Source organism: Mizuhopecten yessoensis, unplaced genomic scaffold (assembly GCF_002113885.1).
Source record: "Mizuhopecten yessoensis strain PY_sf001 unplaced genomic scaffold, ASM211388v2 scaffold2599, whole genome shotgun sequence".
In the NCBI taxonomy this organism is placed as follows: domain Eukaryota; kingdom Metazoa; phylum Mollusca; class Bivalvia; order Pectinida; family Pectinidae; genus Mizuhopecten; species Mizuhopecten yessoensis.
In genome coordinates this window covers 150,896-260,986 of record NW_018404626.1, presented here as the reverse complement: position 1 = coordinate 260,986, position 110,091 = coordinate 150,896, and the positions used below count along the sequence as shown (strand labels likewise).

General features: G+C 34.7%; 3 protein-coding genes across 4 annotated transcripts in view; all 3 read left to right on the top strand.

The window, feature by feature from the left end:
* The first annotated feature begins 34,470 nt into the window (after positions 1 to 34,470).
* On the top strand, positions 34,471 to 58,294 carry LOC110446175 (nose resistant to fluoxetine protein 6-like). Its single transcript, XM_021491190.1, has 15 exons — positions 34,471 to 34,986; positions 37,243 to 37,382; positions 38,900 to 38,984; positions 42,081 to 42,174; positions 42,510 to 42,817; positions 44,348 to 44,521; positions 48,642 to 48,738; positions 49,558 to 49,650; positions 51,517 to 51,682; positions 53,445 to 53,524; positions 54,099 to 54,218; positions 54,586 to 54,709; positions 55,180 to 55,366; positions 56,801 to 56,943; positions 57,515 to 58,294. The coding sequence occupies exons 1-15, from the start codon at positions 34,503 to 34,505 to the stop codon at positions 57,641 to 57,643; spliced, it is 2,424 nt and encodes an 807-aa protein (XP_021346865.1). The 5' UTR covers positions 34,471 to 34,502; the 3' UTR covers positions 57,644 to 58,294.
* A 7,853-nt stretch (positions 58,295 to 66,147) lies between these two features.
* LOC110446174 (nose resistant to fluoxetine protein 6-like) lies at positions 66,148 to 92,373 on the top strand. Its single transcript, XM_021491188.1, has 15 exons — positions 66,148 to 66,664; positions 69,070 to 69,209; positions 70,622 to 70,706; positions 73,601 to 73,694; positions 74,030 to 74,337; positions 75,785 to 75,958; positions 79,045 to 79,141; positions 80,433 to 80,525; positions 84,072 to 84,237; positions 85,191 to 85,270; positions 87,398 to 87,517; positions 87,893 to 88,016; positions 88,487 to 88,673; positions 90,744 to 90,886; positions 91,581 to 92,373. The coding sequence occupies exons 1-15, from the start codon at positions 66,181 to 66,183 to the stop codon at positions 91,707 to 91,709; spliced, it is 2,424 nt and encodes an 807-aa protein (XP_021346863.1). The 5' UTR covers positions 66,148 to 66,180; the 3' UTR covers positions 91,710 to 92,373.
* Positions 92,374 to 104,285: 11,912 nt separating this feature from the next.
* Positions 104,286 to 110,091, top strand: part of LOC110446167 (nose resistant to fluoxetine protein 6-like) — a 28,040-nt gene continuing 22,234 nt past the window's right edge. For both annotated transcript variants that reach the window (XM_021491178.1, XM_021491177.1), the window contains exons 1-3: positions 104,286 to 105,016; positions 107,656 to 107,792; positions 108,276 to 108,366. In XM_021491178.1, the coding sequence (XP_021346853.1) occupies positions 104,287 to 105,016; positions 107,656 to 107,792; positions 108,276 to 108,366 (958 nt within the window). In that variant the 5' untranslated portion in view covers position 104,286. The remainder of the gene's footprint in view (positions 105,017 to 107,655; positions 107,793 to 108,275; positions 108,367 to 110,091) is intronic.

Sequence of the window (110,091 nt, the reverse complement as noted above, 5' to 3'; positions counted from 1 at the left end):
AAACATAACATGAACTGAAATCTGTACTACATAAAACATAACATGAACTGAGATCTGTACTACATAAAACACAATATGAACTGAAATCTGCACTACATAAAACACAACATGAACTGAAATCTGTACTACATAAAACACAATATGAACTGAATTCTGTACTACATAAAACACAACATGAACTGAAATATGTACTACATCAAACATAACATGAACTGAAATCTGTACTACATAAAACACAACATAAAATGAAATCTGTACTACATAAAACACAACATGAACTGAAATCTTTACTACATAAAACACAACATGAACTGAAATCTTTACTACATAAAACACAACATGAACTGAATTCTGTACTACATAAAACACAACATGAAATGAACTCTGTACTACATAAAACACAACATGAACTGAAAACTGTACTACATAAAACACAACATAAACTGAGATCTGTACTACATAAAACACAACATGAACTGAAATATGTACTACATAAAACACAACATGAACTGAAATCTGTACTTCATAAAACAAAACATGAACTGAAATCTGTACTACATATAACACAACATGAACTGAGATCTGTATTACATAAACACAACATGAACTGAGATCTGTACTACATAAAACACAACATGAACTGAAATCTGTACTACATAAAACACAACATGAACTGAAATCTGTACTACATAAAACACAACATGAACTGAAATCTGTACTACATAAAACACAACATGAACTGAAATCTGTACTACATAAAACACAACATGAACTGAAATCTGTACTACATAAAACACAACATGAACTGAAATCTGTACTACATAAAACACAACATGAACTGAAATCTGTACTACATAAAACACAACATGAACTGAAATCTGTACTACATAAAACACAACATGAACTGAAATCTGTACTACATAAAACACAACATGAACTGAAATCTGTACTACATGAAACACAACATGAACTGAAATCTGTACTACATAAAACACAACATGAACTGAGATCTGTACTACATAAAACACAACATGAACTGAAATCTGTACTACATGAAACACAATATGAACTGAATTCTGTACTACATAAAACACAACCTAAACTGAAATCTGTACTACATAAAACACAACATGAACTGAAATCTGTACTACTTAAAAAACAACATGAACCTGAAGGTCTATAGAGGTAAAAAATGTTGCCAGTGATTTTTACTTTGTTTGCTGAGGCTTGGAAAAGCCACAGTTATATAAGTTGAAACCGATATCCTCTCAGCTCGTAAAAGAGAAGCTAAGCTCCGCACGACCAATGTATATATGAACCTTAAGCTCCCGATACCAATGTACATATGTACTTTAAGCTCCCACGACCAATGTATATATGAACTTTAAGCTTCGCACGACCAATGTATATATGAACTTTAAGCTTCGCACGACCAATGTATTAATGAACTTTAAGCTCCCACGACCAATGTATTAATGAACTTTAAGCTCCCACGACCAATGTATATATGAACTTTAAGCTCCCACGACCAATGTATTAATGAACCTTAAGCTCCCGATACCAATGTACATATGAACTTTAAGCTTCACACGACCAATGTATATATGAACTTTAAGCTTCACACGACCAATGTATTAATGAATTTTAAGCTCCCACGACCAATGTATTAATGAACTTTAAGCTCCCACGACCAATGTATTAATGAACCTTAAGCTCCCGATACCAATGTACATATGAACTTTAAGCTTCACACGACCAATTTATATATGAACTTTAAGCTCCACACGACCAATGTATATATGAACTTTAAGCTCCGCACGACCAATGTATTAATGAACTTTAAGCTCCCACGACCAATGTATTAATGAACTTTAAGCTCCCACGACCAATGTATTAATGAACTTTAAGCTTAACACGACCAATGTATTAATGAACTTTAAGCTCCGCACGACCAATGTATATATGAACTTTAAGCTTCCCACGACCAAAGTATATATGAACTTTAAGCTCCCACGACCAATGAATTAATGAACTTTAAGCTTAACACGCCCAATGTATTAATGAACTTTAAGCTCCGCACGACGAATGTATATATGAACTTTAAGCTCCGCATGACCAATGTATTAATGAACTTTAAGCTCCGCACGACAAATTTATATATGAACTTTAAGCTCCCACGCCCAATGTATATATGAAATTTAAGCTTCACACGACCAATGTATATATGAACTTTAAGCGCCCACGACCAATGTATTAATGAACCTTAAGCTCCCGATACCAATGTACATATGAACTTTAAGCTTCACACGACCAATGTATATATGAACTTTAGGTTCCCACGACCAATGTATATATGAACTTTAAGCTCCGCACGACCAATTTATATATGAACTTTAGGTTCCCACGACCAATGTATTAATGAACTTTAAGCTCCGCACGACCAATTTATATATGAACTTTAAGCTCCCACGACCAATGTATATATGAACTTTAAACTTCACACGACCAATGTATATATGAACTTTAAGCTCCGCACGACCAATTTATTAATGAACTTTAAGCTCCCACGACCAATGTATATATGAACTGTAAGAAACTATGTCAACTAAGTCACAAAAAAAATTGACGCGTTATAATGACGCTGATCATTTTTTATGAAGACATCCGTTTTATGCCTTATTACATACAGACTAAGTTAACGGCGCCGTGACCCATTTTAAGAACCGAAGTATACATTAAATTTGTCCAAATGACATGTCTAGATTCTGATGTTTAATTGTTTTTAAAAATGTGTTATCATAATATCGAAATTCGGATTATTGTATCATCTTTCAGAGAGGGCCTATTGACATGAAGCCATTTTATTTAAGAATACCTATTATGTTTAAATTAATTTTGATTTTTATAAATATGAATGATAGTTTTGTTGTAAAATGATGTTGTTGTTGTTGATGATGAAACTGATGATGATGATGTACTTAAGGTCAAATAGAACATGTCTTAATAAGGCCAATAAGTCTGAGGGATATCTACTTTTAAGAAATTTGAAAATGAAGGAGCAGACACTGGTCTGAACAAGAACAATCATTTAACAAGAATAACGATGACCGAGTGGATCCTTAGTAATCTAACAAGATGTTCTGAGGCGGTGTCCGCTCAAAGTTAAACTATTTTAAATTAGACTAAAAGATTAGATTAAAAGTATTTTAAAAGGCGAAGGTAAAGGCAGGAAAACAATGAAATATTAGATAGAGTATAGTAAATAGTATCAATGATACTTACATGAATAAATACAGTATTCAGTATATTTATCAACTATAGACTTTTGTTAATGTGAAAATGTATAGTTACATGAAAAACGGATATCTACCGAAAGTCTCGGTCAATATCATTTTCCAGGTTGATATAACAAACACATATTCGTCGAAATGAAATTCCTTTATTGTTAAATTAGATATGAAATTGTTTGGCATTAAATAAAAGTGAGATTAAGCAAATAGCCCAGAAGAAAAAAGCATTTGGCAGAAAACATTGAAAACCTCTACACCGCATAACGTAGAAGAGTCTTACATCCTCTATGGATGTAAACTGTTTAAACAAAAACACGATACCTCGATGAACAAAATGTTTTATATCTATGAACATTTCATGCTTACGCATTCGTCTTCGGTAATGCAGAACCCTCGTTCGCTCTCTCATGTGAAAACATTATTTGTAAAAAAACTCAAGAATATCCCAACGGTAGCAGTTGAAAATCTGAGTATAGATTTACACATATATTGCTTGTCTTGCAAAGATTCATGAGGTTCAATATAAAGCAATATCGACAGCTCCACAAATACTGTTTGACATTGTAGATAGTATTGAACATAGATGTTCGATATCCTTCGAAAACCAAGTACCGGGAATTAACACTTAGAGAGGAATGGTTGTTGAAAAACTCAAAACTTAATATGGGAGCCAAATCAAAAAGAAACCAAATGAAAGATATGTCATAGCTTCGATATAAAAGGAAAACAGACAACGACACGGACAAATGAGAGGCATTCTTTTACGACAATACCAGCAGTTGTTAAAACACAGATATCATCCTTACAATCATTCATTGATTGGATTCGTCTCCATACACTCATGAAGATATGTTCGTATATGATGAGGACACCTCCAATTAATCGAACAAAGATGATACAGATTTGTCGAATATTTCAGAAACAATACATTTTGCATAACATGTGAAGTAATGCATAGCTGGTGCGGTGATCATGAATTTAGTACCAGCCCATACTAAGTGTATTCGTGAAGAAGTCCTCTGTATACTTGATCGATTGAAACTACTGTCGACTGTTTACACCTCCTAATAATCCAAATATATAAGTATACTAACACACTGCATTCCGGATGACTTAAACGGACTTGCTTCAAAGAGCAAGTCCGACTAAACATTCACACAAATCTGAACTTTGCACGAGATAAGGAGGCATTATTATGCAAAATATGAGTAAGAACAAAATAGGTTATTAAGATGAAATCCAAAATAGAAACCCCATTTCATAATGACATAATCCTAGACCTTATTTCTGGGTAAAGGTGGACACCTACACTTATTGACGACTTACTTCCTACAAATGGTTCATTTCAAGATACATTTGGCGGCAGATATTCGGCACCGGGAACTTTTCAGAGAGTGTGATGGGAGTGATCTCCCTTCATCAGTGTACTTCGATGCTTCCAAATCTTTTCCTTCAATAGACATCTGCGTTAGTTAAAAACTCATCATTTCTACTGATGTCTACATCATATCCAACTCCCAAGGCTTTCCTCGACAATCAGCTCTTTACTATCCTCAGCATATGGGCATACTAGGAGGCATGGAAGTCTAGTGGTCGGGCGCCGGGCTAGTGACTGAAGGGTTGCGGGCTCGAGCAACGGCACGGCACTGTGTTGTATCTGTTTTTAACATTGCTGTGATTTCATTGAGGGCATGGATATACCTATCTTTTTTTGTCATGAATCCGTAATAACGTATTTTATTTTGAATACGATCAAGTCGATTTCGCATTAAGATATGATATTCAATCGATCAATTAAAATAGTCCTAATTTTAAAGTAAGAGAAATGTTACTTATCGTTTTAAAAACAAATACGTGTAACTGGTGTAATCCCGACTACCCCACATACATCTCTCATTGATTGCGTTAGTGACAATTGATGAGTGTGAATAAACCTATGAGCTATAAGTTAGGTACAAGTCATTTAATAAAATGATGCTAAAATTGTTGTAAAAGTATGATTTGTGCATAAATGAAACGACAACACTCCTACAAAATTAAATACTTGATTGATTTTGATGCACCAAAAGGAGAAATATAAAAATAGTGTCTCACGTATACAAGTCTGCATTCAAGGTGTATTCACAGACAGTATGTTCGGTTTATGTAAACATACAGCAATAACGCAAAAAAAATCAATTTGACATTTATTGTAATGATTAAATTCTAAATATAACTACTGTTGATTTTGTGGTGTATTTCATATCTACATGAAATTGGTATGTTTGTTTTGAACACAAACAGTAATTTTAAACATTTTTGCAAGCTTTCGAACACGTCTGTTTGATCAGTGTCTCGACTGTGAGAATGCATCCGACATTAGAAATCTTGGCAAATTTTTAATACAAGCAAACAAAAGGAGATCTGAGCTGATTGCTGGTTAGTGTTCACTCTTCACGGTGTGTGTGTGTATGTGTGTGTGTATCATATTGTATGTTGCCTCTGTATTGTTTTGTATATATGCAATAACTGATAAATCAACCGACTTAAAGTAATAAAGAACTTGAACTTGAACCTGACTCTTTATCACTGAAAACAATTCACTAAACCATAATTTACCGACTCAGTTTAATCAGTTGACGGAAAATATCGAGACATTTTGCAAAATAGCCTTCTAACATTATCAGAGTCGGGTACAATGTTTACACATCCTTCCCCATTTTTACATCCACACATATCGTAACACGCTCATTTTGAAGTGTTCAAGCTACAACAATAGAAAAACATGAAATGATGATCATATACTACCGAATTTGATAACAATAGATAAAAGGTCCATGACATGAAGTAATATAATATAGTCCGGAGGCCATGTTCACATGATTTGCCAATTTAAAATAACATACGTGTCCAAATGATTGCCCCGTAGCCCTAAGAAACCTATCAGACGGCGCTAAAATCACGTACCATTAATGACAAATGGCATTACCGGTAATACCGTATTAACGTCGCATTACATCTTATTAGCGAGTCCATACAGGCAGTCTCACGGTGTGTAACATGTATCACCATTAAATTTCCTATCTTCATGGTTGTTTTAGAAACAAAATGATAAATTCAAATTTAGAATTGTGAATTTGCCGGTTCTAGGAACGTCGTTGCTTTGCATTGGTTACCATCATATAATGACAGTATATTCCAATCACTGTGTGAACAGGAATTGTAGTTTTGATAGCATTACACCACAAATGGTTTAAGAATCTCATTGATACAAGTTCCTTTTAAAATTGATCAAAGAATCGTTTAATAATTTAATAATAAAATAGGAAGAAGCGATGTTTGACTGGATTTTGCTTTGACCCAGCTTTTCATAAATTGAGCAATTTTTTACGATTTGTTTTCAGAAAGGTTTTGTTTCTATTTTTAAAGCGTGATGGGAACTTCATAGTTTGTTGTATTTTATTTATAAAACTTGATATTGACAAAAGAATAGTAACAATTACAGTTTGAAAGAAACAAAGTGTGTAATGCTTTACAAATACTGATGGAAGAAAATACAGTGTGCTACATTGAATGGAGTGACAGAGTTCATTCCTACCGAGTATGTGTGACGCGCACAGATCCATGATGACATCGAAGCATGTTACACTGATATGAGAGACAACCACAGCGATGATAGCCACTAACACGATGAAAACTATGGCAGTTATTGCGATTTTTGTGTTGATTTTTTGTGCAGCAGATATACGCGGCGGACTATCGACGCCCTCATCGCCTTTGTCTCCTCAAAGGTTCCTGGAACTTTTACAACAAGGAATGAACATGTCTAATACTGTTATGACTTTAGACGAGATACTCAGTACACTAGCCCTGCTACCAACGATGGACGAGCAGAAGGTCACGCTGATACTACAAGATTTAAACTTAAATATGTCGAATCCACAACTTGCCGAAGCGCTGGTAGGTTTACAAAGTCTTGTATCTTGGGGAACTATCGTTCTTCCAAACGGTAATGTAGCCGACCTGTTCAATACTATGTCTACGATGGACGACCAAAATCTGATGTTCATGCTTGACAGCTTAAACATTGATGGACTTGATCCTTCACAACTTAGAGACGCGATATCTGTTTTACAATATATACAAAATTCAAGTTCAAGTCCGGATGATAATGTCCCACTTCCGAACCCTAATTTAGACGACCTGTTCAACATGACATCTACGATGGACGAACAAAGTTTGAAGCAGTTACTTCAAAGTTTGAACATTGATGCAAACATAGATCCATCACAACTCGGTGATGCTCTGACTATTTTGCAAAGTTTACAAAGTGCATTATCTGGAGGAAATGCCCTACTGCCCAACGTCGACCTAGAAGACCTGCTAAATATGATGACTGTGATGGACGACAACAGTTTGACATTATTGCTTCAAAGCTTAAACATTGATTCATCTGGTATTTCACAACTTGGCGACGCGATGACTCTTTTACAAAGTTTACAAAGTGCAATATTCGATGGAAATGTCATACTTCCAAGCCCCAATTTAGACGACCTGCTCAACCTAATATCTACGGTGGACGAACAAAGTTTGAAGCAGTTACTTCAAAGTTTGAACATTGATGCAAACATAGACCCTTCACAACTCGGTGGTGCCCTGATCATTTTGCAAAGTTTACAAAGTGCATTGTCTGACGGAAATCCCCTGCTGCCAAACGTCGACCTAGACGACCTGCTCAAGATAATGACTGCAATGGATGAGCAAAGTTTGACGTTACTACTTCAAAGTTTAAACATTGACGCATTGGACCCCTCACAACTTGGCGACGCGATGATACTGTTTCAAACTTTACAGAGTGCAATAACAAACGGAAATTTTCAATTTTCTAATGGCACCGACTTCAACCCGTTAGACTATTTGGACTTAGGTTTGTTAAGCGATAGATGCAGCGTCGCCATGGGTGCTCTAGCTTCAGGGGTGGTTGAGCAGAAACCATGGGCATTCCAAAGTAAGTAAATGATCTTACATATAGAAACACGTTAACTTTGTTAAATACGGTAGTGCAAAGCTCTAAAATGTTTCAGTCGTTAGATTGTCAGGCATGATATGTTCACGGTATCTGTCATGCATTACTGACAAGAGACATCATGACCATCAAATACACTCATATTCTTCCAGACTTACTAGCTATCTTCCATTTTTATGTTACGGTCCTCGCAAAGTTCAAGGTAATATGTAGACGGGTATCTAGGGAAACACTGCCGAAAAAAAGGCAGATAGAAAAGGAAGAAAGTAGAAAGGACAGGTAGTAAACGAAAAAGATCCCAAGAGTTGCAATGGGGGCAGAAGATCAGTTTTGGCCCCAACTATCTATTCTTCGTAGAAGACACGAAAAAGCCCCTCGATTCTAAAGGGGTTCCCACATTAGTCGCCTTTTTACGATACACATGCAGGTCTTATACATTATTTTATTCTCAAAGACAGAGCAACGAAGCAGTGAAAAAGAAACCAAAATGCACAATTATGAGTTAAAAACGTCCATATCTATATTGTACATGGTGATCTCTATATAAGATAATTTTGGCGACTTGAAACCTTGATCATAGTTTTCCTAAACCTGCTTCCTTAAAACCTTGTATTGTAAGTTTCTTCGTCAACATTTGTTATCTATTACGGTATATTTTTTTTTTTTATCTTTGTCGTGTTTTTTATGATATAAATAGCTCCAATATAATTCAAATTACAAAATGAAAGATTAAATTCTGTGCTTGACCAATTTCATTCAAAATCCATACGAACTATACATCCGTAGTTAGAACCAATGGCAAGGAGTCTAATACGGTATTTGTCTCGATAAGTACGGTAATTGAAATAGGCGTTGGTAGTAGATAAATATCCTCTTAAATACGGACACGCATGGACAAAGAGGTTGAAGTTTGACATACTGTTAAAAAGAAAACATTCGCGTTGAACCTGTTCAAACTGTTCGCGGTGTGGCCATTTTTGCGTTGGCAGTGGATCTGACATTGATATATACATATATTTGTTTTTTAAATATATATTAAAGATAGCCTATACCTAAACATTCACGCGATCATTTTCAGACCTCGAAGGTTGCCACTTTCACTGTGGTCAATGAACTCTTATCACTTTACTGTTGCAAGATGACCAGTGATCGTTGTAGTAATTAGCCATTCGTTTCACCAGTATATTTCAAACTTAAATGAGCAAACTAAATACCATAGGCAACACTTGTTGTTGTACTGACCAGGTACGTGTATTGAAAGTCTCGGGTATACTATTCTTTATTACGGATAACACCGCTGTACGTCTTGTCATCTTGTCAATATTTTTGTTTCTTATGTGAATAGTGTTAAAGAGGATAATTTCGTAGTGTGGAAATGCTGGCGTTATTTGCCTTGAGTAAATAAGCGCGAAAATATCCGCACGCGAATGTCTATACAGAGTTTATATAGAATATAGATATGTGAATTTCAGAGAACCACTGCCAACGAATATAATCATAAATACACATTATGGACAGCTTAAAGATTTTCAACACGAACATTTACAGTACTGTATAATCAGAGGTACCAGAAACGTGAAGAAAGTCGAAAAGAGTATCCTCAAGGACAACATTCAGCATCAGACATACACAACTAGAGGTTACAGAAGTGTACTCAAGGACAACTTACAGCATCAGACATATACAACTAGAGGTTACAGAAGTGTCCTCAAGGACAACTTTCAGCATCAGACATATACAACTAGAGGTTACAGAAGTGTCCTCAAGAACAACTTACAGCATCAGATATACACAACTAGAGGTTACAGAAGTGTCCTCAAGGACCATTTTCAGCATCAGACATACACAACTAGAGGTTACAGAAGTGTCCTCAAAAACAACTTACAGCATCAGATATACACAACTAAAGGTTCGGAAGTGTCCTCAAGGACCATTTTCAGCCACAGACATACACAACTAGAGGTTAAAAACACGAGGGAATATCGCTAGATATTGTATGCTAGGGAAGGTGTCCTTCATTCTGTCATGAACGATAGAAAATTCGAGTTAAAGATTGTTTAGTAATTCTTTTAGTTACACGTACAAGACTAGTTAAGTCAATATGCGCTAAACAGTTTACTTTGTTGGTTGGTTGGCGTAGCCAGGGCTTGATTCCTCAGTAGGACGTGTAAAGCGCAGCTCCCGCCGGGCTATCAAAGGTGATGAAAATAAGTTGATAATTGTTGTAAACTTATAAGAGATTTAACATGTTACCTTGATACATTCCGTACATTTCCCTGTGAGGTAGTTATTTTGTAAACATCAGTTGCTTGTTGTTTCAGTGATCGACTCCTGGGGAAAACCACACGCTGGAATGTTGGATGGAAATACACGCTGGCTTGGTTCATATGACCAGTGTTTGGCCGTACAACCAGAGGTCAACGGGAACACTCCCTTCGAAACCAACTACTGTGTTTCTGTAAGGACGATAAAATATTATTTAAGTTTCAAAATAAGAGGTTTAAAAATCTGCATTCGTTAAAAATGTTGATACAGTAGTAAAACAATAAAAAATATATTGCTATGCAAATATTTTATGAGATACCTGAAGATTAATGATATCACCATATATCCATTATTAGAAATTAAATACAAGGTTATGTATTCCACAATGTGATGACACAAGCTGTACCATAACTCTAGAAACCAAACCTTCTGTTTGCTGGAACGCCTGAGTTGTAATTCGCTTACCCAACGACAATTTGGAACAAGAATGGATTCGATTGTTTACGCTGAGGTATCATGACGTCGTCGTTATTCGTAGAGTTTATATTATAGTTATGTATGTATTTGTATCTTCATGAAGTAAGTGTTTATAGATATACACGTGATGTGTGTCGTACCCTCAGATTTTCTGAACATATATAAATAGTTTCCTTGTCAAGAGGACAGACTAATCGGGATTGTCTACGGTGCTAGACATTTAAAACGAAATTCATATGTAAAATACATGTGTATCAAAAACCGTGACATCATGTCAACAATGGAAATAGTGCAACAAAAGACAAAGAAAGGGGTTGTGGACCATCTACGTTGTTTCCAACACTTTATATCTGAATTCAATTAAAAAAACCCAGATGTGCACGACATACAATCAATCAACACCTTCCTTGTTATATCTAATAATTTCTCGTTTAATATTTCTAATGGTACTTTAACGATAAAATCAATTTTAAAAGTACGGTTTCGTTTGTTGACGCGAACGTGGCTGTAGGTTTTCGGTTTTAATTTTTATTATACTTTTGCAAAGTAATGTAAAAGGAGAATCCTAACCGTCTGTCCGTCTGTCCGTGGACCGGACTTGGTCTGGTCTACACAATACAGAGCTCTTTAGGGATTGTAATGGAACTAAACTTGATTCACATTGTAATTGCGAAATGAAGTTGAGCGATTCCAGGTTTGTTTTAATTAGAATCATTTTTGTGTGAGGTATGCCCCTTATTAATTTTCGATTCGACTTTACAGCACACTGCTAATATTCCTTGTTGCTTACCATTTGCAGTAGGTAGCTGTGTGCTTGATATCGAATTAATATTATTTGTTATTTTGTAGTACTGAACTTTGCACAATGCCTATTTGTAGGGCAACCAAAGTGCTGTCTTGTTGGGAACATGTCTTCCGAAGAGTTGTACTGAAAATGACATTAACAGTATCACCAGCGCATGTAAGTAGTTCTGCAATCCTTAACATGTTTGACTTGTAAGAAAAAAAATCGCAAGTCTGTAAACATCTGTTTAAAGTTCAGTTTTTCCAATATTTTATTTGTCACGTCAGGCAAGGCAATAGCATCAATTATTATTCCATGGACACAGATAAATTTATAAGATAACAAAAATGAACTTTATAAGCTTGACAATTTGCAATAGTTTCGCTTCCACACAAACACTTTAAATTAAGTACAACTCAAACAAAATACAGGGTAAATTTGTGTTACACAAAATTGCTATATTAAACAAAAATATGGTGAAATTGTTATTTGATACCAAAAAATGTGCTATCATTTCGTCATTCATCAAACTACATAAAAACGTCAAAGTTATGTTATAAATGAAATAAAAAGCAAACAAACATGAAAACTTAAACATGATAAACAATGCTTGAGATTTTCCAATACTATAGTTACATGGTGGTGTGTAGTGATACTAGTGTTCCTGTATGTAATGTCTTGTGTCTTTTACAGTGCTCGATCTAATTCCTTTGAGTGAACCGCTTACCATCGACTATGTCCAATGTAAGAGGGAAACTGAACACGACACAAAGGCAATCGTAGCCACGTAAGTCTTCCTTATTTCTTTTCATATCTATGTCTTTTTGATTGAGAAGATATATCAGTGGTAAATACAGAAAATGATTTATAATTAGAAATATTTTCAAAAAGACAATTAATGTTATATTCTTAACAATATTTTAGCATTAAGCAGCATTCTGTTCTGTGTTATAGGACCATAACATGAAACAGAATGCTGTTTGGTGCTTAATATTACATTTTGGTTCTTTTCTTTTTAATTTTCATTTCTAAGTTCACAACACACTTTTTGGTGTCAAATTTCGCGGTGGGTTTTTCAAGAGGTAGAACAGCACATGGAATGTTGTCTCGTGATTTTTCCCGTCCAAAATATAATTCGTGCAAATTATCACAAAAATATCGATACATAATGTAATCAATCAATATATTCAATTCACATTTTATAATAATCTTACATAAAACGGGGAATATTATTGAATCATAGTGAGGCTTTTTGCTATCCGTTTGAAAGTGCAGAGGGGATATCTATCCGGTAGTTAGTCGGTCCCGTGGAGATATCACTACGCCTGTGTTATGGTCTCATAACACGGAACTGGCCTTGGTAGTGTTATATAGTGGCAATGCAGAGCAAATGTTAATATAGCAATATGCAATGTAAGTCACACTTTATACATGCTGCATGTATATAATGTTCAATAATCTATTATACAACTGATTAATACATACATATATTATTAATCAGGTGTATGTGTCATCCTTGTTATTCAATAACTATTTATAAAAAGGCCCGCATAAACACGTCAACTGCTTTTATTAACGGTGCCAGATGTTTTTACTTCCTGCTGGGCTGTTCCAGAAAGCTATCAATATTTCACAATGCAACAACCTGGAACAAACAGTAGGGATTCCGATATCGGCCTCAATGTTTCTTATGGCATGTAACAAGTCCTTTAAATACTATGGAACTCTTTGATAAAGTACCTTGTATTATTCGGATATGAATTCGACCACAGTGATCACGATGTTTAATAGAGGCTAACAAGCTGTTTCAAATACTAGCCAGCTCTTGTACCATGTTCCTTGTTCTACCGATATCGATATAGGTCGTGTCCGTAAACTGTAATTGGTGTGGTATAGCCTTCATTCGAATACGGGTATGTCGAAAGTGCGTTACATTGGTTCTGGGGAGAGGTTACCAGAGAACGTATAAAGTGTTCTATAAATATATACAGATATTTGGAAAGTTTTTAACCAGCACTCCATGATCATAGAGGTTGCAAAGTTCTTTATCGATGGGACTGCCCGATGGTTTCGTCATCAAATAAAAGCTATATACCTTTTGACCTTTTGTCGTTATCTTCCGGTGCTAGTGTTAGATAACGATTATTGTTGTCTTATCCCGACTTAGCTTAAAAAAGGTGGTACTCATACAAGCACTGATGTCCGTCAGACAGGCGTCATGGTTTGCTGATATGATATCCCAGTTGTAATGTAATCTGATGCTCAAACATATTTGTCATATATGCCATACTTTGCCATATTTGTATGTAGTTAGCTTTACAAGAACAAAATAGGTTACGACAAGTCTCACGAAATGGTGTGGAATATCGACTATACTTGAGTGGGCTAGCACAGATCACTGAGGAACCCCAAAATGCAACCAAGAGTTTTATCTTCGAATGTGTTCATCTCGTGACAATCCATCGATTTATTTACATTTTAAAAGCAAACGAGTTTTCTTCCTTGTGCGTGTTGATAGGTGTGTACTGCTTCCGTCACACATTGAAGTAAACTTGGATAAATTGATAACAAGAGGCCCATGGGCCTTAACGGTCATCTGATTTATGTAAAAACTGATGTTATCAATGTTGCCAAATGAAAAAGAACTCATTTTGTAACAAAGATAACTTGAACTACATATAAAGCAAAAGTAGTGTGAAGGATGTACTATGTACAAATAGTGGTTCTGTCAGTCAGCTGAATTTTGGTAAAGCACCTTAAGACCCTTCCATCTATGAAGGAGTATTTGATTCTACCATATCTGGATCTTGAGAAGAAGATTTTTGAAATTTTAGTCAATTTGACTCTTTTTTGCCGCGCCCCTCAGACCCCTGGGGGCTGTGGACCATATAATTCACAATTAAACTAGAGTAAAGTTTAACCCCTACCCAGGGGGAAATGTGAGACCCCAGGGTCATGAAATTCACAATTTCGGTAAAGCACCTTAAGACCCTTCAATCTATGAAGAGTATTTGATTCTACCATATCTTGGTCTTGTGAAGAAGATTTTTGAAATTTTAATCAATTTTACCCTTTTTGGCCCCGCCCATCATCCTCTGGGGGGTCAGTCAATGCTGATTTGTGCATATTATCAAACTGCTATCCAATACTGATAATGCTAACCAAGTTTGAATTAATTCCAATGGAAATGAAACAAATGCTGGTCCAAAATGTGATTTCCCTATATAAACGATAGGATAGTTTATCCCCTCCCAAGGGGGAAACGTGAGACCCAAGGGTCATGAAATTCACATTTTTGGTAAAGCACCTTAAGACCCTTCCATCTAAAAGGAGTATTTGATTCTACCATATCTGGGTCTTGAGAAGAAGAATTTTGAAATTTCAGTCAATTTGACCCTTTTTGGCCCCGCCCCTCAGACCCCTGGAGGCTGAGGACCATACAATTCATCAGTTTGGTTGACCTTTGCCCATGAAAGTTTTCTGCATTTATTGAAATTGGTTCAGGGGTTTTGGAGAAGAAGTCGAAAATGTAAATTGTTTACGGACACACGACGCACGACGGACGACGCCGGACAAAAGGCGATCGCAATAGGTCACTTGAGACTTGGTAAATGCACATTGAGTATCAGTGGCGTTTTGATTTGACAAAAGGACAAAAGGTGGTGTGAGAAATGTTCTTATTAAAAATAAATTTGATGTTAAAATCAAATTATTTGTTTCAGATGTGTGTGTAGTTTCTTCCTTGCTCTGATGGTATTTGCAACTCTATATGACGTGATCATCGTGAGTCCTAAGCAGAAGAAAAAAGCAAAGCAAATTGCCGAGGCGACAAAAGATGATGTTGGTAAAAAGGCAAACGAATTACCTGGAATCTCTACTGTGGAAAACGGGATAAAGAATGATATCAGTAAAAGTTCAAACGACTCATCTGAAATTGCAACTTTGGAGAACAAGGTTGAGGACGATTCAAGCAAAAATGCGAACAGCGCATCTGAAATTTCATCTGTGCGGAAGAAAATGGAGGACGATGTCAGTAAAAATTTGAACGGCTTTTCGGAAGTCTCCACTTCGGAGAACGGAGCCAATAGACATTATGTTGAGATTAAATTCAACACTAAAACTGGAAAGATGGAAACGAACGGCACCTCTCCTGGATGCATGTTTACACCCAATGAACATAACGTCGAATTGAAAACCACATCTACTTCTCAAGGTTTTGGTAACATGTTTTACTATTCATATTCCACAATATCTAATTCATACACTATCAATTTAGTGACTTTTTCATGTGGTGCATGCCCCACCAATACAATCCTTTTCTCTCTTTGAACAAAATAAAGGAGACAATTGCATATAGTTTTCTTACCACGTTACGTCGTGGAATCGATTGCATATTTGTTAATATTAGTTGTGACGAACTGTTTCGATAAGTGGTTGTTAACATGTTAGCCTTACAACAGTGCACATGTTAGCCGTACAACAGTGCGTTTGTTAAGTTTATATGTACTTTAAATTGTCTGGTAATTTTCTTTACCATAGGCTTGTGCGAAAAGTTAATTATATCCTTTTCTGTGTGGACCAATGGAAAGAGGCTTCTTAACACTGAACAGACTGCAGGTACCCTTGGAGCTATCAATGGTATACGATTCTTCAGCATGAGTTGGGTTATCTTAGCACACAGTTTCACCAATGTCATTGATCACAATATGTTTGGTAAGTTTTCCGTTGTACTGTCTGAAAATGTAAATAGATAACAAAAGCTTAGTCCAGAGTAAAGCAGGAAAATCTTAATCTATAATTCATATCGTCGAAGGCTCTCACAAGTCATGTAAATAAACATTTCAAATTAAATAAAAAATCGGCGTATACTTTTGTTTTTGTAAACGTAGGCAACGGTATAATATCAATTATATTTTCATAAATATAAGAAAAAAATCAATAAGTGGTGTTAGTGTCCGAGTCTGAATCGCAATATTAACCAGAAGGAAGCATGGAAAGTCAAACAAAATATATATTACTGCAACATAGATAATCTAGTCAATTAGGACTCACCATTACTTAAGTACTTAAGAACAAAAGAATACAATTCAATGTCTACAACGTGCAGTGATACAACTAAAGCGAAGAGGCGACGATGAAGTACTTACCAGCGTAACATATTGACCACTTTCTTTTAATAACCTGCCATTATAAATTTTACCTACAATGTACCGTTTTACCTCGGTGACTGATGTTCCAGCAGTAGTTTTAAACACCTTACGACATAAAGTAACCATTAGAAATATGATGTAAGGAAACGCTTATTTAAATCTAAGTCGATGAAGAAAGCCAGAGTTAATGTTTTCAGAACCATGTCGTCATGGTCTATTTAGGGATCACAAAAGGAACTAAACATTGAAATAATAAAAAACTTCCTTATGTGAAACTGTTATGCTGTACTGTACTAAACTTGTTGTTTAAGTGGACCAGTGGTCAGGGGTGTCAAACCTCTTACAGAGACGTAGTTTCATGGCTGTGTCAAATTCTAATGTGTCAATGGATACCTTCTTTGCCATGAGGTAAGCATACCTAAATTGAATTTCATTGTTTCATGTGTATTCTTTTAAGTTAACCTTTACAAAATATGAAAGGAAATATTTAAATGGAAACCCCTTAAAAACACAAGGAGAATAAGACAATGTGTTCTGGAAAGTCAAGCGTCCTCTGCTTCATCGATGACGTCAAGCATGTAATTCTAGGTCAAATCCGTTTAATGTCGCGTCCTCGCATCAAGAACTCATTTACGACAACAACGAAAACAAAACACACAAGTTGTAAGTTTGTCTGTCACTGGTCGACCTGTATGGCGGAGCAAGGTCTTGAATACAAATCAACTTGACATGTCAACACCATAGGTAGGGTCAGAAGGGATGTTACCATTAAGAAAGAGAAATGTTAAGATCGTAACGTTTCTGCTTGCTAACCGTTCATCTTAGTAGTAAGCCTTTCACAACTTAACGATGGTCAGGGAATATGCGACGTGCGAAATACTGATGGTAATATTGATGCGACCAATTGTAAGAGACAAAAACGTACACCATTATTTTATATGATTGTTTGCAAATATTTTGTTTCAAAAACGGGTTCAAATTTAAATTTAAACTAAGTCTGAAATGAACAACCTTTGAGAAATGTTATCGGTATGCCGTTATTTGCAATCGACATATATCTTTTTTTGCATGGCAATCAATTACGTAAACGTATGGCTGCAGGAAGCATTTTATAACAGACAGTCTAGAGTATTACATTTTTGTAATTGAATTACATTCAATCCAGCCTATACAGAGGACTTGACCCACAAAGAGATGGTACTAACTATGTCCCTCTTAATGGTACCTGTGCTCAATGCAAATTGAATCACGGTACTATGTTTACAAATTTCAACATTTTATCAAGTAACGGAACGGTTATCCATATGACAACATTACACAATGAATTATTCCTTAATATGCTCCATTATGATTATAGATTCAATTTCATGGCTATAGATATGTATGTATATATAAGTGACCGTTATCTGACATTACCTCCATATGATAATGCACTTCCTGAGATCACTTTAATTAAGCGTTACATGACGTTTGCAATTTGCCGATGGCAAAGTTAATGTACAGTAGCTGGTTGATATTGGAAATAAAAAATACATTTAACCATTATTAAATGATGATACACTGCTATTGAAAAAGAATTGGCTCTCTATCAACACTCTAAATGGGCGTACTTCCATTGTACGGAACAGAATCGGTTCGAGTATTTGCAAGATTTGAATATATTTTATGATGAAAAAAACATTTTCTCAAATGTATTGATATGCTTAATTTGAATGTTTTTTAAAATTTAGTTATCGTTCGTTTCATATTGCCTTAATATTTCCTATAACTCGATTAAATATTAAAAACGTAATATTTTGTTGACTTTTGTCAGTGGTCTCCTAGTATCCTACGTGTTCATGAATGAGATGAAGAGAGAGAAGGGTCGTATAAACTGGTTCATGTTCTACTGCCATAGGTTCTGGAGGTGAGTTTACCACACATCCGACATAATTGATATAAAAACTGTCGCGAAGAGTTTTTTTACACCTTTGATCAGCATGATAATAACGTTATACTAATGTGACAAAATAGTTAACGTCCTTTAATAATGCATATACATGTATATCTTTCTTAATTCTGTTATTCTGTTTGCCATGTGTGTCCCTTTATTGTTTTTTTTATCTTTATTATGGAACAGATTTTATTCCCCTATGAGATAAACGGCCATGTCAATAGCTTACAACCTTTTGCTTTATTGAAACAAATGCTTACATGAATTACTTAATTGAAATTGACATCAATATTTACTGCATCGAGACTTTTAGGAAAATATTTTGAAAATAAGTTATTAACTGTTCAGTTCTACGTCAATGTTATATTTATATCATTGTTTATAGTTCATTTTATAATGTCAATATTTTTCTATGGTTTTAGATTTACGTCAACAGTACTTTGTATATTAAGTATGATGATAAAAGTATTCATTACACCGAGACTAACGTCCATAGTGTTTTTGTTACTGAATCTTACGCTACTTTTACTTTCTATATTGACAAACATATCAAGAACACCCCAGTTATAGAGACGTACATGATTCTTTCTTTCTATATTGAAGCTAACGTTACAAGATGAACATAAGATACACGCATGTGAATGCATTTATGAGATTTGGTTATTTATACGTTATTCCAAATAATGAATTACACTGCACCATACAGCTATCTCGTCGTTCTAGGACTTATCGGTAATGATGAAGGCCAACAAGTGGAAATAGATATTGGTTTGAACAGCAGGGGAGGTGCATAAAAAACTTCAGTTAATAATTTTAAACAATACAGGAATACAGGTTAATTTCAAATTTATAATGTGTAAAGCGTGTATAATTTATCTCTTTTGAAAAAAGGTGAAGCCAAAGGAGTTACCATTTTATACTGTTCTGATAGCAGTTAACACTCTCTAAAAATACTTTCGTCATCCTCCAATGTTTGTCCCGCCCTTATTTTCTATTTAGACTGACACCACCGTACATGTTGGTGATGATGATGGACATTGCTCTATTCCGTTACGTTAGCGACGGACCTACCTGGCTGCCGGACGGAATTGAAACTGATTTCTGTAAAGACACCTGGTGGACCAATCTTTTATATATCAACAATTTCGTCAAAGTTGGAAAAAATGTACGGTTAGATTGACAAATATTATCAAACAAATTGGGAATGTTTAGAATTTATTCTTTATGAAAGACAAATAAAGGTATAGGTGTGTCGCCATGATTGGGAGAAAAAAGGTATTCATAAATTCTGGCGAAAGATCAGGTATATATCATGTTTTCTATCTATCTCCATTTGTCACGCTATGGCATATGTCAGATAACATTATGTCAAAGAAAATAACGGCAGAATTCTTGGGATCGTGTTATCTACCCGATAACATGATAAACTATAATAATAAGCATTCAAGGCCTTGTATGTGTATACACTGTATTGCCTGGTCGTGTTATCTGACAAATGACATTTATCACTTATGGCCTTTTGTTGAAGTGAGTATGTAGTTATGTGAACTTTGAAAGGATATATCGACTGAGACAAAGTCGTGGTCAATACAAATGTCCTGCTCCATATAACCACATAGTCATCAAAACAAAAGTCCTTAATTGTTACATTAGCTTTAAATGATGCTGTTTTTACTATTTTACAATATGGAACACCATAGAAATACCGCATTTAGCTGAGAGCATTGCAGCGTTACAATCAATGATCCAACTAATGTGAATGAAGAATAAGTTGTGTCATCTAATATAATAGGACATAACATAACACACCGACGTTTCTGAACGGTCCATCTTGTCCGTTGTATATATTATTTACCATCAGGATATTGACGCCAATATTATGGTATTTACATGCACGTTTTTATAGTCTTGCCAATTGTATTATTTCCCTATAGTATTTTGCTGGTAGTTGTATCTTGGCGCCAATGTTTGCTGCAAATTACCATGGTATAATGATACAAACATTTGTTATGAGCTCACTGTTTTGTCGGTAATGTTATGATTTGAATTATGTACGTTTAGTGTTTTAGCTGGTCCTGGTATTTGACCAATGATATGCAGTTCTACGTCCTAAGTCCTCTACTACTTGTCCCACTTTACTTGTAAGTACTGACAAATCTGCTCTTAGTGGTACCATTCTATTTTGGTAGGTTACCACTAATCGTCTTATAATAGTTACCTAGTGATAAACATTGGTGCATACTGCTGATCCATCAGACAATGTCATAAGTATTAAAAATGCTTAAATGCGTTTGATCGTAGAGCATATATAGTTCAAATGATTATGCTCAAAGAATTTAATTTAAATGTAAACAATGGGTATTATAATAGCCTTTTGTTTTCTTCCTGGACGGAATCTATTAACTTACTTGCATCAAAATTAGATAATTTTCTAACAATATATCATTATTAACTTTATATGGTTCAAGAATGATGCAACAATTACGCTTTTAGGGACTTTGTGATATCATTCAACACCTTTACACATAGTTATATTATATAACATTTAAATTACAGCGTATATAATTCGGTGTACGATGTATTTGGTTTCTCTTTTACACAAACAGCATTTGAAAACTATTAAAACGATCTTTCAAAAACACCATTTGTCTTTGTTTGGCAAAAGTGAATTTCTAAAAGTGCTTTTGATCTACATATAGCTGAAAACAACTGAAATGTTTTGAATTGTACAACACAGACATGTTTTAAAGATAGAATATCAAACTGCAGAATCTGATCCTGAATATCATCACATTATCTAAACGCGTTATAATACATGTCAGATCATATTTCTTGAATTATACTAGATTTTATGAAGATAACATAATCATTTGTAATAAGATTTATATTTTTGTGCTTACCGATAACTGAATATGCAACAGATCAGTTGAGATGATATTATTTTATTTCTTCTATCTGATGGCTGAACATTTCCGTGCGTCTTCTATTAACTAAATGTTTCCTAAAAAAACCTACTATTACATAATGAGATTTTGTATTCATGCTTTACAGCTCAAAAAAGATTGGAGCAATGGTAACAACGTTATTTCTAGTTGGTGTAATAGTAGCTTCTGGTTATGTTTCTTTCCAAAACGAGCTTCCAACAACACAATATTCAACTGAAATAATACCGTAAGTACATTTTACATCGAACAACTCGGTTTCTTATTTGTGTAAAGTTCAAGCTCATCATGAAATCAAGTTGTAACAATAAATCTAGATTGCAGACATATGTAAGTATTTTACTTTATTGTTTCGTTCGTTGATTGTGAAAAGATTCATCTAGCATAACCAGTAAGTGTTTATCATTAATTGGTTGTGTTACATGAATCTTTTCACAATCCCTACCTACCAACCTGAAGAAAATGATAAGAAATGTTTCGTTTTTTTTTTATTTTTTTTTGCAAAACAAACTTTAACTCTGTCTCTAGAGCATTATTTTTGCATAAAAAATTGTTTGAATCTAAGAAGAAGGATTAAATTGTGCGAGCTGTTTAGATTGTTGGGGTAATATTGCTTCTTTGTTATCAAGCTGATTTGTGTATATTAAAAGAAATCCACTCCTACATATACTGTAATATGTAAGATAGCTTCAGGGTCAATAGCAAGTAGATTTAAAAGAGTTTTGGATAAATTAATAAACAGTGATCAGTCAGGTTTTATGACGGTGAGATATATCGGGGAAAATACAAGGTTGAATTATGATATCATGCAATATGCAGAAGAAAATAAAATTCCTGGTATGCTTTTAATAATTAATTTTGAAAAGGCTTTTGACTCGGTTAGTTGGGAATATCTTACCAAAGTGTTGCCTTTTTTCTAAATTTTGGAGTTGATATGCGTAAATGGATTAAAACCTTACATATACTATCTCTTCTATCAATCAGGATGGAAATCTATCAACATGTTTTAGTATCAAAAGAGGTTGTCGTCAAGGCGATCCAATTGCCCCTTACATATTCATTTAATTTGTTGAAATATTAACAATAAGGTTAAGGAACAATAATAATATTAAAATTAACACAGAAAATATCCCTACACTAATATCTCAATAACCAGACGATACATCAATTATTTTAGATGGTTCTAAAAGTTCTTTAAAAGAGTCATTTATGGAATTAAAGACTTTTGCAAAACATTCTGGGCTTCAAGGTAAATAAAAGCAAAACTCATGTAATATGGATAGGTAGTAAAAAAATAGTAGTCACATACTTTCCAGAATGGAATCTACAGTGGGCAGTTACAAGATTCACAGTTTTAGGCATTAATGTGGATTTGCATAAAATTCCTAAACTAAAATACGACAAATAATTTATTAAAACTAAAGTCATTAATTAAGATATGGAGAAGAAGGATTTTGACACCTAAGGGAAGAATCCATATAATTAAGTCCCTCCTTATATTTCAGTTTAATCATTTTTTTTATTACTTTGCCAAATCCTAATGTTATTTTCATAGGAAATTATAAATACAGTAATTTATAATTTCCTATGGAACAGCTCATCAGACAGGATGAAAAGAGATGTAATTATTAAGAACTATAATGAAGGGGGCCTGAAAATGATACAGTTACAATCTTTTATTGAATCTTTAAAGCTCACATGGATTCGACGGTTGTTTAGAGGTAAAGGGAAATGGCAATCAAGTTTTAAAACGTTTGGAAATACAGATATTTTTGCAAATTGTGGTACAGATTATGTTTTAAAATGCCAAAAATCTTTAAGTTGGAGAAGGCTTTCCAAGAAGACAGAATGTTTTGTGAATAAGAATAGTAATGCTCTCAAAACAACCATTTGGTACAAAAGTTAACTAACAATAGAAATTAAGAGCATTGTTTTTACAGGGATTGGTATAGGAGAGGGGTAATAATAATTAATGACGTAGTTAAAGAAAATAGCTATCCAGAATTCATAGAGAAATTTAATATCCGTACTAACTTCCTTTTTTATCAAGGTGTCATAAACGCTATCAAAAAGAACTATTCTAAAGAAGACATTTCTGCTGAAATTATAAAACGACCATACATACCTACCAACTTAGATTTGTTTTCAAACACAAAAAGCGAGTAAAAGATTTCTATAACTGTTTGTGTCAAATAACATAACATATACGGTGAAGAGGAAATGGGAAGCAATTTTTGATTTTAATGAACAAATATGGAGGAAAATATACTTAACACTATTCAAAATTTGTAAAAATACAAAATTACAATGGCTTCAACTTAGAATAAATCCATATATTCTAACTACAAATTCATATCTTTATAAAATAGGCCAGGTCGATAGTCCATTCTGCAGTCGTTGTAATACTGAGAAGGAAACGATAGTTCATGCATTATGGGAATGTGAAAAAGTACAGTTGTTTTTGACAAATTTTGAATTCTTGTTAGATGTATTATTCATTCCCTTTACTTTCAACAAAGGGTCTTTTTTCTTCGGATTTTATGAGGGAAAAAACAATATTGATAACTTAATTATTTTAGTTATGAAGCAATATTTGTATAACACAAGATGCCAGGAAAAGAGCCTATCTTTATCAGCTTTGAAAAACTGTATTAAAGAAACATATCACACTCAAAAATATATAGCTACTGGTAAAGGGGAAAATTATCTTACCATCTTTAAGAATGAATGGAAAAAATGAGAAAGATTACTGGTCTCTGCATAAAATACAGTATTACTTATATGTTTCATTCTCTGTTCAAAATTATAAGAGGTATGCGATTTCCACGTCTGTCCTCTATATAGACTTGTTTGCCTGGTGATCACTTCTTATATTGTAACTGATATCTAAACTTGGTAAACTTTATGAATATGATAGGAAGTTGTGTTTTTCTGTAAGAGTTATTGCCCTTCGTTATCCCATTGCTTCAGTCTTGCTTGATTTTGCTCTCAACAAAACTTGGTATGTCCTGCTATTATGACTTGTAGTATCTTAAGTAGCATTGTTCCTTATTGAAACTTTTCTTAGGTTATTTTTCTACATTTTACTTTTTATACAAGAATCTATGTCTGAAATGTGGTATACTTTGCCTGAACATGGCTCAGAATCATATACTATGATTAATATTCAGTCTCAAGTTGGGTGAATCTTAGTAAGATTTACTGTCAATGCCATATTTTTATATCCTCTATCGTGATATCTATATTCTACAAATGTTTACAAAATATATGTGTATGGATATATAGTTGATACAAAAACTGGTCAAAGTCCCTGGCAATATTTATATTAATATAATATTATAATAAAAATAGCAATAATGAGAGACTTTACTCTTGAATCATGAATTCAAGTATAGATTGTGTTATTTCTTTTAATAAATACATCAAAGTCCTTTGTCATGTCAGCATGTACCCCTTCTCCCTCTTATTCAAGTTCTCTTTCTCTATGTTGATCCTATTCTTCCTTTAATTCTTCTATCTCTCATTCTTTTCTTTCTTAAAAACAGTAGATATCACAAGTATATGCAGTTACACTATCAACTACATAGAATATAAAAAAAATATGTATCTTTAATATAGTGTTGAATTTTTGCTAATGACTAGAAATGGAATGAGTGTGTGTATGTGTATGGAAAAATGAATTGTAAATGTATTATGTTATGAATTAAGAATCTTCAAAAATAAAAGAAATTAACAAGAAATATACTATAAGGGCTCTTTTTTGCTTGCATAAAATTTTGCGTATAATCTATTTTAACAGATAAGCGCATTGATATAATAGCGATATCACAATAATTGCAATGAAAATATATATACAGAAACGTCAATCAGCGAAGTGTTTAACGCGCAAAAAGCTCTAAAATTGGAATACCGCTAAATTACGTATGCTTACAGTATGTGACGTCATGTAGATCATACGTTGGATCAATATTGAACATTATTATAATGATTTCAGAAACCCTGATGATTATTACCAGATGTACTACATAAAACCGTACTGTCGCATGGGGCCCTACATCGTGGGCATTGTAATGGGGCACATCCTCTATGGGATCAAAGGAAAATCCAAACTGCATCCGGTTAGTACATCTCTATGTGATGTGGCATTTAAAATCCTTTATCGGCATTGAGCTGATAAAACTCTCGGATTCCCGTACTGTGTTGTAAGCTTGTGACCTTTTGAAACTTAAACAGGGTATTTATTTTTAAAGTTGGCGGTTGGAGATAATAGAGAAGATGGCATTTTAATTTTGTTTTACATTTCATCAAAACTTGATTTTTAAAAATATGGTAAAGTTGCAAATATGCGTAGATGATCAGCAGTCGCATAGCTAGACTGACCATAGCTAGACTGACCATAACTAGACTGACCATAACTAGACTGACCATAGCTAGACTGACCATAACTAGACTGACCATGACTAGACTGATCATGACTAGACTGACCATGACGGATGGACGTTAGACAATTATAATGGCTATTGTTATGTGTACGTCTTGAGTGATTCAGATTACATGAGTAACAGCTCTGAAAAGCTAGAACCACGCTGGGTGCAAGCGTTTTTTTAAAACTTCGTTATTGGATCGTTCTCGATTGTCCAGTCAAACTTAAGTAAAATTAGCCATCATTATTGTTGAAAATACTTTTTAAATACCACCTGTGTTAATTAGGGATTGAGTGTACGATAAAAAGCAATATAACATTTTTGTTCATTGGCCGTTTCTTTTTTTGGCTTTGTATTTAAAATTGTTGGTATAAGACATAAACAGCTTTAGGCTATGTGACAAGCTATATTTCCAAAGAAGGATGTACATTCCAAAAAATGAATCTTATTATATAATAAGATGTCGAAAATTCTATTTTAAAATTATCAAACTAAAAGCGGTATTTTTCTTTTAGATTGCAAACTTATTGCTCTGGACATTGCTGTCAGCCCTTGCCTGTGCAGTGCTGTATGTTACTGTCAATGAATCTAGCGGTAACGTTATAGCCGCCTTCTACAATTCCGTCCACAGAATAGTATGGGGAGTCTGTGTCTGCTGGGTCGTGTTCGCATGCGCGACCGGAAATGGAGGTTATCATCTTATTGTCTAACACGAATAAAAGATAAAATTCATAGACCTGTTTGAATGATTACAAATGTATTATAAGTAAATCAAGAATTCTTCTTTTAAGTGATAATATCTTCCGATCTCGCTACCGTTTTGTCCATCTTTCCTCATTAATATGTGTAAATGTCCACGTGAACTGTTCCGTAATGTCCAATAGAGGAGAGGAATAAGGATAACCTCTAAGCCGTAATGTCCAATAGAGGAGAGGAATAAGGATAACCTCTAAGCCGTAATGTCCAATAGAGGAGAGGAATAAGGATAACCTCTAAGCCGTAATGTCCAATAGAGGAGAGGAATAAGGATAACCTCTAAGCCGTAATGTCCAATAGAGGAGAGGAATAAGGATAACCTCTAAGCCGTAATGTCCAATAGAGGAGAGGAATAAGGATAACCTCTAAGCCGTAATGTCCAATAGAGGAGAGGAATAAGGATAACCTCTAAGCCGTAATGTCCAATAGAGGAGAGGAATAAGGATAACCTCTAAGCCGTAATGTCCAAAAGAGGAGAGGAATAAGGATAACCTCTAAGCTGGTTTACAAGATGTTTTGTAATATGTTTAAAGTGCAAACATTGAAAACAAAATGATGTTTAAACTAAGAATGGCGACTAAATAAGTCGATATGAAGGAAATTCAAAGTAAACATTTGCTATTTTAGGATTCGTAAACACTCTTCTGTCCTGGAGTCCGTTCGTCCCGTTAAGACGTCTGACGTACTGTGCCTACCTCGTTCATCCGCTTATTACGACTGCGTATTACAGATCCCGCAGGCAGCAAATATATACCTTGGACTACAACATAGTAAGTACATATGTGGTGCTTTTGTTGAGGTTATGATGTCACAGTTAACATTATTGATAATTCAGGTTAAACTAAAATTCTGGCATTGTTTTAAACCTAAGTGAAAATATTTTATATATATTATGGTAAGAGCCTACCCGGACATTCACTGAATATCCATTGTTTGCGTAATCTAGGGTTATCATCTCAAACCTTTTTGAGTTAAGATCTCATAACCTTACCATAGATCGCGACAAGCTTCCATGACGTCATACCATTACACGTGGACGAATGTATGCGTAATGTGTGGGAACGAGACGCAATTGTTTGACGTCAATGGATGTATGCGGTCTCGAGTTCAAACCCAAATTTCATGTTCTAATCGCCAGTATAGCCACTGAAAACAATGTACTATCCCCTAAATATAAGTATCAACATAACTGTGTTATACCGTAATTGTGTTAAGGCAACAACGTCATCTCTCTCAATCACTACAATGTGTTATACCGTAATTGTGTTAAGACTACAACGTCAACTCTCTCAATCACTACAATGTGTTATACCGTAATTGTGTTAAGGCAACAACATCAACTCTCTCAATCACTACATTGTGTTATACCGTAAATGTGTTAAGTCAACAACGTCAACTCTCTCAATCACTACATTGTGTTATACCGTAGTTGTGTTAAGGCAACAACGTCAACTCTCTCAATCACTACAGTGTGTTATACCGTAAATGTGTGAAGGCAACAACATCAACTCTCTCAATCACTACAGTGTGTTATACCGTAATTGTGTTAAGGCAACAACGTCAACTCTCTCAATCACTACAGTGTGTTATACCGTAAATGTCTGAAGGCAACAACATCAACTCTCTCAATCACTACAGTGTGTTATACCGGAATTGTGTTAAGGCAACAACATCAACTCTCCCAATCACTACAGTGTGTTATGCCGTAATTGTGTTAAGGCAATACCATCAACTCTCTCAATCACCACAGTGTGTTATACCGTAATTGTGTTAAGGCAATCCCATCAACTCTCTCAATCACTACAGTGTGTTATACCGTAAATGTGGTAAGGCAACAACGTAAACTCTCTCAATCACTACATTGTGTTATACCGTAGTTGTGTTCAGGCAACAACGTCAACTCTCTCAATCACTACATTGTGTTATACCGTAAATGTGTTAAGGCAACAGCGTCAACTCTCTCAATCACTACAATGTGTTATACCGTAAATGTGTTAAGGCAACAACGTCAACTCTCTTAATCACTACAATGTGTTATACCGTAAATGTGTTAAGTCAACAACGTTAACTCTCTCAATCACTACATTGTATTATGCTTACATGTCTATGGGATTCGATCCGTTCAAGCCTATTGTGAGTAATAGATTGTTTTACCATTTTTACGTGTATATATTAATGTTGACTTTTCTATCTATAATCTGTTTTCGATTGTTTATTTGATTAAGGGAGTTTGTAAGATTGAATTAAAATTATGCTGATTTTGAGAAAATCTTATCTTTTCGCCAGATCTACCTGTTCATGGGACACCTTGTTATCTCCTACATGGTGGCGTGTGTGATTTTCCTTGCGTTCCAATCTCCTCTGATGGGACTTGAGAGAGCTATCATTAGCAAGTGCCGGCAGAAGAACAAGTAGTTACTGTGATGAATCATAAATTGATTACACATGTCAAGTTAACTGCAATGAGTGCATGATATTTTGTTTTCTTTTGATTATGGATCACACTTCTTATATTTAAATGATAAGAATTCAGGAGAACATTTGTTATCAAATCAACAGTTTTGTACAAAAAATGCTGAAATGAAAATTGTTGGTATTTCACATATCAACAATACTGATGAAATAAGAAAAGAGAAAACACAAGATCAATGTCGGCTTCTTAATACATATATTTTTATTATTTGATTAAGTTCCGCATTAAAAACAATTACATGTGTATATCATTTTAAATATTCGGTCAACTTGCCAACTGCTGGACTATGCTTATATGACACTTCTGTTTAGAGTTGAAATAATCACGTACACATGTCTCTATCTCTAAGTAAATTGTTGATACTCTGGATATCATTCGGGGTAGTCACGAACTTATATACACATTTGGTTTTAAATGTTGATAAAACTAAGGTGTACGACACGACCTGTGGAAATCGATAAAAGAAGAGAGCAGTGCACATAACTCATGAATCTTACCTTAGTGTAACAAGCAGCTTTCTGGCTGTCTAGTATGAGTTTCTATGTCTCGCAAAGCGATATTAGAAAATGTTGTATAACCCAAGTAGCCAAAACTTTGTATTTTACCCGAACTCTTAAGATAATATCCACTGGCACAATCGACAATATAAAACAAGAATGTGTAGTATACTGAACATTTTAACGTCATTTTTTACGGTATGGTAACGCGACGTCATTATTCTGTCCTTGGTGTCGTGTTGTTCGCCTTGTTTGTACGGTTCAACCTTTCTCAATTATATTGAACATAATATTAAGTAATACTGCTTAATGTAAAGAATTTTTTTTTTGGCATGTAAAAAAACGAGTTATATGAAATTTTAGGTTAAAATTTGTTTGTTGCACGAATTTATATATTTTCACTCGGGACAAAGCCCTCTTGAATAATGTACATAATTATACGCAATGCCTCGTGCAATCTTTGACGTCAGCTAAACACATATGTGTGGTACTGCCTCTGTATATGTTGTGTATGATTTGATACTTTAGAAATGATAAGGCAATTCAATGATGTGGTAATATATAATCGGCTAATATACGCACGTTTGCGATATCTAGATGAATACATAGTTGCATTGACAGGTTTCGTGTTTAATTTTGATATTGATGTTAAACAGCTTAACATGGGCTTACAATGATGGTATGATGTATATGCATGGAGGTTACAATTATAACATTCCATTTCATTAAACTAACGGGATGTACATCAAGTCTTTTGTTACATTTATCACCAAAATAGGATTTATCATTACGACTAAAGTGCATCTTCACTGCATTGAAAATATTTCATTTTTTTTTTAACTTTCAATGCAGTAACGGAATAGTATACAAGTTAGTCCGTATCTACAAAAGACATTGTTAGAAATGCTGACACCAGCGATCCTTCTTGAAAGTTTATTCAATATTTCAAATATTTTTGTACGCTGAGTTGTACTGTAAAAACCAGCATTTATCGCCAGAGGGAATGTAAATCCAGTAGTAATAAGCAGCGAGGAACAAACGCTGACTTTTGCTATATATGCTTGACTTGTTGAAGCGTGAAAAATCAAATATCATTTGAAATTACAAAAACAATGTTTAAACATAAGTAAAAAGCAAAACCGATCATGGCTAACATTGTACTGCTTGCGGAACGATAAACTTGTTTACAGTTGCGTAAACAAGGTAAACATTGCCACGTCCCTATCATTTTTATACCTTTACCTTCGGGGCTCCGGGTTAAAAACAGCTTGACATAGAACATTGTCATAATGCAAAAGTATACGTGGAATTCTAGTTATATTATCAATCAACCAGTGTACGTCCAGCCATGTTCATTTTCTTGTCAGAGTATTTTTCCCTTTCGAAATTTAGTGTATGAGTGAATTAAGAAAAAGTTTAAATAATGGATAAGAAGTATTTATATCGTCATCGTCATATGAACTCTTTGCCTCCACATCTGATTACGTAACGTTTTATCAGGAAACCATAACACTGTCAAATCATGTATATTATGATGTAGTGTAATCTAGAAAAAGACCCGTGTAAATAATAGAGGATATTATTTCATGTCATATTGAATTGTCATATCAAATTATTTAAAGAGTTTAATAAATTCAATAGGACATAAAAACGAATGTAATATTCTATTTCTTACCTATCATTCATAATTTTGAAGAAAAAAATAAAAAACAATTATGTGTTATCACCTGACTCTATAAGGTCAAAACCAAAGTACTCCGATAATAGCATTGTCGTTTCGCGAAGTGCAAAGTAGTTCCAAATAGTTTCTAATACTGAACAGTTTTCAATGCAATGAAAATATTTAAAGACAAAATATGCATTTAAAATTTGTTTAGAATACCAGTAAACGTATCTAGTAAATACAAGTAGTATCTGTAGTGGGGAAGGAATATGTTCCCACAGTTTTGACCAACCGCAGCCCTTTTAGGTTTTACCACAAACACGTGTAATACCATATATATGACATGGCCGTATGACATAGTAAAATGGGTCAGTTATGTGATATGCTATTATTACATTTTGTAGTCGTCGCATATTAATTATACAAATATGTTTAGACCGAAATATTTATAACTTATATATTATCCTATTAACACTTGAATTACTCAACATGTAATTACAAAAGATTGTCAAACGATAATGTTGATATTGTTGATGAACATTGAGATAAATATAAATGATTTAATGTTTCGCTGATCATCTTCAATTGTATAACCGTCTCTAGTGTATCACGGCCGGATCTGAGTTTATTATCTGAGCGTCACCAATGTACAGTCAAAGTGAGATCAACATTCACGTTTCCAGATAAGCCACAGTCATCTAAACCATGGATGAATGTCTCAAGTTTAGTGATAGGATATTTATAGTATACTTTTGTCTTAGATAGGAGTGGTAATATTATATAATACACGTGATGACGTAAGGGACATAACACTATTCCGATGTTGATGTGAACTGCCCTTATATGGCAGTAAAACTCATTTACGTTTAAAGGTAGAAAAGTTATCTACATTTTGTCGAATCCCAATGATTCATCTCTTATTGTCTGACTCTAGGGTACAAAGTCCTCGGGTTATCAGGTCGTTGCGAAATAGGGGAAGTCGGACAGGTCACACAAAATACAGAACGAACCCCATCTCCATATTGACAAATGACTTCGTTTGTCAACTGTGTATCTGTATGGGAAACTACTTGATAATCATAGAACTAGAATAAACTAAACACGTCTGATCAAATAAAAATATCAGACTGATTTAATCACGGTGTATACTCTGTTACTAACGATGTTGTATTCCAGTTATCAGGTCGTTGCGAAATAGGGAAGTCGAACAGGTCACACAAAATACAGAACGAACCCCAACTCCATATTGACAAATGACTTCGTAACAACACATATTGTTGTTTAACAAATGTTTAATATCACTGAATACATGGTAACTGTGTATCTGTATGAGAAAATACTTTATTATCATAGAACTAAAACAAATATCAGCCTGATTTAATCACGGTGTATAACCTGCTACTAACGAAGTAACGATGTTGTAATGTTGTATTCCTATCATTACAGGTTAAACATATTCCCGATAGCTAGGCAGAATGAAACCTTGGTAGACACTGACCTTGTACATGTTCCAAGAGTTACATCGGAACAAGCAGGTCGAATTCAAAAGACTAATAAGAGAACACCACTGATTCTTTTGCATTACACTCAATGGGATACATCAGGATAAATCTTTCCCATAGGTTGTATGGTTGATTCGTGCTATTAAGATACGTGGTCTGTATATCAAGACCAAGCAATGGACAAAAGCTTGTACAAAAGTAATAAAAAAACTCTGCCCGATACAGAAACTAGCGATAAAAGCACAGCTCATTTATTTTTTCGTGTCTTGCATGTGTTATACTGTATGCAGTGCAAAGGCCATATCCGCCCAGCTCACACCATATCTGTTTAACTTCTGGTTCAATAATTTGAAAACAAAATACGTCTCAGACTGATAGTGACCACACTGCCTATCCATATGTGTTATTCTGATCATTGTGTTTTATTTATGGTTGAATGTGTAGTTAAGCTCATGAACTATACATTTTCTGTGTGGTTTTATTTTGTTATTGCTAATAATTTTGAGCCTAAAGAACAGTAAAAGATTAAAAAATACTATATGAGCATTTCCATATCCTCCTCCGTATAAGCCCTCGACCCATATCAGCCCTCGTGCTGATACAGAATTCAGATATGGAACATATGCATCATATAATAGCCTCTAAGTATCAGTGATCGGAAAATATTTACCCTTTTTATATAACGTCCTGCAGTCATAACAGAAACGTTATGATGTATGTTTTATGTAATCTATCTGATACTTTAAAAAAAAATGATAATGTATAAATAAACGTTATTTTGCTCATATCACATAACAAGTAAGATGGTAATTGGTAGATATGTATTTATCATAAACCCAGTATAGCACTAAGCTTACGATCCAAGAAAACAACACGTTTTCTAAATATCCGATAAAACCACCAAAAAGACCAAAAATGGAATAATGTCGTTAATCTAAGACTTGAAATTTACATACCCCAAAAAAATGCAATTTTTAAATCAGAAAAGCTGCCCAAAATACAGAAACTCTGGCTAAAATACAAATTAGGAGCTTGGATGATGGATACCCATCTTTTACCTGTTTTTATTAATTTTTGTCGCTGACCAAACGATGTAATAGGTACGTTATTGCAATGTCGTTACACTAACAAAAAGCAACATGAACACACAATTCCGTAAATATTATCATTACTCAACAAATATTAAAATAAATGAAATGTTGGAAATAAACATAAGTGCTCAAGGAAACTAAAATACAGTGTACGATATTGAGTGGTGTGATTTTCGCGTGTCTGACGAGCCCTTATCTACCCCATTTATAGGTAGGGTTAAACTTTGACAGCGACACAACAACGGCAACGATGGGGGCCGACATCATGAAGAAACACAGAGCAGCACTTGTGATTGTTGTGCTTTTTCTTTGTGTTTTGGATGTATACGGGCAATCCACAACACCGCCCCCGGCACAGAAGCCTCAGTTAAATTCTCAAGACTATATCAAGATGATACAACAGGGTATACAGCTATTAAACAGCTCACTTTCTGCAAACGCTCTACAGCAACTGTCCAATTTCACATCGTTGCTGCCAGTGATGAACGCGCAAAATTTGATCAACATTCTTCAAAGTTTAAATATAAATGTGCCTAACTCTTCACAAATTGGTGGCGCGCTCAAGTTCATTCAAGGTGCATTATCTGCAGGAACTTCCCAACAGAACAACGGCACTAACTTCAACCCTTTCGCAAAATCACAGAAATACTTGAACTTGATAAGCCCCGGATGTAAAGCTGCTTTGGGTGTTCTCGGCTCGCAGGTGATGCAGCAAAAACAATGGGCATTGCAAGGTTAGTTAATTAATAAATAATCAATAAATTTATTTATAGTTAATTGTTAAGTAGATTTTCACATATACTCTATATACCTTAGACGAGATTGACATTATGTAGGCTGAATTACTTGATGAAATATACAACTGTATGTAAATATTTATTTCTTAGTGAAAGGCACGTGTGCTATCCACTTCGCCACCCGACCACCCTGAGTTGTTATGTCCATGTATTACAAAGTGTCAAAACCAATCTAGATAACGACCCTACGATATTTACTCTCGTACGTATGTTATCATAACTCTACTTAAGCTACTTCAGTACAGTCTGTTGTAGATACGTATTTATTTTATCTATTATTGTTGATATCTCGCCCTGTTGGCTTGACTGCAAAATAATTATCATATATAAATATTAGTATAGCTTCTATTAGGCTAGACATAATACGCGTGTAGTATATCACGATATATTGTGAGTGGAAAAATTGTTCAATTTAAAAAGAAAGTGTTGTCATAATGATATTAGACCGAATCGTTACACAAACCATCAATTATAAAATTTAAACCGACTCCCACCAATCGAATAGCTAGAGTATGGTGATTGGTATGTCTGTAGGAATATGTGGTATTTTACAACGATAAAAACAGCAAGCATAATGCATAAAAAATTGCAATAATTGCAATACAACAATATTTCAATTGTGTATTGCGATACAATACGATATGCATGTGAATTGCAATACACCGGTTTTCCAATAAATTGTGACAGGGCTAGTTACTTTTCACAAAAAACTGAAGCCTCCTTAGTGAAAACAAAACAGGTAATAATTCAATGGTGAATATGATGTATTTACCGAATTATAGAGACAGGTGCTAACTATAGAAAAGTACTACAAAGCATGGTTGTATAAGTTTATTTAAAGACACGCGATAGCGATACACAGGCAGTAATTACAGTTTTGAAATCAATAAGGGAATACTGAAGTATCAAGTAAACATATATTCGGAGTAATCTCTTGAATGCCCAACATTTAGGACACCGCTTGTTTTAGGAAGCTACCTACAAAATTGAGATTGACTGTGGGATCACTAAAGAAGTGTTACCTTCACGGTAACTCTGACAGGAGTCTGATTTATATATAGGTACTCATTATAAACAGACGATTTCCATGATAGAACTGAGTTATCATACAGAAATAAAACACACAGACAAAGAGACATTAAGATAGGTTTAAATACAGTGTGTGACCGGTGGAGGAAGACAGGGTAAAAAACAACACTGACTATAATAGCAAAGTGTAGATGTTTGGTGTAGTTATAGACAGGTGGTTTCTTTGATAAAAAATGTTTAAAGCTACAGGCAGGTTGGTAATAAAAATAATAAAATATACACCATTTCAAGGAGAATTTGAGGATTCTCAGGAGCAACCTTATCAAGCGCTAACTACTAGTCCTATGCCACCTGGCTAATATCTCACTGTGTGTATGCCAGCGTGTGTGGTGGAGACGTTTTGTGTTTCTGTTTGTGGTAGTTACATTAAGGTAGATTAGCATTGATTGTTTCTGTTTGTGGTAGTTACATTAAGGTAGATTAGCATTGATTGTTTCTGTTTGTGGTAGTTACATTAAGGTAGATTAGCATTGATTGTTTCTGTTTGTGGTAGTTACATTAAGGTAGATTAGCATTGATTGTTTCTGTTTGTGGTAGTTACATTAAGGTAGATTAGCATTGATTGTTTCTGTTTGTGGTAGTTACATTAAGGTAGATTAGCATTGATTGTTTCTGTTTGTGGTAGTTACATTAAGGTAGATTAGCATTGATTGTTTCTGTTTGTGGTAGTTACATTAAGGTAGATTAGCATTGATTGTTTCTGTTTGTGGTAGTTACATTAAGGTAGATTAGCATTGATTGTTTCTGTTTGTGGTAGTTACATTAAGGTAGATTAGCATTGATTGTTTCTGTTTGTGGTAGTTACATTAAGGCACTGAGGAAAAACCGGACTGGTGGTGTACAATTTCTATAGGTAAAACGTTTTAAGAGAAAAATGCAGGTTCAACCGAGGTTATTATTTCTGTTTAACATATATTGTTGCATGAAATGACTAGAAAACCAAAGTTTCCAGTTCGATCCCTAGTGGAGGCATTGCAAAAATAACGAATATATTTTAGAGACATAATACCACTATATTTTGCGTATTAAAACAAAAACTATTATTTTCCAATACACTTGGATGAAGCTGATAGTGCTCTTGAGAACTGATTTTTGTGTTCACAGTGATTGACTCCTGGGGGAAGCCACACTCTGGTCTTTTACTCGGAAACACTCGCTTGCTCGGATCCTACGATCAGTGTTTAGCTATAGAGCCCGGGGTATACGAAGTAAACTATTGCGCAGCCAATGTTCCTGTCCCATCCGTAAGTATTCTAACCTTATTTGGAATGTGATTGATTCCGACACAAATATGTTTTTGAAATAAGTTCTGTCAGAAGCATTTTCTGGATGATCCTAGTAGCACGTATAGCATTGTGTTAGTAATGCTAATCAACCTTTTAAGACTAAAGGATGAGTGTCTTTAAGGCCTTGTTTGGGCCCCGGTATATCCTCTTTAATTTGTTCAAATATGTTCTGTTGTACAACATGCGCAAAAACTAAAGCAAAGGTTTGACGGAAAGTGGGTTTTCGGGGTACCAAAAGGGATAAATATAAAATATAATTTGCTGTTTTTCAAATGAGCAAAAACAACCGAAATGTTTAAAACATTTGTAAATTAAACATGCATATATAAGAACAAAAAATCAGTGAAATTCAATCGTCACTTTAAGATTGTTTATATAAAACGGAGAATTAGGTCTGGGGTTCTTTTAAGTAATTTTCAAATGAAAAGTGCTTTGTGTTCTCAATAATTTACTTTCTAATTTACTTTTTGAGTTGAAATTTACATCTTTGCTCATTTGAGTACACTTACATAAAATGCATATTCACTACACACTTTTCTTTCTTTCTCTTTATCTTTAATGCAGGACACCCTTTAAATGCTATAAGTATAGGATACTGATAGTCAATGTTTTATATTATATATATCATATAATATGTGCTTAACACCTGTGGCTGAGTTTCAGGTCCTGATTTGTTTTCCTATTTCTCAAAATAAACTTTCAAATGAAAAATGCCATTTGCTACCACAACTACAGTAAAATGATTAATTCAATATATGAAGTTTGATTTGCTGGTAATTTCAAGTGTCCTAGCCTCAAGGAAAGTATCTGTTTAATCTTTAAAGTCAACCCATTTCATAACTTTATTAATTGTTTGCCTATTTCAAATGTTTATGCGCCGATTGAACATATAAGGCATTTTGGGCATGCTATTACTTATATGATGATATTTCATCTGTGAAAGCTTCATACTTACCCCACAATGCCTTATTCCTTAAAAAACACTTTATATGAATGTATGTAGATTAAACAGGCTCAGCAGAGAGTTTATAGTAGGCAGTGGTGCTTATGACATGCTAGTCTGATATGTGCTTTAGTCCTTGTATTCCAAAACACAAGAAAAGGTGTTTTTTTACGGGAACTGCTATCGCGTCCTTATTACACCGACGTCACACAGATTAATTTTGATTTCAGCACCCGAAAATACAATGTACTTATATTTTATTCAGTGTAAAGCATTATGGGCGAGATTTACATATTCTGTAAATCAGATCAGCAAAATAAAAGATATCAGGATGGATATTTTGTTAAATTTCATCCATTCGGTATGATTTGCGTATCTACTCTCCGCAAGATAAGTGATATTTTCATATTTTCTTAACACGCATTTACCAAATGTTGTTCATAAACTGCTCAACAAAAAACAAGATAAACACTATTCCATATATAGTTGTTTGTATATAAAGTACTCACGTGTGCATACTAATTATTTCTAGATCTATGAAGGCGCAAATGTCCGGTTTGGAATGTGTCTTCCGAAGTTATGTACTGATGCAGACGTATACGTTATCGCTGATGCAAGTAGGTATACTTCCGGTTGTCGTCTTCCTGTCTAATAAGTTAACAGCCTAGTTTACCTGTCAAACAGTTGCAGTGTATGCACGCCTATAAGATATACGGACACAAAAGACAACATCCTTTATCATTTTTATGATACGAATTGTAGCACACTATGGTAGTCTTAGTTGAAGCAATGATACATTGTCATACATTGCCAACCCAACTAAACTGTGTAAAGTCAAATCATATATATGTATTAGTTAAATATATAAATAGCAACGTTATTTATTTTACCACAAGGATGAACCAATATAGTATAACTTAAATCAAAATGTTTTGCTGGTCCGGATATAATCGGGGGTTGTGGGGTCCGGGGGTGTGGTCTTTAGTGTGGGAGGAAAACGATGTACCCGGAGAAAATCGGGGTCGGGCAGATGACCACACATCTTTTCGCGTCCAATCGGGGAATCGAGCCCTGGCCGCCCCGATGAAAGGTGAGTGCGTTGTCCATTGCGCCACCCAATAATTCAGTAATATTACTGAGAAGCATATTACAAATACTCAATACATTTGCACTATATCATAGCTTGATTTCTCACGCCGAAACGTTCAGCAGAGGTTTATTTTTTTTTTTCATAACAAAGACACCAGTTGTTCCTCTCTTCATTCACTATCAACCTTTTCGCCTTGTTGTGTTTCTATGTCATGTCCAAGGGCCTGACCGCTTCCTTGCACTAAACTGAAAACATTTTATTGAAATCTGAATGTCCTTTGTCTATTAATTAGGGATTTTTCTTTTTTGCCAAACGATTTTTTCGAAGTGATTTATTAGTAAGGAAATGCTGAAAATGTTTATATCTATTTCATTTTAGTTCACACAATTATTCAAATCCGTGGATTCAGTATTGATGAGCAATTCATGTGTTCCTATGAAATTGGAGAAAAATGACCAAAAAAAAGCCATGTTAACATTACTGCGAACACAAACTTAGTAAGCGTCGGAATCGCCAGTCGGATATTTGAAGATTTCGCCCTTTTGGTTTTCAAATATGTTAGGTAGGGAAAGAGATATTTACTTACAGAATGTATCTTAATTTAGCATAAGGGTATAAAAAGGTATATAAAATAAAAACTTCTTATTATTAACTTATATATATTTTTATACATTCGCGAAGATTGAAATTATAATGTATAGATTCTTCAAATATAAGACACCGCAAAAAATAAGCAGAACGCTCTAGAAAGAAAACGAAAAAAATCTGACCTATTTTATGACATTAGCGATTCGTGATTAAACTGATTTTATAACGGGTTGGTATGTTCTACCTAGCAACCCAACAACGCCGCTATCTTTAAACATTGTGAAACATTAATATGTCTTTCGCAATGTGTTGGTGAGCTGATATATAACTATCAGACAACGCCACAGGGAAAATAGATAACAACTAAACTCACATGAAATGTTTAGATAGGATGACCAAACAAAGTGTATTGCGAAATAATAGATATGTACCATTTTCAAACCTTTCCTACAAATTGATAAAATAATTATATGATAAAGAATTGCCTTATTAAATAATAATAATAAAAAAATAAGCATTTAAAGTTCATCCCCGAAAGGATGGTATAACATTTTCTCCTTGGGTAGAAAATGGCATAATTGACACGCTCTTCCGGAAATGACGTCAGTGTCACTACCGGGGATCAAAGGACAAAGTTCAATCTCTGAGGAGGCAGTTAAAACAGATATCACATATATATCTCCTGCTTCTGCGTATGCAAGGTTAATGTAATCTCCCCCTACTTTGAGGGTATGACAGATAAATCTCCAACCCAAGCGATGATATTCTCGAATGTCTAACCCTCGGTATTTCTCCCATTCTGTTTTACTCACAAATCCGCAGACAAGTGGTAATTGCATGAAATATAAGCGTTGATTGCATGTTTTTCACCAAATCCAGAGTGGTCTTCCATGGTCTGCTTCTGTTGACTTGTCGCCAATGCGTTGATGACGTGACGGCTATCTCCCCAAGGGTGTGGCAAGCTGATCTTTTCCAGCTTAAAAGGGAGACACAAAGAATACTCCCGCCAAAGCAAAGTCGGCAACTCACACCACCTCACGCAATTAAATAAAATAATGTATTATGTTTTTCAATTAGGTGGTTTCCATTAACCTGCTCAGACTGTGAGCTTTCATTTACAATGACTGTGTGTGTGTATTTCCCTTTTGTCATTTTAAGCGCTTATAGATATTAAGGCGCTGCTCGATTAGGGATTAAACGGTTTTGGTTTCAAATAAATAATGCATTTACGATAGAAAGGCATGTTCTTTTGCTAAGCTTCGTAGTGAAAATCAATCAGAAATAGTACAAGAGGAAACTCGAAGAAAATATTCTCATATAAGTCAACAACATCACATTTCGTACAATTTAAACCTGGAACAATCCTCCGGAGGACGTTGTCTCCGCGCCAAATATCAACACTTTTAAGAACAAAATAGATCACGTTTGACAGAAAGAAGAACTGTATTATAATTATAGGACACATGGAATTTGAAATTTATTACCAATTTTTTGAGTCCAGTGTAGAGGAGACCTATCGGTTCCTGTATTGGAAACTGACTCAAACTTAACTTAACAGGTCGCGTGACTGTCTGAAGGCACAGAAGTCATCTTGGTTTTCGGAATATTGGATTTAAGGCGTAATACACACGAAAACACTCGACAAATACCATTAGTCATCAAGTTTTAGCAAAATCTAACAGACTTTATTGCCCGAAAGAGCGCAGCCAATCGGAAGCCTATGTTAATTTATTGAATCCAGATAAAATGTCACTATTCACCATGCTGCTCAAATTCAAATGTAGTATTTGGATAATTATATAATCATTCTGGCTGGCAAACTTTAAAGTTAATTCTAGTTTTCTGCACCCTCCCCTCCTCCAACCAGGTCCCGTATTACATTTATCAGTTCACTTTTTTTTTTCTGTCTTGTAGATATATTAAGGATATTAAAAGTTCACAAAGAAAACTAATACATTACGATTACTATAGGATGTGATTTAACAAAATTGCAGTGTTTATGTTTTAGAATGTAACTCCATTTCTATTGTTACAGTGCTTGCGTTAATTCCCATGAGTACACCACCAATTTCCAACTTCGCCGGATGCAAGAAAGATATTGAATATGACACACGAGCTATCATAGCTATGTAAGAAGTGTTATCACTTTCCCTTTTTTTTGATTACTATACTCAGAAGATTAAATGAATTCAAATCATTGTTGATGTATCATTTGTGTAACTAGAACAAATTAAAAAATAATATAATGTGTATATCAGTGGTGTTTAATGAATAGGCAAATACAATAGAAGAAAATACAATGTAAATCCTGTGTGGAGAAGATATTATTTTGTTTTTAAAGTCATTTTCGAGTATTTAGTTTGCCATATAAGATCAGAACCAGGTATGACCCGGTGATTATTGTATAACGTAAGCATTACAATTTGTTGGTGGATTTAGCAAAATATGACATCTAATATTTCAGATGTGTGTGCTGTTTCTTCCTCGCTCTGATGATATTTGCCACTATATTTGACGTGTTGTTCGTGTGTCCTGAACTGAAAAGATTAGCTAAGCCACCTGTTGTAGAGGCAGAGGACGTTGTCAGTAAAACAAAGAACGGGTTATCTCACATCCCGCCAATGGAGAATGGAGCCAGTCCCCAGGATGTGGAGATTGAACTCGCCAATGTGAAAGGACCAATTCAAACAAACGGAACCCATGCAGGATCAATGTACAAACTCCATGACGAACCTGTCCAAACAAGTATCAAAGTGCCGTCTAACTATCCTGGTAATCCTTTATAATTAATCTTTAACAGTATGTTAAAATTATCTATCACTCTATTTATATGTCATTGTGATACTTGAAGTTTCCTCGGTAGTCATTAAACAGCTTCTTATGCATATGTCTGTGATATTAACTTGATCAGGGGTACAAATATAGTATGACACTGACCACTACAGATACAAATAATAACATATTTAGATTACTCTAACACCCTTCCTCACAGTACTATACATCTTACCAAACTGAAGAAACTCGTTCTTGGTCTTATTATGAGAAACATCTTTTAGAAGAGAGGCTCACATGTATAGGGTTGAAATATTTTGGAGCATTATTTTGTTGCGTAAAAAATGAGACAAACTTCAAAAAAGGTTATGCCGAGAAAAATGTAATATTTATGATTGAATTTCCGGTTGACCATATTTTTGTCTAGTTCAGTGGCAAGCAGTACCCACAGAAACAAATTGTCCTCCTCTCTTGACCAACTTGTTTTTGTTTTCATATTAGGTTAATTTATCAAAGTGTTAATAAGATTACATAGCAAAAACAATACCATTTGTTTTCTTTTCTTTTAAAATAAATCTATTATGTGATGTCTTTAAATAACAAGATAGCTGTTGACTAAGTCGATCGTGAATAGTCTCTTGTTGTTCTTTAATCTTTAGAGTTAGAGTTTACAAACACTATTTCTCAGGAAGTACTGGAAGATTCTTTCTTAAATTTTACTTTTATGTTACCAATTGTTCCTAGTTAAAAAATTGAATTTCTGGACTGATATGAAAAAACAAAATGGCCAACAGGCGGCCATATAGTCAAAGTTTATTAGCGCCATTTCTCTAAAAGTATTAGATATATATATTTCTCAAATTAATCGCATAATCTCAATTGTCCGTCAGTAAGCATATATTCTCTGAGACTGATTGGAAAGACAGGATGGCCACCAGACAACTTTTCCGAACTTTGCCAGTGGCAGTGTTTTATCAATAATTCTCAGAAAGTACTAGACAGATATTAATCAAATTTTAATACTTGAATTTTGCAGGTCCTAAGTTTTGCATGTTTCATTTTGATGCTGATTAAAACGACAAAATGGCCTTCAGACAGTATTCTTGGCATTCGATAATTCTAGTTTGTTTTCACTATTTACCAAATAAGTACTCGGCAGAACTTTCGCAAATTTCAAAATGAGGTTCACCTTGTTACAAATTGATTACTGTGTTAGGAAAAAGGTCAAACGACAATTCCATTTGCAAACACAGCAGAATGAAGCTTTGATCAAAAGCTACCACATATACTTTATACATAACTGAATCCAACAGATAAATGAAAGTAATTGTAAGAATCAATCTTACATAGAACCTATGAAAATGGGTAGAATGTTGGTCCCAAAGCACCCTCTGTGATTTCTTGTGGGACAATGGTCCTCGTGAGAAGATTTCCTTTGGTCTTATTGTGCATTTGAAGTTTCTTTAATTCGAAATATTTATATGAACATGAATGTGTATAAATACATTGGGTGTTTTGTTTTTACGTCAGGACTATGCGCAAAATTGGTTTTGTCCTTTTCTGTGTGGAGCAATGGGAGGAAGCTGCTTAGTACAGAACAAGCTGGGGGAGCACTTGGAGCCATCAACGGTATCCGGTTTCTCAGCATGACATGGGTCATCCTAGGACACACTTACATATTCGTTATGTACAACTCGAATTTTGGTAGGTCTGTTTTATCACTAGATATCGACTAGAAGGATTCTCCGTCTATTGTCACATTGTTGATCACAATAAACAAATACTTTTAATGTACCAGTTTAATGTACTGCTGATTGTAGTATTTTCCATATAAAAACTAGCAGGTTTTGTTTTTGTATGACGACAGTTACTGATGTTTTCTACCAATTACGACCCTAACTGTGCGTATTGTCTTGCTCTATGACGGATCTTATGCTATTGATGTTCAATTTTTATAACTGTAAGCTTAACGAGAACTCTTGCTTAAAACCGAATACTGAATTCTTAAAAGCGTGATCAAGGAAAATTCAGGTACAGAGCTGTGATCCAAAGTTAGTGTTTTGCATATCAGTCAGTAGATTTAATCACTTCAAAGAAATTTAAACGAAACCTGAAAGACAATAATGTCAATTTTTGGGCAATGTCACCAAAATTGTAGTGAAGAGAAATTCTCTGACTCGTGACGGTAGTCTATTGTGTTTTTTTTAAACTCTTGACAATTATTCTATAACGAAAATCTGAACAAATTTCAATTTTTCTTCTTTTGTTGCTGTTAAAATGTATTAATTCGATATGAATACAACAGTCACTCGTTGTTGATCTGATATATGTCTAGTAAAGAGAAAATGTTACTGCTACCCTTGTTTAACAATACATAAATAGTACCGTCATATTCATGTATATTAATAACACGTTAAAGGGACTATTGTCGTATATTTCATACCCAGGAAAAAGGAAATCAGTGATATAAATGCATAAATATACCAGAAATAGAGAGATTTGCGCGGTCATACTGTCAAATTTGTTGTATTTGGACACATTTTACTGTATTGAAACTCTGTGTTTCTCGGCTGCTGTTTGCATACCGCGCTACGCTTGTTTACCTCGAAGACCGCCGAATAGATCACATGGTCCGTCACGTGACAAGTCTGTCTTGCCCTGTCACAGCAAAAATGGAAACCGATGTGTATGTAAACAAAGACACGTGTGTCAGGTTGTACACATTGTCTCTCTTTTCTTATGCACGTCTCGTTGCTGGATAATATCATTTTATCATTAAATAAACGAGGATCATTGTAAATCACAATTATCACGGACGATTATCGTATTTTAAGTAGATCACGTCAACGCTGGCGACGAAATTTAGCTAGCGGAGGCCCAAAAGGGGTGTCGATAATTTATTGGAGCTGCGTATATATTTGATAATTATGATTATTGAATTCACTTTTTACGTTTAATTTCGGAAAACATCTAAATATCAAAATGTCTAAGTCTGGTGTTAGAGAGAGCCATAGGAAGCTCGGGCTATTACAAGCCCTATATTAGACAGGAAAATCATGTATTTTAATTTTATTATGACATCTAATGATAGATTCTGCAGATCCGCAGTGCCTGTGGGGACCATTTGGAAGATTAGCCCGTGGCAGAACATGTATTTCTCCTCAAGACAGAACATCTATTATCAATACACATTTCTACCACAATACGCTGTGTTATTCCACTCTCAGATCTATAAACACGCAGACTGTTAGATAAATATGAGTTATATACCACACATGGTATATGACCTACACGAGTTTTGATTGGTCGAGAGGATGAACTTTGACCGGGACGACTTTTTCCACGCGCTTTTTACCACAATCTGTTTTGTTTACGTCGTCTGCTGTCAACATCCGACAAATGTTGGGGACTTTGTGAAATTATGCGGAAAAAGGGGTTATTAAGGCAATATTAAAAGAACATGATACTTAAAGATTTGATCGCTAGTTTCAGGCAAAATTGCTACAGACGCTCAATATCGTTTCGACGTCACACCGTCGCGTGTCCAGGTCGTGAAACCAAAACAAGATCTGTCACAGTGTCGGATAATATTTCGTTCTCCCAACGTCCCGTTATCGCTATTAGGACGGTCTGATCATGGCTGAACTGTCACACTAAACGTCAACCATAGAACCGTCAAGAAGAAACATAGGCCTATGGTTTTGGACATTGACAGCGATAAGTTCGTCTTCGTCACTTGACGGGAGGCAGACTTCGGACGATATGCTTACGCGCATATAGTCCGTGTTTAATTTATATAAATTAATGCAATACTGCTACTCCCAATATTTAAAGTTGTTCATCTATTATATTTTTCATGAAGTCGTTGCCGAAACATTAATTTTGACAATTATTAGATTTGTTAAAAATAAAGCCATTTTTGAATATTAATAAGTGATTTTTTACATATGGGTCATGTCACTACGCCAGCCTTGTCAACAAACACATGTGTGTATGTTATTTCCGACTGATCATGAGATTGTGGTAGAAACAGATCACACGACTCGTGGTTGTGGAGTATGGTATTTATTTCACTCTCGTTAGTTAATTTTTAAAAGTTACAGAGAGACAATCGCTAAAGCTCGTGTCTTTTGGTACTTTTGAAAATTAACTAACTCGAGTGAAATAAATACCATATTCAACAACCACTCGTTTGTAACCTTTATATATCGGCTTGACAGGGACTTGATAATTTGTTTCATCTACATTTGGACCTAAACTAAGGTGTTTACACTAACTGTACATGTTGGATAGTTTAGAGTGTATATATCACCATTAAGGGTAGGTTTTTTTCTCTCCAAAAGTTGATCTTAAACTCTAAAAATATTTAAACATATTCCGTACAACTTATTGAGGTCCAAATGTAGCTGTAACGAATTCTAAGGTCACTGTGCTTATAATGACTGATGGTGCAGAATTAACAGCGCGAATTGATCATGATAAATGCAAATGTCAATGTATAATTCATAAAAAATCAAAGTTGTATGATGTCAATACTATAAGTCCCCACAGAGATAATTGTCAGGTGTCAAATGTTACATATATATGATATATATCCCCGACTAAGACTTAGTACTAGTGTTGTTGTTAGACTTGCACAAGTCCCTATCTTAGGAATTATGGTCAATTATATATTATCGCAAAATACACACTTGTTTGTTACTATTACAGCACAAACGCATGGACTGTTTTGAATTTATAAATAACATCAATACATTGGTGACTCGTTTCATTAATAGATTTGGCATTATTTTCATTTTTTAATAAGTAATACGTATACACTTCCACCAACATTACCCCTTATGGTGCCCCACACTGCATACACACAATCAATTATGTGACCAGGTTAACTGTAAAATGTTTTGTACCGATAATTAATCCGATAGTTAGCAGTACCATATATCACTGTAAACCACTCAACAACCGGGTAACGTGTGGTAATCGTCGTTGTACGCGTATTATACTCACTACTTGTGTTGTTAGGTTATGTGACCTACTTACCTGTCAATGTCAAGTACCGGCTATGGAAAGTCGGAATCAAGCGTTATTTTGTCTGTTCCTAGATGTGTGTGCTGAATTTCTGTGCAACCCTCTTGGTTTGCTTATTTTAAGGTCTTTGGTTGCTTTGCCGTCTCCGTCACGAAGGACTACAATTCGCTTCGCATAGCTTCGCCATGTTACATGTACTACTCGTACGCGACTTAATATATGCAATACAAACGGGACGTATAATTAAAATTAGAGTATTATACGCAATTATTAAATATGTTAACAGACACTTTCAATAAGTGTTATTAAGAGAAATTGTAAGTTTTGTGACATATTTTCTGAAAATGTCACCTTTTATGATATTTTTAACAGTGATTTTTACCAATATAGTCCCTTTAATATAGCATCTCAAAGCCGTTCGTAAATATCATATAAATGGTAATCATTATGGTTAACACATGTATAATACATTTTGTCTGTAAGGATAGAAAGATGTATGGTGTCACACTTGTACCGTTTCAGATAAAGCGTTATCACTTACGGCGTGTATATCCTTTTATCACTGTTTAATTGCATTTCTTTGATGTAGCATTACACTCCTGTTGCTATCAATTTAAATTATTGCAATTTTATCTTTTTGAAATCATGTATGTTTTCGAAAAAACACAAACGATAGTTAAGAGTGTTATGCTTAATAATTTACAAAGACTATTGACATAAGAGGAAACAGAAACTGATTTTAAAAACGGTTTTATATATAAATACTAACACTAAACTTAATATGGTTTGATTCTAGAGAACATGACATCGTTCTACAACCAGATGCTGAAGCGGCGAAGTTTCATGGCTATAGCCAATGCCCTCCTGTCAGTGGATACCTTCTTTGCCTTGAGGTAATATAAGATGGCAACTATCACATTACTACACATTTAAGGACCCCTGTACCACCGCCAAAACCTGTAACTAAGTATTGGAAACTGTGTATTCCGGCATCACCATAAATTTAATAAATCCTTTTCGAAAAAAACAACATTTGCTGTTGAAAAATGATAAAAATACTTATTTGTACATGTAATATAAACAGCAGTGTTTTAATGTCAAAACACAGCGAAACTAACCCAGGATTGGAACCCTTGAGTTAGATTGTTACTTTAGCGCTCTAACCGATGGATCTACCTTGTAAACTGACGTGTCCTGGTTCAACTGTCATACAGTTACATGTATATCCAAAACGAAATTGATGGGGGATCATTGTGTTTACAAAAATAACCCATAATACAGTGGAAATGGGTTTCCTAACGAGCTATCTATCAATTAAAATATGCACGTGTAATCAAACCGCATCTTTGTATGCCCCGGGTGTTATTTGTAATTGAAAGTAAATGATATTACCAGTCACAACATAATAATGATGATTGATCCTTTTGCTATAATTTCAATGCTTTTTAATTTTGCCAAAAGAAAACACATGTTTATTAGATAAAGAAATTACAATATCACTTCAACGTTTCCTAGTGTACATTTGCATTTGACTTCTTCATAAACAATCACAATCAGTACGCTAGACATGTGCCGATGAACCATATATAATTGATATAAGCAGGGAATTCAGTTAAGAAATCAAAGACAGACTAAGTTAACTTAACATACTTTCAATTATTTCGTTTCAAAAAGTATACTATTGAAAGTTGATGTTTTGATCATTTTTTCAGTGGTCTCCTAGTATCCTATGTGTTCATGAAGGAGATGAAGAGAGAGAAGGGTCGTATTAACTGGTTCATGTTCTACTTCCATAGGTTCTGGAGGTGAGTTTACCAAATTGTATGGATAATTGATACTTTCATAAGGGTTGGTAAAAAAATGGGCAACGTTTAGGATCGCAATGGGAATATTGTGATATTTAAATGGATGAAAGCGTCTGATTATGTAGTCTCTTAAGCACTTAAACTAACACTCACTATCTCCTCTGTTTCAATTTTGCCGAAACATTAACGAATTTGATATTGTTGTACGGTTTTGTTCACATTTCAATGTTCTTTTCGAACCACAGAGTCAATACATAAGGACAACATGCTCCATAGCGTCAATATTCAAGAGCTAAATATACAACAGCGTCACTACATAAGAACAGCAATATACCACAGCAGTAATACACAGTAGCAAAATGCACAAGGACAAAAGACATCACTGCGTCACAATAAGCAATGACGAACAATACAATAGCACCAGTACAGCAGGTAAAAAGGAAATTATACCCCAGTGTCAGTACACAAGGACAAACATACCACTGCTTTGTTACTAAGGGACAAACGGACTACATCTTTGATACAGAGGGCCAAAACACAATACAGCTTTGATACAGAGGGCCAACACGTACTACAGCTTTAATACAGAGGGCCAAAACATACCACAGCTTTAATACAGAGGGCCAAAACGTTGGAATGTTTTGGCCCTCTGTATTAAAGCTGTAGTATGTTTGGACCCTCTGTATTAAAGCTGTAGTTTGTTTTGTCCCTCTGTATCAAGGCTGTAGTACAGCTTTGAAACAGAGTAACAAAATATACCAGGGCGTCAACATACAAAAAGGTAAAATACATCACAGCGTCAAAATACGCAACGATAATATACAAACGGGTATATAGATAATGACAAATATGCATTTCTTGTATATTTTAAAGTTTCAATACAAATGCACAAAATATACCACAGCGTAAATACAGAATGACGTAATATACAACAATATCAATACACAAGGTCAAAAACCAAATATACCAAGTATGCAATACCCATGGACAAAACTATGAAAATGTTTTTAGGACAAAATACTCCACAGCGTCTAAACACGTCGTGATGAAATATACAACAGCGTCAGTACACAAGGTTAAAACAAAATATGTCACAGCGTCAGCACACAAGGACAATAATTGACTATACATGTAGCTTTAATACACAGGGACAAAATATGCTACAACGTCAATACACACGGTCAAAAATAACCACAGCCTCGATACGCAAGGTAAAATTCAAAATCACATTCTTAACTTAAGATAAGAACAGAATGGTAACTTCATATACTGGAACTTTTTGGTATCTGTTTCCTTCGGTACATTTAAGAGTTTTATTTTTCGTTGGAAATTAAAGTAATCTTTGTGTCTACTTTTTATTCAATGCAACATTTTGTAACAAGGCTCTGCGCCATTTACATGAATTTGAATACAGCTGGTTGATCTCCCCCCTCCCCCCAGAGCTGCTAGGGTGACAAATATCATCAAATTGCGAATCGAATGAATAAGAGGCCAACTTAAAAAAACCACCAATGAATCGCTAACATTAGCATATGTATTGCAAATATTAATTTTACGCAGGATAATGAATTTAAACGAGCTGCGATTTTGTATAAAGATCAATTAATAAAATGATACTAATATTAGTTCATATGTTATGACTAACTACAACAGTAGGAAAATATTCGATCTTTTGTCACAATTTTAACAGTTGTATAGATATATTAACGCAAAAGTATAAGTTAAGCATATTAAAATAAAACAAAAGATATTCAACCAGAATTTCATTGTACTTGTCATGTTCGGAATAACGTGAAAAGCAGTTTTATTCATATTGAGACTACTGTATTTGGCAAGGACGGTCGTTATGTTATTTTCTCTATATAGATTGACACCACCTTACATGTTAGTGATGATGATGGACATTGCTCTATTCCGTTACGTTGGCGATGGACCTACTTGGAATCCGAATGGAATCGAAAATGACTTCTGTAAAGACACCTGGTGGACTAATCTTGCTTATGTGAACAATATTGTCAAAGATGACAAAATGGTAAGTTAAATAGCACTAAAGCAAATGACAATATTAGCTATAAATAAGGCAGGGATTAAAATTATACAAATGGTGTGGCTGACCCCCAGGGGGTTTACGGGCGGGGCCAAAAACGGCTATTTTGCTACATTGCTTTAAACGACTTCTTCTCTGGAACTAAGAGATGGATATCAACCATATTTGACTGGGACCATACTAGGTGGTGGGGATTCAAAATTGTACAAATGGTTGGGCTGAACCCCCCACGGGGCTGAAGGGCAGGGCCAAAAGGGGGCAATTTGGCTATATTGCTATAAACGACTTCTTCTGTAGAACTATGCCATGGCTATTGATCATATTTGGTTCGAAGCATTCATGGGAGGTAAGGATTCAAAATTGCTGAGTATAAAGAGAAGAATGCACATTTGCTTCCAGGATGACTCTAGGGTCTGCCCAACCCTGGGAGACATAGTCCATTGGTCATAACTTTGAAACGGTTGAGATCCCCACCCCAAAACTATCAATACAAATGCTGGGCAAAAGACGAATGCAGTCATGATATAAGAATTGATCCTGGGGTCTGGCCACAACCCTCGGGACCTAGTTTCTGAGTCACAGCTTGGAAACAGTTGAGATCCCCACCCCATAACCACACATAAAATTGCTGGGCATGAAAAATCTAATACATATATGCTACAAGGATTGGCCTTAGGGTCTGGCATATTCCCTTGGATCTCATTTGGAGAAATTTGCCATGATTGCTTAGAAGTCCAGGTGAGCAATACAGGCCCTCTGGGCCTCTTGTAGTAATTAGGCGTCAATAAAACGGAGGGTGGTCGGGTGGCGCAGTGGAAAGAGCACTTGCCTTTCACCAAGTAGGCCAGGGTTCGATTACTCGATCGAACGTGAAAGGATATGGGGTCAACTGCCCGACCATGTGTTTTTTTTCCCGGGCATTCCGATTTCCTTCCATAACAAGACAAATTAATTCAATAAGTATGAACTCAATCCCGTGAAATAAGCTCATATTTCATTGTACATGTATACATGCACTTGCATTGTGGTGTGATTGGTCTATGTAATTAGTCAAACCATCATAAATCAATTTTACATATACTATTACCAATGTGTATACCTACACTATTTTTATTTTACCATTGTTTTTGGCCATTAACATGATACAATTTTTCTCGCACCTCAGACAGCGATATCCTACGTGATAACCCAAAACTTGATTTTTTTCTATCTCGTCTGATCTGTCTTTCACCTATCCGCTACATTTTGCGGAATATTCACATAACGATGTATTCATCCGTGTGGTTACCTAAGTGGACAATCCGCGTTATCAACACTATGTTTTGTCGTTATATATATTGTTTTGATGTTGTTAGATTCCTAATGTTGTAGATGAAATACTATCTACACTACATTCTTAACGCGGTAGTATGTATATGTGGCCTTAGCAGTGAGAAGGCCATATCTATTTGTTTCCCCGGATAGTATACTCGTAGACTACAGCAAAATAATCGAATTAAAAGGTTCGAGAAAAATCAGTTATTTGCAACTGAGCGAGATCTTGTTATCTAGACCCTCGACTGAGATAATTGGTTCAGTTACAGGTAACGTATTTATCACAGTATAACTGCAGTACTTGCCTAGTCAATGTATTTATCACAGTATAACTGGAGTACCTGCCTAGTCAATGTATTTATCACAGTATAACTGCAGTACCTGCCTAGTCAATGTATTTCGCCAATAATTGTACTATCTTATTTACCAACAGTGTTTTGCCTGGTCCTGGTATCTGGCCAATGATATGCAGTTTTACGTCATCAGTCCTCTTCTTCTAGTTCCACTTTACTTGTGAGTATTTACCAAACATCAAAAAAAATCGCAGTGTTTCAAAGTCTCTTTATATAAATGAAATATGTATCAAAAATTGCCATGCACTGTTCACGAATCACATAACTGTGCGTTTTTATAGAGTTTCATTTTTCTTAAAATTATTCTTTGATAATATTATATTGTAGATAATTTCTTTATGCTGTAAAAGTCGAGCACTTTCCCTTAATATACTGTATACCGAGCCTTTATTTCCCCAATAGAGCGATTTTATCATGAGAGCAAATATAAGTACATATCATACAATACATATATAGTTATTGCATATGAACGGGGAAATTCCAAACATGATTAATTCCTTCTCATTATACAGCTATACAAGTGTTCATACATGTATCAAAGATGTGTATCGATTTATTTGTTTATGAGTTTAATAATTGATTTAAAATCAATAAACCATTTCGGGTTTATCAGATAAATGGTATCAAGTAAGATGTTCTTGATATCTTTTCGTGGGACCTAAGACATAGCTATCTCCCAACCATTTGATATAATATATTTCTTATAATGTGTATAAGATTGTTAAATTTTTCAGCTCGAAAAAGATCGGAGGATTCGTCAGCATGCTATTTTTGCTCGGAGTAACAATAGTTAGCGCCGTGATTTCTGTCCATTTTGAACTTCCATCGTCGCAGTTCTCCTTAAAACCCAGCCCGTAAGTTTTGTTGAAGCGAATATTCGAAAGATGCTTGTTTAATCTTGTGTTATCTGTGATCTTGGTCTTGTGCTCTTTTTATTTTCCAATGGTTTTTGTAACACTTTCTTAATATTTCGATATAATTTTTCCTCGTTGTTTCTTTGATTATCTTTCCATATATCATTGTGTTTTTTTAATGCAATGATTATTTTTTTCCCTTCTTAAAAATTACCGGAATATCATATTTTCTGTTGGCGATTCCTACCTGACATATATCAAACAGGGAAAGAAACAGATTTATAATGATCTGATTTATAGTCCGTGGAGCCTTGTGAGAGAACACATATTTTTCTACCGAAGAAATGAGCATATTCTCTAATTTCAGTCACGCTGCCGACTACTTCCCTAATTACTACATCAAACCCTACTGTCGCATGGGTCCCTACATCATTGGAATTATAGCGGGCTATATCCTGTACAGGACTGGAGGCAAATACAAAATCAAAACGGTACGTGGATCACTTAGTGCTAAAACTATTAAATAACTTCACATAGAAATTATTGGAAATAGAAGAAGAAATCTAATTAAAAATAAAAAATACATGTTGATTTTGCTGCACCCTATACTGCATGACACAAAATGTTCTTGGGTGCTTTCCTTCGTGGTTTGAAGCTATTATTTAGATCGTTTCGTGTTACAAACTTTCGTGTATATTCTATATTAACAAACAGTAGACCCGTATTTAATTCAAATTCGTTTTATTTATTTTCGTGGTTCAATAGTTACCACGAAAACCACGAATGTTTATACACAACGAGCATTTCATTCTATACAGTAGTAATTCTGTCCATAGTGAACAACTCAGTGGTAATAAAGGACGAAAGAATAAATATCTGTTCCTAAGGGTCATAACTAATATTGTAATATACGCTAACAAACCGGATTGACATAGAAACATATAATTTGTTTCTATTCCAGCCATTGAACCTTTTCATCTGGGCATTTATGACCACCCTGGGCTGTTTAGTGGTGTATGGTACCTACGAGGAGACTAATGGTAACGCCATGAGTGTTGGCGTCGCGGCCCTTTACAACGCTGTTCACAAAACTCTTTGGGGCGTGTGTGTCTGCTGGGTCGTGTTCGCGTGCGTCACTGGAAACGGAGGTAACGTTTCCTAACTGGAAAATTATTTTGAATATTTATATTTGGGAGGGACGAATAATACGTGAAAAGCGTAATTAAAAAAAAACCATTATTTAAATGAAGAACGTAAGTGCGAAAGTAATAGTAATTTACGTATCAAACGACGTTTGATTGACTATTACCGATACAATGTGGTAGACTACTGATGGATCTTTTAGTCCCCGAGGTTTTTGTAACCTTGATGACTACCGTAGTCTTTTTGAGTATTGACAAGGTTCATAATATAAACACTTAACAGATAAATTAACTTATAATTAATTTGTACTTCTCAAACATTCCTAAGTTTATAAATTGAAATTACTAAATTTACGAGTTTCACGCACCTGTCCCACTGTTTCAACAATAGTTTAGACCATATGGAATTCCAACTGTTTTGCTCCTGAAATCACCGATACGTCCTACAAAGGTTCAGTCACCTGTGTGTGTTACGTCTATCAAAACGTGGAGTTACCGAGTATTTGTTAACTTTTTTATAATTATTATTATATCAATACGTTGGTTAAGGCATAGAAATCATCAAGGCAATAAGACAATAAAATGGCTAAAATGGTAAATCTGTTCAGCTATCCTCATATAATTAACCTTACTGTCTTGGCTACAATAGTATGGCAATATACTACCTATGATATTTTAAGATATAAACGTTAGCAAAATTTTCCATTTTTGTGTCAATTTTAACAGTTTAATAACCATATTCTCTGTTTCGTTATTTTGATATCGTTTGTTTTGAAGAAGGGATATATATGCATATCCATGTATAAATTGTATTAACCCGTTAAATAACAATGTATCGAAAGATTTGATTTCACATCCCAGGCATATGTATCCTATAAAACCCCGTTAACTCGCAATCAAGGTTTATAAATAATAATAATAATACATTGTATTTGACGAATCTGGGGTAATTATTTGGATATCGTCATATATCGATCCGGCGGACGGCAGAATAGCTCGTGCTCTGCTCATATCTTGGATAGTAGATAAGAGAAGTGAAACAGTAGTTTAACACAAATGATCACATGTAATGAGTAATTAAACTTTCCAGCAATGAACATAAAGTAATTTATTCGGATTTTTTTCTTTTAACGTATGTCTGCAAATCTATTTTGGGCTACGTTACTTTTAAGTGCAAATGTAAAAAAAATAAAAGCATAATGTGATGTTTTGACATTATGTCCATTAAGTAGTTTTGATCACTTAAGTAGTTTTGGTATCTTATCCAAAAAAAAGACCGCCCATAGATTGCTGTAGCCGAGGTTACTGAACACAAATGTGTAAGAATATGTTTGGAACCTACAAAGTTCAATGGAGCGGGATTCTACATTACTTTGTAATATGAGGTCATGATGAATCTTCAATCTAACACATATTTAACACATCTAACTGCCATTTCAGGATACATTAACACTATTTTGTCCTGGAGTCCGTTCGTCCCCCTCGGACGTCTGACGTACTGTGCCTACCTCGTCCATCCACTGGTCATGTACGCATATTACAGTTCGCTAAGACAAGGGATATATGGGACAGATTTTAACATTGTAAGTACATTTTACATGTCGCTAAGACAAGGGATATATGGGACAGATTTTAACATTGTAAGTACATATTACATGCCGCTAAGACAAGGGATATATGGGACAGATTTCAACATTGTAAGTACATATTACATGTCGCTAAGACAATGGATATATGGGACAGATTTTAACATTGTAAGTACATATTGCAGTTCGCTAAGACAAGGGATATATGGGACGGATTTTAACATTGTTAGTACACATTTGTTTTAAATGAAGCAATTCGTCGCCGAGAGCATTACTCGCTTTGTGTTTCAGTTATAGAAACTTGGCGTATCGTGACTTATTGTACTCAATGAGCAATAGGAAGCAATACGGTTAAGTGTAATAGAAATACATAAAATGTATTCAATAGGCGTCTTTTGGGGTGCTGAAGCTACATGCGCGTATTTATTGCGTAATTTGCATATAGATATGTCTAAAGTATATCATGGATTCATTCTACTGTGTAACAGCTCCTATAATATCTCAAATGTCCGCTGTCGCATTTAGTATTGTTTGATTGTACGTGACAGGTTTTTTTTTGTATCGCCAGATCTACCTGTTCATGGGACACCTGGTCATTTCCTACATGGTGGCGTTTGTGATTTCCCTTGCATTCGAGTCTCCGATGATGGCACTCGAGAGGACAATCCTCAGAAAGGACAGAAAGAAAACCAAATGATCGCTGAAAAGGAGCCTAATGTAATACACATAACATTTCAGTTTCTGTTAGTGAATCAGTTACCGAAAGTTGACGACATATCTCATATGGTAAAGGACCATTCTTGAAGATGGTCAAATGCCTGCAAAATCGGCGTTCAAGTTAATCATGTAGTCCAAACAAATGATTTCACAAACCTTGCTATAGTTGTTGTTTGAAATAATATAACACTTCTGATAATACATCGATGGATTGGCAATAACTGTTTGTCAAAGGTTATACAACACTTCTAGTATATTGATGAAGACATCAGAAATGGAAGCACACATTACATGTACATTTCCCTATTAATTGTAACAAAATAGATATATATGTATGTCTTGCATTAATCTTTAATCAGTAATAGTTTTACCTGATGTTTCCACGTACCCTTTGGTATCTGTGGTTAATCGCCTGTATATATACATAGTGTATGTTTTTCAGTCCGTCTGTATCAATGCATACCAGATCTATATTTGTTTTCATTTGAATTATTCTTTTAAAACACTACGATATATGTATATATGTAGTCAGGTTTCATCCCACTCCTTGGTTAGATAAGACAGTAACTTTCTAATTTGTGTTTATGTTTTTCTTTTCCCTGCTTCTTTTTGATTATATAAAATATGTATGAATGAATACGTTTGTTTCCTTTTTTCTGTGTTTTTGATATATTATTTTCATATTGTTGTATTAAAATTAAAATGTTTGTTTCGTTATATAAAAAAAGCTTTACTGTGGTAAGATAAGTCTATGCATATCTCTATATAATTGGATTACTAAGTTCTATATAACAGTTCTCTTTAGAACGGGATTACCAAAATATATATAACAGATCTATATAGAATGGGATTACCAAACTCTATAAAACATATCTCTATAGAATGGGACTACTAAGTTCTATATAATAGTTCTCTATAGAATGGGATTACTAAGTTCTATATAACAGATCTTTATAGAATGGGATTACTAAGTTCTATATAACAGTTCTCTATAGAATGGGATTATTAAGTTCTATATAACAGTTTTTTATAGAATGGTATTACCAAAATCTAAATAACAGATCTATATAGAATGGGATTACCAAACTCTATAAAACATATGTCTATAGAATGGGACTACTAAGTTCTATATAATAGTTCTCTATAGAATGGGATTTTTAAGTTCTATATAACAGATCTCTATAGAATGGGATTACCAAACTCTACACAACACATTTTTATAGAATGAGATTACTAAGTTTATATAAACGTTCTCTATAGAATTGGATTAGCAAACTCTATACAACAGATCTCTATAGAATGGGATTACTAAGTTCTATATAACAGTTCTCTATAGAATGGGATTACTAAGTATTATATAACAGTTCTCTATAGAATGGGATTATTAAGTTATATATAACAGTTCTCTATAGAATGGAATTACTAAGTTCTATATAACTGTTCTTTATAGAATGGGATTTCTAAGTTCTATATAACTGTTCTCTATAGAGTGGGATTTCTAAGTTCTATATAACAGATCTCTATAGAATGGGATTACCAAACTCTATAAAACATATGTCTATAGAATGGGACTACTAAGTTCTATATAATAGTTCTCTATAGAATGGGATTTTTAAGTTCTATATAACAGATCTCTATAGAATGGAATAGCCAAACTCTATATAACAGATCTGTATATAAATATAACAGTTCTTTATAGAATGGGATTACCAAGTTCTATATAACAGTTCTCTATAGAATGGGATTTCTAAGGTCTATATAACAGTTCTCTATAGAATTGGATTAGCAAACTCTATACAACAGATCTCTATAGAATCGGATTACAAAACTCTATACAATAGATCTCTATAGAAAGTGACTACTAAGTTCTATATAACAGTTCTCTATATAATGGGATCACCAAAATCTATACAACATATCTGTATAGAATGGGATTACGAAGTTATATATTACAGTGCTCTATAAAATGGGATTACCAAACTCTTTATACCAGATCTCTATAGAATTTGAATATCAAACTATATATAACAGATCTCTATAGAATGGAATAGCCAAACTCTATATAACAGACCTGTATAGAATGAGTTTACCAAACTGTATATAACAGATCTCCATAGAATGGGAGAGCAAAACAGTATATAACAGATCTCTATAGAATGGAATAGCCAAACTCTATATAACAGACCTGTATAGAATGAGTTTACCAAACTCTTTATAACAGATCTGTATATAATGGGTTTACAAAACGCTATATAACCTATAGAATGGGATTATTAAGTTATATATAACAGTTCTCTATAGAATGGAATTACTAAGTTCTATATAACTGTTCTCTATAGAGTGGGATTTCTAAGTTCTATATAACAGATCTCTATAGAATGGAATAGCCAAACTCTATATAACAGATCTGTATAGAATGAGTTTACCAAACTGTATATAACAGATCTCCATAGAATGGGAGAGCAAAACAGTATATAACAGATCTCTATATATAATGGGATTACCAAAATCTATACAACATATCTGTATAGAATGGGATTACGAAGTTATATATTACAGTGCTCTATAAAATGGGATTACCAAACTCTTTATACCAGATCTCTATAGAATTTGAATATCAAACTATATATAACAGATCTCTATAGAATGGAATAGCCAAACTCTATATAACAGATCTGTATAGAATGAGTTTACCAAACTGTATATAACAGATCTGTATAGAATGAGTTTACCAAACTCTTTATAACTATAGAATGGGATTATTAAGTTATATATAACAGTTCTCTATAGAATGGAATTACTAAGTTCTATATAACTGTTCTTTATAGAATGGGATTTCTAAGTTCTATTGAGATTACTAAGTTTATATAAACGTTCTCTATAGAATTGGATTAGCAAACTCTATCCAACAGATCTCTATAGAATGGGATTACCAAACTCTATAAAACATATGTCTATAGAATGGGACTACTAAGTTCTATATAATAGTTCTCTATAGAATGGTATTTTTAAGTTCTATATAACAGATCTCTATAGAATGGGATTACCAAACTCTATAAAACATATGTCTATAGAATGGGACTACTAAGTTCTATATAATAGTTCTCTATACAATGGGATTACTAAGTTCTATATAACGGTTCTCTATAGAATGGGATTATTAAGTTATATATAACAGTTCTCTATAGAATGGAATTACTAAGTTCTATATAACTGTTCTCTGTAGAATGGGATTTCTAAGTTCTATATAGCAGTTCTCTATAAAATCAGATTACTATGTTCATATAACTAACAGTTCTCTATAGAATGGGATTACTAAGTATTATATAACAGATCTTTATAGAATGGGATTACTAAGTTCTATATAACAGCTCTCTATAGAATGGGATTACTAAGTTTTAAATAACAGTTCTCTATAAAATGAGATTATTAAGTTCTATATAACATTTCTCTATATAATGGGATTACCAAATATATACAACAAATCTCTATAGAATGTGATTACTAAGTTCTAAATAACAGTTCTCTATAAAATGAGATTATTAAATTCTATATAACAGTTCTCGATATAATGGGATTACCAAAATCTATACAACATATCTGGAGAGAATGGGATTACGAAGTTATATATTACAGTTCTCTATAAAATGGGATTACAACACTCTTTATACCAGATCTATATAGAATTTGAATATCAAACTATATATAACAGATCTCTATAGAATGGAATAGCCAAACTCTATATAACAGATCTGTATAGAATGAGTTTACCAAACTCTTTATAACTATAGAATGGGATTATTAAGTTATATATAACAGTTCTCTATAGAATGGAATTACTAAGTTCTATATAACTGTTCTCTATAGAATGGGGTTTCTAAGTTCTATATAACAGTTCTCTATATAATGGGATTACCAAATATATACAACAAATCTCTATAAAATGGGATTACTAAGTTCTAAATAACAGTTCTCTATAGAATGGGATTACTAAGTTCTAAATGACAGTTCTCTATAAAATGAGATTATTAAGTTCTATATAACATTTCTCTATATAATGGGATTACCAAATATATACAACAAATCTCTATAGAATGTGATTACTAAGTTCTAAATAACAGATCTCTATAAAATGAGATTATTAAGTTCTATATAACAGTTCTCTATATAATGGGATTACCAAAATCTATACAACATATCTGTATAGAATGGGATTACGAAGTTATATATTACAGTTCTCTATAAAATGGGATTACCAAACTCTTTATACCAGATCTCTATAGAATTTGAATATCAAACTATATATAACAGATCTCTATAGAATGGGTTTACCAAACTATATATAACAGATCTCTATAGCATGGGATAGCAAAACAGTATATAACAGATCTCTATAGAATGGAATAGCCAAACTCTATATAACAGATCTGTATAGAATGAGTTTACCAAACTGTATATAACAGATCTCCATAGAATGGGAGAGCAAAACAGTATATAACAGATCTCAATAGAATGGGATAGCCAAACTCTATATAACAGATCTGTATAGAATGAGTTTACCAAACTCTACATAACAGATCTGTATAGAATGGGTTTACAAAACGCTATATAACAGATCTGTATAGAATGGGCTTACAAAGTTCTATATAACAGTTCTCTATAGAATAGGATAGTCAAAGTGTAAATAACAGATCAGTATAGAATGGGTTTACCAAACTGTATATAACAGATCTGTATAGAATGAGTTTACCAAACTCTTTATAACAGATATGTATAGAATGGGTTTACCAAACACTATAAAACAGAACTGTATAGAATGGGTTTACCAAACGCTATATAACATATCTGTACAGAATGGGATTACAAAGTTCTATATAACAGTTCTCTATATAATGGGATTACCAAATATATACAACAAATCTCTATAGAATGTGATTACTAAGTTCTAAATAACAGTTCTCTATAAAATGAGATTATTAAGTTCCATATAACAGTTCTCTATATAATGGGATTACCAAAATCTATACAACATATCTGTATAGAATGGGATTACTAAGTTTTATTTACATTGGGTGTGGCAAAGCCCTTCTATATTACTACTAAAGTACTGCCAATAGCAGCTTCATCTTATGAGACTATAACTGAAGTTGGTCTTTGCACCTCCGAGCGACTTAACAGTGTCACTACCGAACTTATCGGTATCTTCTGCTTTGATCCCTAACACCAGCTGCCTGTCTCAAGTGTCTGTGAGATCAACAAACAATTTTACGCCTGGATTTTTCACCAATTCAACCTTCTCCGGTTGCACGATCAACATCAACAACATGCCGGACCGCAAATATAACTCTGACCTGATTACTGCGGGCTTCCGTTGAGTGCGTGCGCCGGATATAGGTCGCAATAAAATCGGAAAATGTTTTACGACACTTGATTAATTACTTACAAAATGTCATTTGTTACTATTTATGAATCGAGAATATGATATATATATAAATCAAAATCAAATGAATTATTAACGAAAGTTGCGGAGTCTTTTCAATTTTGTATGGGAAATAGCGCATGACGTCAGCTGTTATCTTTGTGCCGTTCTAGATAATGGCCTGACCTGACGGTAATAAGCGGGGAATTTGAAATTTGGAAAAGACATAAAAAAAAAATTGCGAATTCTCATTATGGAAAAATAAATATGAGCAATAAACTGCAGAGATGTGGCAGACCAACTGGTATAACTGCCACATGTGTCACAGACAAACTTATCATGGTGCGAGTAAATATATCACAGTTCTCTATAAAATGGGATTATCAAACTCTTTATACCAGATCTCTATAGAATTTGAATATCAAACTATATATAACAGATCTGTATAGAATGGGATAGCAAAACAGTATATAACAGATCTCTATAGAATGGAATAGCCAAACTCTATATAACAGATCTGTATAGAATGAGTTTACCAAACTGTATATAACCGATCTCTGTAGAATGGGATAGCAAAACAGTATATAACAGATCTCTATAGAATGGCATAGCCAAACTCTATATAACAGATCTGTATAGAATGAGTTTACCAAACTCTATATAACAGATCTGTATATAATGGGTTTACAAAACGCTATATAACAGATCTGTATAGAATGGGCTTACAAAGTTCTATATAACAGTTCTCTATAGAACAGGATAGCCAAAGTGTAAATAACAGATCAGTATAGAATGGGTTTACCAAACTGTATATAACAGATCTGTATAGAATGAGTTTACCAAACTCTTTATAACAGATATGTATAGAATGGGATTACAAACTCTATATAACAGATCTGTCTATAATGGGATTACCAAACTCTATATAACAGTTCTCTATAGAATGGGATAGACAAACTGTATATAACACCTTGAAAAGTCTAGTGATACAGTAACACATTTACTTTAAAGTGAGTAGAAGAGGTGTAAATCCTGTTTTTTTTTTTTTACCAGTGATAGAAATAAAGGTTCTCTATTGAGTGCCAGTCAGTGATTTGTATTCATGTTACATTTAGTTGGTTAAAATAACTGTTTGCTTATTCAGTAACCTTAGCATGTACACGTAACTAATTAGGGATAATATGATAAATAAAACTACAATTATTATTTTTTCCAAGAACGTTAATATAAATAAAAATAGTAATAATGAACAAAAACAAAAGACACACACACACTCACCAGACACGAATATACGTCATGCTTACTATTAAAATAATAAATAGAAAAATAAATAAGTATTATAATTAATTATTTTCAGTGCATCATATAATGTACTAAACACGTATCAAGCTGTAAACCATTGTTAACGAAATATGTGCAACGTTTGTTATAACTCACAAGACAGATGATACGCCAGGATTGCTAAAAACATTGGACAAAAAAGCAAATGCAATGAGGTTGTGTCAATACTAGCTCCGTAGTTAACTATAGTGTCAAGTCTCGTATGAAGTCACGGTGTATAACCTGCTACTAACGAAGTATCGATGTTGTTATGTTGTATTCCTATCATTACAGGTTAAACATTTTCCCGATAGCAAGGCAAAATGAAACCTTGGAAGACACTGACCTAGTGCATGTTCCAAGAGTTACATCGGAACAAGCAGTTCAAATTCAAAAGACTAATAAGAGAACACCCCTGGTTCTTGAAGGCGGCAGCACCGGCCGCTGTTTTGCCTTAACACTCAATGGGATACACCAGGACAAATCTTCCCCATAGGTAGCATGGTTGAAATACGTGGTATGTATATTAAGACCAAACAATGGACAAATACTTGTACAACAATAAGAAAAAACTCTTCCCGATACAGAAACTAGCGATTAAAGCACAACTAATTTATTTGGTCGTGATATGGGTTGTCTTGCATGTGTGATACTGCTAGCAGTGCAAAGGCCATATCCCGGACCAGTCCATATCCGCCCAGCTCACACCATATCTGTTTCACTTCTGGTTCGATACATTTGAAAACAAAACACGTCTCAAACTGATAGTGACCACACTGCCAATCAATATGTGCTATTCTGATCATTGTATTTTATTTATGATTGAATGTATAGTTAAGCTCATGAACTATAACTTTTCTGTGTTTTTTTGTTTGTTATTGCTAAGAATTTTGATGCTAAAGAAGAGTAAACGATAAAAAATACCATATGACCATAGCCTCCTCCGTATAAGCCCTCGACCCATATCAGCCCTCGTGTTGATACATAATTCAGATATGGAACATAATAGTATGATATAATAGCCTCTAAGTAGCAGTGATCGGGCAATATTTACCTGTTTGATATAACGTCCTGCAGTCATAAACGAAACGTTATAATGTATGTTTGATGAAATCTATCTGATGCTTTTAAAACAATTGCAACATGATTCAAAATTTAATAATGTATATGCCAAATGATTAAATAAGCCATATTTTGCTCAAATCACATAAAAAATAAGATGGTAAGTGGTAGATATGTATTTATCATAAACTCAATATAGCACTAAGCTTACAATTCACGAAAACAACACGTTTTCTAAATATCCAATAAAACAACCCAAAAGACCAAAATGGAATAATATCGTTAATCTATGAGTTGAAATTTACGTACCCAAAATAAACCTGAAATTTTCAAATCAGAAAAGCTGCACACAATACAGAAACTCTGGCTATAAATTAGGGGCTTGGGTGATGGATAACCATCTGTTACCTGTTTTTATTAATTTTATCTCTGACCAAAAGATGTAATAGGTAGGTTATTGCTATGTCGTTACACTAACAAAAAGCAACATGATCACACATTTCCTTAAATATTATCTTTAATCAACAAACCGTAAAGAAAAATTCAAATGTTAGAAATAAACAAAAGTGCTCAGGGAAACTAAAATACAGTGTACGATATTGAGTGGTGTGATTGTCGCTTTGACAGATACCAAGTTGTGTATGTGTCTGACGAGCCCTTATCTACCCCATTTATAGGTAGGGTAAAACTTTGACAGCGACACAACAACGGCAACGATGGGGGCCGCCATCATGAAGAAACACAGAGCAGCACTTGTGATTTTTGTGCTTTTTCTTTGTGTTTTGAATGTATACGGGCAATCCACAACACCGCCCCCGGCACAGAAGCCTCAGCTGAATTCTAAAGACTATATCAAGATGATACAACAGGGTATACAGCTATTGAACAGCTCACTTTCTGCAAACGCTCTACAGCAACTGTCCAATTTCACATCGTTGCTGCCAGTGATGAACGCGCAAAATTTGATGAAAATTCTTCAAAGTTTAAATATAAATGTGCCAAACTCTTCACAAATTGGTGGCGCGCTCAAGTTTATTCAAGGAGCATTATCTGCAGGAACTTCCCAACAGAACAACGGCACTAACTTCAACCCTTTCGCAAAATCACAGAAATACTTGAACTTGATAAGCCCCGGATGTAAAGCTGCTTTGGGTGTTCTCGGCTCGCAGGTGATGCAGCAAAAACAATGGGCATTGCAAGGTTAGTTAATTAATAAATAATTAATTAATTAATTTATAGTTAATTGTTAAGTAGATTTACACATATACTTTATATATCTTAGACGAGATTGACATTATGTAGGCTGAAGTACCTGAAGAAATATACTGTATATAAATATTTATTTCTTAGTGAAAGGCACGTGTGCTATCCACTTCGCCACCCGACCACCCTGAGTTGTTATGTCCATGTATTACAAAGTGTCAAAACAAATCTAGATAACGACCCTACGATATTTACTCTCGTACGTATGTTATCATAACTCTACTTAAGTTACTTCAGTACAGTATGTTGTAGATAAGTATTTATACTATTTTATCTATTAATGTTAATATCTCGCCCTGTTGGCTTGACTGCAAAACAATTATCATATATAAATATTAGTATAGCTACTATTAGGAGTGTCATAATACGCGTGTGGTATATCACGATATATTTACATTCTGTGTTGCATTTGCCTATTTGTCGTTAGTAAACCAAATTGCATTATATGAGACTGTTTTATTGTATACTACAATTTACAGTGATACGGCCAGTGTAGGAATACAGCTGGTACAAGGTAAACACAGACATGGCCGCCCGATACTTTCGGTATCAATAGGCCTATAGTCGGGAAACATTCTTGGTTCGTTAGCATTAAGCAATATAGGTCATCGCAAAAAATTAAAGCAACTTGACAAATTAAGACAATATAAATTTGTTATAAAATGTGTAGGTACCACAAATTTATTGTAAGCGCCATTCCAGATATGAAATTACCAAGTTTGTCAACGTCATCACACAGGGGATTGGTTTCGACATTTTGAGTTATGCATAACATCAGTGAATAACCACAACACTAAAATTCAGCTTTTCTAAAACCTTGTAAAAGTCAAAGGTATCGACAAGGTTTTGGAATGTGTATAAATACCTTTTTAAGTGTTGTGGTTTTTCAGTGATGTCATACATTACTCAAAATCACGAAAACGAGCCCCTGTGAACGTCGTCTGCTAACGATGCTAATCTGACCGATTACACATGGAATCTATTTCAAACGAAATGTCCTTGGAATCGGCGTTATCACCTACTGAAAGGACCACTTTAATTAAACATTTCCGAGTATATATGCTTCTGAAAATAACGTAATATTCCAGTCGAAGGAAACAATCAAGTCAGTTCAGCGCCGCATCACTTCAAAATTCATGTAATCTATCAATGCGCAAAAAAACAGCTTTAATTTTAAACAAGCAGAACTATCCAATTATTAACAATTTTTCAACATATACACACTCATATGAAATAAATAATAAAGTTAAGTGTGTGTTCAAACCATTTTATGTGCGTGTGGTTTTCAATAATACGAGGGACTATATTATTTCTTTACGAAATGTCGGCTGTTCTGGGATTTGAATTTTCTGACGTCACTGATATGATAAGTGGGAAATTCAAACGTATTTTAGCTTCAGTTACTATACAAAACAAACTATATGCATGTAAATGTGAATATAAGCTTTGAACTGTTACCAGATGCAGTATACAGTCGATATGAATGCAATTTGGGTGACAGATAAATAGAACGTCGCCCGTTATGGCGACATGAATATTTATCTGTCACCCAAATTGCATTCAGATCGACTGTATACTGCATCTGGTAACAGTTCAATGCTTAAATAAAACACACAGAAAAAGAGTCATTAAGATAGGTTTATATGCAGTATATGACCTGTGGAGGAAGACCGGGTAAAAAAAATCACTGACTGTCATAGCAAAGTGTAGATGTTTGGTGTAGTTATAGACAGGTGGTTTCTTTGGTAAAAAGTGTTTGAAGCTACAGGCAGGTTGGTAATAGTAATAATAAAATATACACCATTCAAGCTAGAATAAGCCAGTCTAAAGCGCTTTACAATACACAGATATGCAATTAATACAATTAGCATATACATTAATCAAAACAATTTTGAGGATTGTCAGGAGCTGCCTTATCAGGCGCTAACTACGAGTCCTATGCCACCTAGCTAATATCTCACTGTGTGTATGCCAGTGTGGTGGAGACGTTTTGTGTTTCTGTTGTGGTAGTAACATTAAGGTAGCACCGAGGAAAAACCGGACTGGTGATATACAATTTCTATAGGTAAACGTTTTAAGAGAAAAATGCAGGTTCAACAGAGATTATTATTTCTGTTTAATGGATATTGTTGCATGAAATGAGAGCAATATCATATATAGCATAATACTAGAAAACCAGAGGTTCCGGTTCGGTCCTTAGCGGAGGCATTGCAAAAATAACGAATATATTTTACAGACAAAATACCACTATATTTAGCGTATTAAAACAAAAACTGTTGTTTTTAAATACACTTGGATGAAGCTGATAGTGCTCTGGAGAACTGCTTTTTTTTTGTTCACAGTGATTGACTCCTGGGGGAAGCCACACTCTGGTCTTTTACTCGGAAACACTCGCTTGCTCGGATCCTACGATCAGTGTTTAGCTATAGAGCCCGGGGTATACGAAGTAACCTACTGCGCAGCCAATGTTCCTGTCCCATCCGTAAGTATTCTAACCTTATTTGGAATGTGATTGATTCCGACACAAATATGTTTATGAAATAAGTTCTGTCAGAAGCATTTTCTGGATGATCCATGTAGCACGTATACCATTGTGTTAGTAATGTCAATCAACATTTTAAGACTAAAGGATGAGTGTCTTTAAGGCCTTTTTTGGGCCCCGGTATATCCTCTTTCATTTGTTCAAATATGTGTTGTACTACATGCTCGAAAACGAGAGCAAAGGTTTGACGGAAAGTGAGTTTTCGGGGTACCAAAAGGGATAAATCGTAAATATAATTGGCTGTTTTTCAAATGAGCAAAAACAACCGAAATGTTTAAAAAATTTGTAATTTAAACATGCATATATATAAGAACAAAAAATCAGTGAAATTCAAACGTCACTTTTAGATTGTTTATATAAAACGGAGAATGAAAAGGGTTTTGTGCTCTCAATAATTTACTTTCTAATTTACATTTTGAATTGCAATTTACATCTTTGCTCATTTGAGTACACTTACATAAAATGCATATTCACTACACACTTTTCTTTCTTTCTCTTTCTCTTTAATGCAGGACACCCTTTACATGCTATGAGTATAGGATATTGATAGTCAATATTTTATATCATATATATCATATGATATGTGCTTAACACCTGTGGCTGAGTTTCAGGTCCTGATTTGTTTTCTTATTTCTTTAAATAAACTTTCAAATGAAAAATGCCATTTGCTACCACAACTACAGTAAAATGATTTATTCAATATATGAAGTTTGATTTGCTGGTAATTTCAAGTGTCCTAGTTTCAAGGAAAGTATCTGTTTAATCTTTAAAGTCAACCCATTTCATAACTTTATTAATTGTTTGCCTATTTCAAATGTTTATGCGCCGATTGAACATATAAGGCATTTTGGGCATGCTATTACTTATATGATGATATTTCATCTGTGAAAGCTTTATACTTACCCCACAATGCCTTATTACTTAGAAAACACTTTATATGAATGTATGTAGATTAAACAGGCTCAGCAGAGAGTTTATAGTAGGAAATGGTGCTTATGACATGCTAGTCTGATATGTACTTTAGTCCTTGTATTCCAAAACACAAGAAAATGTGTTTTTTACGGGAACTGCTACATGTATCGCGTCCTCATTACACCGACGTCACACAGATTAATTTTGATTTGAAATGAAAGATATCAGGATGGATATTTTGTTAAATTTCATCCATTCGGTATGATTTGTGTATCTTCATATTTTCCTGACACGCATTTACCAAATGTTTTTCATATTCTTATATAAAGCAGCTAACAAATGTTGTTCATAAACTGCTCAACAAAAAACAAGATAAACACTATTCCATATATAGTTGTTTGTATATAAAGTACTCACGTGTGCATACTAATTATTTCTAGATCTATGAAGGCGCAAATGTACTGTTTGGAATGTGTCTTCCGAAGTTATGTACTGATGCAGACGTATACGTTATCGCTGATGCAAGTAGGTATACTTCCGGTTATCTTCTTCCTGGCTAATAAGTTAACAGCCAAGTTTATCTGCCAAACAGTTGCAGTGTATGCACGCCTGTAAAATATACGGACACAAAAGACAACATCATTTATCATTTTTATGATACGAATTGTAGCACACTATGGTAGTCTTAGTTGAAGCAATGATAAATTGTTATACATTGCCCACCCAACTAAACTGTTTAGGGTCAAATCATATATATGTATTAGTTAAATATATAAATAGCAACGTTATTTATTTTACCGCAATGGTGAACCAATATAGTATAACTTAAATCAAAATGTTTTGCTGGTCCGGATGTAAACGGGGGTTGTGGGGTTCGGGGTGTGGCCTTTAGTGTGGCAGGAAAACGATGTACCCGGAGAAAATCGGGGTCGGGCAGATGACCACACATCTTTTCGCGTCCAATCGGGGAATCGAGCCCTGGTCGCCCCGATGAAAGGTGAGTGCGTTGTCCATTGCGCCACCCAATAATTCAGTAATATTACTGAGAAGCATATTACAAATACTTAATAATTTGTACTATATCATAGCTTGATTTCTCACGCCGAAACGTTCAGCAGAGGTTTATTTTATTTTTTTCATCACAAAGACACCAGTTGTTCCTCTCTTCATTCACTATCAACCTTTTAGCCTTGTTGTGTTTCTATGTCATGTCTTAGGGCTTGACCGCTTCCTCGCGCTAAACTTAAAACAGTTTATTGAAATCTGAATGTCCTTTGTCTATTAATTAGGGATTTTTCTTTTTTGCCAAATGATTTTTTCGAAGTTATTTATTAGTAAGGAATGAGCAGTTCATGTGTTCCTATAAAATTGGAGAAAAATTACCATAACAAAGCCATATAAAATAAAAACTAATTATTATTAACTTAAATGTATTTTTATACATTCGCGAAGATTGAAATTATAATGTATGGATTCTTCAAATATTAGAGACCGCAAAAAATAAGCAGAACGCTCTAGAAAGAAAACGAAAAAAATCTGACCTATTTTATGACATTAGCGATTCGTGATCAAACTGATTCTAGAACGGGTTGGTATGTTCTACCTAGCAACCCAACAACGCCGCTATCTTTAAACATTGTGAAACATTAATATGTCTTTCGCAATGTGTTGGTGAGCTGATATATCACTATCAGACAACGCCACGGGGAAAATAGATAACAACTAAAGTCACATGAAATGTTTAGATAGGATGACCAAACAAAGTGTATTGCGAAATAATAGATATGTACCATTTTCAAACCTTTCCTACAAATTGATAAAATAATTATATGATAAAGAATTGCCTTATTAAATAATAATAATAAAAAATAAGCATTTAAAGTTCATCCCCGAAAGGATGGTATAACATTTTCTCCTTGGGTAGAAAAAGGCATAATTGACACGCTCTTTCGGAAATGGCGTCAGTGTCACTACCGGGGATCAAAGGACAAAGTTCAATCTCTGAGAAGGCAGTTAAAACAGATATCACATGTATATCTCCTGCGTATGCAAGATCAATGTAATCTCCCCCTACTTTGAGGGTATGACCTCATGAGCTCATGTCATAAATCTCCAACCCAAGCGATGATATTCTCGAATGTCTAACCCTCGGTATTTCTCCCATTCTGTTTCACTCACAAATCCGCAGACAAGTGGTAATTGCATGAAATTAAGCGTTGATTGCATGTTTTTCACCAAATCCAGAGTGGTCTTCCATGCTTCTGTTGACTTGTCGCCAATGCGTTGATGACGTGACGGCTATCTCCCCAAGGGTGTGGCAAGCTGATCTTTTCCAGCTTAAACGGGAGACACAAAGAATACTCCCGCCAAAGCAAAGTCGGCAACCCACACCACCTCACGCAATTAAATAAAATATTGTATTCTATTTTTCAATTAGGTGGTTTCCATTAACCTGCTCAGACTGTGAGCTTTCATTTACAATGACTGTGTGTGTGTATTTCCCTTTTGTCATTTTCAGCGCTTTTAGATATTAAGACGCTGCTCGATTAGTGATTAAACGGTTTTGGTTTCAAATAAATAATGCATTTACGATAGAAAGGCATGTACTTTTGCTAAGCTTCGTAGTGAGAATCAATCAGAAATAGTACAAGAGGAAACTCGAAGAAAATATTCTCATATAAGTCAACAACATCCCTGAGGAGAACGTACATCACATTTCGTACAATTTAAACCTGGAACAATCCTCCGGAGGACGTTGTCTCCGCGCCAAATATCTACACTTTTAAGAACAGAATATATCAAGTTTGACAGAAAGAAGAACTGTTTTATAATTATAGGATTCATGTAATTTACAAGGAACTTTTAACCTTATGTTATACAATTTATTACCAATTTTTTGAGTCCAGTGCAGAGGAGACCTTTCGGTTCCTGTATTGGAAACTGACTCAAACTTAACTTAACAGGTCGCGTGACTTTCTGAAGGCACAGAAGTCATTTTGGTTTTCGGAATACTGGATTTAAGGCGTAATACACATGAAAACACTCGACAAATACCATTAGTCATCAAGTTTTAACAAAATCTAACAGACTTTATTGCCCGAGAGGGTGCAGCCAATCGGAAGCCTATGCTAATTTATTGAATCCAGATAACACTATTCACCATGCTGCTCAAATTCAAATGTAGTATTTGGATAATTATATAATCATTCTGGCTGGCAAACTTTAAAGTTAATTCTAGTTTTCCAACCAGGTCCCGTATTACATTTATCAATTCACTTATTTTTTTCCCGTCTTGTAGATATATTAATGATATTAAAAGTTCACAAAGAAAACTAATACATTACGATTATTATAGGATGTGATTTAACAAAATTGCAGTGTTTATGTTTTAGAATGTAACTCCATTTCTATTGTGACAGTGCTTGCGTTAATTCCCATGAGTACACCACCAATTTCCAACTTCGCCGGATGCAAGAAAGATATTGAATATGACACACGAGCTATCATAGCTATGTAAGAAGTGTTATCACTTTCCCTTTTTTTGGATTACTATACTCAGAAGATAAAATTAATTCAAATTATTGTTGATGTATCATTTGTGTAACTAGAACAAATTAAAAAATAATATAATGTGTATATCAGTGGTGTTTAATGGATAGGCAAATGCAACAGAAGAAAATACAATGTAAATCCTGTGTGGAGAAGATTTTTTTTTTTTTTTAAAGTCATTTTCGAGTATTTAGTTTACAATATAAGATCAGAACCAGGTATGACACGGTGATTATTGTATAACGTAAGCATTACAATTTGTTGGTGGATTTAGCAAAATATGACATCTAATATTTCAGATGTGTGTGCTGTTTCTTCCTCGCTCTGATGATATTTGCCACTATATTTGACGTGTTGTTCGTGTGTCCTGAACTGAAAAGATTAGCTAAGCCACCTGTTGTAGAGGCAGAGGACGTTGTCAGTAAAACAAAGAACGGGTTATCTCACATCCCGCCAAGGGAGAATGGAGCCAGTCCCCAGGATGTGGAGATTGAATTCGCCAATGTGAAAGGACCAATTCAAACAAACGGAACCCATGCAGGATCAATGTACAAACTCCATGACGAACCTGTCCAAACAAATATAAAAGTGCCGTCTAACTATCCTGGTAATCCTTTATAAGTAATCTTTAACAGTATGTTAAAAGTATCTATCACTCTATTTATATGTCATTGTGATACTTCAGGTTTCCTCGGTATTCATTAAACAGCTTTTTATTCATATGTCTGTGATATTAACTTGATCAGGGGTACAAATATACTATGACACTGACCACTACAGATAAAAATAATAACATATTTAGATTACTCTAACACCCTTCCTCACAGTTCTATACATCTTACCAAACAGACGAAACTCGTTCTTGGTCTTATTATGAGAAACATCTTTTAGAAGGAAGACTCAAATGTATAGGATTGAAATATTTTGGAGCATTAATGTTTTGCGTAAAAAATGAGACAAACTTCAAAAAAGCTTATGTCGAGAAAAAAGTCATATTTATGATTGAATTTCCGGTTGACCATATTTTTGTCTAGTTCAGTGGCAAACAGTACCCAAAGGAACGAGTTGTCCTCCTCTCTGGACCAACTTGTTTTTGTTTTCATATGAGGTTAATTTATCAAAGTGTTAATAAGATTACGTAGCAAAGACAGTACCATTTTTTCTTTTATTTAAAAATAAATCTACTATGTGATGTCTCTTAACAACAAGATAGCTGTTGACTAAGTCGATCGTGAATACGTTTTCTTTAACTTTTAGAGTTAGAGTTTCCTAACACTATTTCTCAGGAAGTACTGGAAGATTCTTTCTAACATTTTAGTTGAATGTTACCAATTGTTCCTAGTTATAAAAATTGAATTTCAGGACTGATATGAAAAAACAAGATGGCAAACAGGCGGCCATATAGTCAAAGTTTATTGGCGCCATTTCTCTAAGAGTACTAGATATATATATTTCTCAAATTAATCGCATAATCTCAATTGTCCGTCAGTAAGCATATATTCTCTGAGACTGACTGGAAAGACAGGATGGCCACCAGAAAACTTTACCAAACTTTGCCAGTGGCAGGTTTTTCTCACTAATTCTCAGAAAGTACTAGATATATATTAATCATTAATTTTAATACTTAAATTTTGCAGGTCCTAAGTTTTGCATGTTTCATTTTGATGCTGATTGAAACGACAAAATGGCATTCAGACAGTCATGTTGACATTCGATAATTCTAGTTTGTTTTCACTATTTACCAAATAAGTACTCGGCAAATTTCAAAATGAGGTTCACCTTGTTTCAATTTGAGTTCTGTGTTATCAGAAAGGTCAAATGACAATTCCATTTGCAAACACAGCAGAATGAAGCTTTGATCAAAAGCTACCACATATACGTTTTACATAACTGAATCCAACAGATAGGAAAAGTAAGAATCAATCTTACATAGAACCCATGGAAAAGGTTGAATGTTGGTCCCAAAGCACCCTCATTTAAAGTTTTTTTAATCCGAAATATTTATATGAACATGAACGTGTATAAATACATTTGGTGTTTTGTTTTTACGTCAGGATTATGTGCAAAATTGGTTTTGTCCTTTTCTGTGTGGACCAATGGGAGGAAGCTGCTTAGTACAGAACAAGCTGGGGGAGCACTTGGAGCTATCAACGGTATCCGGTTTCTCAGCATGACATGGGTCATCCTAGGACACACTTACGGATTCGTTGTGGCTTCCTCGAACATTGGTAGGTCTGTTTTATCACTAGATATCGACTTAAAGAGATTTTCCGTCTATTGCCACATTTTTGATCACAAAAAACAAATACTTTTAATGTACCGGTCCTAGTGCTGATTGCAGTATTTTCCAAAAAAACACCTAGAAGGTTTCGTTTTTGTATGACGACATTTACCGATGTTTCTATCAAACCTTTTCCTGCTTATCAAATTTCATCCACTGAAGGGGAAAGTAATTGTTGCTCAACTCCCTACGTCCTTTGTTCGGTTACGATTTTATAACTGTAAGCTTAACGGGAACTCTTGCTTAAAACCGAATACTGAATTCTTAAAAGCGTTATCAAGGAAAATTCAGTTACAGACCTGTAATCCTAAATTACAGTTGTGTGACCGCACAACGCACCAAAAATAGCGTGTGCACACCGTGCATACATCGTTCACACACCGTCCGCATATCGTCCACACATGGTGCGCACAACTGTGCGATTTAGCAATCGTTCGCACTGTTGTGCGCCTCTCTCCGCACAACTGTGCGATTTGGTATCATTTGTAGTTCAAAATTATGGAATGACAAAAATACGGAAGGTGTATATATCTGTGATTTCTCATCACAATAATCAAGATTTTACAATTTCACAATGCGTGTTACACAGTATTACAGCGACCGCAACCGATGTGCATTTTGTACGATATTGCAGACATTGGTCTTGTTTTCGTTGTAATAAAAGTGTTTTTTATTTTATTTTTTATTTTGCACACAAATTTACAATGACATTATCAAATCTCACAATGCCCAGCGATATTTCAGCAGCCGTCATGTTTATTTACATTGGATATTGTAGTTCCGGTCAGTGTTGTAATTAATACGCTAAGAATTGTGTCTCGTGCGGCATGGGAATTAAAGTCCCATCAACGACACAGCTTTCAAAGAGGCTATATAGTGACAATGCCATGCAAATGTAAATATATATATATATGATATATATATCCCCGACTAAGACTGAGAACTAGTGTTGTTGCTAGACTTGTACAAGTCCCTATCTTAAGAATTATGGTCTATTATATATTATCGCAAAATACACACTTGTTTGTTACTTATACAGCACAAACGCATTGACTGTTTTAAATTTACAAATAACATCAATACATTGGTGACTCGTGTCATTAATAGATTTTGCATTATTTTCATTTTTTAATTAAGTAATACGTATACACTGCCACCAACATTAACCCGTATGGTGCCCCACACTGCATACACAAAATCAAGTATGTGACCAGCTTAACAGTAACATATTTTGTACCGATAACCATCCGATAGTTAGCAGTACCATATATCACTGTAAACCACTCAACAACCGGGTAACGTGTGGTAATCGTCGTTGTACGCGTATTATACTCACTACTTGTGTTGTTAGGTTATGTGACCTACTTACCTGTCAATGTCAAGTACCGGATATGGAAAGTCGGAATCGGGCGTTATTTTGTCTGTTCCTAGATGTGTGTGCTGAATTTCTGTGCAACCCTCTTGGTTTGCCTCATTTTTAAGGTCTTTGGTTACTTTGCCGTCTCCGTCTCGAAGGACTACAATTCGCTTTGCATAACTTCACCATGTTATATGTTCTACTCGTACGAGACTTAATATATGCAATACAAACGGGACGTATAATTAAAATTAGAGTATTATACGCAATTATTAAATATGTTAGCAGACACTTTTAATAAGTGCTATTAAGAGGAAGTGTAAGTTTTGTGACATATTTTCTGGAAATGACACTTTTTATGATATTTTTAACATTGAATTTTACCAATATAGTCCCTTTAATATAGCATCTCAAAGCCGTTTGTAAATATCATATAAATGGTAATCATTATGGTTAACGCATGTATAATACATTTCGTCTGTAAGAATAGAAAGATGTATGGGTGTCACACTTGTACCGTTTCAGATAAAGCGTTATCACTTACGGCGTGTATATCCTTTTATTACTGTGGTGTTTGGGTTCTTTTGCAATAGATGACGAATACCATATATCTTTGATTTAGTGGGTATTTATTTCCCCGTAACAATTTTAAAACACACATGAGACAATATACAGAAACGAACTCGCCTAACAATACATTTACATATGGACAATTCACGTTGTAACGTACGATACTTTAAAAGACGTAAGGTTTATAAAACAATTATTTAAAGAAGCCTAGAAAACTATATATGAATATGGTTCACATAATACTTATAATACCAGTAAACTACACCGAAGTATAAAATCAGTGTTCAATAAGGAAAGTGTTCACTTAGTCAATAACCACACCCATAATTATATATGAGCAATTTACGGCAAGTTATAGCATTCCCAATAAATATAAATTATGGAGCATTAATATTTATCAGCATAAATATTAAGTTTAGCAATAGCTTATATATTTTATTTGACCAATAGCTTACCCTGTATGTGGTACCGGGGATCCACTAGTATACTCTGCAAGGTATGTATATTTCGTAAGTATGTATATATGGCGATGTTGCCTCTACCAGGAGCAGGTAGGAAGTGAATAGAAAAGAAAGGACAGAGAAGCAAATAAAACATTGAAGCGGGAAATATCACGCAATGCGACAGGTGTCAGAGGTCAGTTTGTCACTGGTCAAACAGGTATACAACATTCACAATTACGTCACACCCTCATACATTTCATTCAAAACGAAAGTAACACACGAGACTAGCCGACAGCGATTGCGGATGCGGAGCGCGGATTACGGATTAAAATCAACGACACATTATTATACAAAGTAATCCTAATTAGACTTAATATATTTTAGTGAATCTTTAGGAATATAAAGAATTAAAATAAATTAACAAATCTAACCGGGTGCCACATTACTGTTTAATTTCATTTCTTTGACGTAGCATTAAACTCCTGTTGCTATCAATTTAAATTATTGCAATTTTATCTCGTTTAAATCATGTATGTTTTCGAAAAATATAACACAAACGATAGTTAAGAGTATTTGCTTAATGATTTACAAAGACTATTGACATAAGAGGAAACTGTTCTATATATAAATACTAACACTAAACTTAATATGGTTTGATTCTAGAGAACATGACATCGTTCTACAACCAGATGCTGAAGCGGCGAAGTTTCATGGCTATAGCCAATGCCCTCCTGTCAGTGGATACCTTCTTTGCCTTGAGGTAAGATGGCAAATATCACATTACTACACATTTAAGGACCCCTGTACCACCGCCAAAACCTGTAACTAAGTATTGGAAACTGTGTATTCCGGCATCACCATAAATTTAATAAATCCTTTTCGAACAAAAACTCATTTTCTGTGGAAAAATAATAAAAATACTTATTTGTACATGTTATATAAACAGCAGTGTTTTAATGTCAAAACACAGCGAAACTAACCCAGGATTGGAACCCTTGAGTTAGATTGTTACTTAAGCGCTCTAACCGATGGAGCTACCTGGTCAACTGACGTTTCCTGCTTCAACTGACAAACATTTACATGTATATCCAAAACGAAATTGATGGGGGATCACTGTGTTTACAAAAATAACCCATACTACAGTGGAACTGGGTTTCCTAAGGAGCAATCTATCAATTAATATATGCACGTGTAATCAAACCGCACCTTTGTATTCCCCGGTTGTTATTTGTAATTGAAAGTAAATGATATTACCAGTCACAACATAATAATGATGTTTGATCCTTTTGCTATAATTTCAATGTGTTTTATATTGTCAAAAGAAAGCATATGTCTATCAGATAAAGAAATTACAATTTCACGTCAATGTTTCCTAGTGCACTTTTGTATTTGACTTCTTCATAAACAATCACAATCAGTACGCTAGACATGTGCCGATGAACCATATATAATTGATTTAACAAGTGCCGATGAACCATATATAATTGATATAACATGTGCCGATGAACCATACATGTATATAATTGATATAACATGTGCCAATGAACCAAATATTATTGATATAACATGTGCCAAGGGACCATATATGATTAATATAACATGTGCCAATGAACCATATATAATTGATATAACATGTGCCAATGAACCATATATGATTAATATAACATGTGCCAATGAACCATATATAATTGATATAACATGTGCCAATGAACCATATATAATTGATATAACATGTGCCAATGAACCATATATAATTGATATAACATGTGCCAATGAACCAAATATAATTAATATAACATGTGGCAATGAACCATATATAATTGATATAACATGTGCCGATGAACCATATATTATTGATATAACATGTGCCAATGAACCATATACAATTGATATAACATGTTTCAATGAACCATATATTATTGATATAACATGTGCATTAGCAGGCAATTCAGTTTAGAAATCAAAAACAGACTAAGTTAACTTGTCATACTTTCAATTATTTCGTTTTAAAAAATATATTATTGAAAGTTAATGTTTTGATCATTTTTCAGTGGTCTCCTAGTATCCTACGTGTTCATGAAGGAGATGAAGAGAGAGAAGGGTCGTATTAACTGGTTCATGTTCTACTTTCATAGGTTCTGGAGGTGAGTTACCACATACTATGGATAATTGATAATACTTTCATAAGGGTTGGTAAAAATAATTGGGCAACGTTTAGGATCGCAATGGGAATATTGTGATATTTAAGTGGATGGATTTGCCTGATTATGTAGTTCCTTAAGCACTTGAATCAAGGCTCACTATCTCCCCAGATTCAATTTAGCCGAAATATTAACGAATTTGATATTTATGTACGGTTTAGTTCACATTTCAATGTTCTTTTTAACCACAGCGTCAATACATCAGGACAACATGTTCCATAGCGTCAATACTCAATAGGTAAATGTACAACAGCGTCAATACATAAGAACACAAATATACCACAGCAATAATACACAGTGACAAAATGCACATGCACAAAAGACATCACTGCGTCACAATAAGCTATGGCGAACAGTACAATAGCACTAGTACGTCAGGTTAAAAAAACAAAATATACCCCAGTGTCAGTACACAAAGACAAAAATATACTACAGCTTTGATACAGAGGGACAAAACATAGTACAACTTTGATACAGAGGGACAAAACATAGTACAACCTTGAAACAAAGGGAGAAAACATACTACAGCTTTGATACAAGGGGACAAAATGTACTACAGCTTCGAAACAGAGGGACAAATAATACTACAGCTTTGATACAGAGAGACAAAACATAGTACATTTTTGATACAGAGAGACAAAACATACTACAGCTTTGATACAGAGGGCAAAAACATATTACAGCTTTGATACAGAGGGCAAACACATAGTTCAGCTTTGATACAGAGGGACAAAACGTACTACAGCTTTGATACGATAGGACAAAATCATACCACAGCTTTGATACAGAGAGACAAAATATACTACAGCTTTGATACAGAGGGACACATAATACTACAGCTTTGATACAGAAGGCAAAAACATAGTACAGCTTTGATACAGAGGGCAAAACATAGTACAGCTTTGATACAGAGGGAAAAAATATACTACAGCTTTGATAAAAGGGGACAAAATGTACTACGGGTTTGATACAGAGGGACAAAATGTACTACGGGTTTGATACAGAGGGACAAAATGTACTACGGGTTTGATACAGAGGGCAAAAACATAGTACAGCTTTGATACAGAGGGACAAAACATACTACAGCTTTGATACATAGGGTATACAAATAGTACAGCTTTGATACAGAGGGACAAAACCTATTACAGCATCGATACAGAGGGATAAAACATAGTACATTTTTGATACAGAGGGACAAAATGTACTACGGGTTTGATATAGAGGACAAAAACATAGTAGAGGTTTGATACAGAGGACAAAAACATAGTACAGCTTTGATACAGAGAGACAAAATATACTACAGCTTTGATACAGAAGGACAAAATCCTTCTACAGCTTTGATACAGAGGGACAAAATCATACTACAGCTTTGATACAGCGGGCAAAAACATCGTACAGCTTTGATCAGAGGGCAAAAACACAGTACAGCTTTGATACAGAGGGACAAAATGTACTACGGGTTAGATACAGAAGGACAAAACAAACTACAGCTTTGAAATAGAAGGACAAAACATACTACAGCTTTGATACAGAGGAACAAAATATACTATAGCTTTGATACAAAAGGACAAAAATAAACTACAGCTTTGAAATAGAGGACCAAAACATACTACAGCTTTGATACATAGTGACAAAACATACTAGAGCTTTGAAACAGAGGGCCAAAACATACTAGAGCTTTGAAACAGAGGGACAAAACATACTAGAGCTTTGAAACAGAGGGCCAAAACATACTAGAGCTTTGAAACAGAGGGACAAAACATACTAGAGCTTTGAAACAGAGGGACAAAACATACTAGAGCTTTGAAACAGAGGGCCAAAACATACTAGAGCTTTGAAACAGAGGGACAAAACATACTAGAGCTTTGAAACAGAGGGACAAAACATACTAGAGCTTTGAAACAGAGGGCCAAAACATACTAGAGCTTTGAAACAGAGGGACAAAACATACTACAGCTTTGAAACAGAGGGACAAAACATACTAGAGCTTTGAAACAGAGGGCCAAAACATACTAGAGCTTTGAAACAGAGGGCCAAAACATACTACAGCTTTAATACAGAGGGCCAACACGTACTACAGCTTTGAAACAGAGGGACAAAACATACTACAGCTTTGAAACAGAGGGACAAAACAAAGTACAGCTTTGATACAGAGGGACAAAGCATACTACAGCTTTGATACAGAGCGACAAATCATACTACAGCTTTGAAACAGAGGCCAAAACAAAATACTGCTTTGAAACAGAGGGAAAAACACACTACAGCTTTGATACAGAGGGACAAAATATACCACAGTGTCAAAATACAAAAGGTAAAATACAACACAGCGTCAAAATCCGCAATGATAATATACAAACGCGTCTATAGATAATGAAAATATTCATTACTTGTATATATTACAGTTTCAATACAAATACAGACCGACGTCATATACAACAATGTCAATAAACAATGTCAAAAACCAAATATGCCAAATATGCAATACCCATGGACAAAAATATAAAATTGTTTTTAGGACAAAATACTCCACAGCGTCTAAACACGTCGTGATGAAATATACAACAGCGTCAGTACACAATGTTAAAACAAAATATGTCACAGCGTCAGCATACATGGACGATGATTGACTATACATGTAGCTTTAAAACACACAAAAATATACTACACCGTCAATACACAAGGCCAAAAATAACCACAGCCTCGATACGCAAGGTAAAATTCAAAATCACATTCTTAACTTAAGATAAGAACAGAATGGTAACTTCATATACTGGAACTTTTTGGTATACATTTCCTTCGGTACATTTAAGAGTTTGATTTTTCATTGGAAATTAAAGTAATCTTTGTGTCTACTTTTTATTAAATGAAACATGGCGTAACAAGACTGTGTACCATTTTAAATGTGTCCCTCAAATCAATGCAATGTCCTGAAATAGAAGACCCTCGAAAAAAATTCCTTGATTTTACATTTGATCCGCATTAGTCGCATCTTACAATATCAATATGAATTTGAATACAGCTGGTTGATTACTAAAGCTTCGNCCCCCCCCCCCCCCCCCCGTAGCTGCTAGGATGACAAATATCATCAAATTGCGAATCGAATGAATTAGAGGCCAACTTTTAAAAAACCCACAATGAATCGCTAACATTAGCATATGTATTGAAAATATTAATTTTACTCAGGATAATGAATTTAAACGAGTTGCGATTTGGTATAAAGATCAATTAAGAAAATGATACTTTTATTAGTTTATATGTTTTGACTAACTACAACAGTAGGTAAATATTCGATCTATTGTCACAATTTTAACAGCTGTATAGCTATATAAAAGCAAAAGTATAAGGAAAGCATATTAAAATAGAAAGAAAGATATTCCACCAGAACTTCATTGCGCTTTTCATGTTCGGAATAACGTGAAAAGCAGTTTTATTCATATTGAGACTACTGTATTTGGCAAGGACGGTCGTTATGTTATTTTCTCTATATAGATTGACACCACCTTACATGTTAGTGATGATGATGGACATTGCTCTATTCCGTTACGTTGGCGATGGACCTACTTGGAATCCGAATGGAATCGAAAATGACTTCTGTAAAGAAACCTGGTGGACCAATCTTGCTTATGTGAACAATGTTGTCAAAGATGACAAAATGGTAAGTTAAATAGCACTAAAAGCTAATGATAATATTAGCTATAAACATTATAGTAATAAAGCGTCAATAAAACGGAGGGTGGTCGGGTGACGCAGTGGAAAGAGCACTTGCTTTTCATCAAGCCGCCCAGGGTTCGATTACCCGATCGAACGTGAAAGGGTATGGAGTCAGCTGCACGACCTTCTCCGGGTATTCCGAATTCCTTCTACAGTAAGACAATTTAATTCAATAAGTATGAACTCAATCCCGTATAATAAGCTCATATTTCATTGTACATGTATACATGCACTTGTATAGTGGTGTGATTGGTCTATGTAATTAGTCAAACCATCATAAATCAATTTTACATATACTAATACCAATGTGTATATACCTACACTATTTCTAATTTTACCATAGTATTTGGCCTTTAACCTGATACAATTTTTCTCGCACCCCTGACAGCGATATCCTACGTGATACCCCAAAACTTGATTTTGTCTATCTCATCTGGTCTGTGTTTCACATATCCGCTACATTTCGCGGAATGTTCACATAACGATGTATTCATCCGCGTGGTTACCTAAGTGATACAATCCGCGTTATCAATACTATGTTTTGTCGTTATATATATTGTTTTGATGTTGTTAGATTCCTAATGTTGTAGATGAAATACTATCTACACTACATTGTTTACGCAAAAGTATGTTAATGTGGCCTTAGCAGTGAGGAGGCCATATTTATTTGTGTCCCCGGATAGTATACTCGTAGACTACAGCGAAATTAAAAAAAATAATCGAATTAAAAGGTGCGAGAAAAAAACAGTTATTTGCAACTGAACGAGGTCTTGTTATCTAGACCCTCGACTGAGATAATTAGCTCAGTTACAGGTAATGTATTTATCACAGTATAACTGCAGTACTTGCCTAATCAATGTATTTCGCCAATAATTGTACTATCTAATGTACCAACAGTGTTTTGCCTGGTCCTGGTATCTGGCCAATGATATGCAGTTTTACGTCATCAGTCCTCTTCTGCTAGTTCCACTTTACTTGTGAGTATTTATCAAACATTAAACAAATATCGCAGTGTTCAATGTGTCTTTATATACATGAAATTTGTATCAAAAATTGACATGCACTGTTTACGAATCACATAACTGTGTGTTTTTATAGAGTTTAATTTTTCTTAAAATTATTCTTTGATAATAATATATTGTAGATAATTTGTTTATGCTGTTAAAGTCGAGCACTTTCTCTTAATATACTGTATACCAAGCCTTTATTTCCCCAAAAGAGCGAAATTATCATGAGAGCAAATATAAGTACGCATCATACAATACATATGCACGTATTATGCACGTGAACCAAGCACGGGGTATTATGCACGTGAACCATGCCTCCCATGCAATTTCCAAAATTCAGTATGGCCAAGCTTCAAATTTGGGTATTTAAGTCCGGCGTTTTGAAAAAAAAAAATATTTTCTGTGAACATGGTACGAAGACGAATATCGGAGGCCCAAAGATGGCAAATTATGCGGTCAACAGGGATGTCCTTTAAAGCTATTGGACGTCAGATGGGCTATCATTATACTGTAGTCAGCCGGCTTGTGAGAAAACACATCCAAACCGACTCCGACAAAGACTTGCCAAGATCCGGTAGACAACCTGTAACATCGCAGCGTGAAGACAGGACACTGGAACGCCTAATTAGACGAAAACCATTTCCAACTAGTTCTGTTCTATAAAGATAATGGTTACCTTATAGATGTCTATCAAACAGAACAGTGAGGAACCGGTTGAAATCAGCAGGACTGAAGTCAAGAAGGGTAATTAGACGTCCCATGTTAACTGATCGACATCAAAGATTGCGTTTGGCATGGTTTATAGCGCGACAAGGTTGGAACCTGAGGATCTTGAGCAAGATACATTGGTCGGACGAGAGCCAGTTTCTGCTGCATGTAACAGATGGACGAATGAAAAATTAGAGACAGAAAAATACAGCATATACCCCAAGGAACATCAAACCAAATGTCCCTTACGATGGAGGCTTTGTAATGATATGGGGTGCATCTCTCATGATTGCAAGTTGGACTTGGTGACCATACGAGGAAACCTGAATTGTGATCAGTTCTTCAGCCAGTTGTTGTCTCCCATTTTGATAACCATTCATTAGCTGCAAGACCTGTGTTTATGGATGACAACGCCAGGCCGCATCGTTCAAGGGCCGTAACCGCCTAACTTCAAGGCGAAGCAGTGACTTCTCTTCCATGGCCAGCCATGAGCCTGGATTTGAATCCGATAGAGCATGTTTGGGACATGCTAGGCCGTCGTGTACAGGCAGTCGAACCTCCTGTACAAAACTTACGTCAGTTGGAAGCAGCATTGCATCGGGAATGGCGACAGCTACCACAGCAGGAAATCCGACGACTGACTGGAGGGATGAGACGCAGGGTTGAGGCCGGCATCCAAGCACGTGATTGTTTTACTCGATATTAAACTCTGAACCATGGATGTCGTTAAGTGACGTTTCCTAAGTGAAATGACAGTCTTATAGGGCATTACCACATAAGAAGGTCAATACTTAAAATGGACATGTTTTAGTGTAATAACTGGGCTTGTGGTTTTTTGAAAATCTATTCATTAAATTATCATTTCATTTCTGTTGATATTTGTTGTGTTTTCCTTAAAGCTAATGTAACAGGCTGCATTTGTATTTTTGCGATTATTTGTTCTGTTACAATGTATCTCATGACATTTATCATATCATATGTCATTTCAAAAAAACCCGTTAGGGTGCTTAACTTTTTCTTTGTGTATAGTTATTGCATGTGAAGGGGGAAATTTACACTAGTCGAAATTGGGTTTTATTTGCAAAGGACGAATATATGACTTAGCGAAAGTTTACAGAAAACCGGACATTAAACTCAACACATAATTCATTAATTCTCATTATACAGCTGTACAAGTGTTCATACATGTATTAAAGATGTGTATCGATTTATTTGTTTATGAGTTTAGTAATTAATTTAATGTCAATAAACCATTTCGGGTTTACCAAATAAATGGTATCAAGTAAGATGTTCTTGATATCTTTTCGTGGGACCTAATAAATAGCTATCTCCCAACCATTTGATATAATATATTTCTTATAATGGGTATAACATTGTTAAATTTTTCAGCTCGAAAAAGATCGGAGGATTCGTCAGCATGCTATTTTTGATTGGAGTAACAATAGTTAGCGCCGTGATTTCTGTCCATTTTGAACTTCCATCGGTGCAGTTCTCCTTAAAACCCAACCCGTAAGTTTTGTTGAAGCGAATATTCGAAAGATGCTTGTTTAATCTTGTGTTGTCTGTGATCTTATTATTGTACTCTTTTTATTTTTCCAACGGTTTTTGTAACACTTTCTTTGTTAATATTTCGATATAATTTTTCATCGTTGTTTCTTTGAATTATCTTTCCATATATCATTGGGTTTGTTTTAATGTAAAGATTATTTTTTCCCCCTTCTTAAAAATTACCGGAAGATCATGTTTTCTGTAGGCGATTCCTACCTGACATATATCAAACAGGAAAAGAAACAGATTTATAATAATCTGATTTATAGTCCGTGGAGCCTTGTGAGAAAACACATATTTTTCTACTTAAGAAATGAGCATATTCTCTAATTTCAGTCACGCTGCCGACTACTTCCCTAATTACTACATCAAACCCTACTGTCGCATGGGTCCCTACATCATTGGAATTATAGCGGGCTATATCCTGTACAGGACTGGAGGCAAATACAAAATCAAAACGGTACGTGGATCACTTAGTGCTAAAACTATTAAATAACTTCACATAGAAATTATTGGAAATAGAAGAAGAAATCTAATTAAAAATAAAAAATACATGTTGATTTTGCTGCACCCTATACTGCATGACACAAAATGTTCTTGGGTGCTTTCCTTCGTGGTTTGAAGCTATTATTTAGATCGTTTCGTGTTACAAACTTTCGTGTATATTCTATATTAACAAACAGTAGACCCGTATTTAATTCAAATTCGTTTTATTTATTTTCGTGGTTCAATAGTTACCACGAAAACCACGAATGTTTATACACAACGAGCATTTCATTCTATACAGTAGTAATTCTGTCCATAGTGAACAACTCAGTGGTAATAAAGGACGAAAGAATAAATATCTGTTCCTAAGGGTCATAACTAATATTGTAATATACGCTAACAAACCGGATTGACATAGAAACATATAATTTGTTTCTATTCCAGCCATTGAACCTTTTCATCTGGGCATTTATGACCACCCTGGGCTGTTTAGTGGTGTATGGTACCTACGAGGAGACTAATGGTAACGCCATGAGTGTTGGCGTCGCGGCCCTTTACAACGCTGTTCACAAAACTCTTTGGGGCGTGTGTGTCTGCTGGGTCGTGTTCGCGTGCGTCACTGGAAACGGAGGTAACGTTTCCTAACTGGAAAATTATTTTGAATATTTATATTTGGGAGGGACGAATAATACGTGAAAAGCGTAATTAAAAAAAAACCATTATTTAAATGAAGAACGTAAGTGCTAAAGCAATAGTAATTTACGTATCAAACGACGTTTGATTGACTATTACCGATACAATGTGGTAGACTACTGGTGGATCTTTTAGTCCCCGAGGTGTGTTGTAACCTTGATGACCACCGTAGTCTTTTTGAGTATTGACAAGGTTCATAATATAAACACTTAACAGATAATTTAACTTGTAATTCATTTTACTTCTCAAACATTACTAAGTTTATAAATTGAAATTACTAAATTTATAAATTTACGGGTTTCACGCACCTGTCCCACTGTTTCAACAGACCATATGGAATTCCAACTGTTTTGCTCCTGACATCACCGATACGTCCTACAAAGGTTCAGTCACCTGTGTGTGTTACGTCTACCAAAACGTGGAGTTACCGAGTATTTGTTAACTTTTTTATAATTATTATTATATTAATACGTTGGTTAAGGCATAGAAATCATCAGGGCAATAAGATAATAAAATGGCTAAAATGGTAAATCCGTTCAGCAATCCTCATATAATTAATCTTACTGTCTTGGCTACAATAGTATGTCAATATACTACCCATGCTATTTTCAGATATAAACGTTATGAAAAAATCCATATTTGTGCCATTTTTATCAGTTTAACAACCATATTCTGTTTCGTTATTTTGGTATCGTTTTTGAAGAAGGGATATATATGCATATCCATGTATAAATTGTATTGACCCGTTAAATAACAATGTGTCGAAAGATTTGATCTCACATCACAGGCACATGTATCCAGTAAAACCCCGTTAACTCGCAATCAAGGTTTATAAATAATAATAAGATTACATTATATTTGACGAATTTAGGGTAATCTGGATATCGTCATATATCGATCCGGCGGATGGCACAATACATGTAGCTCATATCTCGGATAGTAGATAAGAGAAGTGAAACAGAAGTTTAACACAAATGATCACATGTAATGAGTAATTAAACTTTCCAGCAATGAACATAAAGTAATTTATTCGAAAATGTATCTTTTAATAATAATAATAATATACAACATTTATAGCGCCCTATATAATTTGTAAAATTACTCTAAAGCGTGATTTAACGTATGTCTGTAAAACTATTTTTGATTACGTTTCTTTTAAGGGACAAACAAGACCTGTTCGATGTTTCTTCAGTGAAGTAAATGATGATTTCATGATATTAAAACTTTGATTACAACTAATCAGCAATCAGAGTTTTTTAGAGAAAACAAATCGATTAAGATGGTCGAAAATAGCCTAACGAAAATATGGCTTTACACATTTAGGAAATTAACACTTCCCTTAAAACAAAGTATGGAAATAGTAATACCCACACAAATTAAACTACAATAGGAATTCGGTACATGTACACTAAGATACTTTTGTCAATCCTGTAATTATCTCAAAACACAATGCGCTGACAGATTTTAGTGTATCAAGGCATGCCGATGACACACAGAAGGTGTGACACCCTTGCATGACCACACGTTCGACAAATTGAAAGAATAGACGCAACGAACTTAAGCAATCGGATATAACTAGAGTGAGTTAGAGAAATACAAGGCATCTATTTTGACGAAAGGGATATAAGGAAATAGTTTGTACTTGAGTGCAACTGTAAAATAAAATAGCATAATGATGAAAACGTTTTCTGCATTATGTGCTTTTTATACTTATGTGCAAACGATATGAACTTAATTGAACAGTTTTTGTCATAATGTGATGTTTTGCTATTATGTCCATTGAGAAGTTTTGATCACTTAAGTAGTTTTGGTTGTTAATAAAAAAAACTAAACAAAAAAAATCGACCGCCCATAAATTGCTGTAACGAGGATACTGAACACAAATATGTAAGAATATGTTTGGAACCTATAAAGTTCAATGAAGCTGGATTCTACAGTACTTTGTAATATGAGGTCATGATGAATCTTCAATCTAACACATATTTAACACATCTAACTGCCATTTCAGGATACATTAACACTATTTTGTCCTGGAGTCCGTTCGTCCCCCTCGGACGTCTGACGTACTGTGCCTACCTCGTCCATCCACTGGTCATGTACGCATATTACAGTTCGCTAAGACAAGGGATATATGGGACAGATTTTAACATTGTAAGTACATTTTACATGTCGCTAAGACNTCGCTAAGACAAGGGATATATGGGACGGATTTTAACATTGTAAGTACAAATAACAGGTCGCTAAGACAAGGGATATATGGGACGGATTTCAACATTGTAAGTACATATTACAGTTCGCTAAGACAAGGGATATATGGGACGGATTTTAACATTGTAAGTACAAATTACAGGTCGCTAAGACAAGGGATATATGGGACGGATTTCAACATTGTAAGTACATATTACAGTTCGCTAAGACAGGGGATATATGGGACAGATTTTAACATTGTAAGTACATATTACATGTCGCTAAGACAAGGGATATAGGGGACGGATTTTAACATTGTAAGTACATATTTCTTTTAAATGAAGCAATTCGTCGCCGTAAGAATTATTCGCTTTGTGTTTCAGTTATAGAAACTTAAAGTATCATGACTAATTAAACTCAATGAGCAATACGGAGCAATACGGTTAATTGTAATAAAAATACATAAAATGTATTCAATATTCGTCTTTTGGGGTGCTGAAGCTACATGCGCGTATTTATTGCGTAATTTGCATATAGATATGTCTAAAGTATATCATGGATTCATTCCACTGTGTAACAGCTCCTTTATTATCATCAATGTCCGCTGTCACATTTAGTCTTGTTTGATTGTACGTAACAGGTTTTTTTGTATCGTCAGATCTACCTGTTCATGGGACACCTGGTCATTTCGTACATGGTGGCGTTTGTGATTTCCCTTGCGTTCGAGTCTCCGATGATGGCACTCGAGAGGACAATCCTCAAAAAGGACAGAAAGAAAAACAAATGATCGCTGAAAAGGAGCCTAATATAATACACAGAACAATTCAGTTTCTGTTAGAGAATCAGTTACCGAAAGTTGACGACATATTTCATATGGTAAAGGACCATTCTTGAAGATGGTCAAATGCCTGCAAATTCAGCGTTCATGTTAATCATGTAGTCCAAACAAATGATTTCACAAACCTTGCTATAGTTGTTGTTTGAAATAATACATCACTTCTGATAATACATTCATGGATTTGCAATAAGTATTTGTCAAAATAGAACAACCTTTATGATATATAAAAGGATTGGCAATGACTGTTTGTCAAAGGTTATACAACACTTCTGAATATTGATCAAGGCATCAGAAATGGAAACACACATAACTTAATTACATGTACATTTCCCTTTTATATGTAACAAAATACATATAAATGTATGTCTTGCATAAACCTTGAATCAGTAATATTTTACCTGATGTTTCCACGTGCCCTTTGGTATCTGTGGTTAATCACCTGTATACATATTATTTTCAGTCTTTCCGTATCAATGCATACCAGCTGTATATATGTAATCAGTCTTCGTCTCACTCCTTGGTTAAATTAGACAGTAACTCTGTGATTTGTGTTAATGTTTTCCTTTTCCCTGTTTCTTTTGAGTATATATCGATATATATAAAGTATATAGATTAAAACATTTTTTTTTTTTTCTGTGTTTTTGACATTATATTTTTCATATCGTTGTATTAAAATTAAGATGCTTGTTTTGTTATATAAAAAATAAAGTTTGTTAAGGTAAGATAAGTCTATGCATATCTCTATAGAATTGGATTATTAAGTTCTATAGAACAGTTCTCTATAGAATGGGATTAACAAAATCTATATAACAGATATGTATAGAATGGGTTTACCAAACTGTAAATAACAGATCTCTAGAATAGAATAGCCAAACTCGATACAGCAGATCTCTATATAATATAATGACTAAACTCTATATAATGGATCTCTATAGGATGGGTTTACCAAACTCTATATATGGCAGATCTCTATAGAATGGGATTACCCGACCAAACCATATATAAAGAATCTCTATACAATAGGATTACTTAACTCTACATAAAAGATCTTTTCAAAATGGTATAGCCAAACTATATATAACATATCTGTATAGAATAGAATTACCAAACTCCATATAACAGATCTGAATAGAAAAGGATTACCAAACTCTATATAACAGATCTGTATAGAATAGGATTACCAAACTCTATATAACAGATCTCTATAGAATGGGATAGCCAAACTCTATATAACAGATCTCTATAGAATGGGTTTACCAAACTCTATATAACAAATCTCTATAGAATGGGTTTACAAAACTCTATATAACAGATCTCTATAGAATGGGTTTAACAAACTCTATCTTACAGATCTGTATAGAATGGGAAAGCCGAACTCTATATAACAGATCTCTATAGAATTGGATTACCAAACTCTATATCACAGATCTGTATAGAATAGGATTACCAAACTCTATATAACAGATCTCTATAGAATGGGATAGCCAGACTCTATATAACAGATCTCTATAGAATGGGTTTAACAAACTCTATCTTACAGATCTGTATACAATGGGCTAGCAAAACTCTGTGTAACAGATCTGTTTAGAATGGGTTTACCAAACTCTATATAACAAATCTCTATAGAATGGGTTTACAAAAATCTATATAACAGATCTCTATAGAATGGGATTACCAAACTCTATATAACAGATCTCTATAAAATGGGTTTACCAAACTCTATATAACAAATCTCTATAGAATGGGTTTACAAAAATCTATATAACAGATCTCTATAGAATGGGTTTACCAAACTCTATATCACAGATCTGTATATAATGGTTTACCAAATTCTATAAAACAGATCTGTATAGAATGGAATAGCCGAACTCTATATAACAGATCTCTATAGAATGGGATTACCAAACTCTATATCACAGATCTGTATAGAATGGGACTACCAAACTCTATATCACAGATCTGTATAGAATGGGTTTACCAAACTCTATAAAACAGATATGCATAGAATGGAGCTGCCGAACTCTTCACATACCTTGAAAAGTCTAGTGATACAGTAACACATTTACTTTAAAGTGAGTAGAAGAGGTGTAAATCCTGTGGGTTTTTTTACCAGTGATAGAAATAAAGGTTCTCTATTGAGTGCCAGTCAGTGATTTGTATTCATGGTACATTTAGTTAGTTAAAATAACTGTTTGCTTATTCAGTTTCTTTAGCAAGTACACGTAACTAATTAGGGATAATATGATAAATAAAACTACAATTATTATTTTCTCCAAGAACGTTGATATAAATAAAAATAGTAATAATGAATAAAAACAAAAGACACACACACAATCACCAGACACGAATATACGTCATGCTTTATATGTCTCTGCACATACACACGAATAAGAATAATAAATAGAAAAATAAATAGGTGTTATAATTAATTATTTCCAGTACATCATACCAAACACGTAGCAAGCTGTTAACCCTTGTTAACGAAGTGTGTGCTACGTTTGTTATAACTCAGACAGATGATACGCCAGGATTGCTGAAAGACATTGGACAAAAAAGTAAATGCAATGTGGTTGTGTCAATACGAGCTCTGGTTTTAACTATAGAAGTGTTTCGTCGCGTATGAAGTCATTCAACGCATGCACAGTCAGTACAAATCAAATGGACGGCACGTAAATTAAAGTAGTAGACGTAGTGATAGATCACAATATATGAATTAACACTACACAGAACGTTCAAAATCAAAATCTATTTAACGTGAGTAAACCGAAAATAGAACTCTTGCAAACATTAATTATTACATTATAATCAAAATGTTCTATGAGGTTTCTCGTACACCAAATGTTTCACTGTAATGAAATAATAAATGCCTTCAGCATTTACCCTGATGTAGTTCTTGGCTATCAACAGCGCGTGTGTCTATTTATAGAGCTGATTTAATTGAGTAAGGTTCACCTGGAAGGTTTGCTTGCCGAATACCAAAAGTGGAACACCTCATCATATAAGTCAGTTTATGAAAGTAACCGACAGCATTTTTTTTTTGTAATTCATTTCAAGAGATTTTCGTCGTTATCTTACAAATTAGTATTATTAATACATTAAGATAATCGTTTGAACGAATATTTTTCTATGTTAAGAAATGTATTAGAATATTTAAATTGACGCATCGTACCATTTCCAGGATATTTGTTTTATTCTGATATTTCAATTGATTTATGAGCAACATTTAAGTATAAGGCAATTGATTTAAACTATATCAATTTTATTTAGAATACATGCAGATAACATTGATTCCATCTGTATAAAATGTAACCGATTTTGAACACCGTTCCATTTTAGGGACCCGTATGTTAACGTTACATCGACAAAATTAATAAGAACATGAATAAATGACCCACTTGTTACAACTGTTATGTTCTATAAGACAGAAGATAATGACTAGATCACTGTCAGGCGCTAGTCGGACATTTTGTGCCGTGCATGCACACATGTCAACAGTGTCGCTACTGCCTCCGGCGTTATCGATACAATTATAATGTTGCGTATATGGTTATTCAACTCATATACAATCACTTTCAATTTGAATAAAATGGCCTTAAGTGTATTACACAAACTTGAGTTAACCAGAAAGATGAAATCGATGGTGTGTTATGTTACATAACTGATGTACACACAATATTTTGTGTGAGATCAATAAGAAATGCAGACAGTTTAAGTACATGTAGTAGTGTAGTTCTAAGATGAGTTGCAATGTAGATACATGTACGATTTTTTTCTACACACAGGGAACCGCTGAGTAACTATCGAGGAATTATCGAACTCTTGAGAGATGAAACGTATAAACAATGCATATCAGAAGAACCTTATGAACGGATTCGCTTATTTCAAACAATAAAACATTTATCAAGTTGGAGTGTATGAACCGCTCTGTGTTCCAAATCTCCGACGCAGAAGAGTTCCAATTTGTTAGACGAAATACAACACACAAGAAACTTTATTTAAAGTTGCATACATGTACATGTAAACAAGGAACATTAGCTCTTGAAAGCTATCATTGCGACAAAGATATGTAAATAACAATACCACACCATATTACAAGTACATTGTTTAAAGGGGGATAATCATAAATATTATCAAAAAGCAATAATAATTATCACAGGAAAAGACAGTATCATATACCAGGTTTCTAAGTGATTGTGAGCCCCCTTCCTTCAACGGTCCCCGGGATATGATTCTTTTGATACAATAAATATATTAAAATAGTGTTAATATGAAAAGCAATAAATGTGATCACAGATAAGTAGTATTCAGATTAAGTTAATTAAAACATAGTTAATAGTGATTAAATACGTGACTTACTTAGGAATTAGGATTGAAACATTATCTCTCTGTCTAGACATCGCTTGTACATATATACTTATACACATCGGTTTGATGTGTCTTTTACATATCGTCTTTACTTCGCAACACAATCCCCGCCACAGGGACACGATCTCCGGACCAATAATATTCATCATTCCCTTTGTCAAATTATGAATATGCTTGTGCTGCATATCCAACGCTATTTCATAGCTTGACAAAAGGACCAGTCGGTCTTGAAACGTTGCGTCACTTTTAATACGATTCATTGTTTGTGTAGAAAGTAACACATTGATTTATCAATATTAATCAAATGATATCTACATCAATTCTATAAAAAAAAATATTCAACATAAAAAAATAAATAAAGGATTTTATTTCTACTGGATAGATTAATAAAATAAACATAATATGAAAAGGCAAAGCCTTAAAAGAGCGAAGCTTTTGTTGATTTCTGATATTTACTGATTCAGAATGAGATACTACTGCTTTCAGAATGAGGCAAGATAAAATCTATTTAAAGTCGGCTAGTCGAGGGATAACAATAAAACATAAATTCTTATGAGATTAAGACCAACATAACAATCGGGCAAATTCGGCCTTTTTTTGTTGTTGTTATTAAAGTCCGTTCTGGGAAGTATGGCAGCACGTTCTTTTTTGAATATTATTTAATATTTCCTGTCGGATGGCCGAACGAGCCCCGCATGGGATAAGTTCGGACAGGCATTCGGGTAAGTTCGGCCCCATTGGAATCAGCTTAATTATGTCATTATAAACCATGCAACGTCAGATTTTGCCGCCAATTGTACGACTTTGTATACGTATGTGTTACATGGGCCGAACTTGCCACGGTATCATTGGCCGAAACTGTCCTTGCCCAGATTGATATTTCAATAAATTCTTATCGTACAGCAATATGGCAGTGAGTGCTTGGCTTAGCTTTTATGTATATCATATAAAGCTGTCAGTGTGTTACACGTTTGACAGTAAAAAAAATAGCAATTCCGGTTACAGAAAGTTCGCATAACAAGAAGCGAGATCATGATTTTCTTTCTATCCTCTCAAAAGTAATTTTCTCCTGTTTAGTAATTTTACAATGGAGTTTCCTCGCCATTTTTTCGTGTGAATGCCCAGCCAACTAAACTGCTAAGATCTTTAAAGTTGTAAATATTAGCTCAAAAACCAAAAATATCAAGGGTGGTCGAACTTGCCCGGTCTCTCGTATGCAGATTTTTTTGTGTCGTTGATGATTGGTAAAAATGTATTCACAATATAATTTTTTGCATCAATGACGCCATTTTCAAAGCTAAAGTAGATATTTGTTCTTGTGCGTAACGTATTTGATGGGTCAGGTGTCGCAGTGGATAGCGCGCTCGTCTTCACCAGGATGGCCGGATTCAATCCCGGTTACCTGCCCGACCACGCGGGTTCTCTCCGGATACTCCGGCTTCCTCCCACATTAAGAATTGAATCATATGCGTGCTTCCGTCAGGTCACAAAAAGAATGATTGAAATAAGGTGGCAAAAACTGTTTGGTAATTGCTGTAGAAAAAAAATGCATCTTACATATTTGTCGATAAGTCTATAAAAGTAACTGTATAGAGATGTTAATTAAAAATGAAATTAAAAAAAGAAAACATTGTAATACTTTGAAGTAACTGAGATTGTCGTTATATAGATATTTAGAATTCCTGTTCCATCCTGAAACACCGGATTGAATTTCAAATTTTGTAACTGTCACTGAGGTTTGATAGGTAATGATGCCAAATCAAATTTAACAGTTTCTGTCTGTAATTAGTTATAAATCAGCACGCGTTGTGAAAAAGTATTACGTTGCTGAAAATTGCGTTGAGGTTCGTTGTCTGGACAATTTTTGTTGATTTCGACATAAATAAATCATCCATTGTTTCTTTTATGAATGGTGATGCATACATGAATTATATAAAGACTATAACCAGACTTTCAAAAATGTTAATTATTTCGGTCATATTCTCAACAAATGGAAATCAAAAGCTGATGAAATTTTAGACGATGAAAAATAAATGTACACGTTGACCTATTGGTTTAATGCAGCTCTTTTTGAAAATATCTTCCAGTAGAAATATTAACAGAACCTGGTTGATGACAAAAAAGGATCTTCAGAAAACATCCGCGTTTTTACTGTTTGTGCCTGTGGCAAAAACTGAAATTAAAAATGTCATGAAGCACCGACAAAGAGATAAATGTACGGCCATCAATTCCAAGATTTTCCAGTTATTTTTCATCCTTCCGGAAATAACTGATGAAGGCCAATGGAGTGTGACGTGCTTGTGACGTCATAGTAAGCGTTTCATGCCTGCTGGTATCAAAATGTATGTGATAGATTTCTTTCACTCAGAATGCATATTAGTTTTTATCTAAATAAACAAGTTATTAAACATGGGTATTTTTTCACTATATGAAGATGACCATGTATGGGCTGAAACACAACCCTGCTACCGAGGGTCAAGGATTTGACTGTTTCCCCAGTACCCGTGGCAATGAAACAAATGATTTATTACCCGACTCTCTATTTAAGAAACTTCCTGAATTGTGCTAGGTAGGATAAATTCTTCATTACTGCAGCTTTCGTCGATCATAACACCTTTCTCTGAACAATATTTATCCAAAATATTCACAGCTCCCTTAATGACGATTTTGGTACTAAGAGAGTCCCTATTTTCCATAAGCAATTCCAAATCTTGCTCATAAACATCCTCAAATCTGCCGTTTTTCGCCATTTTCACCAGACGACAACAAACAAATCTGTATCAAAAAGACGCTTGAGTGGGGCCGCCGACGGGGAAATTGTCTGCGCGCGATTGTCGCGCATGCAACAGTAAGTGTGTGTTATCATTAAAGAGCTTCGTATGGAGGCCTTCGGCGCCACAGAGCTACGCTCTTATCACGCAGCAAACATGTGTTAGTGTCTTCGTAAGATTAACGAGGAGATGACAAATAATGTACAGAAAAAAATATTTCAGGACTAGGAACGTATAGAGTAGAAAAGTGACGGGGCTATCTACTTTAAAAGTGTCAAATTAGGCGGAGTTCTGTAAAATCTCTAATTTATCATTTATTCAAAATTGATATTAAAAGATTCATTTACGGATTTATTTCAAAATGTGATCACTTGAATAAATCGAAAATGAGATGTATATACATTAAGGATTTTTAATTCACGTTCAAATTCTTATTGATCTAGTGTTACACATTTTTATTGAATTTAAAAAATTATGATGCTTGTGAACTAAATACATATTGTTTACAGAACATTTTTTAAGAAATGATCAACTTGAAATAATATGTAACAAGGTAGGAAATTATAAATTAGTTTGTTGCTCATTAGCAATATCAGCTGAAACCCATATGANCCCCCCCCCCCCCCCCCCCTGCAAGTTGATAAATAATACAAAACTGCAAAAAGAAGAACACTGCCCTCACTCCTTCCCCTAGTTTTTTTTCACTGTTTAAGAAAGAGAAACGTATATTCTTTCAATCCAGTTTATATTATAAAAAATGTCATCAGACGATTTTTATATAGGGTAGCGGTAACTTTAACTGCCTTTTTGAGATCAAAATATGATCTGAAGATTTTTTTCCTCAATAATTAAGAAGAAAATACCAATATGGCGAACGTTGATAGATGTTCGATAACACACTAATAAGATATTGTATGACTTTCTCAGCTTATAATCAAAATGATTTTCACCACAAATAACGTATTACGTAAAATTCATATGTTTGACCGACCTAAGCCAAAACCGAGCGCACGGACATTCTCTTTGTATTTCGATTACAAAAACAGGATAACAGAGAGATGTTAGCATCTAAACTACCAAAGACTATAATCAAGCAGAGTTTTCACTGATACAAGACCGCATCCTTTTAAAATTTCTCTTTATTTTTATTTTGCCCTTGTGTCAGGTATCAAATTGATTTCATTTTCTAGTTACTTTACATGTATATCTTGATAAACTTAAGTACATATTTGTGTATGTATGTTTTCATTATTTTCATATCTGAGCATGGTATTATTCATATCCCTGAAAAATGAAAACAAGTTGTTTGCCTGTTTGTAATATGGTTGTTTTTACGTATTTACCACATCTGCATTACAATTTTGCTATGTTTCCGTTGTAATTTAACATCCAGCATTATACCAAACAAAACTAAATGTTTTTTGATAGAGCTGTGCACTGAAATCTTACGGTTTGATTTTATGAGCCACTGTATTCCCAATTTCCCGAAATCACAAAGGCTGATACACGAATTGTATAGACATGTATACACGATTATATATATCACCCTATCTAGCCAGAATAAGCCATTTTCATGACATATTTAAGTTTTTTTTGTTGGAAACAATATACAAATCTAAACAAACAAGGAAGCTTATCACGAACTTAATACTACGTCACTGTTACCTGGATGACATATCTATGCGTGTGGACTCGTGTATCTCTTACCCTGGTCTCGTGTATCTCTTACCCTGGACTCGTGTATCTCTTACCCTGGTCTCGTGTATCTCTTACCCTGGACTCGTGTATCTCTTACCCTGGACTCGTATATCTCTTACCCTGGTCTCGTGTATCTCTTACCCTTGACTCGTGTATCTCTTACCCTGGTCTCGTGTATCTCTTACCTGGACTCGTGTATCTCTTACCCTGCACTCATGTATCCACACTTTTACCGGTGTCAGATATTCTTTTCTCCCATCCTTCACAGGTGTGTCTCCCGTTGTAGCCGTGAAGGATTAGCTTAATTGTCACCCTTCACAGGTGTGTATCCCGTTCTAGCCGGGAAGGATCAACTTTTATCCCACCCTTCACAGGCGTGTCTACCGTTTTGGCCGGGAAAGATTAATAGAATCCATCCCTGATTTGAGTAAGGATAAGGTTATTCAAACCCAAGAGATAAAATATTAAGCAGGAGACCCGAGGCTTAGCCGAGGGTCTTTTTCTCAAAATGTTATCCCGAGAGTTTGAATAACCTTATCCTTACCTCACATCAGGGATGGATTCTATTTATTGCTTATTACCTAAAACCCGTAAAAACAGCTACTCTTCTAGTAAAGTTGTAAACTGTCCGCACATTTCTCATTTGGATATGAAGCCCGGATGGCAATTGTTAGTGACGTCAATGACTCTAACTAACCCCAAAACGTCATAAAATGACGCCACGACGTGTAAGCGATCTAGACCCGTGGGTCGGATAGAATTTTCTAGCACCACCGGAAAGGCGGATATCTCGGTCTAGTATGCAAGAAAAGCTTTCCTCTTACCCTGGACAGGTGTATCCGCACTTTTACCGGTGTGAGATTTCCTTGTCTCACCCTAGGGTTGAGACGGGGGATTCCCCTTTTCAAAACAATGGCATGACGTCACTTCAACAATACAATGACGTCACGTCAACAATCCATCAACGTCACGTCAACCCTGAATTTAGCATGTAACGTTATCATTACATTGTGTATATGATACAAAATGGTAGAACAGGGTAAGAGAAAAATAATCATTCACCCCTTGTGGGTGAGATAGGGGAATCTCAACCCTCGGGGAAAGATTCTTAAGTTGCCAAACATCGGCAAAGCCTCGTGTTTGGCAACTTAAGAATCTTCCCCCTCGGGTTGAGATTCTCCTATCTCACCCCCAACGGGGTGAAGGATTCTATTAGTCACCCCCTATGGGGGGATAGCCTTGTGCCGATTAGCACGTGTTCAATTGTGACGTCATAAAATGCGTCATCGGTAATTGTGACGTCATCAAAAGTGAATGACGATATGCATACCCCACATGTGTTTTTGTTTACAAACATGACAGACCACTGTCGGTGGAGCTATGACTAAAATAATAAGATGGGAGAAAAATAATCATCCCTACCTTGAGGGTGTAACAGAGAAATGCCCAACCCTCGGGGTGATTATTTTGGTTGTCTAACCCTCGACAGAGCCTCGGGTTAGACAACCAAAAAAACATCATCCCTCGGGTTTGAGATTTCTCTGTCACACCCTCAAGATAGGGAGATTCTATAAGTCAACCCCCAGAGGGAGATAGCCTCGTGCCGATTAGCACGTGTTCAATTGTGACGTCATAATGTGTCACCAGTAATTGTGACGTCACCAAAAGTGAGTGACGATAGTCATACCCCACATGTGTTTTTGTTTAGAAACATGACAGACTACTGTCGGTGGAGCTGGGCCTGAAATAATACGATGGGGAAAAATAATCTTCCCCTATCTTTAGGGTGTAACGGAGAAATTGTTTTTGTTTGTCTAACCCTCGACAGAGCCTCGGATTATAGACCACCAAAAAACATCAGCCCTCGGATAAGATATTTCTCTGTCATACCCTCAAGGAAGGGGGAGATTCTGTTTAATCTTACACCCCATTTTATGTAATGTGACGTCACAATGGCTTAACAATAACGTTACGTCGAGAATCTAGAAAAACTCCGATGCCACTATGCGGAAAAGGCGACGCATTAAAACCGTTTAAGCTATATTTACCGATAACTTTCGAAAGATGAGTTAAATCTTTCTGCGAAAACTCTTTTTGCAATAATATGGGGTATACTGAATCTCGCTGACAAATTCTTTTTCGTCAAAAAATCTGAGGGGAAACTTGACATTTCAAACTGGTAGCCAGTCCAAACGCAGTTTCATGGTTTCTGAGTTTTTTTCTGGTAGGTGGAACGAGTAAGACTCAGGTTTTACCAAAAACTCCTCCGGGTGGAATTTCCCAATCCTACACCCCTAGGCATGAAACAGTCTTAAAATATTCAACCTATGTTTCTGGAGATATGTGGGGGATGAAATCATAAGCAGTCCTTGTTGACAACTTTTTGTTAAGCTTGCTCGGATTTTTTTCCATCAAAATAACAGATGGATGGGACAATGTATTTCTTTCCTTGTCGACATGTTTCGTTCAAAGATTAATTTTATCAAAGAACTTACCAGGACCCGTAATAAAATAAATCTTTCCAATTTCTTCAAAACCGTCTTCTGATATATCAACAAGTTTGTCTATACATAACAATGACTATATTGGTCCCTCGACTGTAAATGCCCTCTTGAACCCAAAGTAATTTCTATTTCAGATGTTTACAGGACGTAGATCTTTACTAAGATGTATTTAATAAGTGATGATTTAGATTTGCTTATTTTAAATTCTTTGAAATGCTTCCCCGACGTTGTTAAAATGCCACAGCAGACTTAAATAACGGCAGCAATAATAAATTGTTGTCCTTGTTACTGTAACATTTGAGAAATAATATATAAGCATCTACCTGCATTATCTCCTAATGGCCAAATGGCGGAGAACATTAATGTACCTTGCGGCAGTGTGATAATGACGATAGGTAGTCATACCATTAATAACGAAGAGTTATCTTGTCAATAACTTATTGTCGACGCATTACATCTTAAAATCGTCTCCAAACTGGTCTTGTCACGGTGTGTAACATGTTACTCTCTTAAAATGCACATCCTGGTAGCTTGATACAACATTACGCTGCAGTTGACATTACCTCTTTCCGGGATAACATTTAAATTTTTAAACCTATTCTAATAATGGGAATGCTCTCATGAAATACCTTTGCCATATATTTGTTAATACATATATATGTTGCATCAATTTACATTTAACAATTGTGTACCTTTGCTGTCATAATACCCCGACCCAACGAATCAAACTTTTTGTTGTATTAATAAATTGAGATTAAAATTGCTGAAACGAAACACTGCATAATTTGTCGTAAGTGGAACGCGTAAACATCAGTTGATTTATCCCTTATGGCAAAAACATGCGACAGAATTTTGTTTTCTCCCACTACAAACTCATTTACCAAGTAAATATTGAAGTTTCATGGTTTAGTTATGGTTGAAATGTGAAGCACAGGGTGTAGTATCATAAAAATATAAGTTTAATAAATTGGAAAAAGATATTCACAAATTTATTATTGTAATAGAAATTTTGCATGAAACGAACTTTGTATTCTTTTAATGTTCTAATGAAGGTACAACCCAACAGACAGTGTACTATATTGAGTAGCGTGACAGTGTTCGCGGCGAATATTGGATGTGTGTTACTTATCTACGACAGTTGAAGTAGTACCAACCACAGCGATCGTAGCCACTATCATGAAGAAAACCATGGCATTGGTTTCGATTCTTCTAGTGCTTTTTTGTGCTGCTGAAGTACACGGAGGACAATCGACGAATGCACCGCCATTAACTTCCCACGAGTTGCTAGATTTCTTACAACAGGCACTGAAACTGTTTCCTGACGCTATTACTTTGGAAGATTTGCTAAATACGATGTCCCTAGCCCCAACAATGGACGAGAAGAGTCTGACGACGATTTTTCAAGGGGCAAATATAGATATGTCGGATCCTTCACAAATTAGCAATGTACTGATTGTTTTGAAAGGTTTATACAGCTTAACCTCTTGGGGATATTCAAAACTTCCCAACGGAAATATAAACGACCTGTACAATATGCTGTCAAAGATGGACGAACAAAGTCTGAAGTTACTACTCCGTGATTTAAACATAGATCAACTGAATTCCTCACAATATGGCGATGCACTGACATTTTTACAAGCATTACAAGATTCAGTAGGTGATGGTGGGGAAAATGTCAAACCTCCAACCGGAGATATAGCCGACTTGCTAAAGATGTTATCAACGTTGGACGAGCAGAGTCTTAAGTTGTTACTTCAAGGTTTTAACATAGATGGTGGCGCGCTGTCTTTTTTAACAGGTGCATTATCGGGGGGTAGCTTGAACTCCATGGACTTCAGTACGTTAAGCCCCGGGTGCAGTGCAGCTTTGGATGTTCTTGTTGTAGAAGTGAAGGAACAGAAAACTTGGGCTTTAAAAAGTAAGTTTCTGATAGATATAGGGTAGAGTAAGACTTACATATGTAGGTGTTTATTCGTGTGTGTGTTCATTGTATAAGATTGAAATGATGAGAATATGAAGGTAATGTCTAGCAAAACCAACAGTAAATGCAGTTATTTAAAATAAACGCCCACAATATAGTGAATTTGTCATAAAACTTTAACAACTTTCACTTACATCTGTACATCAACAACCACGGAGGCGTTTCGTTGTCATGGTAACAAAGGTAACAACATTCAAGACGGTATATTTCTTTAATGTTCGAAATAGCCAAATGTGCAACACAATTTATTAATATATTAAAAATTGAAGAGTTCCAAACTTTTCAGTGTAGCATTGCGCATCCGATAAATGAATGTTTCCTTACCACGCGTTACAAACAACCTTATGATAATGTGATATAAGTAAGCTCTTCTCAAAAATAATGGTATCTGTTGACCCGTGCTGACGACATTTAGTGATCTTAATGTATTTGCTTTACCTAAAGATACAAATCAACGTTTCTTTTCTTTTGGTGTAAAGGTTCCATTATCAGCACGTCCAATTTTTTAATATTTTATAATGGATAAAAGGGTGCACTGGATGACTTTCTCTCTGCCTCATGTGAGGTGATGTGACCATATAATGTGAAGTACGGTACCAGGTGATACCGTACTCTGTTGTGTTGTATTAAGATACCAAAACATATGATAGTTTAGGTACAGATACATTTATTTTTGACATAGATCATTTTTTATGTATTTCAAAAGGCGGAAGGGAAGCATTAACCCAAATGCGAGCGATATTTGTTTGCATATCACGCACTTATAACTTTATAGATAGAGTCACAGCAGCTATCATGACTCGTTTTATGCATGTTTCTTTTAAGCCCTGCTTTAATTTTGTTTCCAATATTCGATGAACATAAAAATACGACACCAACGCTGACAAATAATCATAACTAAAATCGGTGATAATGGAACAAGATCATAAAGATCAATATAGTATTGTCTTTAAATTCCTAAATATACATATAATATTTTCGCGGTCCTAAGAATCTTTATAAAATATAGCAGTATCCTTTATTAATTCCATAATATTCAAAGCCACTTACAAAATATGACGTCAGTGGTGTATTCACGTGATAATAAGTAGTTATTAAACATGTCGAAATAACACCTACCTCTACTGTACTGGTAGTTGCATAGACGGTGTGTTTGGCGCTAGTTAAATTATAATTCGACATTTGCTCACTAGTATTCAACGACTTTCACTAAAAAATGGAATTAATTTAATCAAAATGTTTTACTTTTCGACCCTTTGGACTACCTTTCCTAAAACCAAACTGATGCAACGCCTACGACGATATATGCTTGTTAACTAATTAAGACCATGTTTTAGGAAAATACAACAAAAGCCAAAATGAAGTATGCTAAGGCGATATGATGAGAATGATTGAGTGGCAAGATTTTCCAGCAGACTGTAGACATTCCCATTAGAATAACTGACCGAAGACGGGCACAGTCAAATTTTATGATATCGACGAGGCACTGTATTTGAATAACAAGAAAACCCTTGACCACATATCGATCGTTCATACCCTCCAGATTTCGAAGCAACGACACCACAGTTTTTCCACTTTAGCCGCTTTTTCGATATTTACATTCTACTTAAGGGACGGCTCATTACTAAACTGTACGGTAAGCGGGAGGATTTCGACTTCCAGTTGAGAACGTTCCCTTTCTTTATAGCATCAGCCCTGTTTCGCTTAGCATCGGTATCTACATGTCGCATTTGATTTGGTACTCAAGAGAATGCTAGGAAAATAATGACATGTCTGATATATGTCAATTGCTGGCAGACAGGTTTGCATCACAGGGTATCCAAAAACCCAGGTTGATGTGACTATGAATCGGAACACATGGTTGTATTGTCCTTCTACTGTTTCAAGCGTCTCCTTTTGTTTATATTGTGCCCTAGTTTAATCTATTTTGAGTTCGAATTTTGATTTAGTTGACTCATTTTAACGGTTTTATGTAAAACAAATAAATCGAGTTTGACTAATTATTGACAAGTAGTCTAGGAGGTTGGTTATGTTATAAAACCATCCCTACTACATACGGCAATCACGTTTTATGGATATGATAACTAACGCACGTTGTATAGCGATTCAGTGACGTCACGCCAATACTGGAACTGGTGTATTGTATAAATCAAATTGGCGTCATATTCATAAGAAGCGACTTATGTGGGGACCCATGCAGGGGATCTGCGGTTGTGCCTTTTACCATGTACTTTGGAAGACGAAGGCGACCAATATACGTAATGTACATGTTTATTTTCCTGAGATGTGCTTTTATACAGTGTTCCGGTTTCAGGTGCTAGTTTTCGTTTTTATAGTATATTGTACAAATGTTAATAACTAGTTTGGTTAAATTCAACATTTTCTTTCAATATAAGTACGAAATCACAAAATGCTCAATACATAAAATGCTTGGATGATTATCGCGTTCAAACCTGTGCATTAAGTGTATTGTTTTCCTTGTGTGTTATAACAACAACAACAACAACAAAAAAGCTATTGATATGAAATAATGTGATCGTAACATTATTATTTAAATTACTTTCTTTTTCTTTAAGTGATTGACGCCTGGGGAAAGCCCCCTTCTGGCATTTTAACCGGAAACACGCATATGAGGGGATCATTTGATCAGTGTTTAGCTGTACAACCTGAGATAGAGAAAGGAACTCCATTTGCAACAACCTTTTGTGTCGCCGTAAGTATTCGTTACCACTGCTGTCTTTACCAGATGTACTGAATGCTCGTATATTCTGTGACGGACGTAAAGTTTCCATTTGTTATGATAACTGACTCATGTTGTATAGCGATTCAGTGACGTCACGCCAATACTGGAAGTGCTGTATTGTATAAACCAAGATGGCGTCATATTCGTTGACATTAACCGAGGTAGACGGGGATCTACCTCTTTTTTCAGCATCCCGAAGCGAGAGTATACATGACAGGCGACAAAAATTATGTACAGTAATTTATCAATATCTTACTCGGATAAAAACCAGCAGGATAAATGTTATCCGAATGAACATCTAATTCCATCACTAGACTTTGAATTGTCTTTTCTAAACTCAACACTGGTTATGTTTTAATATTGTCTCGATTCGTAATAAGTTCTTATCAATGAAATATATATGAATATCGTCCTATCATTCTATTTTATGTTTTTCTTATGATTAATTAATAGGGCAACATGGAGCCGTTATTAGGCATGTCTATAGGAATGTGTGTTCCGAGGATCTGTACTGATTCTGACGTGTACAATCTCACTAATGCAAGTACGTATAATTCACATTGCCTTCTCCACAACGGATCACGTTTTATTAGTATGGTTAACCTCAGGCTTATGCTTGTAATTGATATGAATACTGACGATATAATCCGTTTTCATTCGATATGATACAAGTTATAGCCAATTTTTGTGGCTTTATCTCTCGCAATGCTAAACCTACAAAGTTTTTTTTCCGTTAAATCTGCCAATAATATTGATGACAGAAGCTGAAACACTGAAACTGAAACACGACCACTATACTATGTAATTAGAACTATTTTTGCATTTCAACAGATGAGCCAGTCTCTATTACAAACACAATTTCATATGCTACCTTGACACAATATGTTAAACATGTACTCAATGTACACCAGTAATTAAATATTCTACCACCCAACACTGACCCAAATTCTTAACTTCAGTAACATCTCGGTCATGATAGCTAACAAAGGTTAAACTGAAAGCGATACATAGAGTTAAGAACACATACTGATAAAGAAATTGTTTAATTGGCAAGATTTTTTTGAAGTAATTTATTCATAGAATATCGAAATATGAAATTTGTTGCGTATTGATAATTATATTCTTATAAATTTCTTCATATTTTGTTTTCTTATTTATTCATAATTCTTTTCCAAGTTATATTTGATGCAAAGCCATCTCTAGTTAAAACCAGTCGCAATAGGGATATTAGCAAAATATGTATCAACAATTCGTAATATGTATATAATTCGTGCAATCAAAACAATCAATACACCTAAATTATTTCTCAGGAACCATAATGTCACGTGCGAATTACCGCAATTCCAAACAAATGTCTCCATAGAGGAGTGTCACTGCAATGTTATAACACGCCGATGAGTGTAAGTAAGGAAAAAGAGTGTACTACTTAAGTTTGATCAGCTACATAAGGGTTCAGAAGATATTTCTTAAATCTCTGATATTTGTAATTTATAACATATTGGTTTTAGAATCAAAATTGCCTGCAATAAGATAAAAAAAATCATGACAGAACGCACTTTAAAGGGAAAATATGATTAAATGATAATAATAATAATAATAATAATAATTCGAGGATCTTATATACCGCTTTATCACAACCTAGTTCGTTGGTCGTTTCAAAGCGGTTCACAAATTTATTATCCGTGGTTATAGAGCCTTTGCAACCAGACAATATCTTTCTCAACTGCCTGGGGAGCATACAGCCGGTGCTGCCACTTCGGTGCTCACATATTGCATTCTAAAATTCTAGCACTGACCAACCACTTACTCATTTACAGCTGAATAGACTGGAACAAGCAGAGTAGAGTATCTTGCTCAAAAGAACAACTCAATGCCGTGCCGTGACTCGAACCCGCAACCTTTCGATCACGAGCCCGGCGTCATACCACTAGACTACCGTGCCTCCTAAACATACCTATTTGATCATATTTTCTTGATAAACTAAATCCAGAGGAGGGCGTTATCAACTACATTGGAATCCAACCACGTCGTTATCGTTGTTTAAACAAAGTGACGCATACTTGTCTTTCTATTTCACAATTAACGATAAAGAGCTATCAGACATCGGATATACTGTTACCGAGTGTGAAGATACGACGATCAAACACGGTCTTAAAAGAACTTGCGAAATAACTTGCATGATCGAGTTAACAATAATTGAACGATATGACATAGCATTTCTACATCAGCTCAATGATATATATATCCTCACATGTCTCACACAATTATT

Coding starts and splice junctions, on each gene's coding strand:
- LOC110446175 (XM_021491190.1), top strand. CDS start 34,503: ATGGGGGCCGACATCATGAAGAAACACAGAGCAGCACTTGTGATTGTT. Junction 55,367..56,800: donor GTGCGTCACTGGAAACGGAG/GTAACGTTTCCT, acceptor CTGCCATTTCAG/GATACATTAACACTATTTTG. Junction 56,944..57,514: donor ATGGGACAGATTTTAACATT/GTAAGTACATTT, acceptor TTGTATCGCCAG/ATCTACCTGTTCATGGGACA.
- LOC110446174 (XM_021491188.1), top strand. CDS start 66,181: ATGGGGGCCGCCATCATGAAGAAACACAGAGCAGCACTTGTGATTTTT. Junction 87,518..87,892: donor TTCTCCTTAAAACCCAACCC/GTAAGTTTTGTT, acceptor CTCTAATTTCAG/TCACGCTGCCGACTACTTCC. Junction 90,887..91,580: donor ATGGGACAGATTTTAACATT/GTAAGTACATTT, acceptor TTGTATCGTCAG/ATCTACCTGTTCATGGGACA.